The sequence below is a fragment of the Hyla sarda genome, chromosome 6 (genome assembly GCF_029499605.1).
Source record: "Hyla sarda isolate aHylSar1 chromosome 6, aHylSar1.hap1, whole genome shotgun sequence".
NCBI lineage: Eukaryota > Metazoa > Chordata > Amphibia > Anura > Hylidae > Hyla > Hyla sarda.
This window is the reverse complement of record NC_079194.1, coordinates 298,186,872-298,331,050: the sequence shown is the minus strand read 5'-3', so window position 1 is coordinate 298,331,050 and position 144,179 is coordinate 298,186,872. Positions and strand designations below refer to the sequence as shown.

Here is a 144,179-nt window from a genome sequence, read left to right as displayed (position 1 = left end):
TACAGTAAATTCGATTCGTCACGAACTTCTCGGCTCGGCAGTTGATGACTTATCCTGCATTAATGAGTTCAGCTTTCAGGTGCTCCGGTGGGCTGGAAAAGGTGGATACAGTCCTAGGAAATAGTCTCCTAGGACTGTATCCACCTTTTCCAGCCCACGGGAGCACCTGAAAGATGAACTCATTAATGCAGGATAAAGTCATCAACTGCCGAGCTGAGAAGTTCGTGACGAATCGAATTTACTGTAAGTTCGCTCATCTCTAATTAGAATCATTTATATTATTATTATGATTAATAGTATTTTTATTATTAATATATATATATATATATATATATATATATATATATATATATATATACATATATCAACTGGCTCCAGAAAGTTAAACAGATTTGTAAATTACTTCTATTTATCTATTAAAGAAAATCTTAATCCTTTCAGTACTTATGAGCTGCTAAAGTTGAGTTGTTCTTTTCTGTCTAAGTACTCTCTGATGACACGTGTCTCGGGAACTGTCCAGAGTAGAAGCAAATCCCTATAGCAAACCTCTATTACTCTGTGCAGTTCCCGAGACAAGCAGAGATGTCAGCAGAGAGCACTGTTGCCAGACAGAAAAGAACAACTCAACTTCAGCAGCTGATACTTATTGGAAGGATTAAGATTTTTTAATAGAAGTAATTTACAAATCTGTTTAACTTTCTGGAGCCAGTTGATATATATATATATATATATATATATATATATATATATATATATATATATATATATATATATATATATAAAGTTTTTTCCTGGAATACCCCTTTAAACTACGTATGCAACTCTTGCTCTCAAGAATGCATAAAAACAATGGAACAAACTGAAAATGTATGTTAAAAGCACAAATGGGGGATTTCTAATTGCTCATATTTTTTACACCATTTTTTCTACTGCGTTGCTTTTCGCTTATGCTGATGTCAAATATGTCGCATTTATATATTAAAAATGTTGGTGCATTTTCCGAAACCCTTTTTTTTTGCTCTGAATTTTTATGCCACCATACCCATGCCATCATCCCTTTGCCTGGCATAAACAACAAAAAGTTTCAAAATTACTGCACAAACTACCGCCATATGCAAACCTTTTGCATATGGCGGTAGTTTGCATATGGCGGTAACTATTTGTCACTTAGCCCCGCGCTCTCTAAGTGAGCAGGAGCATGGTAAACAAGTGAATATTAGTAGTTATAACTTAAAGGGGTACTCCACTGGAAAAACATTTTTTTTTTTAATGAACTGGTGCCAGAAAGTTAAACAGATTTGTAAATTACTTCTGTTTAAAAATCTTAATCCTTCCAGTACTTATCAGCTGCTGTATGCTCCACAGGAAGTTCTTTTCTTTTTGAATTTCCTTTCTGTCTGATCACAGTGCTCTCTGCTGACACCTCTGTCCATTTTAGGAACTGTGCAGAAAAAAGGGTCGAGAAAATATCCCAACCGAGGATACTGTGTTACACACTACCATACGTGTCAGATAATTATACCTAAAACAACAATACTATTCAATCCTACTAGGTTGAGAACAGAAATGGAATAAAGGAAAGGATATACGGTAGAATAAGTCAGATGTGGTCTGAAAATATATTATTGGTTAAAGGGGTACTCCAGCAAAGGTTAGGGGATAAGATGTCTGATCGCGGGGGTCCCGCCGCTGGGGACCCCCGTGATCTTCCACGCCGCACCCTGTTAGAATCAGTCCCCAGAGCGGGGATAGAGGATAAGATGTCTTAGCGCCGGAGTACCCCTTTAACCAATAATTAATTTGGCATTATTAAAAAAAAATCCTGAACTTGATTAAATAGCAAACAACTAGTTCATGTTCCCCAAAAGGTAAACAATTACTTACCGTATTAGCGATGTCTCTTTGATGGGTCGTGCTGTTGATACACACTTTTGTATCTCGTGATTTTATTAATGCCATTTTTATTGCACTTATTTAAATTGTCTATTTTATGTCCAATACAAGGGCCCTGCATAAGAAACCGTAGCATAATTATTAATAAATAAATAATAAATAATTTTAGACCACATCTGACTTATTCTACCGTATATCCTTTTCATTTATTCCTTTTCTCTTCTCAGCCTAGTAGGACTGTATAGTGTTGTTGTTTTAGGCAATTTCAGAACTGTCCAGAGTAGGAGCAAATCCCCATAGCAAACCTATCCTGCTCTGGACAGTTCCTGATATGGACAGAGGTGTCAGCAGAGAGCACTGTGGTCAGAAGGAAAGGAAATTCAAAAAGAAAAGAACTTCGTCTGTAGTATACAGCAACTGATAAGTACTGGAAGGATTCATATTTTAAATTGAATTAATTTACAAATCTGTTTAACTTTCTATCACAAGTTGATTTAAAAAAAAAAATAAATTCCAGCAGAGTACCCCATTAAATCTATGTTAGCTCCAAGATTTAATAGATTTCAGTGTAGCCTTGATCTCACCTCAAACCACTGTCCCAACCAACTTGGATTATCTGACCTATTTGGTGGCCTTAACTTGACAACGACCCCTACACTGACTAAGTGCACTGGTAAAAACTAATAGAGCAAATCAGACAGACCAGGTCATAACTGAACACAAGACAGTGTCACCCTAAGCTCGCATCAAACCACTGTCCCGTCCTATTTGGATTATCCAACCTATCTGGTGGCCCCGTACTTGACAACGATCCCTACACTGACTAAGTGCACTAGGAAAAACTAATAGGGGAAGTCAGACAGACCAGGTAATAACTAAGTGAGTAGTCCTAAACTCACGTCATACCGCTATCCCTACCTACTTGGCTTCTCCGCCCTATCTGGTGGCCCCCAACTTGACAACGATCCATACACTGCCTAAGTGCACTAGTAAAAACCTATAAGGGAAGTCAAACAGACCAGGTCATAACTGAACAGATGTGTTAGAGAAAAGAGAGAAGAGTAGATAACAGGCAGGGTTGAACCAGGAGAGAATGTCAATCTCCAAGCAGCAGACAGTAAAAAGGTCAGAAGTCCAAGCAGAGGGTTCAAGTCTAGGAAACAATATCAAAACCGGGTAGAAACACTAGTGAGACAGCTATACCAATAAAAAAAATGCCTCTGTTCAAATAGAGCGCCGGTATGCTGGCATCAATCCTTCTTGGGTGGCCTGCCCCGCCTTCTGTTTTGACGAGCACTTCTGTGCTTAGCAGGGCTTTTGCCAGCGTAAGGTTTCTTTCACACTGCCGCACTGCTTGTGCTGTCTTTTTCTCCCGCTATCCCAGTCAAAAAACAATGGTGCCTGGTGGCCCTCATAATTGTAAATGGGAGCCGCCAGGACTCGGTGTTGCCCATTGCTCCCCGTCCGTTCTCGACGGGGAGCAACGTCAGTGTGAAAGGGGCCTAACACAGGCATTCTCCCAATGGTACCACACAGAACCCTAAAGTGCCATGGGTGCAAGGGTAGGTAAGTTTGTGATATCTGTTCTTGTTTTTCCTCTCCATGGTCTTTTGGTTACCAATGATGGCGTTACATTTGCCATAAAGCTACAACTCTACCCTGACCGCGTTACGGTGCGAGTCTCAGCCTCGGGAGAAATTTCCAATGTAGAACATCAAATCCTAATGTTCTGTTTTCACTTTCTAGCTGTTGGATTTTCAGTTTTATTCCTCAGTTTTCAATTCTTAAGACAATCTGAAGCCATTTGGAGATATTAGGTAATGTACTAGATGAGCGCATCAGACGACTCACTCCTGTATGGTTGGGAGTCATCAGCGAACGCTCGATGGGAGACGTCCTACAGCATATGTTGTTTTCCAAATGGAATTTATATTTCAATCCGTAGACCTTAACAGAAACAAGTGCGTCCTTATTTATACGGCAAACCTCATTGTGGAGCGGAAAGCTTCCTTCCATCTGGTTCTTGTTAACCTAAAGCAGAGATGTTTTCTCATGTATCACTTGACTACAGTAAGAAACAGGATCTTAACTCTATCCAGTCTTTTTCTTAACAGAACTCTGCCAGATACAATACATTTCACCATTTTAAAGAACCCAAAAATTTATATTTCACCATACATGGATACATTTCACCATTTTAAAGGGGTACTCCACCCCTAGACATCTTATCCCCTATCCAAAGGATAGGGGATAAGATGTCTGATCTCGGGGGACCCGCCACTGGGGACCCCCGCAATATAGCATGCAGCACCCACCAGTTTCTTGTCCGTAAGCGCTGGAGTGTCTGGGTCCCGACCACCGTAACGGAAGTCTGTGATGTCATGACTCCAACCCCCCCCCCCCCCCCGTGTGTGATGTCACGCCCCGTCCCCTCAATGCAAGTCTATAGGGCTGTCACGCCCCCTCCCATAGACTTGCATTGAGGGGATGGGGCGTGACGTCACACGAGGGCGGAGTCGTGACGTCACGGACTTCCGTTCCAGTGGTCGGGACCCAGACCTTCCAGCGCTTCGGGAGCAGAAACAGGTGGGTGCCGCATGCTATATTGCGGGGGTCCCCAGTGGCGGGACCCCCGAGATCAGACATCTTATTCCCTATCCTTTGGATAGGGGATAAGATGTCTAGGGGTAGAGTACCCCTTTAAAGCACCAAAAAATTCAGTAGAATCTGGAAGACAAAGGAAATAATACATTATGTTCAAAAGAATTTACTAAAGAATTTTGCCTTATTTGCACCATGTGCACCTATTTTTTTTTTTAAATACATAAATAAATAAATAAGTAAATAAATAATTTGACTAGCGAGGGGGCATCGCATAAATCTGCACCAAAAAAAATTAAAAATCTTCAACTACACCATCTCACATGTGGTGAAGACTAATTTGACAGTTGAATATACTTTAGATTTTCAAATAGCGTCACTGGTGAAAAGAATTGGCGCAATCTTAGACTGCCTAGTCTAAGTAACATTTAGGACGTTTTTAAAAAATGTCTCTAATAGGATGTAAGGAAATTGCAAATCCATCAGAGGACAGTCCGGTCTAGAATAAGGGGATCTTTTCCAAGAGGATTCGGATTTGTTGCAGATAAGCCCATAGCACTTTAATTCCCCAAATTGTCGAGAAATTGGTTTGAATTTTGGAGAATATATCTTGTTCCAAAACTAAGCAGAACTCCTAAAAGAAAAAAAAAGAAAAACACTGCACAGCTACACTCCCCATACCCTACACCCCCAGGTTATCACATAAGATAGATACATAGATATGGGAAAGATAGATAGATAGATACAGGGCTGGCGTTAGGGCGGGGCAAACCAGGCAATTGCCTAGGGCCCCCATCCGCCGGGGGGCCCCCTGCCGGCTGCTCAGTAGGGGGGGGGGGCAACTGTTTAGCAGCCGGCCGCAGCCACTTTAAAATAGTGACCAGCGGCGGGCCCGGACACTTCTCCTGCTTTTTCTATTTTTCATATTTCCTTACCTGGCCATGCTCGGCAGGCTCAGGTAATGCGGCGGGTCTTGTGGGCCGTGTGGATAATTTGATGAGTGATGTCTCATGCAGGCTCCTCTGCGTGGCGTCAGGGACGTCACTCATCATTTGATGAATGATGAGTGATGTCCCTGACGCCGCACAGAGGAGCCTGCAGGAGACATCACTCGTCATATTATCCACACAGCCCACAAGACCCGCCGCATTACCTGAGCCTGCCGAGCGTGGCCAGGTAAGGAAATATGAAAAATAGAAAAAGTAGGGGGAGAGGGGGGAGTAATGAGCAGGGGACTATACTGCCAACCTAATGTGGGGAACTATACTGCCAACCTAATGTGGGGAACTATACTGCCAACCTAATGTGGCGAACTATACTGCCAACCTAATGTGGGGGGAACTATACTGCCAACCTAATGTGGGGGAACATACTGCCAACCTAATGTGGGGGAACTGTACTGCCAACCTAATGTGGGGGAACATACTGCCAACCTAATGTGGGGGAAATGTACTGCCAACCTAATGTGGGGGAACATACTGCCAACCTAATGTGGGGGAAATGTACTGCCAACCTAATGTGGGGAAATATACTGCCAACCTAATGTGGGGGAAATGTACTGCCAACCTAATGTGGGGAACTATACTGCCAACCTAATGTGGGGGAAATGTACTGCCAACCTAATGTGGGGGAACATACTGAAAACCTAATGTGGGGGAACTATACTGCCAACCTAATGTGGGGGAACTGTACTGCCAACCTAATGTGGGGGGAACTGTACTGCCAACCTAATGTGGGGGAACTACAACCTAATGTGGGGGAACTATACTGCGAACCTAATGTGGGGGAACAACAACCTAATGTGGGGGGAACCATACTTCCAACCTAATGTGGGGGAACCATACTGCCAACCAAATGTGGGGGAACCATACTGCCAACCTAATGTGGGGGCACTATACTGCCAACCTAATGTGGGGGAACCATACTGCCAACCTAATGTGGGGGAACTATACTGCCTACCTAATGTGGGGGAACTGTACTGCCAACCTAATGTGGGGGGAACTATACTGCCAACCTAATGTGGGGGAACATACTGCAAACCTAAATCGGGGGAACTATACTGCCAACGTAATGTGGGGGAACTCTACTGCCAACCTAATGTGGGGGAACTCTACTGCCTACCTAATGTGGGGGAACCATACTGCCAACCTAATGTGGGGGAACTATACTGCCTACCTAATGTGGGGGAACTGTACTGCCAACCTAATGTGGGGGAACTATACTGCCTACCTAATGTGGGGGAACTGTACTGCCAACGTAATGTGGGGGAACTCTACTGCCAACCTAATGTGGGGGGAACTATACTGCCAACCTAATGTGGGGGGAACTGTTCTGCCAACCTAATGTGGGGGAACTACAACCTAATGTGGGGGAACTATACTGCAAACCTAATGTGGGGGAACAACAACTTAATGTGGGGGAACCATACTGCCAACCTAATGGGGGGAACTATACTGCCAACCAAATGTGGGGGAACTATACTGCCAACCAAATGTGGGGGAACTATACAAAAATATAAAATTGTACTATACTGATCCCTATAACTCTTATTTTTCTTTATATGAGGATGTATGAGGGTCATTTTTTGTGCTGTGATTTGTAGTTTTTATCGGTAACATTTTTGTTTTGATGGGACTTTTCAATTGCTTTTTAGATATTTTTTATGGTATTTGAAGTGACCAAAAATGTGCAAATCTGGTTAGTGCACTATTACGACTTTTTGGGGCCCCTCTTTTGATTTTGCCTAGGGCCACGCTAAGCCTAAAACTGGCCCTGGAAAGATGAATAGATAGATAGATAGAGTTGCACAAATCATTGAATGGAAAGATAAAGAATAGACAAAAATATACATATTGAAGATAAATTTCTACCTAAGAAAAATAAGGAAATATTTGCATCTTTAAGATCATTTTGTTGCAGTAGAAATCATATTCCAGTAAACCAACATAATTGCTGATATAAATATTTCTCAATTTATAAAGTCATAATAATCTAAATTGTCCAGAAGGAAAAAGAGAGAAAAAAAAATAAAAACCTCCATAAATCCCCTAATAGGTCATCGGGGTATTCTGCTTGGGTAAGTCTTCACCATCAGACACATCCAGCAGGAAAATTGTGGCGCAATTTGAAGACAATAAATTTAATTTGAGAGGAGATTAATAGCATCTTATTAAGTCCTGATCAACAATTCACTGCGGGAGATAAAAATAAATAAATACATTTATAAATAAATAAATAGACTAGGACACAAATTGACAATCAGAGTATAAACACGGGAACAAAACACCTGCTTGTCTGAGCCGCGCGCAACGTGAGGAGAGGAATCCTGTCCAAGGAGAATGACTAATGTTTCTTTGTTTGCCGCTAACAGGGAGTTTGCTTTCCAACATGTAATTTTTTGTTCCAGAGAAAATTTGTCCACGGTAATAAGATGTGTCTTGTACCAGTATATACAACATGGCCGTATACACCAGGGATATATAATCAACAAGTCCCCCGGGGATTCCAGGGCAAAAGGTACAATCAACAACTTTTAGGGGTGCTCCCCCAAAAGGGTTAACCCTAAAACTAAAAATCCCCCTGTTTAAAACTTCAATGCTTTATTGTATCTCTTAAATGAAATAGAAGACAAGATAAGTGTTTGGTGCACATTTAAAAACACGTCCGCTGCTCAGCTGGTGCTATCTGTGAGTCCTCTGATATATCAGACTTCCACTATTTTGGGATAGCTTTTAAGCTATGGACTCACATATGTATTGATTTACATGCTGGCTTTATGGTCGCTAATTAAAATAAGTTGCTAGCCATCCGCCCCCCGACGTTTCGCCAGCTCACGCTGACTTTATCAAGGGAGTCCAGCTAAATGGCTGCAAACCCGGGATCCCGATTTTTTTATTTAAATAATTTACAAATCTGTTTAACTTTCTGGAATCAGTTGGTTTGGGGAAAAAAATTGTACTCCGCCCCTAGACATCTTATCCCCTACACAAAGGATAGGGGATAAGATGCGTGATTGTGGGGGTTCGACTGCTGGGACCCCCCGCGATCTGCAGGCCGGCACCTGCATTCTAAACATTTATGTTCTGAATGCAGTCTTCTGGCAGCTGTGGTTGTGACATCACTCCATGCCCCCTCCATTCATATCTATGGGAGGGGGTGGTGTTCTGAATGCACATGTCTATGGGAGGGGGCATGTTCTGATGGGGCGTGTTTTGGACGCCGGCTTCGGGCGTCCGTGGTCGTGATGTCACGCCACGCCCATTCATGTCTATGGGAGGGGGTATGTTCTGAGTGGGCGTGTTCTGGACTACAGCATCGGGAGTGCATGGTTTTGACATCACGGCACGCCACCTCCATTCATGTCTATGGGAGGGGACGTGACGCCCCCTCCCATAGACATGAATGCGGGTGGTGTGGCGTGACGACCACGGACACCTGAAGCATTCAGAACATAGATTTAGAGATCCCGCGGGGTCCCAGCGGCCGGACCCCCCCCCCCCCCCCCCACGATCAGAGATCTCATAACAGGGGATAAGATGTCTAGGGGTGAAGTACACCTTTAAACTCCTATATAAATATTCAGAATACTATCACTATGAATACATTGAAGGCACAGCTTTGCTACATTAGATTATTTATGATGTTATTAATTGTTATTTTTTATTTTATATTTTCCTAAAGAGAAGACAGATAATTATGTAAGAGGACGATCCGGGACCCGCAGAGGAATTATCACCTTCCCTGTGAGATGGACACGTTGAACTGGATGTGGACATTTATTTCGGAGGTGCGAGGAGAGAGGTTGCAGTAAATGATTGTAATGAGCCATCCTGACAGCTCCTGTCCTCGCCTTCATCAGGTTCAGCTCACATATTGACCCGCTCTGCTTTTCAACAGTAATTGATTTCAGATTGTTAATATTTTAATCTTCTCGCCTCGTGGTTCAATCCCAGGGGGCTTCATCTACAAGTTTTAGAAGAGAAGCTTCACTCTTTTTTTTATTCCATTACTTTAAATATCTCATTATTGGAATACAGTAAAAGATCAGGAGTCTCAAAAAGATCCGGCTGATCAACTCTGAACACTTCTGTATATATGGTGTTACGTATGATACTGTACTGAATTTATAGTGCCTGGTCCCAATTGGGAATTGTAAAAATACTGGATTGGATAGTGTAAAAAAACTCACCTGCACCTTGCTTTGGTCTGCGGATAGGAATGTACAGTATAAAAATACTCACCTGCTCCCTGCTCCAGTCTGTGGCCAGGAATGGGTAGTGTAAAAATACTCACATGCGTGCGTTAGTGCCCAGATTGTGTTGTGTTGAAATACTCACCTACTCCCTGCTAAAGTCTGTTGTTTGGATTGGGTCTTGTAATTATACTCACCTGCTCCCTGCTCCAGTCTGTGGCCCATATTGGGTTATTGTAAAAATACTCACCTACTCTCCGCTCCAGTCTGCGGACAAGAATGCATGGTATAAAAATACTCACCTGCTCCTTGGTCTGGTCTGTGGACAAGAATGTATAGTATAAAAATACTGACCTTCTCCCTTCTCCCAGTATGTGGCCTGAGTTGTGTATTGTAAAAATACTTACCTGCTCCTTGCTTCAGTCTGTGGTCAAGATTGGGTAGTGTAAAAATACTCACCTGCTCTCCTCTCCAGTCAGCGGACAGGAATGTTTACTATAAAAGTACTCACCTGCTCCTGTTTATGACCCAGATTGGGTAGTGTAAAAACACTCACCTGCTTGCTCCAGTGTGTCACCCAGATTAGGTAGTTTTTAAATATTCACCTGCTTCCTGCTCCAGTCTGTGGCCTGGATTGGGTTATTGTAAAAATACTCACCTACTCTCCGCTCCAGTCTGCGTACAAGAATGGATGGTATAAAAATACTATCCTGCTCCTTGCTCTGGTCTGTGGACAGGAATATATAGCATAAAAATACTCACCTGCTCCCAGTCTGTGGCCTGAATGATGTATTTTAAAAATACTTACCTGCTCCTCGCTTCAGTCTGTGGGCCAGATTGGGTAGTATAAAATTACTCACCTGCTCTTCTCTCCAGTCTGCGGACAGGAATGTTTACTATAAAAGTACTCACCTGTTCCTGTTTATGACCCAGATTGGGTAGTGTTGAAATATTCGCCTGCTTCCTGCTCCAGTCTGTGGCAAGGAATGGGTAATGTAAAAACACTCACCTCCTCTCCAGTCTGCAGACAGGAATGTATAATATAAAAATACTCACCTGCTTCCTGCTTCAGTCTGTGGCCCAGATTTGGTAGTCTAAAAATATTCACCTTCTTCCCAATCTAGTCTGCAGCCTGAATTGGGTAGTACAAAATACTCGTCTGCTCCCTGCTCCGGTCTGTGGCCAAGATTGGTTAGTATAGAAATACTTATGCTCCCTACTCCAGTTTGTGGCCCTAATTGGGTAGTGTAAAAATACTCACCTGCTCCAGTCTGCCACTGCTGCATGCTGTGTATGGGGCATGTACCCGCTGACCGGTCAGAACAGCCATGCTGAACCATGTCCACCATAAAAGTGTCTGGGGGCAGTGTGATGGACACCCTTTGCTCCTGGCATAGTGGGGATGTTACTGAGACATGTACCACCTACCTAACCACTGTACCGACTTAGTCCCCCCCCCCCGTACTTGATGACATCGTGACTCCCACACCATACACGAGTCTGTACATACTGCAGAAATTCTACAATACTGAGTAGCCCATTTAAAGCGGTACTCCGCTGCCCCAGCGTTTGGAACATTTTGTTCTGAACCCTTGGAGCGGGGGGCGGGGTTGTGATGTTCGGCCACGCCCCCCCAATGCAAGTCTATGGGAGGGGCGTGATCCCCGCCTCCCGCACCCAGCGTTCTAAACAAACGCCGGGAGCTGCACAATCAGACATCTCATCCCTTATCATTTGGATGGGGGATAAGATGTCTAGGGGCGGAGTACCCCTTTAAATAATGCTGTTCCTCAGCCTCAGATAATGTCCTAATTTACACTTCATTTCTGCGCTGTGCATTTCAGGTGGAGGTTTTATTGCTGTTTAATGTATATTCGCACATTCCTGGGTGACGTTCCCTCTGATTGAGAGGTGATAAATCACTGTGTCACTTTAGGAATGAAATATTATGTACAGTTCCCAGACAGATGTAATAGAGCCGGCCCCGGCCCCGCTCCACCACAGACATGAGCAGATGGGAGATATTATCTCGTTTATAATGGGCTCGCCGCACGCCTCTAATGACATTTTGGGAAGTTAGCGCGTTTCAGTCTATTCTGAGGATCCTGACAGGACGTTATTTGTACATATTGTGCGTAAAATCTTAATGTAATAGAGGAAGGAAACTTATTTACCAACATCCGCCGCAGGCGAGCGCCGATCCAGGTGAGGGTCAGTCTGTCACAGAAGAAGTACGTCTTACCTGCTCCGATTGTACAAAACAAGAGGAGGGTTTGTTTTTTGTTTTAAATTTTATTTTTCTTTAAATTGCTGTTGTTCTAAATATATCATATACATTTTTGCTCTCTCTATCTATCTCATATCTATCTACCTATCTCATATCTATCTCATATCTATCTATCTATCTATCTATCTATATATCTATTTATCTAAAGCAACCAAAGAATAAATTGGCCAGCACTATTGATTCCAAACTATTATATGGACCTGGCTTACAGGTGCAGGCTGCTGGGCTAAATATACAGCAACAGGAGAATACAGCAGCACACTGCCAGCACAAGGATATAGATAAAACATGAGTATATAGATACAACATGAAAAGCTATACAGCTGAAGTGCAACAAATGAAAATATTTAATTATGAAACAGTGAGGTACTTAGCTTGCAAATTTGGCGGCCAAATAGCTTGGACCGTCCCACCACGGTAAGGTGACCTCATTCTGGGATGGACCCTACACTGTGAATATGCCTCTGTGTGAACAGTACAGCAGGCATTGCAGGATCTGAAACATCCAAGGCAACTTATATACAACTGATAGAGGTGGGTGGGGTGCAAGAGCCAACATGGAGGTAGCCACTCCCCCGTATGTGTAATACAACCAAAGAATAAGTTGGCCAGAACTATTGATTCCAAACTATTATATGGACCTGGCTTACAGGTGCAGGCTACTGGGCTAAATATTCAGCAACAGGAGAATACAGCAGCACACTGCTAGCACAAAGATATAGATAAAAAGTATATAGATGAAACATGATCTAATTTTGCAAGCTAAGTACCTCACTGCTTCATAATTTCATAACTTCATATTTTCATTTGTTGCACTACAGCTGTATAGCTTTTCATGTTCTATCTATATACTCATGTTTCATCTATATACTCATGTTTTATCTATATCTTTGTGCTAGCAGTGTGCTGCTGTATTCTCCTGTTGCTATCTATTTATCTATATATCTCTCATATCTATCTATTTCTCATATCTATCCATCTATCTATCTATCTAATATCTTTGTATCTCATATCTATCTATCTATCTATCTATCTATCTATCTATCTATCTATCTATCTCTCTCTCTCTCTCATATCTATCTATCTATCTATCTATCTATCTATCTGTCTCATATCTATATATTTATCTCTCTATCTCATACCTATCTCATATCTATCTAGCTCTTATATCTATCTATCCATCTATCTATCTCATAACTATCTATCTCATATTTAGCTATCTATCTCTCATATCTATCTCATATCTATCTATCTATCTATCTCATAACTATCTATCTCATATTTATCTATCTATCTCTCATATCTATCTCATATCTATCTATCTATATATCTAAAAAGGATAAAACTAAAAATGATAAGTTGGCCAGCACATACTGATACCAAACTATTGCATGGACCCGGCATACAGGTGCACGCTGCTAGGCTAAATACACACAAGCAGGAGAATACAGCAGCACACTGCTAGATACAGATAAACCATGAAATGCTATATTGCACAATGAAAAAATTGAGGTGCTTCGCTCACCATTTGGCCAAATAGTTTGTACCATCCCACCGCGATATGGTGACCTCATTGGGACGGACCCTACACTATGAATGTGCCTCTGTGCATTCAGTTACCAGGCTTGCAAGGTCAATTTTTCATTTTCATTGTAGCAATATAGCATTTTATGTTGATATCTGTATCTATATATCTATCTATCTCCTATCTACAGTATTATCTACCTGATTATTTCTAATCTTTCTGTCATTTCTAATTTAAAAAAAAACTATTTTCTTTTTCGTGTAGTAACAGTTAAGTATGCAAATGTTGTTGTCATTGTATTATTATTATTATTATTATTTTCATTGTTATTATTATTATTACTGATATTTTTTGTATTTCTTTTCTTTTTTTTTATTTGTAGCAGTCATGCAGTATATAACAGTTCCATATAAATGTATATAATTTATTTTATTTTTTTTTTTTCCAGTTTCATTAATGATTTATGAAGAATTCCTATTAGGTGTATTGGACTCCTTAGGTCCCCGGGATCCTCATTCTACATTTCATCTTTTTCCCGATACTTGAAGGCTTTTTCCCAGAGGCCGGACAGTGGATTCAGCACATTGATAGCTGCCCATGAAAGCTGATATTGATCGAGACTTTCCTTAGATGTAACAATGTTTGTTACCTTTGATACGGTCCGCCAGTCGCATCGGGCGCAGGGAAAATACACAAAAGCCTTTTACACCGTCCAACAGCAGGAGCCATGTAGACTCTATCCCCCTAACAGGATAACAGCGGCAAATGTCACTGGGAACCAATGTACCGTCCATATTGTGCGCGGGAGCCGGGTTATGTATTGTTCTCTTCGCTTTTATAAATAAAGATTATTTTATAAACAATCAGCGTCATCATTAACCTATTTACGCTGGATTATTTTTTCTGCATATTTATTTGCTTAGTTTTACCCAAACATCATCTGTTACACATTTCACAGAATATATGAGGAGATTTATTAAAGGGGTTATCAAGGAAAAAACTTTTTATATATATATATATATATATATATATATATATATATATATATATATATATCAACTGGCTCCAGAAAGTTAAACAGATTTGTAAATGACTTCTATAAAAAAATCTTAATCCTTTCAGTACTTATGAGCTTCTGAAGTCAAGGTTGTTCTTTTCTGTCTAAGTGCTCTCTGATGACAAGTGTCTCGGGAAACGCCCAGATTAAAAGAGGTTTGCTATGGGGATTTGCTTCTAACCTGGGCGTTTCCCGAGACACTTGTCATCAGAGAGCACTTAGTTTTTTCCTGGATAACCCCTTTAAAACCTGTGTTTCTCATGGCAACCAATCAGATTGCTTCTTTCATTTTCTCTTCAAAAATGAAAGAAGCAATCTGATTGGTTGCTATGGGCAACTGCACCACTCTTCCTCTACACAGGTTTTAATAAATCTCCCCCACGCCCTTCATGACGTCTAGTGCTGAGCGCGAATATTCGAAATGCTAATTTTTACCGCGAATATCGACACTTCACAACTTCACGAATATTTAGAATACAGTGACCCCCTGACCTACGATAACACCAACTAAAGTTGTGCCCGGAGGGCACTAATCCCTCTATCCTTCCCTCTAAAACTTAACTTTTATTGTAATTAAATTATAAGGAGTATCAAAGTTTAAAAGCACAGCACCATCCACTGTTTGTAACCACTGTCTTGCTTGCAGTATAGCAGTATATGTATTTTCTATATGATATTGCTAATTGATGCCCTTACAGTTGATACTGTGATGTTTCTGGGTGCTAACGGCACCGGCAGCTAATGGACAGTGGACAGTGATGCTAATTAAAGGGGTACTCCGTTGAAAACCTTTTTTCTTTTAAATCAACTGGTGGCAGAAAGTTAAACATATTTGTAAATTGCTTCTATTAAAAAATCTTAATCCTTCCTGTACTTATTAGCTGCTGAATACTACAGAGGAAATTCTTTTCTTTTTGGAATGCTCTCTGATGACATCACGAGCACAGTTCTCTCTGCTGACGTTATTATAAAATTAATAACGCTTTATTTATTGTTGTCCTTAGTGGGATTTGAACCCAAGTCCCCAGCACTGCTACCCACTGAGCCACCATGCTGCCCTTAGCATACATCTGCTATGCATGGTTGCTAAAATGGACAGAGATGTCAGCAGAGAGCACTGTGCTCGTGATGTCATCAGTGTTCCAAACAGAAAGGAATTTCCTCTGTAGCATTCAGCAGCTAATAAGTACTGGAAGGATTGAGATTTTTTAATAGAAGTAATTTACAAATCTGTTTAACTTTCTGCCACCAGTTGATTTTATAGAAAAAAAGGTTTTCACCGGAGAACCCCTTTAAACCTAATCCCTGCATAACATCCTACATGTTTCGCCACTATGCGTGGCTTTCTCAAGGATGGTAATTACATCCCCTGACCTACGATGGCCCCGACATACGATCATTTTCACATACGATCACTCTCAGAGGCCATCACATGTTGAAGGCAGCATCAACATACGATGCTTTTGTATGTCGGGGCCATCGCATAAATGGTTATCCAGCAGCGCTGACTGCTTCAGCTGCCACCGGATAGCGGTTTACGGTGCCCCATGTGGTCCGGTGACGATCACTTACCTGTCTTCGGGGCTCCGGCGCGTCCTCTTCGGGGTCCCCTGCATCGTCGGCGCTCTCCATGGTCATCATCACGTCGCTGCACATGCCATCCCATCATCCAATAGGAGCAGCGTGCGTAGCGACGTGATGGCGGCGACGGAGAGCGAGGATACCGGGGAAGCAGAGGCCTTGCCGGAGCTTTGGGGGCACCCCGGGGACGCAGCGACAGCGATGGAAGGCGACATCCAGGGCAGCGGTGACGAGCGGTGACGGTCCTGAGCGGCGGGGACAGGTGAGTACAACTTCCTCTACCAGTGGTCTTCAACTTGCGGACCTCCAAATGTTGCAAAACTACAACTCCCAGCATGCCCGGACAGCCGTTGGCTGTCCGTGCATGCTGGGTGTTGTAGTTTTGCAACATCTGGAGGTCTGCAGGTTGTAGACCACTGTCCTACACTTTACATTGCACGGATCCCTCAACATGCGATGGTTTCAACAAACGATGGTCCATTTGGAATGGATTACCATCGTATGTTGAGGACCACTGTATAGCGCTATACATTTGTAATGACGAATATTAGTTTTTTGTTTGTTTTTTCTTCACGGTACACATCACATCAATAAAAAGTGATCATCCCTCCCGGCTTCCAGCTTGTGGTCCAAAAAAGGCTCCAATATTATTTACTGTGTGAGTCGGTGTGGAGTGCAAATATTTTTTATATGTGAATATACAAATATTCACGACTATCGGCACTTCCAGAGGACACTGATCCCTCCCTTCTTTTAGGTGAAAGATATAATCGCGCATGCACACTATACGAATTTCATTACGAATTTTCACATGGAAAGAAAAGGGAACGAAAATTCGAATATGACCCCTGCCGCTCATCCCTAATGACATCACACCACGCCCACTCAATTCATATCTATGGGAGGGGGTGTGTAGGCCGACAAGCCCCCTCCCATAGACATGAATAGAGGGGGCTTGGTGTGACATCACAAGGGGTGTGGCAGTGATGTCACGATCACAGCCTCCGGCTCCAAGCATTCTGAACAAAATGTTCAGAACGCTGGAGCACTGGAGTACCCCTTTAATTCAGCTTGCAGATTTTCTGCTATGGAAATTTGGCTTCACAGGGGATTATGAGAAAACCTCCTGAAGTTTCTCGCAAATAACTACTCAATTTCAAATCTACAGCGGATTTAGATGCGGCTCTACACTTGCTGGGCCCAGTAAAAGTACTAGCGAGTGTAACATCAGGGTTCATCTCCGGGCCAGTTTACCAGTGCAGGAACTCCTGTCAAAGACAGGAGTCCCTGCTCCAGTACAATTTGAAGCATAGACTGTGTACCTGATTGCTCAGTTCCTAAGGAGACGAAATCTCTCTAATCTCTCTTGCTGAACACAATTTACCCAAAGCAGATGACAAAAAAAGTTAGATCAATTTGCTAATCTCTAATCCCAACCATTGGGTGGCCACATATTGACTTATACAGCATATGCTTCCCCCAACATATATATATTCTCTTGTCATCATGAACTAGGTATATGGGGTGCAGAGCTTGCAGCAGAACCTAGGCCTTGTTGTCTGAGGGGTCTCGAACCCTTCCGTCATACAAGAATACAGTCATATTATAGACATCACATGGCCATTGGGGGGCCTTGTTACAGATTTCACATTGTGGCCAATAAACTTCTAGTGACACCTCCTTTCCCCTGGATTACGCGCTCTTTGCAGCTGCTGACGGTGAACTCCAGTTGATCTTGCTGAATGATGCTTTACAGAATGACTTTTTCCAATTGCATTGATTTCTTTATTCACTCTCCATCCAACAATGAGTCACTTTCCAGCAGCGAATTACCTTGCTATCTATAATTTGGCCACTATGGAAATCCAAGTTTTGAATGGGATAACTCGGTCCCTTTGCTTCCCCATGAACTGATATGCTGATATAAGTATAGTCTAAGGAGCTTGGCTCTAAATTGCTACATAATGGTAAATAAAGCAGCATTGTACAGATTTCATGTATATTCATTGTTATTAAAGGGGTACTCCGCCACTGGTAAGATGTCTGATCACAGGGGGTCCCGCCGCTGGGGACCCACGTGATCTCCCTGCTGCACCCGGCGTTCGTTTATAGTGTTGGGTGCAGCGCCAGATGCTCGTGACATCATGGTCACGCCCCACTCATGATGTTGCGGCCACACCACGTTAATGCATGTCTATGGCACAGACTTGCATTGAGGGGGCGTGACCATGATGTCATGAGTTGGGTGGGACCATGACATCACGAGCCTCCGGCTCGCCAGTCATCCGGCTCGGAGCAAAGTTCACTCCGAGCACCGGATGTCTGGGGTGCCGCAGCCGAGATTGCGGGCATCCCCAGTGGCTGGACCCCGCGATCAGACATCTTATCCCCTACCTTTTGGATAGAGGATAAGACGTCTAAGGGTGGAGTACCCCTTTAATGGGGAAAAAAAATAATTTTACAATAGAAGTGCTCAGGGTGACAGTAAACCATTTGAGAGCATCAACTAGCCTGTCTCCAATCACCTTCTGATTCCGGCCCAATACACTGGACCTACGCACCAAGCCAATCACTGCAATGACCCATCCCCGTCAATGATTGTTTAAATGTTCATTTACTATATGTTGTGAAGGAGAAAACAAATTACTGAGCAACAGGATCAACACCATAGAGCATTTTTTGCAGGTGATTACATATTTTTTTATGTTTTATAGTCTCCCTAGGTGAACCTGCATCCAACATTTCTTCTCTAAACTACATTAACCACTCCATAGAGGGGTGGATTCATACATTAAATCCAGTAAATTGCTTTACTTTGTGTAATTCATGTGTACTTCCCCCAAATTCATCCAAAAGGGAAAAAGAAGAAGGATGAGGTAGAGAAAGATGAGGTGGAAGAGAAGGAAGAGAGGAAGAGGAGGAGGGAGAGAGAAAAGAAGAGTAGAGGAAAGAGGAGAAGGAAGAGGAGGAGGAGGAAAAGGAGGACAAGGAAGAAGAAAAAGAAGAATCCTCCATCCAATATTTATTCTCCAAATTAGAAATACCACTCCACAGAAGGATGGATTTATATACAGGAAGAGTAAATCAAGTTATTTTACCTGCCATTTTCCTATGTATACATGGAAAGGGAAGAAGAAGAAGGATGAGGTGGAGAAAGAGGAGGTGGAAAAGAAAGAAGATGAGGATTAAGAGAAGAAAGAGGAGGAGGAGAAAGAGGAGAAGGAAGAAGAGGAAGAGGAGAAGGAGGAGAAAAAAGAAGAGCAGGACGAGGAGGAGGTAGAAGAGAAGAATGAGGAGAAGGAGAAGAAAGAGGAGAAGGGAGAAGAGGAAGAAGCGAATAAAGAGAAGAAAAAAGAGCAGGACGAGGAGGAGGAAGAAGAGAAGAAAGAGGAGGAGGAGAAGAAAGAGGAGAAGGAAGAGAAGGACAAGGAAGAAGAAAATTAAGAATCCTTCATCCAATATTTACTCTCCAAATTAGCCATATCACCCCACAGAAGGGTGGAGTTATATAGAGAAACAGTAAATCAAGGTATTTTAGCCGCTGTTTTCCTATGTGTACATCATGTGTTCTTCCCCCAAGTTTATCCAAAAGGGAAGAAAAAGAAGGATGAGGCAGAGAAAGAGGAGGTGGAAGAGAAGGAAGAGAAGGAGAATGTAGAGGAGGAAAAGAAAGAGGAGAAGGAAGAAGAGAAGGAGGAGAAGAAAGAAGAGCAGGAAGAGGAGGAGGTAGAAGAGAAGAAGGAGGAGGAGGAGAAAAATGAGGAGGAGGAGAAGGAAGAGGAGGAAGAGGAGAATTAGGAGAAGAAAGAGCAGCAGGACGAGGAGAAGGAAGAAGAGAAGAAAGAGGAGGAGGAGGAGAAGAAAGAGGGGAAGGAAGAAAAGTACGAGGAAGAAGAAAAATAATCTTTCATCCAATATTTACTCTCCAAATTAGATATACCACTCCACAGAAGGATGGCTTTATATACAGAAACAGTAAATCATGTTATTTTGCCTGCCGTTTTCCTATGTGTACATCATGTGTTCTTCCCCCAAATTTATCCAAAAGAGAAGAATGAGAAGGATGAGGGGGAGAAAAAGAAGGTGGAAGATAAGGAAGAGGAGGAGGAGGAAGAGAAGGAAGAGGAGGAGGAGGAAAAGAAAGGGGAGAAGGAAGAGGAGGAGGAGAAGAAAGAAGAGCAGGATGAGGAGGAGGAAGAGAAGAAAGAGGAGGAGGAAGAGGAGAAGGAGGAGAAGAAAGAAGAGCAGGACGAGGACAAGGAAGAAGAGAAGAAAGAGGAGGAGGAGAAAAAAGAGGAGAAGGAAGAGAAGGACGAGGAAGAAGAAAAAGAAGAATCCTCCATCCATTATTTACTCTCCAAATTAGATATACCACTCCATAGAAGGATGGATTTATATACAGGAACAGTAAATTAAGTTATTTTACCTGCCATTTTCCTATGTGTACATCATGTGTTCTTCCCCTAAATTTATCAGGAAGGGAAAAAAGAAAATGGAGAAGGAGAAGGAAGAAGAAAAAAGAGAAGGAGGAAGACGAAGAAGCAGCAGAAGAAGAAAAAAAAAGTCGCTAAACTTTGTGCAAAGTTGCAAAATTTTGCTTAACAGGTAGCCCATAGAAAATGGTGCACTGAAGTGAGATTTCAGGAAATGTGTACCTGTGCAAAATTCATCAAATACTCGACATAATAAATTTGGCGCACACACAATCAGCACTTCATATTTTAATGGTGGACAAAATTGTTCACCTACATCAACAATGATGAACACCCCCACCCCATATTTTCTTTTACCACCACAGCAGTGCCACTCAGCGGATCATCGGAGGTGCCAGTGTTGGGTGTTGGCACCGTGCCAATCAACTGTGTTGGTCTATCCTGTGGGTAAGCCATCAATCATTGGCTGTACATCCTCAGCACATTCCCATTACAATAAGTGTCAACCGATTTCTCTCCTTTTTGGAGCGCTGTACCTTTAAGAATACATTGTGCCGCTCTTTATAAGTGTGTTTGCATTTGTGGCTTTTTGCTCGGCTCTGTGTAAATCATTATTAATGAGTACTAATGGCTAACGCAGTGAATAAAATTCACATTACACGTGTTTACAAACCATTCTCTGCCCATTCATCTACCCACTTCATTGTAAGTCAGGAAGGCATTAAATGACGCACATGGAGAATTATCATCCTAATACACATTTCAGGAAGAAAGTCTACACTGTAATTCTAGGTATGACAAAGGTAAAAATCATTAGTTATCGCCATAACCTATCATTACACAACATTACTATGAATACCGCTAAATAGAACGCTCAAAGTTATCCTTTCCAAACGAGTTTAATTTAACTGTATCGGTTTCTTCTCGGTGAGGCAGTGATCGTAGCTTCCACCGGGGGGTTACCGTACACAAACATATTAATATATTAACAGTGATCATCCACCTGAGAGTAAGGGTCCCTAGAGGGCTTTGCCAACCCATAGATCATTCCATTATTTAAAGGAGTACTCCGCTGCTCAGAGTTTGGAATAAACTGTTCCGAACGCTGGAGCCGGCAGCTCGTGACATCATAGCCCCCCCCCCATTATGTCACGCCCCGTCCCCTCAATGCAAATCTATGGGAGGGGGCGTGACGCCCCCTCCCATAGACTTGCATTGAGGGGGCGGAGCATGACGTCATGAGGGGGAGGGGTTATGACATCACAAGCTGCCAGTTCCAGCGTTCAGAGCAGTTAATTCCAAACGCTGAGCAGCGGAACCCCTTTAAAGGGGTTATCCACCATAGAGTGATTTTAGCACTTACCTGCCAGACAGTACTGGGCATGCTTAGTAACGATCTGCGCTTGTCTTGGAGCTAAATGCCTATGTTGTGACATTACCATAATACTGTGGGTATCTTTTTGAGAACTGGGTATTTCCTGTTGGAGTTTGTTCTCTTAAACTACAAATCCTATAGTTCCATAGTTTGTAAGTGTGAGGTCACTTTCCTCCCTCCCACACATCAGCCACCCTACCCATTGAAAAACAGAGGGACGGCAACGCTGGCACTGCCAGCATTGTCGTCGTCCTGTTTTTATGTGACACTGCACTGAAGATATTAAAACGCTGCAACAGAAAGGGTGAGTGCTCTTCACACAGCAAATTTCCCCTCTGCTGTGCCGAACACTTTCTCCATGTGATCATATTTTGCAATATTTTGGGAATTGTTTATGCTGTACGAGGCTGTGGATGTGGTCACCCAGTGGTCACCAACCCAGTTCTCAAGGCACATCACCATACTGTTCTATTTATTTATTTATTTATTTATTTAATTATTTAATTTTGTTTATTTATTTATTAATATTTTTTTAGTTTTTTATTTATATGTGTATTATTAAATTTTTTTTTTTAGTTTTATATTTTTTATATTTATTTATTTAGTTATTTTCTAATGTATTTAATATTTTTTTTTTTTCAGTTACTCCATTGGAATAGTACAGGGAAAAATACTAATCCTAGACTATAGATGGGACTGAGTTAGGGACTGTTGTGAGTTTTGCTTGAATGTCATCATATTGTACAGCAGTGGTCCCCAACCTAGTTCTCGGGGCCCATCAACATTCTGTTTTCTTTCTTTCTTTCTTTATTTTCTTTATTAATTTTTCTTTATTTATTTAGTATATATTTTTATTAATTAATTAATTAAATTATTACTATATATATATATATATATATATATATATATATATATATATATATGTGTGTGTGTGTGTGTGTGTGTGTGTGTTTTTTCCCACTGACTCCATTGGAATAGAATAGGGAAATAATACAAACCCTGGACTGTTGGTGGGCCTGAGTTGGGGACTGTTGTGAGTTTTGCTCGCATGTCACCATAATGTACACCATTGGTCCCCAACTCAGTCCTCAAGGCCCATCAACAGTCTGTTATCTATCCATCCATCCATCCATCCATCCATCCATCCATCTATCTATCTATCTATCTATCTATCCATTTATCCATCCATCCATCCATCCATCATCATCATCATCTATCTCATATTTATCTATCTATCTCTATCTATTTTTATTAATTTTCTTTTTCATAATTTATTTGTTATTAATGTATTTGTTTTTTATTTATGCATTTATTTATTTTTAATATATATATATATATATATATATATAGAGAGAGAGAGAGAGAGAGAGAGAGAGAGAGAGAGAGAGAGATTAAAAATGCCCCCCCCAAAAATATATACAAGAATAAAAATAAATAAATTCCTGAATGATAATAATAAAAAAAGAATATACAGTATGTATATATATATATATATATATATATATATATATATAGATAGATAGATAGATAGATATAGATATATGGATATAGATATAGATGTACAGTATATTATTTTTTGTTAATATTATCATTCATGCATTTATTTATTTTTATTTTTGTATATTTATTTTTTATTTTTTTGTTACTCCAATGGAATAGAACATGAAAATAAATCAAATCCTGAACTTTTTGTGGTCCTGGGTTGGGGACATCTGATATGCAGTATTGAATATGTATCGTGGGAAATTGGTCATTACCATTTGGTTGTTACTCCACTTTCCTAAAATTATCTGAATGCAAATGCAAAAAACTTGGAAGAGGAGGACGAGTGAAGGGCTCATATATTTACAGGTGATTTTATTTTTTACAAAAGAAAAACAGCCGCCTCCATAGACAGATTCTCATTACACTCCTAGTAAGCGCTTTCTGTAAAGATATTTGGTCGGAGTGATGATTATAGCTGTTGGAATGAAGACATTGGTGATGACAGATTGTCTCTCTGCAAAGGGAGGAGATTGAAAAGGAAAAAGTGAAAAGAACAATGGAATCTGTAGTTGGCTTATAACAGACATAACCTTGTAAGCGCCGGGAGACGAGAAACAATCTTCACATTGATGGTTTGGAATATAACATTGGTGACGTCTGCAGCATCTTGACAGCTTATTTTAAGGATGGAGGCAAACATGGCATTTTGCGATTTTCATCTGCTCGCTTAATATCTCGACTGATGTATCTGCTCCCTCCTGCGCATCTGCATGATTTAACTTTCCCCGGCTCAGTCAGCTTTACAGATCCGTGCCGAGAAAACACAACTCTTACACAACTTTATTGTAGACTTTTTTTTTGGGAATATTTTGGGGGGGATTTTTAAAGGGGTACTCCACCCCTAGACATCTTAGGCTGGGTTCACATCACGTTTTCTCCCACACGGGAGCGCAAACAGCAGGGGGGAGCTAAAACCTCGCGCTCCCGTATGCCTTCGTATGCGCTGCCGTATGTAATTCATTTCAATGAGCCGGCCGGAGTGAATCGTTCGATCCGGTCGGCTCATTTTTGCGCCGTATGCGCTTTTACGGCTTGACCTAAAACCGTGGTTGACCACAGCTTTAGGTCCGGGGAAAAAGCGCATACAGCACAAACATGAGCCGACCGGACTGAACGCTTTACTTCGGCCGGCTCATTGAAATGAATTACATACGGGAGCGCATACGAAGGCATACGGGAGCGCGAGGTTTTAGCTCCCCCCTGTCGTATGCGCTCCCGTTTGGGAGAAAACGTGATGTGAACCAGCCCTTATCCCCTATCCAAAGTATAAGGGATAAGATGTCTGATCACGGGGGTCCCGCCGCTGGGGAACCCCCGCGATCTCCCTGCTGCACTCGGTGTTCGTTTGGCGCGTCGGGTGCCACGCTGGATGCTTGTGATGTCACAGCCGCGCCAAGCTCATGACATCACCACCACACCCCCCTCAATGCAAGTCTATGGGAGGGGGCGTGACGACCATCACGCCCCCTCCCATAGACGTGCGTTGAGGGGGCATGGGCGTGATGTAATGAGCCTCTGCCCCACATCGGCAGTCATCCGGCACAGAGCAAAGTTTACTCCGTGCACCAGATGTCTGGGGTGCCGCAGCCGAGATCCAAAGGATAGGGGATAAGATGTCTAGGGGCGGAGTGCTTTAAGCTTTAGAAAAATAAGGAAATGCAATTTGCCAATAAGGGTCACACTAAGGCCTCTTTCCCACTGCCGATGCTCCCCGTCAAGAACGGCCGTTAAAGGCTCTCTCGTTTTTTTTTTATTACTTTAATGGCCATTCTCATAACAGGGAGCAAAGGACAACAATGGGTCCCGAGGGCTTCCATTTACTATTATGAGGGCTGACGGGCACCGTTGATTTTTGATGGGAATAGTGAGAATAAAAGACGGCACATGCAGTAATTTTTCTACAAAATTCACCTTTGTCTCCGTAGACAAGAGTGGTCCTCTATTTGGAAAAAGCTAAAAAATCTTTCCAAATCACCAAAAACTGTACTGTACACACTCCAGAGAGTAATTACCGATAAAACACAATAAAAGTAATGTGATGTTTGATCACCCTTTATCACCCCCTGTACCATTTCATCCCCATCTTGATCCTTCCAATTCCACTTCATTCCTCCCCCCTTCATCCCCCTCTGTCCCTTTAGGCCTGTGCCTAATCCCCCCCTCCCCTTTATTACCCCCTGTGCCACATTATTTCCCCTTGATCCCCCCCTGTGCCATTTCATTCCCCCTTTATTACCCTCTGTGCAAATGAATCACCTCCTCTTTGCCACCCCCTGTGCCATTTCATTCACCCTTTTATTCTCCGTGCCATTTCATTCCTCCTTTATCCCCCTGTGCTATTTTATTTCCTGAGCCCTGTGCCACATCACTTGTCAGGAGAATGTCAAACCCGCAGAGAACCCCTGTACCTGAGCCTGCTGGCCAGGTAAGAAGAACAAAAGGGGAGGAGGAAAGGGAACAAGTGATGGGCACTGGGCTCAGGGGGAATAAAATGGCATAGGGGGATGAAATGTCACAGGGGTAAAGGGGTGAATGAAATAGCACAGGGGGATAATATATCAATGGGGGTGGTAAAAAGGGGGGGATTTATGGAGGGGGTGTGGTGTGATGTCACGAGGGGCATGGCCATGACGTCACGACCACTGCTGCAGGAACACAGCGTTTATTTAGAACGCAAGGTGCTGCGGGGGGCTTCAGCAGCGGGACCCCAATCATCAGATATCTTATCCCCTTTGGATAGGGGATAAAATGTCTAGCAGCGGAGTGCCCCTTTAAGATCCTGCTGGGATTTACTGCTGCGAGAGAGAGAGAGAGAGAGAGAGAGAGAGAGAGAGAGAGAGAGGTTTCACTTTCAGTCTGAACTTTATAAGTGTCCTATAATTTTATATCATATTAAAAAATGACTATGTTAGGTTTCGTAGACCCAGTGCTGCTCTTCATCAGTCATTGACGAGTCCAAGATTATTGTTTCTTTGGATAAAATAATTTCTTCTATTGACTCCGGTCCACATTCTTACCAGTTTTTTGAATAGTGGCAAAACTCTACCAGCCGAGCTAAAGGGAGTGAATAAAACCTGTAAGCGAATAATCCTACCTATGATACAACATTCGCCATTGGGAACATTTCATTACACTAATGTTGAGTTTCGCTAAGTATCCCGGTCTCCGTAGCCTTCATTAGATTGCTAACCGGCCCGCTCGGTGACTGTAGAATGTGTACATGAATAATGTATCTCCCAGATTACACGATAGAGGTCTTCGGAGTGGAAGGAAATGGAATATGTGTTTGTCTATGAAAGCTTTACACATCCAAGTCATCACAGCGTGAAACCTATCACGGCTCTTTCATGTTTTTTTTTTTTTTTTTTTTTTTTTTGTTTCATTTTTTTTTCTTTAGTTTTTTCGTTTTTATTCGTTTTTAAATTACAACGTCTATGAAGTGCTTTTGTTGACTGAAGCGTGACAAACTCCGAGTTAAATTAATCTCAACATGGGCAATAAAACCTGGCTCAGTGCCATCTTGTTAATTGATTGGACGATCTATTATAGGCTATTTGTCATAGTGTTGAAATCCTTTTTTTTTTTTTTTTGGTATAAGAAGAGGAAAAGGCATTCAACTGTGACAATGGCTAGGTGAGCTAGCCGAAAAGTTGCCACCATGTTGCTTTGAGTAAAGGACCATTTTATTTGCACCATACGGGAGTGCTGTTGCCTATTCGTGTACTATATATATATATATATAATCTCATCTCACCACCATATTAGGTAGCGTGCCCTCTGATCAGCTCTGACTCTGGTTACAAAGTCTCAGAAGCTGATTGGGATTTATGCCAAGTCAGAGAGCTCCACAAAAGGGAAGAGGACCCATCTGCAGACAGCTGTTTCGGGATACTTGCCCCTCGTCAGTACAGAGCAGGGTGTTCTGGCTTGAATGAGGATGTCGCTACAGGTCTCTCATCCTCAGCCAAGCCAGAACACCCTGCTCTGTACTGACGAGGGGCAAGCACCCCGAAACAGCTGTCTGCAGATGGGTCCTCTTCCCTTTTGGGGAGCTCTCTGACTTGGCATAAATCCCAATCAGCTTCTGAGACTTTGTAACCAGAGTCAGAGCTGATCAGAGGGCACGCTACCTTATATGGTGGTGTGATGAGAAACTTTGCATATATATATATATATATATATATATATATATATATATATATATATATATATAGTAAATTTGAGTAGCCATATTAGTCTGCAAATGCAGAGGGCATGCTACCTTATATGGTGGTGTGATGAGTAACTTTGCATACGTCTTACCCAGAAAGCCCGTGGAGTGCTAATTGCCTTTATGAATCTTCGTTTTACACCGGAAGCAGTGCCTCTCCCTGAGGAAAATACTCGTCCCTTTCAGCTATATATATATATATATATATATATATATATATATATACATATATGTGTGTGTGTGTGTGTGTGTGTGTGTGTGTATAATTTGTTACTATATATATATATATATATATATATATATATATATATATATAATCATTTATTTAATTATTTATTCATTTCTTTAGTTGTTTATTAGTTTTATTTTGTTCCTAATTACATTGTAAAAAATATTCAGAAAAATATTCAAAAAAACATTTTATCAAACACGCGGTTGGGTTTCCTCCGTGGGCTCTGCTCGGTACAGGAAGCCATCGATACTTATCACATTCTCCACCAAAGTTGTCTGTGTATAAAACACATTTTCATTAAAGGACCTTTCATCGCTTCCCTGAAGCAGGTCGCTTGACTTTATTGGCCCATAAACCTTTCTTATGCGGCCTTGTTGATGAAAGGATTCATGAGTTCTCGGCCTCGTACGGTATTAGACCATTGAATCGGAGAGAATTCTGGGCTTTTTTATGTTGATTAGATGCTCGCCTCCGCTATTATAATGCATCTTAATACACAGGGTTCTATGAGGGATGGATACATGGTTGTTCATAAAGCACCATTTGTCTTCCAAATAAGCTTGGAAAATGCACATATTTCACATATAACATTTTTATACATCGCGCATTCTTCCACCTGTACACTATGGCTCCCAAAGGTCTGTAATGCTGGAGTTACTGGGCAAATTTTAACATCAAAAGAGAGTTTTACTTTAAAAACAAAATTAAAAAAATACGTATTTTACTTTGAGCCGCGCAATTACTTCATGAATAATCCACGGCGTGAAAGAATTTCCATGTAAAATCTAACAATGTTTGTATCCACTATTCAGCTTAAATTAGATTTTTTTTTGCATTTTTATGCGTATAAATAAAAATGTGAATATATAAAACTTTTCAATATACATTTTATGTGTTATCTAAATTGTCACCTTACAGTAACCTGTAGTTTCCTTTTTTAAGTTTCTCCCCTGAGTCTCCCAAAATAAAACTTCTGAGAAAAAAAGTAAATAGGAGACAAGGAGGAGGGGAGGAGGGAGATGCAGCTGCAGTAACTTTTTCTCTATATGATGTGAAGGATAAACAGCGGCACTGACAAATCTGAGGGGTTTATCGTACACGGCACCGCTTTGAAATACAGATCTGGAAAGCCGTATTCTCGGCACGTTAAAATAGTATAGTAATTTATCCTGACTTCAGAAGTGCAGTACAATATCCTTTTGCATTACTCAAACCTAAGTTTAAAGGGGTTATCCAGGAATTTAAAAAAAAACAGAGCTAATTTCTTTCAAAAACTGATCCCCATCTGTCTCCAGGTTGGGTGTGGTTCTGTAGCTCAGTTCCATTGAAATGAATGGAGCCAAGTTGTAATACCACACACAACCTGGAGACAGACGTGGAGCTGTTTTAAAAAAAAAAAAAGGAAATTAACTCTGTCTTTCTATTCCTGGATAACCCCATTAAAGGGGTACTCCGCCCCTAGACATCTTATCCCCAATCCAAAGGATTGGGCATAAGATGTCTGATCGCAGGGGTCGCGCAACTGGGACCCCCACGATCCATGTGCAGCACCCAGCGTTTTTCTAGAATGCTGGGTGCGGGCGGCGGGGGTTGTGAAATCACAGCCATGCCCCCTCGTGACGTCACGGCATGCCCCCTCAATGTGATGTTGGGCGCAAATATTTGCATTTCGTATTTTTAGAGCGAATATTGGTAATATATTCGCTATATATTCGAAATGACGAATATTCACTTTTTTAGGCATATGCGCATATTCTTTCTTTTCACTTGTGGGCCAATTAGACTGATGCAAATACACTTGAATACACGAATACCCGAAATTTGTGAATATAGAACGAATATTCGTCTATATATTTGTGAAATTTCGCAAATTCGAATATGGCCTCTGCCGCTCATCACTACCTCAATGCAAGTCTATGGGAGGGGGCGTGAAGACCGTAGACTTGCATTGAGGGGGCGTGGTGTGACATCACGGTGGAGGCGTGGCTGTGACATCATGACCCCCACCTCACGCACCCAGAGTTCAGAACAAAATGTTCCGATTGCTGGGGCAGCAGAGTACCCCTTTAAAGAAGTAATCTGGGATTTTTTATTTCCGCTTATATAGTCCAGCTTAGGCTATTATTAAAGAATAATGTAGAAGTTCTTGTGTATGCCTTGCGCTTACCTGTTTTAGCTAATGTGGAAGGCAATGAGTTTTCAGACACTTTTGATTGCAAATACACCCTGAAATGACTTGATAATGCAGCCACCATTTCCCATGAATCCTCTGGCATTGCAGAGAGAGAGGGTTGAAGTCTCATCATTGCACCTGGTCATCTCTTCAGACTGCAAGTGCTGGAGGTAACCCAGGTGAACTGATTAGACTTATTAGGCAAGAAATGCAATGAGTAAACACAGCCTTCAGGAGAGGTGTATAACTATTATATATTCTGATCTCATAGAGATAGCAGCAGTATACAGCTAGAGCTGGAGGGGAGGTGTATAACTACTATATATTCTGATCCCATAGAGATAGCAGCAGTATTCAGATAGAGCTGGAGGGGAGGTGTATAACTACTATATATCCTGATCCAATAGAGATAGCAGCAGTATACAGCTAGAGCTGGAGGGGAGGTGTATAACTACTATATATCCTGATCCCATAGAGATAACAGCAGTATACAGATAGAGCTGGAGGGGAGGTATATAACTACCATATGCAAATCCAACAGATAGAAAGGAGTAAAAAGATGGCGACTCACCCGATCTTCATAGAATCTTCTTTATTGATCACCGATAATCACATTGCAACAGGGGGGAGACATGCTCTGTACACCCTGCTTGTCTCCCCCCTGTTGTATAGTGATTATGGTTGATCAATAAAGAAGATTCTATGAAGATCGGGTGAGTCGCCGTCTTTTTACTCCTTTCTATCTGTCGGATTTGCATATAACAAACTACTCAGACTGAGCACCACCGTACTTCAATACTCTGAGCAACTTCATATCAGATTCTCACCACTACCTATACATGAGTGGCAGTGCCAAACGATACCTATTCCTACACTGTTTGGAATATAACTACTATATATTCTGATTCCATGGAGATAGCAGCAGTATACAGATAGAGCTGGAGGGGAGGTGTATAACTACTATATATATATATATATATATATATATATATATATATATATATATCCTGACCTCATAGAGATAGCAGCAGCAGTATACAGAGGGAGCTGGAGGGCAGGGGTAAAACAACTCTATATATTGATCCTGGAAGCAATCCTCAGGGCAGAATTAAGATTAAAATAATTTACACAAAACACCCCACCATCCTCAAAGGTAAAAATATATATATATATATATATATATATATATATATATATATATATATATATATTGGTACATTATGTGGGAAGTTTACTAACTGCTGCATTCTGCTGTGTCACATGTTACTGAAGCTCCACCCATTTGTGGTCTGCTGGACTGTTCTTAGTAAACCCAGCGATGCTGTGGATGCCCGGTGCAGAAATATAAGCCAGCTAGGAGCTGCCAGTTGGCCTGAAAGTCCCATGTGAGGAGGGTGTGCCCCCGACGCGCCACCTGCATGTCCTCTTTGGAACGGATGTGTTTGACTTCATAGCTCTGCGCTCATTGTAAGAAACAGTCTATGGGGCCCATCCTCTGCAGAGAGGAGGTTTGAGTTCACAGCGCGGTGTCAAGTGCTTCACCCTGCTATAGTTAGCAATCATTGGGGGTCTATGCACCTTTAATGTGTTAAATAAGGGGTAAAATTACAAAACGATCACATGCGGTGACTCACAGGTGACGTCTTCTTTGATTGTAAATGTTCCCTTTACTTCTCCATCCATAACAGACTGCAATGACAACTTCTCCTGTAGACTAAACTAAGATATCTTTGGTCACTCTCTTCTTCATCCACCCCCACCCTCTACGACTGGTCAGCAAATACCATGTGCCCTGTTACTATACTTACCCCCAATACCCCAAAATACCATGCTCTGGAACCTGATGATGGGGATAGGGATCACATTGGGGCAAAAGCTGAAAATGATGGGCCCCAGCCAAAGCACAAAATACATTTAGACACCCAAATCAGACTAAAAGACCCCCATATACTTCCCTCCCACTCATGGCCCCCTCTCATATATAGACTATTGCTCGTGGCCACTTCCTCCTGCTCAGCCCCTTCCAAACTTGTCCCCATGATCCCCTCCCCTCTTCTTCACAGACTCCCTGTGCCGCTTTAGTAAGAGCTCTAGGACCTGAGTTTCTATGTACTGATGGTAATGTTGTGGAATTTATGACAAAATACAAACACAGCCCAGGCTTCATTAGAGGAGGAACGGCCCAAAAAGAACTTCGGCATTTGCCAGAATTACCAGAGGGGCAGTCTGGCCATGGCTGCCCTCCATGTATGCTCTCCTAACACTCCACACTTTGTGCTGCTGGGGACCTCCTCTGCATCCTCACTGGTATCTATAGCACCACTGATTGACTATGGTGATCATGTGACGTATGCCCCTAAAGTAAGACCGGAGTGCTAACCACAGAAGACTCCGGCCCATTCAGCATTTACCAGGATTACCAGATGGGCAGTCTGGCCATGGCTGCCCTCCATGTATGCTCTCCCAACACTCCTCACTTTGTGCTGCTGGGTACCTACCTGAACATGTGGCATTGGCTCCTAAATGATCTGACCCAATCAGAGGGCCTGTGCAGGATCGGAGAGGTAAGAATCACATTGGATTACACTGTCATTTTAATGCATTTTGAAGCTTTAAAACAATTTTAAACATGGATAACCCCTTGAGTACCATCGAGACCCATTGCCCTATGTCAACCATGACCCACTGAAATAGACCTGTTTTCAAAGTCTTATTTATTGATTTGTGCTGTCATAATGATGCCACCATGATTGGTTGGTGTATACTGGTGTATGTGGTTCACAAAGGAAACCGAGCAAAGCTTTGATACATTAAAATAATAATAATCCCTCTTCTTTATTCCGACTTTATACAATCTGATTGGGATTCATTGTCATGGTCTGTTAGACTTGGTCGCGAAATGATAATAATTTAATATACTCCATCGTTCTGCTTTTGGAAGATATTCTGGTAACAGTGGATGAAATGCGCTATGGATGAGCGGCTTCCATTGTTTGTTAATCTGCAGGCAATGTGGCACAGAGTCCGGTGATCATGATCTATGATGTTGGAGATCAAAGGGCTCTGGAAAAATAAATAAATACATAATGTGTGATACTGTGTATATATGTGAGGGGTGGACTCACTTACGTGATATACTGTATATAATGTGAGGGGTGGACTCAATTATGGGAGATACTATATATATAATGTGAGGGGTGGACTCACTTATGGGAGATACTGTATATATATAATGTGAGGGGTGGACTCACTTATGGGATATACTGTATATATAATGTGAGGGGTGGACTCACTTATGGGATTTACTGTATATAATGTGAGGGGTGGACTCAATTATGGGAGATACTATATATATAATGTGAGAGGTGGACTCACTTATGGGAGATACTGTATATATATAATGTGAGGGGTGGACTCACTTATGGGATATACTGTATATATAATGTGAGGGGTGGACTCACTTATGGGAGATACTGTATATATAATGTGAGGGGTGGACTCAATTATGGGAGATACTATATATATAATGTGAGGGGTGGACTCACTTATGGGAGATACTGTATATATATAATGTGAGGGGTGGACTCACTTATGGGATATACTGTATATATAATGTGAGGGGTGGACTCACTTATGGGATATACTGTATATATAATGTGAGGGGTGGACTCACTTATGGGAGATACTGTATATAATGTGAGGGGTGGAGTCACTTATGGGAGATACTGTATATATAATGTGAGGGGTGGACTCACTTATGGGATATACTGTATATATAATGTGAGGGGTGGATTCACTTATGGGATATACTGTATATATATATAATGTGAGGGGTGGAGTCACTTATGGGATATACTGTATATAATGTGAGGGGTGGACTTACTTATGGGATATACTGTATATATAATGTGAGGGGTGGAGTCACTTATGGGAGATACTGTATATAATGTGAGGGGTGGACTCACTTATGGGATATACTGTATATAATGTGAGGGGTGGACTCACTTACGGGATATACTGTATATAATGTGAGGGGTGGAGTCAATTATGGGAGATACTGTATATATAATGTGAGGGGTGGAGTCACTTATGGGATATACTGTATATATGATGTGAGGGGTGGACTCACTTATGAGATATACTGTATATAATGTGAGGGGTGGACTCACTTATGGGAGATACTATATATAATGTGTGGGGTGGAGTCACTTATGGGACATACTGTGTATATATATATATATATATATATATATATATGAGGGGTGGACTCACTTATGGGATATACTGTATAAATAATGTGAGGGGTGGAGTCACTTATGGAATATACTGTATATATAATGTGAGGTGTGGAGTCACTTATGGGATATACTGCATATAATGTGAGGGGTGGACTCACTTATGGTAGATACTGTATATATAATGTGAGGGGTGGAGTCACTTATGGGATATACTGTATATATAATGTGAGGGGTGGACTCACTTATGGGATATACTGTATATATAATGTGAGGGGTGGAGTCACTTATGGGATATACTGTATATATAATGTGAGGGGTGGACTCACTTATGGGATATACTGTATATATAATGTGAGGGGTGGACTCACTTATGGGATATACTGTATATATAATGTGAGGGGTGGACTCACTTATGGGATATACTGTATATAATGTGAGGGTAGGACTCACTTATGGGATATACTGTATATATAATGTGAGGGGTGGACTCACTTATGGGATATACTGTATATATAATGTGAGGGGTGGAGTCACTTATGGGAGATACTGTATATATAATGTGAGGGGTGGAGTCACTTATGGGATATACTGTATATAATGTGAGGGGTGGAGTCACTTATGGGATATACTGTATATATAATGTGAGGGGTGGACTCACTTATGGGATATACTGTATATAATGTGAGGGGTGGAGTCACTTATGGGATATACTGTATATATAATGTGAGGGGTGGAGTCACTTATGGGATATACTGTATATAATGTGAGGGGTGGACTCACTTATGGGATATACTGTATATATAATGTGAGGGGTGGACTCACTTATGGGATATACTGTATATAATGTGAGGGGTGGAGTCACTTATGGGATATACTGTATATATAATGTGAGGGGTGGAGTCACTTATGGGATATACTGTATATAATGTGAGGGGTGGACTCACTTATGGGATATACTGTATATAATGTGAGGGGTGGAGTCACTTATGGGAGATACTGTATATAATGTGAGGGGCGGACTCACTTATGGGATATACTGTATATATAATGTGAGGGGTGGAGTCACTTATGGGATATACTGTATATATAATGTAAGGGGTGGAATCTCTTATTTTTGATACTGTATGTTACCATTTTGGTGTTAAAACGTTTGATATTCAAAAATGTAGACGCACATGTTCGAATGTAATTTTGGCCATAGATAAAGGCTTTCAGCATGGCTACTTTCCTCCCTTTGTTCCGTGTCATTGTGACTTGTTGAGGCTGGCTCTACTCCAAGCTCGGCTGATGCTCTACTCTCGGCATATTTAATCGGAGTCCAAAAATATCCCGTCTGCTAATGCCCGTCAAACGGAAAAGCTAAGTATTTTTGCAGCTGAAACATGACTAAAAATACAAGCCAGCCATTAATACAGTTAAGGCAAGAGATTGGATTTTAGCAAATAAACAGAACTATTGACTTTCTCTCTCGCTTTTGTTTGCTCGGGTTTAATGTTCACAAAAAATTCCAAACTATTCCAATTTGCATTTCCTTTGATGAATGCCTAGGTACACATGTATAGAGCGGCATAGACTGACATATAATAGTCCATATTAGTCATGCAGAATGCTTCGATTACCCATTTCCTTTAAGCATGGACAGAAGCAGGGACATGACTAAGAGCCATTTGTTAACTCGAAATGCGTCGATGGTTTACTGTGACATTTTAACTAATGTGGTTTGGTGGATCGACTGACCTGTGGAGATGATGTCGTGGCCGTACCAGGGAGCGGAGACTAAGGTGCCTCTGGTTTTCACCAGAGCCCGCCGCAAAGCGAGATGGTCTTGCTGTGGCAGGCGGCACCCAGGTCGCTACCCCTGGTATGACCCCTCTGCACAGACAGCCAAGGAATAACGGGGCACAGGAAAGTACAGGCACAGACGTAGTCAGGACTGACAGGAGGTCAGGGCAGGCGGCAAGAAGTGAGGTCTGGTGACGTAGCGAGAAGGTCAGAAGGCAGGCGGCACAGGAGCAAGGTCAGAGAAAGTAGCAATGGTCAATTACACGGTGAGGCAAGACACAGGAATAACACTTTCTCTTAGGCAACAAAGATCCGGAAGGGGTCAAGAGGAAGTGAGAATTACTTATAGGGTAAGCGCCCAATTATTGGTGCACTGGCCCTTTAAATCTCAGGGAGCCGAATAGAAGGCAGGGGCGTGCGCACTGGCAGGGAGAGAGGACAGAGGAGAGTCGAACACGGCAGGGAGTGTGTCCGCCGGCTGGAGGACTGCAGGGCAAGACAGGTGAGGAGGAGGCAGTGCCCCCTGTGCCAGAGACAGCATGGGGCGGTAAGATAGCAGTGCGCCCCTGGCCAGCAAGTCTGGCCACGGAGCACCTAGTAACAGACATGTCATTCTTCTTTGTGTTGGGATTTTTATTCGGACTGAATATAGTATACATTTTAATGTTTCTCCTCTAAGGTGGATTCTACATTGTTTTTCACTATAGAAGCAATGGCATACCTACCAAAGAGGTGTGGTGCCAAAAAAAAATCATGGGGCCATGGAGGTAGATTCTATAGCAGTGGTCTCAAAATGTGACCCTCAGGACTGGTGCAAGAATTTTTGCTATTGTATGTGAAAGCTAATCTTGCCGCCCTTTGACATGCCTCACTGTTACGCCGAGCGCTCCAGGTCCCTGTCCCCCCCCCCCCCCCCCCCCCGAGCACTCGCGGCGTTCTCCCTCTGCAGCGCCACGGTCAGACCCGCTGACCGGGAGCGCTGCACTGTCACTGCTGGCGGGGATGCGATCCGCTTAGTGGGACGCGCCTGCCCGCAGGTCGCATCCCAATCTACTCACCTGTCCCGTTCCCCGGCTGTCAAGTCCCGGCGCGCGCGTCCCCGCTCTCTAAGGGCGCGAGCGCGCCGGCTCTCTGAGATTTAAAGGGCCAGTGCACCATTAATTGGTGCCTGGCCCAATCAGTGTCAATTAGCTTCCATCTGCTCCAGGCTTATATAAACCCACTTCCCCTTCCTGTGCTTGCCGGATCTTGTTGCCTTAGTGCCTAGTGAAAGCGTTTTGTGAGTACCTTTACCAGTGTTTCCAGACCTTCTGCCGTTGCCCTCGACTACGAACCTTGCAGCCTGCCCTGACCTTCTGCTACGTCTGACCTCGCCTCTGTCTAGTCCTCCTGTACCACGCCTGTCTCAGCAGTCAGTGAGTTTTAGCCGCTACCGGTGGACACGACCTGGTTGCTACCGCCGCAGCAGCAAGACCATCCCGCTTTGCGGCGGGCTCTGGTGAAAACCAGTAGCAACTTAGAATCGGTCCTCCGGTACGGTCCACGCCAATCCCTCTCTGACACAGAGGATCCACCACCAGCCTGCCAAATCCTGACACCCACCTTACTACTGAGGTGAAACACTGTTAGGCGGGCGGATGTATGGAGGCGTGTGCAATGTCAGGATGCTGGACGCGACTGTCTGCCTTAAAGGTGGCGCTGCCAGATGCAGATTATTATGGTAAAGTGGAGGGGGCGGAGGGGTTTGCTGGATTGGCAGGTGCTTTGGATGGTGGCTAACTTTATTGCTGCGGGCAGAGTGCATCCCAATCAAGAGTGCGCTCTAGGCATCTGCCTATTTTGCCTATAGGCAGAGCCGGCCCTGGTAGACCTCCAGATGTTGCAAAACTTCGACTCCCAGCATGCCCGGACAGCCGTTGGCTGTCCGGGCATGCTGGGAGTCGAAGTTTTGCAACATCTAGAGGGCCACACTTAGACCACTGTGTAAGATCAAGGGTCCTTGGAGAAAGGAGGCTTAGCCCAGGGGGGTGTCATCCCCTTTGATATTGAGAGGTAAAAGTCTGCGCAGGACTCCTCTATGCTTGGATCCACAATGTCGGCACCAAATTCTGTCACAGATGCAGGGATATAACCGCGCTGTCATACAACCAAGGTATTTAATGGAACTTGTTTTATTGTGAACATGTGACGCGTTTCAAGGACGACCTGTCCTCTTCTTCAGACATGTTAGAATGAATGACTCTTAAACACTATATACATAGGTATTGCATATGTGACCGGAAATTACATCATTACTAGTGTTGAGCGCGAATATTCGCAATTCGAATATTTATTGCGAATTTCGCATATTCGCCAATATAGCACTATATATTCGCAATTTCGAATATTCGTAATTTTTTTACCCCACAGAACACATCACAGTGATCCCATCCCTCCCTGCTTCCAGCTTGTGGTCTAAAAAAGGTTCCTATACTATTTTACTGTATTAGACTGGAGAGCAAATTTCCGTAAATATGAGAATATGTAAATATGCGAATATTCCTGAATATCCTCATATTTGTGAATATCATCACTAAAGAATATTAGGAGATAGATAATATAGATAGATAATATAGATAGATAGATAGATGTTACGCCGAGCGCTCCGGGTCCCCGCTCCTCCCCGGAGCGCTCGCAACATCCTCGCTATGGCAGCGCCCCGGTCAGATCCACTGACCGGGTGCGCTGCGATACCGCCTCCAGCCGGGATGCGATTCGCGATGCGCACCCCGGCTTCCGTACCTGACTCGTTCTCCCTCGGTCCTGTCCCGGCGCGTGCGGCCCCGCTCCCTAGGGCGCGCGCGCGCCGGGTCTCTGCGATTTAAAGGGCCACTGCGCCACTGATTGGCGCAGTGGTTCCAATTAGTGTCTTCACCTGTGCACTCCCTATGTATACCTCACTTCCCCTGCACTCCCTCGCCGGATCTTGTTGCCCTTGTGCCTAGTGAAAGCGTTCCCTTGTGTGTTCCTAGCCTGTGTTCCAGACCTCCTGCCGTTGCCCCTGACTACGATCCTTGCTGCCTGCCCCGACCTTCTGCTACGTCCGACCTTGCTTTTGTCTACTCCCTTGTACCGCGCCTATCTTCAGCAGTCAGAGAGGTTGAGCCGTTGCTAGTGGATACGACCTGGTTACTACCGCCGCAGCAAGACCATCCCGCTTTGCGGCGGGCTCTGGTGAACACCAGTAGTAACTTAGAACCGGTCCACTAGCACGGTCCACGCCAATCCCTCTCTGGCACAGAGGATCCACCTCCTGCCAGCCGGCATCGTGACAGTAGATCCGGCCATGGATCCCGCTGAAGTACCTCTGCCAGTTGTCGCCGACCTCACCACGGTGGTCGCCCAGCAGTCACAACAGATAGCGCAACAAGGCCACCAGCTGTCTCAACTGACCGTGATGCTACAGCAGCTACTACCACAGCTTCAGCAATCATCTCCTCCGCCAGCTCCTGCACCTCCTCCGCAGCGAGTGGCCGCTTCAGGCCTACGACTATCCTTGCCGGATAAATTTGATGGGGACTCTAAGTTTTGCCGTGGCTTTCTTTCACAATGTTCCCTGCACTTGGAGATGATGTCGGACCAGTTTCCTACTGAAAGATCTAAGGTGGCTTTCGTAGTCAGCCTTCTGTCTGGAAAAGCTCTGTCATGGGCCACACCGCTCTGGGACCGCAATGACCCCGTCACTGCCTCTGTACACTCCTTCTTCTCGGAAATTCGTAGTGTCTTTGAGGAACCTGCCCGAGCCTCTTCTGCTGAGACTGCCCTGCTGAACCTGGTCCAGGGTAATTCTTCCGTTGGCGAGTACGCCATACAATTCCGTACTCTTGCTTCTGAACTATCCTGGAATAATGAGGCCCTCTGCGCGACCTTTAAAAAAAGGCCTATCCAGCAACATTAAAGATGTTCTGGCCGCACGAGAAATTCCTGCTAATCTACATGAACTCATTCATCTTGCCACTCGCATTGACATGCGTTTTTCCGAAAGGCGTCAGGAGCTCCGCCAGGATATGGACTTTGTTCGCACGAGGCGTTTTTTCTCCCCGGCTCCTCTCTCCTCTGGTCCTCTGCAATCCGTTCCTGTGCCTCCCGCCGTGGAGGCTATGCAAGTTGACCGATCTCGCCTGACACCTCAAGAGAGGACACAACGCCGCATGGAGAATCTCTGCCTGTACTGTGCCGGTACCGAACACTTCCTGAAGGATTGTCCTATCCGTCCTCCCCGCCTGGAAAGACGCACGCTGACTCCGCACAAAGGTGAGACAGTCCTTGATGTCAACTCTGCTTCTCCACGTCTTACTGTGCCTGTGCGGATATCTGCATCTACCTTCTCCTTCTCTACTATGGCCTTCTTGGATTCCGGATCTGCAGGAAACTTTATTTTGGCCTCTCTCATCAACAGGTTCAACATCCCGGTAACCAGTCTCGCCAGACCCCTCTACATCAATTGTGTTAACAATGAAAGATTGGACTGTACCATACGTTACCGCACGAAGCCCCTCCTAATGTGCATCGGACCTCATCATGAAAAAATTGAGTTTTTGGTCCTCCCCAATTGCACTTCTGAAATTCTCCTTGGACTACCGTGGCTTCATCGCCATTCCCCAACCCTGGATTGGTCCACAGGGGAGATCAAGAGCTGGGGTACCTCTTGTTTCAAGGACTGCCTTAAACCGGTTCCCAGTACTCCCTGCCGTGACCCTGTGGTTCCCCCTGTAACCGGTCTCCCTAAGGCCTATATGGACTATGCTGACGTATTTTGCAAGAAACAAGCTGAGACTCTACCTCCTCACAGGCCTTATGACTGTCCTATTGACCTCCTCCCGGGCACTACTCCACCCCGGGGCAGAATGTATCCTCTGTCCGCCCCAGAGACTCTTGCTATGTCTGAGTACATCCAGGAAAATTTAAAAAAGGGATTTATCCGCAAATCCTCCTCTCCTGCCGGAGCTGGATTTTTCTTTGTGTCCAAAAAAGATGGCTCCCTACGTCCTTGCATTGACTACCGTGGACTTAATAAAATCACGGTAAAGAACCGCTACCCTCTACCTCTTATCTCTGAACTCTTTGATCGCCTCCAAGGTGCCCACATCTTTACCAAACTGGACTTAAGAGGTGCTTATAATCTCATCCGCATCAGGGAGGGGGACGAATGGAAAACGGCATTTAACACTAGAGATGGACACTTTGAGTATCTGGTCATGCCCTTTGGCCTGTGCAACGCCCCTGCCGTCTTCCAAGACTTTGTTAATGAAATTTTTCGTGATCTCTTATATTCCTGTGTTGTTGTGTATCTGGACGATATTCTGATTTTTTCTGCCAACCTAGAAGAACACCGCCAGCATGTCCGCATGGTTCTTCAGAGACTTCGAGACAATCAACTTTATGCCAAAATGGAGAAATGTCTGTTTGAATGTCAATCTCTTCCTTTCCTAGGATACTTGGTCTCTGGCCAGGGACTACAAATGGACCCAGACAAACTCTCTGCCGTCTTAGATTGGCCACGCCCCTCCGGACTCCGTGCTATCCAACGTTTTTTGGGGTTCGCCAATTATTACAGACAATTTATTCCACATTTTTCCACCATTGTGGCTCCTATCGTGGCTTTAACCAAGAAGAATGCCAATCCTAAGTCATGGCCTCCTCAAGCGGAAGACGCCTTTAAACGGCTCAAGTCTGCCTTTTCTTCTGCTCCCGTGCTCTCCAGACCTGACCCATCTAAACCCTTCCTATCGGAGGTTGATGCCTCTTCAGTAGGAGCTGGAGCGGTTCTTCTACAAAAAAATTCTTCTGGGCATGCTGTTACTTGTGTTTTTTTTTCTAGGACCTTCTCTCCGGCGGAGAAGAACTACTCCATCGGGGATCTAGAGCTACTGGCCATTAAATTAGCACTTGAGGAATGGCGGCATCTGCTGGAGGGATCAAAATTTCCAGTTATTATTTACACCGATCACAAGAATCTTTCCTATCTCCAGTCTGCCCAACGGCTGAACCCTCGCCAGGCCAGGTGGTCTCTGTTCTTTGCCCGGTTTAATTTTGAAATTAACTTTCGTCCTGCCGATAAGAACATTAGGGCCGATGCTCTCTCTCGTTCCTCGGATGCCTCGGAAGTAGAGCTCTCCCCGCAACACATCATTCCTCCTGACTGCCTGATCTCCACTTCTCCAGCCTCCATCAGGCAAACTCCTCCAGGGAAGACCTTCGTTTCTCCACGCCAACGCCTCGGAATCCTCAAATGGGGTCACTCCTCCCATCTCGCAGGCCATGCGGGCATCAAGAAATCCTTGCAACTCATCTCTCGTTTCTACTGGTGGCCGACTCTGGAAACGGATGTTGTTGATTTTGTGCGGGCCTGCACTGTCTGTGCCCGGGATAAGACTCCTCGCCAGAAGCCTGCTGGTCTTCTTCAGCCTCTGCCTGTCCCCGAACAGCCTTGGTCTCTGATTGGTATGGACTTTATTACAGACTTACCCCCATCCCGTGGCAACACTGTTGTTTGGGTGGTCGTTGATCGATTTTCCAAGATGGCACATTTTATTCCTCTTCCTGGTCTTCCTTCAGCGCCTCAGTTGGCAAAACAATTTTTTGTACACATTTTTCGTCTTCACGGGTTGCCCACGCAGATCGTCTCGGATAGAGGCGTCCAATTCGTGTCAAAATTCTGGAGGGCTCTCGGTAAACAACTCAAGATTAAATTAAACTTTTCTTCTGCTTATCATCCTCAATCCAATGGGCAAGTAGAAAGAATTAACCAGGTCCTGGGTGATTATTTACGGCATTTTGTTTCCTCCCGCCAGGATGACTGGGCAGATCTTCTTCCATGGGCCGAATTCTCGTACAATTTCAGAGTCTCTGAATCTTCTTCCAAATCCCCATTTTTCGTGGTGTACGGCCGTCACCCTCTTCCCCCCCTCCCTACTCCCTTGCCTTCTGGTTTGCCCGCTGTGGATGAAATAACTCGTGATCTTTCCACCATATGGAAAGAGACCCAAAATTCTCTCTTACAGGCTTCATCACGCATGAAGAAGTTTGCTGATAAGAAAAGAAGAGCTCCCCCCATTTTTTCTCCCGGAGACAAGGTATGGCTCTCCGCTAAATATGTCCGCTTCCGTGTTCCCAGCTACAAATTGGGACCACGCTATCTTGGTCCTTTCAAAATCTTGTGCCAAATTAATCCTGTCTCTTACAAACTTCTTCTTCCTCCTTCTCTTCGTATTCCTAATGCCTTTCATGTCTCTCTTCTTAAACCACTCATCATCAACCGTTTCTCTCCCAAACTTATTTCTCCTACTCCTGTCTCCGGTTCTTCAGACATCTTCTCCGTAAAGGAGATACTGGCCTCCAAAAAGGTCAGAGGAAAAACTTTTTTTTTAGTGGACTGGGAGGGCTGTGGTCCTGAAGAGAGATCCTGGGAATGTGAGGACAATATCCTAGATAAAAGTCTGGTCCTCAGGTTCTCAGGCTCTAAGAAGAGGGGGAGACCCAAGGGGGGGGGGGTACTGTTACGCCGAGCGCTCCGGGTCCCCGCTCCTCCCCGGAGCGCTCGCAACATCCTTGCTACGGCAGCGCCCCGGTCAGATCCACTGACCGGGTGCGCTGCGATACCGCCTCCAGCCGGGATGCGATTCGCGATGCGGGTGGCGCCCGCTCGCGATGCGCACCCCGGCTTCCGTACCTGACTCGCTCTCCCTCGGTCCTGTCCCGGCGCGCGGCCCCGCTCCCTAGGGCGCGCGCGCGCCGGGTCTCTGCGATTTAAAGGGCCACTGCGCCACTGATTGGCGCAGTGGTTCCAATTAGTGTCTTCACCTGTGCACTCCCTATGTATACCTCACTTCCCCTGCACTCCCTCGCCGGATCTTGTTGCCCTTGTGCCTAGTGAAAGCGTTGCCTTGTGTGTTCCTAGCCTGTGTTCCAGACCTCCTGCCGTTGCCCCTGACTACGATCCTTGCTGCCTGCCCCGACCTTCTGCTACGTCCGACCTTGCTTTTGTCTACTCCCTTGTACCGCGCCTATCTTCAGCAGTCAGAGAGGTTGAGCCGTTGCTAGTGGATACGACCTGGTTACTACCGCCGCAGCAAGACCATCCCGCTTTGCGGCGGGCTCTGGTGAACACCAGTAGTAACTTAGAACCGGTCCACTAGCACGGTCCACGCCAATCCCTCTCTGGCACAGAGGATCCACCTCCTGCCAGCCGACATCGTGACAATAGATAGTTATCCGCATGTGCACAGTAACCTCAAATTTGCGAATTTCTCGAATATAGGACGAATATTCGTCCATATATTCGCGAAATATCGCGAATTTGAATATGGCCTATGCCGCTCATCACTAATCATTACCACAAACAGTAAAAATACAACCACGAATCCACGATAATAATAATAATAATAATAAAATCATAAAAGTAGCTTCACATTGTTTTTCAGTTGTTTCATTAAGCCCTTTCAGCCACAGTGTATTTAATTTAAAAATCCAGAATGACTAACGGTTTATAAGTCTCTGGTAACGATCAGGGCATTCTAGTGGTATGCTTTCTTTAATACACAATTTAATACAATTATGTTAAATAACATTCCTGTTAATGTTATGTCTATGTTTATTCATGCGGGCACCTAGAGATTGAATTGTACAGCCCACATATGTTACGCCGAGCGCTCCGGGTCCCCGCTCCTCCCCGGAGCGCTCGCTACACTTCCCTCACTGCAGCGCCCCGGTCGGTTCCACGGACCCGGGGCGCTGCGTTACCACCTCCGGCCGGGATGCGATTCGCGATGCGGGTAGCGCCCGCTCGCGATGCGCACCCCGGCTCCCGTACCTGACTCGCTCCCCGTCAGTTCTGTCCCGGCGCGCGCGGCCCCGCTCCCTAGGGCGCGCGCGCGCCGGGTCTTTGCGATTTAAAGGGCCACTGCACCGCTGATTGGTGCAGTGGTTCCAATTAGTGTTTACACCTGTGCACTTCCCTATATCACCTCACTTCCCCTTCACTCCCTCGCCGGATCTTGTTGCCCTAGTGCCAGTGAAAGCGTTCCTTGTGTGTTCCTTGCCTGTGATTCCAGACCTTCTGCCGTTGCCCCTGACTACGATCCTTGCTGCCTGCCCCGACCTTCTGCTACGTCCGACCTTGCTTCTGTCTACTCCCTTGTACCGCGCCTATCTTCAGCAGCCAGAGAGGTTGAGCCGTTGCTAGGGGATACGACCTGGTCACTACCGCCGCAGCAAGACCATCCCGCTTTGCGGCGGGCTCTGGTGAAAACCAGTAGTGACTTAGAACCGATCCTCTAGCACGGTCCACGCCAATCCCTCTCTGGCACAGAGGATCCACCACCTGCCAGCCGGCATCGTGACAGTAGATCCGGCCATGGATCCCGCTGAAGTTCCTCTGCCAGTTGTCGCTGACCTCACCACGGTGGTCGCCCAGCAGTCACAACAGATTGCGCAACAAGGCCAACAGCTGTCTCAACTGACTGTTATGCTACAACAGTTACTACCACAGCTCCAGCAATCATCTCCTCCGCCAGCTCCTGTACCTCCTCCGCAGCGAGTGGCCGCTTCTGGAATACGACTATCCTTGCCGGATAAATTTGATGGGGACTCTAAGTTTTGCCGTGGCTTTCTTTCCCAATGTTCATTACACTTGGAGATGATGTCGGACCAGTTCCCCACTGAAAGGTCTAAGGTGGCTTTCGTAGTCAGCCTGCTGTCTGGAAAAGCCCTGGCTTGGGCCACACCGCTCTGGGACCGCAATGACCCCGTCACTGCCTCTGTACACTCCTTCTTCTCGGAAATTCGAAGTGTCTTTGAGGAACCTGCCCGAGCCTCTTCTGCTGAGACTGCCCTGTTGAACCTGGTCCAGGGTAATTCTTCCGTTGGCGAGTATGCCGTACAGTTCCGTACCCTTGCTTCAGAATTATCCTGGAATAATGAGGCACTCTGCGCGACCTTTAAAAAAGGCCTATCCAGCAACATTAAAGATGTTCTGGCCGCACGAGAAATCCCTGCTAACCTACATGAACTCATCCATCTTGCCACTCGCATTGACATGCGTTTTTCCGAACGGCGTCAGGAGCTCCGCCAGGATATGGACTCTGTTCGCACGAGGCGTTTCTTCTCCCCGGCTCCTCTCTCCTCTGGTCCCCTGCAACCTGTTCCTGTGCCTCCCGCCGTGGAGGCTATGCAGGTCGACCGGTCTCGCCTGACACCCCAAGAGAGGACACGACGCCGCATGGAGAATCTCTGCCTGTACTGTGCTAGTACCGAACACTTCCTGAAGGATTGTCCTATCCGTCCTCCCCGCCTGGAAAGACGTCCGCTGACTCCGCACAAAGGTGAGACAGTCCTTGATGTCTACTCTGCTTCTCCACGTCTTACTGTGCCTGTGCGGATGTCTGCCTCTGCCTTCTCCTTCTCTGCTGTGGCCTTCTTGGACTCTGGATCTGCAGGAAATTTTATCTTGGCCTCTCTCGTCAACAGGTTCAACATCCCGGTGACCAGTCTCGCCAGACCCCTCTACATCAATTGTGTAAACAATGAAAGATTGGACTGTACTATACGTTTCCGCACGGAGCCCCTTCTAATGCGCATCGGATCTCATCACGAGAGGATTGAACTGTTGGTCCTCCCCAATTGCACTTCTGAAATCCTTCTTGGACTTCCCTGGCTTCAACTCCATTCCCCAATCCTGGATTGGTCCACTGGGGAGATCAAGAGTTGGGGGCCCTCTTGTTCCAAGGACTGCTTAAAACCGGTTCCCAGTAAACCTTGCCGTGTCCCTGTGCTTCCTCATGTAACCGGTCTCCCTAAGGCCTATATGGACTTTGCGGACGTTTTTTGCAAAAAACAAGCTGAGACTCTACCTCCTCACAGGCCTTATGATTGTCCCATTGACCTCCTCCCGGGCACTACTCCACCCCGGGGCAGAATCTATCCTCTGTCCGTCCCAGAGACTCTTGCCATGTCTGAATACGTCCAAGAAAATTTAAAAAAGGGCTTTATCCGTAAATCCTCCTCTCCTGCCGGAGCCGGATTTTTCTTTGTGTCCAAAAAAGATGGCTCTCTACGTCCTTGCATTGACTACCGCGGTCTTAATAAAATCACGGTTAAGAACCGCTACCCCCTACCCCTCATCTCTGAACTCTTTGATCGTCTCCAAGGTGCCCATATTTTTACCAAACTGGACTTAAGAGGTGCTTATAATCTCATCCGCATCAGAGAGGGGGATGAATGGAAAACGGCATTTAACACCAGAGATGGACACTTTGAGTATCTGGTCATGCCCTTTGGTCTATGCAACGCCCCTGCCGTCTTCCAAGACTTTGTTAATGAAATTTTTCGTGATCTCCTATACTCCTGTGTTGTTGTATATCTGGACGATATCCTGATTTTTTCTGCCAATCTTGAAGAACACCGCCAGCATGTCCGTATGGTTCTTCAGAGACTTCGTGATAATCAACTCTATGCCAAAATAGAGAAATGTCTGTTTGAATGCCAATCTCTTCCTTTTCTAGGATACTTGGTCTCTGGCCAGGGACTACAAATGGACCCAGATAAACTCTCTGCCGTCTTAGATTGGCCACGCCCCTCCGGACTCCGTGCCATCCAACGTTTTTTGGGGTTCGCCAATTATTACAGGCAATTTATTCCACATTTTTCTACCATTGTGGCTCCTATTGTGGCTTTAACAAAAAAAAATGCCGATCCCAAGTCTTGGCCTCCTCAAGCGGAAGACGCCTTTAAACGACTCAAGTCTGCCTTTTCTTCGGCTCCCGTGCTCTCCAGACCTGACCCATCTAAACCCTTCCTATTGGAGGTTGATGCCTCCTCAGTGGGAGCTGGAGCTGTCCTTCTACAAAAAAACTCTTCCGGGCATGCTGTTACTTGTGGTTTTTTTTCCAGGACCTTCTCTCCGGCGGAGAGGAACTACTCCATCGGGGATCGAGAGCTTCTAGCCATTAAATTAGCACTTGAGGAATGGAGGCATCTGCTGGAGGGATCAAGATTTCCAGTTATTATTTACACCGATCACAAGAACCTCTCCTACCTCCAGTCTGCCCAACGGCTGAATCCTCGTCAGGCCAGGTGGTCTCTGTTCTTTGCCCGATTTAATTTTGAAATTCACTTTCGGCCTGCTGATAAGAACATTAGGGCCGATGCTCTCTCTCGTTCCTCAGATGCCTCTGAAATTGAACTCTCTCCTCAACACATCATTCCTCCTGACTGCCTGATTTCCACTTCTCCAGCCTCCATCAGACAAACTCCTCCAGGAAAGACCTTTGTTTCTCCACGCCAACGCCTTGGGATCCTCAAATGGGGTCACTCCTCCCATCTCGCAGGTCATGCGGGCATTAAGAAATCTGTGCAACTCATCTCTCGCTTCTATTGGTGGCCGACTCTAGAGACTGATGTGGTGGACTTTGTGCGAGCCTGCACTATCTGTGCCCGGGATAAGACTCCTCGCCAGAAGCCCGCTGGTTTTCTTCATCCTCTACCTGTCCCCGAACAACCTTGGTCTCTGATTGGTATGGATTTTATTACTGACTTACCCCCATCCCATGGCAACACTGTTATTTGGGTGGTCGTTGATCGATTCTCCAAAATGGCACATTTCATCCCTCTTCCTGGTCTTCCTTCAGCGCCTCAGTTGGCTAAACAATTTTTTGTACACATTTTTCGTCTTCACGGGTTGCCTACACAGATCGTCTCGGATAGAGGCGTCCAATTTGTGTCTAAATTCTGGAGGGCTCTCTGTAAACAACTCAAGATTAAATTAAATTTTTCTTCTGCATACCATCCTCAATCCAATGGACAAGTAGAGAGAATTAACCAGATCTTGGGTGACTATTTACGACATTTTGTTTCCTCCCGCCAGGATGACTGGGCAGATCTTCTACCTTGGGCCGAATTCTCGTATAATTTCAGAATCTCTGAATCTTCCTCCAAATCTCCGTTTTTCGTGGTGTACGGCCGTCACCCTCTTCCCCCCCTCCCTACCCCCTTGCCCTCTGGTCTGCCCGCTGTGGATGAAATTTCTCGTGATCTTTCCACCATATGGAAAGAGACCCAAAATTCTCTCTTACAGGCTTCTTCTCGCATGAAGAGATTCGCAGATAAGAAAAGAAGAGCTCCTCCCATTTTTTCCCCTGGAGACAAGGTATGGCTCTCCGCTAAATATGTCCGTTTCCGTGTCCCGAGCTATAAGTTGGGACCACGCTATCTTGGTCCTTTTAAAGTTTTGTCTCAAATTAATCCTGTCTCTTACAAACTTCTTCTTCCTCCTTCTCTTCGTATCCCTAATGCCTTTCACGTCTCTCTTCTTAAACCTCTCATCCTCAACCGTTTTTCTCCTAAATCTGTTCCTCCCACTCCTGTTTCCGGCTCCTCGGACATCTTCTCTGTCAAAGAAATCTTGGCCTCTAAAAAAGTCAGAGGAAAAACTTTTTTTTTAGTGGATTGGGAGGGTTGTGGTCCAGAAGAGAGGTCCTGGGAACCTGAGGACAATATCCTGGACAAAAGTCTGATCCTCAGGTTCTCAGGCCCCAAGAAGAGGGGGAGACCCAAGGGGGGGGGTACTGTTACGCCGAGCGCTCCGGGTCCCCGCTCCTCCCCGGAGCGCTCGCTACACTTCCCTCACTGCAGCGCCCCGGTCGGTTCCACGGACCCGGGGCGCTGCGTTACCACCTCCGGCCGGGATGCGATTCGCGATGCGGGTAGCGCCCGCTCGCGATGCGCACCCCGGCTCCCGTACCTGACTCGCTCCCCGTCAGTTCTGTCCCGGCGCGCGCGGCCCCGCTCCCTAGGGCGCGCGCGCGCCGGGTCTTTGCGATTTAAAGGGCCACTGCACCGCTGATTGGTGCAGTGGTTCCAATTAGTGTTTACACCTGTGCACTTCCCTATATCACCTCACTTCCCCTTCACTCCCTCGCCGGATCTTGTTGCCCTAGTGCCAGTGAAAGCGTTCCTTGTGTGTTCCTTGCCTGTGATTCCAGACCTTCTGCCGTTGCCCCTGACTACGATCCTTGCTGCCTGCCCCGACCTTCTGCTACGTCCGACCTTGCTTCTGTCTACTCCCTTGTACCGCGCCTATCTTCAGCAGCCAGAGAGGTTGAGCCGTTGCTAGGGGATACGACCTGGTCACTACCGCCGCAGCAAGACCATCCCGCTTTGCGGCGGGCTCTGGTGAAAACCAGTAGTGACTTAGAACCGATCCTCTAGCACGGTCCACGCCAATCCCTCTCTGGCACAGAGGATCCACCACCTGCCAGCCGGCATCGTGACAACATATTGCACAATACAAATGCATGTCAATAGGCATGTTAAATCGGCAATCTTCTAGTACAGCCTGCCTGAGACAGGCTGTACAAGCAGATCTGCCCTGGCCCACACGGAGGCATTCAGAAGGCCTAAGGTTGCCATTGTAACCGATCGGCACCAAGTGATTATGTGGTGCAGCAGTGTCGATTGAACCCCTGACAGGCGTGGCACTTGTCAATTCACTCCCTACACGTTGCGATCATTGTTGATTGCTATTGGTAGACAGTTATAGGGGTACTCCACTGGAAAACATTTTTTTTTTTTTTTTAATCAACTGGTGCCAGAAAGTTAAACAGATTTGTAAATTTCTTCTATTTAAAAATCTTAATCCTTCCAGTACTTTTCAGCTGCTACATTCTCCACAGGAAGTTCTTTCCTTTTTGAATTTCCTTTCTGTCTGACCACAGTGCTCTCTGCTGACACCTCTGTCCATTTTTTGAACTGTCCAGAGCAGGAGAGGTTTGCTATGGGGATTTGCTTGTACTCTGGACAGTTCCTAAAATGGACAGAGATGTCAGCAGAGAGCACTGTGGTCAAACAGAAAGGAAATTCAAAAACAAAAGTACTTCCTGTGGAGAATATAGCAGCTGATAAGTACTGGAAGGATTAAGATTTTTAAATAGAAGTAATTTACAAATCTGTTTAACTTTCTGACAGCAGTTGATTTAAAAAAAAATGTTTTCCAGTGGAGTATCCCTTTAAACTGCCAGGAACATACTGAAGTCTGATCCCGGTAGTTGCTGGCTAGTGTCGGCTGTAAGATACAGCCAGCACCCACTGCATATAAAGCTCCCTGAGCTCATGTGCGCTCTCTACATTCAATGACCACTAAGTGCTGTAAAAAGGCATATCAACAGATAAGGGGCACTCTGCCCCAAGACATCTTATCCCCTATCCAAACGATAAGAGATATGATGTCTTATCGTGGGGGTTTAGAAGACTAAAATGTCATCACTCTCCTCCTTTGTTGTGGCCCCAGATTATAGTTCACAATTACTGATGACTGGTTGGAAAGCGACAAATTCTGAGACTGGAAAGCAAAAAGCCCTATATACTGTTTTTTGTTCAAGGACCCTATGTTGTTTATGTCAACCCAAGATAGAGCCTGTGCACTGTCCATATATGTAGGCCCAAATGATAAAAAGAAAATGCTCCGCCTTTCAGGGAATCAAGTAAAACTTCTCTTTTATTCTGATCCAACATAAATGAGCGAAAATACAAAAAATGGCCACAATGTAGAAAAAGATTTACGTGTTTTGGGTGGTTCACCCCTTAATCATGAGCCTATGATTAAGAGGTGACAGAAATAAAAAAATATGGTCACAATGTAGAAAAGCTTTATGAATTTTGGGGGTTTACCTATTAATAATTAGCCTATGATTAAAATATAAAAAATGGTCACAATGAAAAAAAAAAAGCTTTACGGGTTTCAGGTGGTTCACCCCTTAATCATGAGCTTATCCTTAACGGGTGATGGAAACACAAAAATTGGTTACAAGGTAGAAAAGCTTTACATTTTGCGGGGAGTTCACCCCTTTATCATGAGCTTACTATTAAGAGGTGACAAAAATACAAAAAATAGACACAATATAGAAAAGCTTTAAGTTTTTTGGATGGTTTCCCCCTTAATCATGAGCTTATAATTGATGGGTAACAGAAATAAAAAAAATTGTCACAAGAAAAAAAAAAGCTTTACGGGTTTCAGGTGGTTCACCCCTTAATCATGATCTTATCCTTAACCGGTGATGGAAATACAAAAATTGGTTGCAAGGTAGAAAAGCTTTACATTTTGTGGGGAGTTCAACCCTTAATCATGAGCTTACTATTAAGAGGTGACGGAAATACAAAGAATGGTCCCAATATAGAAAATCTTTACATTTTTGGATGGTTTCCCCCCTTTATCATGAGCTTAAAATTGACGAGTAACGGAAATTAAAAAATGGTTACAATGTAGAAAAGCTTTATGCGTTTCTGGGGATTACCCTTTAATCATGAGCTTATGATTAAGGGGTGACCCCCAGAAACAAATAATGCTTTTCTGTATTGTGACCATTTTTTTTCTGTGCATTTATTTTGGAATCAGAATAAAAGTGAAGTTTTACTCGAAACCATGAAACTCTAAACATTTTTCTTTTCTCCTTTGGGCGTATCCACACAAAGCACTAGCGATAGATCCAGGCGTTTCCCAGGAAAGAACTTTATTATTTAAATACATCATTATTGATTTTATTTTTAATTGATGATTTAATAATAAAAAAAATACATGAAAAAAACAAACAAATAAAAATTAAATAATTAAATAAATAAATAAATAAATAAATAAATAAATAACATCTAAAACAATCAGCCAAGCCTTATTATTGGCATGAAGCATCATGAATCAGATTTGCCTAATGGGCGGCAAGAAAATCTAAGTTTCTTTTATCGGAGAGATGACCCTTTTGGTCAACTTTATCAGACATGTGCATTCACTAAAACGTCAAGCGACGCTATTTTTGAAAGGTGCCAAACGCTTGGAGGAATAATTTACACCGCCACGCTATGTTTGCCAAGATTTCGTAAACATATCACAACAAGTATATCGGCTCGAAAAAAAAAAAAAAAAAAGGAATAACCTTGATTTCGGCTTTGATCACGCTGACTTTGAAACAATCTGAAAATTTGTGCAACAATTAACAAGGCTTAATCACTTACAAACCTCCCGAGAGACGTCTCTGCAATAAAATTGGCATATTAAAGATATGGAAGAAAAAAATAATAATAATAATTGCAGGTGCAACTAAACATGATTAATGATCAGACAACAGCATCAACACAAAGCGAATATTAAACAGTTTTGGACTTTTTGCAATAAGTAGGTAATTAAATTGTTGTTGGCGCGTTCCTATGGCTTTCAAGTCGGAAATCCCCAGAGGGCACTGCGTCACCTACGGAGCCCGGTTTACGGTCAGCACCAAGATACAGAACACGCTGTGCTGAGATGGAGTATTACATGTTCTTTGTTCTAATTAGGCAATGTCTCGAAAAGCCACTGATCAAGAGATCTATGTAGACGATGTAATTACGGAGCTGGAGTATATATATGTATTAGGGTTTACGAAAGACACACGCATCCTTGCCTAACAAGCCGTACGAATGGCGTTCAATGCATTGAGGGCATGTTTTCAACAAGCACTGAAAGAACGTTGCTGGCTGCAGATGTAGCTGAGCTAAAATTGTTATTCAAAGTGGATGGATGAATTAACGTGGGAAAAAAAGTCTAATATATTATTATTATTATTAATAATGTATTTAATGTATTTATCATTTATTAATTAATTAATTTATTTTTAATTATTAGTATTATTTGTTTCTTTATTTATTCATCCCCCCCCCCCCCCCCAGTAATTACAGTGGCTGGCATTGCAATATTAAATAAATAACAATTCTGGAATATATTTTTTTGTGTATTTTATAGATTTTTATCGATAGATATTTATAAGGTGTCATTGTTCTTCCTGTACATAGGAATTGTCCAGTCTAGTCTGAGGCTACACTCACATGTTATTTTTGAGCTTCATTTTAAAGAAGCACCCCCTCCCACACACACACAGCAAACAAGACCAAAAAAAGGAGTATGGCTAGGGTTACAGTAGGGTAAGGGATATGACTAGGGTTATAGTAGGATAAGGGATATGACAAGGGTTATAGTAAGGTAAGGGACATTGTTAGGTTTATAGTCGGGTATGGGGTATTGTTAGGGTTATAGTAGGGTAACGGATATGGCTAGGGTTATAGTACAGTAAGGAATATGGCTAGGGTTATAGTAGGGTGAGGGATATGGCTAGGGTTATAATAGGATAAGAGTTATGGCTAGGGTTTTGGTAGGGTAAGGGATATGGCTGGGGTTTTAGTACGGTAAGGAATATGACTAGGGTTATAGTAGGGTGAGGGATATGACTAGAGTTATCATAGGATAAGGGGTATGACTAGGGTTATAGTAGGATAAAGGGTATGACTAAGGTTATAGTAGGGTAAAGGTTATGACTAGGGTTATAGTAGGGTAGGGGGTATGACTAGGGTTATAGTAGGGTAAAGGATATGAATAGGGTAATAGTAGGATAAGGGATATGGCTAGGGTTATAGTAGGGTAAGGGATATGAATAGGGTTATAGAAGGGTAAGGGATATGGCTAGAGTTATAGTAGGGTAAGGGGTATGGTTAGGGTTATAGTAGGGTAAGAAAACATACACATTTTTTTGTATTTAAAAAATATGAAATAATTAATTTTTTATCCAACTCAAAAGCAATGGCAAACTATAAAAAATAAAATCCTAATAATGGTGTTTTTCCTTGTCTCAGTGTCTCCTCGTACCTATACATGTTGGACTTCTACAGTAATGAGTTGAATACAATCCTTACTCCATGTCTGACAATGTCGGGAGCGTCATGTTGTCCTAGCAGATGATGCCTACAGCTTCTGACTCCTGCAATAATTCCAGCGATATCCATCATTTTCACAGCATTAAAGCGGTGGCTCAGTGTGATAATCTGGAGACTGCCACTATGTTTACTGACTCTAAAAAGTGCCGTAAATTCTAATGAAATCCATCCTAGATCTTCAGACAAATAAGCTCCGACGCTAAAACCACTTTTACACGGTCAAAAAATGATGCATCTCAGGGTAGAGCCGTAATCCTCTTCTATAATGTCACGGTAATCTCTGTGTATAACTGGCTGATACATTATTCACATTTTTAATGCATTAATCTTGACAAACATTATTTGAATATATACAATTGTAATGCGTCGTGTTTTTGTATGAAAATCTGGTGTAGGCTCCGGAGGTCGAAGAAAAGAGCTACTATGTCATATTCATCATATGGTAATTTTTCGTATAATACTGCTTACATATTTTCACTCAGTGTACTGTATATTGTGGCGCGGGTTTAAAGAGTAGCTCCCAGCATCCTTTTTTTTTTATTTCCCTGCCTATTACCCATCTATCCCTTGCCCCCTCCCTGCCTTAATTTTTTTTTTACTAGATAAAAAATGCCTTTTTGTCTGCCTTGTAGTGTGCTCACTTACCAGGCAGACTTCCCCAGCAGGCACGACGTCACTGATGCCTGCTGTGGGGCCGACTTCTGCCCTTAGTTCACCTATACAGTGTGCCTCCAGCTGTTTCACCACTACAACTCCACTACATCTATTGGCTGTCAGGGCATGCTGGGAGTTGTATTGGGGAAACAACTGGAGGCACCCTGTGGTGAAAACAGTATCTGTGATGGCCGCAGCTGCCGCGCAACCCGCTCCCCCGAACACAGAAACACAAGGTCACAGTAGGAAGCACTAAGCCGCAATGTTGCCCAATGTTGTTTTATAGCCAGATATCTTGAATACGGAAGAAGCAGAATCAAACTTCTCAAACTCTTGACCATCGCCTATAACTTTCACTCTTGTTTGATACCTGAACATGACCTTAAAGGGGTACTCCGCTGAAAAACATTTTGTTTTAAATCAGGTGGTGCAGAAAGTTAAAGAGGTTTGTAAATTACTTCTATTTAAAAATCTTAATCCTTCCAGTACTTATCAGCTGCTGTATACTCCAGAGGAAGTTGGGGATTTCTTTGCTGTCTGACCACAGTGCTCTCTGCTGACACCTCTGTCAGTGTCAGGAACTGTCCAGAGCAAGAGCAAATCCCAGTAGAAAACCCCACCTTCTCTGGACAGTTCCTGACATTGACAGAGGTGGCAGCAGAGAGCACTGTGGTCATACAGAAAAGAACAACTTAGCTTCCTCTGGAGCATACAGCAGCTGATAAGTACTGGAAGAATTAAGCTTTTTAAATAGAAGTAATGTACAAATCTGTTTAACTTTCTGGCACCAGTTAATAAGAAAAAAAAAATGTTTTCCAACAGAGTACCCCTTTAAACGTTCTCCACAATGTAGTTCTCAGTCAATTAATCTAAACTGCAATGGTCCCAATCATGACTGGGCTGACCCACCAGAGTATTACTGCTCCAGCCCTGGTTTCTGCACACCCATTTTTCTTGATCCTAAGTGTCCGATTTGGTTACCCACTATCAAAGGTGTAATGTGTAGCCTTTGTGCCCTATTGCAAAATCTTTTACAGGGTCCCATGCCTGTCATGTGACACTTATAATACTGGTATCTTTGTATGGGGCAGAGGTGCCTCCCCCCACCCTCTATAGTTACACCCCTGCCCAGTGGCCTCCAACTTGGTGACGGTCCTACTCCCTATACATCAGTAAACAAGCAATGGGTCAAATCCAGACGACTCCGTAGTACAAAATTGTCAGTCAGAAAATGTTAAAGGTGCAGGCAAAGGTCAGGTCACAGGAGGTCAGAATAATAACAAGGCTCAGGGTACAGAAACTCAAGTTACGGAAATAGCCTCAATCATAGGCCCAGGTGAAGACACTAAAAAGGTGTAAAATTCCCTGGTGGCAAATGTCAAAGCTGATTGGCTCCCACCTTTTGACAGATGGCCCTGCGACCAGGAAAGCTTATGGGAGCAAGGAATCCAGGACAGTGGTAACGTACAATCGGTGCGAGGTATTCATTTCACAATGTCTTTTCACTTAGCTGTTATATGTGCACTCACACTCATACCACGCCCCCTCCATTCATGTATATGGGAGGGGGCATGATGGCCGTCATGCCCCCTCCCATATACATGAATGGCGGAGGTGTGGCATGATGTCACAAGGAGGCGTGGCATTATCATGTCCCGTCTCCAGTCTCGGAAACCTCTGGGTTTCCAAGCCTGGAGACGCAGCCTCACAGGGAGATCCTGGGGGTCCCCCTTTGGATAGGGGATAAGATGTTTTTGCCCAGATAACCCTTTCAATTTTCCAAATCTATGAATTCACGATAAAACAGACATTACTTTTACCCACCAGTCATCAGTCCATCATGCGCAAGCACTGCTTGATCATTGTATACATAGGACATATCATCAATAAGATCTAACATGTTACATGCAAATTAACCCATAACCGATTGACCCTATTGCCTAGAAGATGGCTCTAAAATTTGGTTGACGTGAAATTGACTTTTGACGGTTCATCATTGACCGATTTAGAAAGTGAATCCTCATTGGGAACAGCGATAACTTTCCATTCAGTTTCCGTAAAGTGCTGGCCACGTTAGGCTATAGATATATTTTTCTGACCTTTTTAAAAAAAAAAAAGAGGATGTTACATAATAACTCCCATAAATATAACATCATTTTCATTTAGGTGACATCCATGGAATATAGCGAGGAGGAATGGGGACTGTAATTGAAAATGAGCAAAATGGAAGATAAATCTTCTGCTACAAGACAAGATAAATGGGAGGCAGAGACGGGTTAGTAACATCCAGATGACGTGATGCGGCTCTAACAATGTACGATACCTTATGTCTTTAATTTCCTCTCCCGATAGAGAGATGAGACGGCTTCATTCTCTCCGAAATGACTTTCGAGATAACCTAATCCGGCCATATCCTGATTCTGACTTTGGCTGCCTCATCATTTCCAGCATTATGGATGATTAATAACGCAAAGCTCATTGGGAAAAAAAAATGTCATTGTTAGAAACGCTCTTTGTCCGCTTTCATAAAACTTGGCCGGTGGATTTATTTTATAGAACAGGACACTTAACCCAAATATCATGGGAGTAAAAGTGTTAGATATATTGAAGTGGACGAAATCTTTCAATTCATTATGACATTCTATTCAATCTGTAATTGCTTTGGAAGTGACCCTCTGAAAATCTACTTTTCGGGTGCCCATTCTTCCATAAAAGATATACTTACCAGTACAGATGAGCAAATTTATTTGGCATGAATTATATTATTTACAGATTTCACTAAAATAAAAAAAAATAAAAAAAATCGAATTTGATAGAATCAAAACTTTTTGTGGTTTGTTTCAGATTTGTTTGGTCCCCGCTCCCGTTTACTGAGTGACCTGAAGGTGGTTTTAAAGGGGTACTCTGCCCCTAGACATCTTATCCCCTATCCAAAGGATAGGGGATAAGATGTCTGATCGTGGGAGTCCTGCTGCTGGGAACCCCCGCGATCTCTCCAGCAGCACCCCCTGTCATCTGGTGCATGGAGCGAACTTCCTGCCTGATGACTGGCAATGCAAAAGCAGAAGGCAAATGGCATCATGGCCCCACCCCATAAGTACAGTAAGCAACAGAGGAGATGTCTCTCCCATGAGTACAGTAAGCAGCAGAGGAGATGTCCCTCCCATGAGTACAGTAAGCATCAAAGGAGATGTCCCTCCCATGAGTACAGTAAGCAGCAGAGGAGATGTCCCTTCCATGAGTACAGTAAGCAGCAGAGGAGATGTCCCTCCCATGAGTACAGTAAGCATCAAAGGAGATGTCCCACCCATGAGTACAGTAAGCAGCAGAGGAGATGTCCCTCCCATGAGTACAGCAAGCATCAAAGGAGATGTCCCTCCCATGAGTACAGTAAGCAGCAGAGGAGATGTCCCTCCCATGAGTACAGTAAGCAGCAGAGGAGATGTCCCTCCCATGAGTACAGTAAGCATCAAAGGAGATGTCCCTTCCATGAGCACAGTAAGCAGCAGAGGAGATGTCCCTCCCATGAGTACAATAAGCAGCAGAGGAGATGTGCCTCCCATGAGTACAGTAAGCAGCAGAGGAGATGTCCCTCCCATGAGTACAGTAAGCATCAAAGGAGATGTCCCACCCATGAGTACAGTAAGCAGGAAAGGAGATTGATGCCCCTCCCATGAGTATGGTAAGCAGCAGAGGATATTTCCCTCCCATGAGAACAGAAAGGGGGAGAGGAGATGTCACTCTCCTGAGTCTAGCAAGAAGTAAGGGAGAGATCACTCCCATGAGTATATATTCTGGAATGTTTACAGGAGAGCAGAGATTTCCTGGCAATCCTGCCAGTTTCTAGGAACGAACCTGAAGAAGTCGCCCAACCTTCTCATTATACTGTATTTCTTTTTTAAGCAAATGGATCGATTCATTAGTAGGATTTAAGGAACCCTTGTCATAGGAGTGTCACTTTGGAACCCTGTATCTATAAGGTGCCTTAGGGTAGTTAGAATACAGCCCCACAAGCCACAATTTTAGTCTTATTAAAAAGGACATGTAGGTGACACTTCTGGAGAAAGTCTTGTCAGTCGGCATTTCGGTATCAGTCATTGGCGCCAAGCCATTCTAATGGTACTAGGAATTAGACGAGTACAGAGGACTGACAGGATTGTGTATTCCGACTACTTATGCATAGATGCTGGAGTGCAAATGACTGGCCAAGAGGACTCACAGGGTGGAGGAGAGTGGCTCGGTGGTGGTGTGTGAGGGGGGGTGGGGGTGAGTCGGGTCTATTCGCACTTGGTATTTTAGAAGTTCAGAAACACGGCCCTGAGGCTGAATGATAAGTGATTATTATAGCACAATGTAATGTTAAAGGGGTACTCTGCTGGAAAACTTTTTTTTTCTTTAAATAAACTGGTGCCAGAAAGTTAAACAGATTTGTAAATTACTTCTATTTAAAAATCTTAATCCTTCCAGTACTTATCAGTTACTGTATGCTCCACAGGGTATTGTGTAGTTCTTTTCAGTCGGACCACAGTGCTCTCTCTGTCCGTGTCAGGAACTGTCCAGAGAAGGAGCACATCCCCATAGCAAACCTATCCTGCTCTGGACAGTTCTGGACATGGACAGAGGTGTCAGCAGAGAGCACTTCGGCCAGACTGGAAAGAACTACACAACTTCCTCTGAAGCATACAGCATCTGATAAATACTGGAAGGATTAAGATTTTTAAATAAGTGTAATTTACAAATCTGTTTAACTTTCTGCCACCAGTGGTTTAAAAAAAAAAAAAAAATGTTTTTCAGTGGAGTAACCCTTTAATGGTAGGAGTTGTGCTTTAACCTTAGCTGTGATTGGTTGACTGTCATTTTCTAGGGATACCTTTTAGTACAGTGGTCTCAAAGTGTGGGCCTTCAGATGTTGCAAAACGTCAACTCCCAGCATGCCCGGACAGCCGTTGGCTGTCCGGGCATGCTGGGAGTTGAAGTTCTGCAACATCTGGAGGGCCACACTTTGAGACCATTGTTCTAGTACATATAATGACTTCTATACAGTCATCTATTCAATAGCCTGGAAAATACAGATTAAGAAGAAATTATACCGAATTATCCGCAGTCTAACCATCATTGTTATATCGGGTGCGATGTGGATGAGGCTTGAATTTTGGAGTAGTGTGAGTATCAGGGACGGTTCTGCCTATAGGCAAACTAGGCAGCCATCTAGAGCACCCTCTTGATGGGGGCGCCTCTCTGCCCGCTGCAAAAAAGTTAGTAGCCATTCAGCATCCAAAGCACCCACCGCTTATCTAAAGCACCCCCCCCCCCGAGCCAGCACCCCCGATGATGCAGAAGCTATTTTCACATACTTTCTGAGTCTCATTTTGAGTCTTACTTTCAGTTTTTTTAATCTGTTCACACAGTTTTTTTTAGCTGTTTTATTTCCTTTTGCCTCATTTTTTTCTGTCGTTTATGGCTAAAAACAAGGCTCCAGTAATAGTGAGTAACCATAGCCTTAGACTAGACAGTTTAAAGTTACACTGTGATAACTCTTATAGCACTGAAGTCTTTATATTTCTCGTTTATAGATTTACTATGGTGTTCAAAGGAAAGAAAAAATATTAACAATAATAATAATAATAATTAGAGATGAGTTTGCCAAAATGTAAAAAGCAGCAACAGGCTGTGACAATTATTTAAATAAAATTCAATGCTGGTAATCGACATAGTCCACCAAACTCTGAAGTAATCCTCCACACACACGTATCTAAAACAAAAAGAAATGGAAAATACAAAAAATGAGTTAGTACATTTTGGGCGCCCTCCCCCGTGTTCCCAAACAGGGAGCCTCCAGGTGCTGCTAAACTACAACCTCCTGTCATGTACCGGCAGGATAGGTAGTGGATCCTCTGGACCAGAGAGGCGATGGCACGGGTTGTACCAGAGGACCGGTTCTAAGCAGTTACGGGTTTTCACCAGAGCCTGCCGCAAGGCGGGATGGACTTGCTGCGGCGGTAACTACCAGGTCGTATCCCCCAGTAATAACTTGACCTCTCTGGCAGCTGATATAGCGTGGTACACAGGAAGCAGGCAAGAGCGTAGTCGGACGTAGCAGAGGTCAGGGCAGGCAGCAAGGGTTCACATGTGAGTATACAGTAGCAATGGGTTTGGCAACTGGCAAGGCAATATTACAGTAGGGAACACTTTCTCAAAGGCAGTAGGCACAAAGATCCGGCAAGGGCAGGAAGGGGAAGGTGCCTTTTATTGGGAAGGGCCAGTGGGAGGTGAGGAACCAGTGCACCAATTACCGGTGCGCTGACCCTTTAAACTTACTGAAGCCGGCGCGCGCACGCCCTAGAGAGCGGGGCCGCGCGCGCCGGGATCCAGGAGAGCAGAGCACCGCGCGGGGAGCAGGTAAGTCGAACAGGGACGCGGCGCGTTAGCGGGGACCAGCCGCCACGCTAGCCACGTCCCTGCCACTGTGAGACCCGCGCTCCCGGTCAGTACATCTGACCGGGAGACGCCGAGGCCCCGGTGCAGAGGACAGAGGCAGCGAGCGCTCCGGTCCGGAGGTGAAGACCGGAGTGCTCGCTGTGACACCTCCATTATTCCCAAACAACTGAAGGCTGTCTGGGAGTGATGGGTGTTGTAGTTTAGCAATAGTGTTGAGCGCAACTATTCGAAATGCAAATTATTACCGTGAATATCGGCACTTAGCGATTTCGCTAATGTTTGGAATATAGTGATATATATTCATAATGATGAATTTTCGTGAATACATGCGAATATGCAAATATTCCAGAATATTGGCACTTCCAGTCAGAGGACACTGATCCCTCCCTTCTTTTAGGGGAAATATATAATCGCGTATGTGCACTATACGAATGTCATTACAAATTTTTGCATGAAAAAAACGAACATAGCGAATATGCAAATTTCGGGAATATAAGACAAATTTTTGTCCATATATACGCAAGGCTGTCTGGGAATGATGGGGGTTGTAGTTTACCAACACTAGGAGGCCCCCTGTTTGGGAACACACTGCCAGAAAGGGTCTGTTCACATTATACCTTTATAGCATGCCTCTTTAAAATAAAAGACATGCTAAAAATACAAAATATAAACAGACCCATACTTACCACTCTCTTTGCAGGTTGTGAACTTCCTTCTCCCTGAAGAATAAATACGACCTTTCTATAATATTAAAGGAGTAGCCCAGTGGTGAACCCAGTGGTGAACAACTTATCCCCTATCCTAAGGATAGGGGATAAGTTTGAGAACACGGGGGGTACGACCGCTGGGGCCCCCTGCGATCTCCTGTACGGAGCCCCGACAGCCCGCGGGAAGGGGGCGTGTTGTCCTCCACATGAAGCGGCGGCCGACACGACCCCTCAATACAACTCTATGGCAGAGCCGAAGCACTGCCTTCGGCAATCTCCGGCTCTGCCATAGAGATGTATTGAGGGGGCGTGTCGTCCGCCGCTTCGTGCGGAGGTCGACACCCGCTATCTGGCCGGAGAGCCTGGCCCCCGTACAGAGAAATCGCAGGGGGCCCCAGCGGTCAGACCCCCCGCAATCTCAAACTTATCCCCTATCCTTAGGATAGGGGATAAGTTTTTCACCACTGGACTACCCCTTTAATCTCTGCCATGACCACAAATCCAAACTATTTATCGTACCGCGGGCAATTTGTGGAGCATATGGGTTAAAAAAGAAATCCAGGGCAAATGATGTAGGAAGCAGTTATAAGAAATAGGCCTCCTGGCCGGATGAGATAGTGAGGTGAGAGGCTGTATAATACTATCCCTCGAAGGCAGATAGTACAGATTTATATAGCCGAGCCGTAATGTTTTCTCCTTTTTTCCCCCCCAGAAGTAATTGTTACTCTTCTGTCATTACTTATAGCTCATGAGAGCACAAAAATCTCCTTGAAACACATTTATTTTCACGCCAGCAGTGCCGGCACAATGGAGCCTCCAGCCTCCTATGTGTTTTAGCTGCTGGGCGGATGTTTGAAGCAAGTTCCGCGTCTCCTCACCGAGCTCAATTACCAGCCGTAATTTGTTAGCGGAAATAACAATAAGAACATTCGACATGGAGAGGAAAGGCTCTGGCTCGGATTTACTCGGGAAATTTACTTACTTTAAATAGACGCAAACATTCATCGTCTTTTGTCTTGAGCCGTCGAATGAAAATTAATTGAAACGGAAATCCCCCCCCCCCCCTTGCCCTTTTCCTTCCTTCTTCTCGGGAAGCTGTGGCCTACATAGATGTTCCCACTTTTTTGGAGATGTGCTATTCCCTTCCTCGGGGTATGTTCACACATGGAGGTTACACTGCTGAAATGTCAGAATTTTTGGTGTATTTGCTGCAGATTTTGGCTCACCTAGTAAGTATGGGGCTAAATTGCAACTTTTTGTAGCACTGCATTTTTTATTTTTTATGGGCGTAATTCCTAATATATTACAATCAGTAATTGTAAAATAAAATAAAAATATTTATTTACTAAAAATGACTCCTTACTCCTGAGAAAAAGCTCTAAAGTCTTATCTTGTTTACTTGAAATCTGCTGTCCAGTGCCTGAGGGCAGGGGGAATTCTTTCTCACCTAGATCAGGGTCAATTATAGGAAGTGGGGGTTGTGCTTAAAGGGGTACTCCAGCATTTAAAAACTAACTCAGCATAAGGAATATGTATCTGATTGTATGGTGGGTCGGGGGGAGGGGGGTATGGGTGTCCAACCACTTGGACCCCACGATTTTCAAAATAGTGTCATAATTTCTCTGTGCACAAAGCGTACGGTCAACACATACCCACATCTATAAAAATTTGTGGCAAATCAGCAACATATATGCTGTGTGTAAACATGCTTATAAAAAAAAACGGAGATGTTATTGTCATTACACAGCTTATGGTGCCCTGATCGCACACCCTTTTATAGTTTCTTGATGCACTCTTCCATCCCTGAGATATGAGGGTTTATAGTTTGTCTGATAAGGAAATCAGTCAGGTGGGGGCGGAAACTTGTAGTAATGGGAGTGGTTATAAGGTGATGGGCGGGATTATACAGTCAGGGAGTGTGAATGTTGTACATTGAGGGGTGGGTCTGCCCAATACCCACCCCTTGGCTGTATGATCCTGCCAGGCACTGTCAGTATCAAAATAACAAAAATAATAATAATAATAATAATAAGAAGAAGAAGAAGAAGAAGAAGAAGAAGAAGAAGAAGAAGAACATTATTAATATATTTATATACACAGTACAGACCAAAAGTTTGGACACACCTTCTCATTCAAAGAGTTTTCTTTGTTTTCATGACTATGAAAATTGTAGATTCACACTGAAGGCATCAAAACTATGAATTAACACATGTGGAATTATAGACATAACAAAAAAAAGTGTGAAACAACTGAAAATATGTCATATTCTATGTTCTTCCAAGTAGTCACCTTTTGCTATGATTACTGCTTTGCACACTCTTGGCATTCTCTTGATGAGCTTCAAGAGGTAGTCACCTGAAATGGTCTTCCAACAGTCTTGAAGGAGTTCCAAGAGATGCTTAGCACTTGTTGGCCCTTTTGCCTTCATTGGGTTCAGGTCTGGTGACTGGGGAGGCCAGGTCATCTGGGGTAGCACCCATCACTCTCCTTCTTGGTCAAATAGCCCTTACACAGCCTGGAGGTGTTTGGGGTCATTGTCCTGTTGAAAAATAAATGATGGTCCAACTAAACGCAAACCGTATGGAATAGCATGCCGCTGCACGATGCTGTGGTGGCCATGCTGGTTCAGGATGCCTTCAATTTTGAATAAATCCCCAACAGTGTCACCAGCAAAGCCCCCCCCCCCCTACACACACCATCACACCTCCTCCCCCGCACCATCACACCTCCTCCCCCACACCATCACACCTCCTCCTCCACACCATCACACCTCCTCCTCCACACCATCACACCTCCTCCCCCACACCATCACACCTCCTCCTCCATGCTTCACGGTGGGAACCAGGCATGTAGAGTCCATCCGTTCACCTTTTCTGCGTGGCACAAAGACACGGTGGTTGGAACCAAAGATCTCAAATTTGGACTCATCAGACCAAAGCACAGATTTCCACGGGTCTAATGTCCATTCCTTGTGTTCTTTAGCCCAAACAAAGATATTCTACCATGAAGGCCTCACACAGTCTCCTCAGTTGTTCTAGAGATGTGTCTGCTGCTAGGACTCTGTGCGGCATTGACCTGGTCTCTAATCTGAGCTGCTGTTAACCTGCGATTTCTGAGGCTGGTGACTCGGATGACCTTATCCTCCGCAGCAGAGGTGACTCTTGGTCTTCCTTTCCTGGGGCGCGCCGCATGTCAGCCAGTTTCTTTGTAGCTCTTGATGGTTTTTGTGACTGCATTTGGGGACACTTTCCACCTAGCATATGACATATTTTCAGTTGTTTCACACTTTTTTGTTCTGTCTATAATTCCACATGTGTTAATTCATAGTTTTGATGCCTTCAGTGTGAATCTACAATATTCATAGTCATGAAAATAAAGAAAACGCTGAATGAGAAGGTGTCCAAACTTTTGGATTAAGCGCTGCGGAATCTGTAGGCGCTATATAAATAAAATTATTATTATTAAATTATTATTATTGTGTATATATATATATATATATATAAAAAAAAAAAATATATATATATATATATATATATAAACAATGCTGATCATAATAACATTGTTATTTTTATTAATATTATCATTGTTGTTGTTGAAAAAGTCATACTCCTAGTAGTAGTAACATTAAATTGTAATAATAATAATAATAATAATAATATAGATTATAATTATAAATTAACAATGATAATCATAATAACATTTGTGTTATTATTATTATTGTTGTTGTAGCAAAAAGTAGTAGTAATAATAGCAGTATTAATAATAACAATAATAATAACAATAATAATAATATAATGCTAAAAAAACGACACAATATATACAGTAACAGCACTGAGAGCAATCATCCTGATATACATGACACATCTACAAATGACAATAAATAATTCAGTATTGATGGAAACATTGTAGAACTTTTCTTTCTTGCCATTATGGACTCCTGAGGGTTGAAGCCGGTTTGACTGATTTCCTTTCCTCTTCCGGCTCTTCTGTAGTTTAAACGAAAGCAAAAAAACATCTCAATTTTATCTCCTGCTAGACATAAAGATGTAAGAGGCGACCGATTGATATGAAAAGGTTAATACCCAAAGCAGATGCCTGTGGATTGCAAATGTCACCTCCGTCACCTGACAGCGCACCTCCCCACCGGTCGGCCACTCATTTCTCTCCTCGGCGCCTTGTCATGCTAGTTTGCTCCTGTTTTGAAGCGTTCTGCCAGATTTGAGTAAATAAGATCTGATTAATCAGACTTGCCACACCTCATTTTGCTTGAGACGCCGCATTGATATCCAGCCCGACTTCCCGCTAATGGATGATGGTGTTGATAACAGGCGACATTTTAATCACGGGGCCCTGATGATAGATGACTTGCCCATTTAATTGAATTGTTATTTGACGGCATATTGTCTTTGGGGTGTGTGTGTGTTTTGGTTCTGAAAGAGGAAGACACGCTGTAGGGCACTTATGTATCATCCTTTTACTTTTTCTTCTTAACCTGACATTAGGTTATTGTGTGAAAAAGACAACTTTATGGAACTAAACACCAGTGGTGGATCCTCTTCGGGGTTAGATTCCATGGCGGTACGAGTTGATCCAGTTCCTGTTGGAGACATAATGCTATTCCTGGGGGTGCCGTTGTTATCATAGCTCAGTAGACAACCAGGTTAAAGGGGTATTCCGGCCCTAAGACATCTTATCCCTATCTTTGAGCTGCCACACTAAGTGTGGCGCACACACACACAATGCAAAGGCTAATTGAACTTCTCTCCTTTTTATCTGCTTTCAGGTTTGATTTTTATGTTGCCCACACCTGTTACTTGCCCCAAATGAGTTAAAAGGAGCATCACATACTTGAAACAATCACATTTTTCCACAAGTTTGAAAGGGTGCCAATCATTTTGTCTAGCCCATTTTTGGAGTTTGGTGACATTATGTCAAATTTGCTTTTTTCCTCCCTTTTTTGGTTTAGTTCCAATACACACAAAGGGAATAAACATGTGTATAGCAAAACATGTGTTGCTGCAATCCTTTTCTGTGAGAAATATGTAAGGGGTGCCAACATTTACGGCCATGACTGTATATGGGTCTTATATAAACCCCCAACAAAGTAGGATCAACTGCATTAATGAAGAAGTGCACTGTTCTTAATAGTTCTGGGAGTTTCAGTAAATCAGATGGCCACATGAGGTCCAACCCCCTTTTCAGTAAGACCCACTCACTTTTTAAAAGTTAAAGCAGGCAGTGAAAAAAAAACAAAGGTCAAAAATGTTGTGCAAACCACACCCTCCATGTGTCTATATGTGACATCCAGCATCTCTATGTCATGGCAAAGCAGAGAGGAGGAGGGCTTGTGAGAAGGTATTGTCTTGCTATTGGTCAGAGATGTAAAGGAAAGGAAGTCCAGGTGTGTGTACTGCTGGCAAACCTTTAAACTCTGCTCCCGCCCTATAAAAAATTAAAAAAAAAAAAAGAGAATGAGACATAGCTGTGCACCATTTATAAGGCTCTTAGGGACTGAATAACATAAGTGAGAGTACCAAAACCATATTATCACCCCTCTGAAGGGTTAATTTAACCCAGGGTCTCCAACAACTGTTGGAGATGCAGCCAAGGCAGAGGCACCATGCTGCATGTGTCGTAGTCATGCAGAGTACTACAGCCTTTTGGCTGACAATCTCTTTGGCTAAATCACTTTCTTCTCCTGGTGACCCACTCTGTTATTCTTCGCCCCTGTAAGCAGATTCGCCCCAAACCATTTTACCAGGAGATCACTTACCTGGCTTACTCAAATAGTCGCCAGGACAAACACCATGTGGTCTGGCTATCTTGGCTAGACATTCTATGGATTCTCCTGTTTACAGGTCAATAGCGACCCACCCTTAGAATGCTTTATATGTTATCGGTAACCTCTGGCTTACTCTTATGCCACATTCTCTTCTTTGGTATGTCTACTTCTGTGCAGTCCTACGTGCCTCTGGAGTGTTCCCGACCAGCGAGGTAAGCTTCTAGTTTTCGTGGTCTTTCTCTGGCTCCTCTCCTCTCTCCCCTCCCCCTTGACTCCTTCGTAGTTGGATACCCCAGAACATAGCTTTTCCTTCCCCTAGTGCTCGATATTTCTTCTAGTTAATAACTATGTTGAATGCTTTAGAATTCTCTAGCCCAGCTGGGCCGCGCTTGTTGCCTATGTACCACTGCCTCTTGTTATGCGGTTCTTCTTCTCCTGTATACCTGCTGCAATATTCTTGTATTTTTGTAAAACCAATCTCATAACAAAAAGTGTTTTTCTTTTAAATAATTTATGATGTGTAGGAAGAGTTACCAGGCTTACCGTATATTTAATGTGCTACCGTATACGGTATATAATGTGTTGTGCTGTGTGCCCCGTTGTGATCCTGTATATGTACACGACATGACAAGGATAAATAAGGAATATTCTCTCTTTGTTCTTTACTGGAGGAGAAGCGGAGTGAATTGCTCATTATAGTAACTTAGATTGGGAAACCTTTAAGTCTTTAAATTAGGAGCAGATTTCATGCTGACACGGCAGCCATGCTTGAATCTGCAGCAAAGGAGTTGTGAGATGTGAGGTCAGTAATAAATGAGGCATCATTCTTCGGCACAACAGTGATGGATGAGCCTGCTGCACAGTAACCGGAATACTCCTGGGGTGCAAGATAAACGTTAAACTTCCATACGAACAATTCGACTAGACTGGAACGTTCAGTAAGCAAATTACAACATGGGGGCCCTGGAGTCAATGTAACCTACTTCCGAAACTCAAGAGTAACACCGTCGAGTTACACTTGATCCAAATATCTAATTTATAGCACATGAGCCTAAAATAATGACCAACTAGTATATCCCCTATGGTCATCGTAATGAGGATAACAAGCTGTGGTCAAGTCTCCCGTAGTTTGGCTTTGGGTCTAATTTTTGTGAATTTATTATCCTAAAAAAAAAAATAAAAAAATTTATATAAAAAAAAAAAAAAATATATATATATATATATATATATATATATATATATACATTTTTTTTACTTTTTTCCATTTTTGTTTTGTTTCGGGAGTGTAATAGAAGGTTTAGATTTTATAGATTTTTTGTTTTATTCTAGACTTGTTCACTTAAAGGGGTATTCCACGATTTGACTGTGCTACAGGGGCTCTAAAGTGTCTGTACCTGTGTTTCATTGTGGTCTTGCAATTCTTCTGTGATCCTTGACCCAATGTTCATTTAAGCTGAATCCAAAATGAGTTTTGTCTTAACATTAGATCACTAGTCAGGTGTTGAAAGGGAGCCTGCCCGAGCTTCAATGGATGGAGTGACTGCTGGGTTAAGGGGAGATCAATCTCACAGGGCTGCAGGGAATTGTCCCAGGTGTGCTTCAATGGATGGAGTGGCTGATGCGTGGGAGGGACCTCACACTTACAAACACGGGATCATGGGACTTGTAGTTAGAGCGAGTAAACGCAAACAGGAAATAGCCGTTTCACAAAAAGAAAGCAGCAGCATTATGGTGGACTCACAACATAGCCATTTAGCCCCAAGACAAGCACAGATCCTTCCTAAGCATGTCCATTACTGTCTAACATGTAAGTACTAAAGTTACAGGTTGGATAACCCCTTTAACTTATAGCAGTTGGCAACTTACCAGTTCCCAGAATAAAGGGGACACACAGTCAATGGACTGACATACCTAAGCTTTCAAGTGGTAGATGAGCCTGATAGTTACAATATCTAAAAGAGGCAAGCAGCTTGTTGGTCTCTGTCACTTGGTAGGCACAGTTTCTTGAACAGCTGAACAGAGAAACAGCTGCCATTGTTTTCTCAGTCTCTTTCTGGCCCATAGATCGAGTTGCGTTCCAATATGACAGCTAATGCAGTCACTTGTGGGGTCGCCTGTCGACGCAGTCCCTTCTTTCTTCACTTCTACCTGCACACTCTTTTTTATAAATCATATGACCTCTGACCAGGTCCTTGGCCTCCTGTCTTTTTGCTTGTTGGAGTCTAAATGTTTCTCTGGAAAATACACAGCCGCTAACTCCTTTGCAAAGATAACTATGGCCTCTGCTGTCTCTCTCAGGGTATGTTCACACTACAGAACTCCCCGCAGAATTCCGCGGGCGGAATTCCGCGGTGTGAACTTAACATCAGTGTGAACGGGTCTCTGAGAGACCCGTTCACACTGCGGAATTTCAGCGGCGGACAATTCCGCCGCTGAAATTGTTCTGCGCAAAGAAAGAAAATGTTCACTCTTTGCGCGGAAGTCTGCGAGCACTGCATAGCCATCAATGGTGACGGCGCAGTTCTGCGCGGTCCTACCGCCGCCGCCGGCTGACAGTCTGAATCTCCGCTCGCTGAAAAAAAAAAAAAAAACATCTGATTGGTTGCTATGGGCAACTAGCAATGAGGAGAGTACAAAAGATAGGGGCTTCTTAGGAGTGCTACTGTATACAGGTGTGAATAGAATAAAATAGAACGTAAGCCAGCAGGTTCACAGGACTAAATTTTATTGAAAATAAGTCGGATAAAAAAGGGGACAACGCATTTTGGCACACGGTCGCGCCTTCCTCAGGTCCACAAAATTATACTTTGTAGTCCCGGCTGGAGTTCCTGTGTGTTGGGGTGGGACTAGCACTCCTCTATGCTCACTCCTGTCCTGTCAGACTGCAGCATGAAAACAAAGAAGAGAGGTTTACAGAGCAGACTGCAGTGATTGGATGAAGAGACCCAGCACAGCACAGCAGACTCAGGGAGGAAGTGAATGCATGGTGAGTGAGGACGGGATCATGTTTGCCTTGGACACACCCCTTCCTGAGCAGTGGATGTCAGAATGAGTGAGCACACAAAAAGACATGAAAAGAATCTGCATGACCTAGTGAGAAACATAGAAGCAGTATAATAATAATAATAATAATTATTATTATTATTATTATTTTCTTTTGCGATAACACAGGTACCTATAAACTTTTATACTTTAACACTTTTTCAGTATTATTTCCCAGAGCGGATTCCACTTAAACAAATTTTGCTATTTTTTTTCCTCGCCATTCGCCTTCAATTATTTTTCAGAGTAGTAATTTTAATATTTTGCCATAAAGATTGAAATGACCTGGTAAATCTGCCCAGATCATGGGGCAATAAAGAGTTTATGGTCTGGGCGGAAGGCTTCTTTAACATTCAGGCGCCGTCGCTCTCTGCTCAGCTGAACTGCAGCAATTCGGTCTAATCTGAAAGCATCAGATTGTGAGTATTTCTTGTGTAGGTGCAGAATCTGCCGGTAACATCTCAAGTGTGAACACTAACAAAAATAGGAAGGTTTCTTTGCTCAAGGCATGAATGGCTGATATTCTGGTTATTATCGGGGTTTGACGTTCCTGCTTATAAAGTCGAGTTTCAGTCAATGAACAGTGCACACTACCGAATTTCATCCGGCAAAGGTATAAGCTCTTTTGGCAGAATTCAATGACATCTATAGGGAGTACAATACACCCCCTTAGAATTATCTACATCTACTCAGCCTTGGTTGCAGTTTACATAATGAATATATGCTTTTTTTCAACTATACTAATTATGCAACTTTTTGCCCAATGATGTCACAGTACAGGGATAACACACAGTGATGTCACAGTACAGGGGTAATACACAGTGATGTCACAGTACAGGATAATACTCAGTGATGTCACAGTACAGGGATAATACACAGTGATGTCACAGTACAGGATAATACTCAGTGGTGCACAGTACAGGGATAATACACACAGTGATGTCACAATACAGGGATAATACACAGTGATGTCACAGTACAGGGATAATACACAGTGAAGTCACAGTACAGGTATAATACACACAGTGATGTCACAATACAGGGATAATACACAGTGATGTCACAGTACAGGGATAATACACAGTGATGTCACAGTACAGGGATAATACAGTGATGTCACAGTACAGAGATAATACACAGTGGTGTCACAGTACAGGGATAATACACACAGTGATGTCACAATACAGGGATAATACACAGTGATGTCACAGTACAGGGATAATACACACAGTGATGTCACAGTACAGGGATAATACACACAGTGATGTCACAGTACAGGGATAATACACAGTGATGTCACAGTACAGGGATAATATACACAGTGATGTCACAGTACAGGGATAATACACAGTGATGTCACAGTACAGGGATAATACACAGTGATGTCACAGTACAGGGATAATATACACAGTGATGTCACAGTACAGAGATAATACACAGTGATGTCACAGTACAGGGATAATACACAGTGATGTCACAGTACAGGGATAATACAGTGATGTCACAGTACAGAGATAATACACAGTGATGTCACAGTACAGGGATAATACACAGTGATGTCACAGTACAGGGATAATACAGTGATGTCACAGTAAAGAGATAATACACAGTGGTGTCACAGTACAGGGATAATATACACAGTGATGTCACAGTACAGGGATAATACAGTGATGTCACAATACAGGGATAATACACACAGTGATGTCAAAGTACAGGGATAATACACAGTGATGTCACAGTACAGGGATAATATACACAGTGATGTCACAGTACAGGGATAATATACACAGTGATGTCACAGTACAGGGATAATATACACAGTGATGTCACAGTACAGGGATAATATACAGTGTTGTCACAGTACAGGGATAATACACACAGTGATGTCAAAGTACAGGGATAATACACAGTGATGTCACAGTACAGGGATAATACACAGTGATGTCACAGTACAGGGATAGTATACACAGTGATGTCAAAGTACAGGGATAATACACAGTGATGTCACAGTACAGGGATAATACACACAGCGATGTCACAGTACAGGGATAATACACAGTGATGTCACAGTACAGGGATAATACACACAGTGATGTCACAGTACAGGGATAATACACAGTGATGTCACAGTACAGGAATAATACACACAGTGATGTCACAGTACAGGGATAATACACAGTGATGTCACAGTACAGGGATAATACACACAGTGATGTCAAAGTACAGGGATAATACACACAGTGATGTCACAGTACAGGGATAATACACAGTGATGTCACAGTACAGGGATAATACACAGTGATGTCACAGTACAGGGATAATACACACAGTGATGTCACAGTACAGGGATAATACACAGTGATGTCACAGTACAGGGATAATACACAGTGATGTCACAGTACAGGATAATACTCAGTGATGTCACAGTACAGGGATAATACACAGTGATGTCACAGTACAGGGATAATACACAGTGATGTCACAGTACAGGGATAATACACACAGTGATGTCACAGTACAGGGATAATACACAGTGATGTCACAGTACAGGGATAATGCACACAGTGATGTCACAGTACAGGAATAATACACAGTGATGTCAAAGTACAGGGATAATACACAGTGATGTCACAGTACAGGGATAATACACAGTGATGTCACAGTACAGGGATAATATACACAGTGATGTCACAGTACAGGGATAATACACAGTGATGTCACAGTACAGGGATAATACACAGTGATGTCACAGTGCAGGGATAATACACAGTGATGTCACAGTACAGGGATAATACACAATGATGCCACAGTACAGGGATAATATACACAGTGATGTCACAGTACAGGGATAATAAACACAGTGATGTCACAGTACAGGGATAATACAGTGATGTCACAGTACAGGGATAATACACACAGTGTTGTCAAAGTACAGGGATAATACACAGTGATGTCACAGTACAGGGATAATATACACAGTGATATCACAGTACAGGGATAATATACAGTGATGTCACAGTACAGAGATAATATACACAGGGATGTCACAGTACAGGGATAATATACACAGTGATGTCACAGTACAGGGATAATATACAGTGTTGTCACAGTACAGGGATAATACACACAGTGATGTCAAAGTACAGGGATAATACACAGTGATGTCACAGTACAGGGATAATACACAGTGATGTCACAGTACAGGGATAGTATACACAGTGATGTCAAAGTACAGGGATAATACACAGTGATGTCACAGTACAGGGATAATACACACAGTGATGTCACAGTACAGGGATAATACACAGTGATGTCACAGTACAGGGATAATACACAGTGATGTCACAGTACAGGGATAATACACAGTGATGTCACAGTACAGGGATAATACACAGTGATGTCACAGTACAGGGATAATACACAGTGATGCCACAGTACAGGGACAATACACAGTGATGCCACAGTACAGGGATAATACACAGTGATGTCACAGTACAGGGATAATACACACAGTGATGCCACAGTACAGGGATAATACACAGTGATGTCACAGTACAGGGATAATACACACAGTGATGTCACAGTACAGGGATAATACACAGTGATGTCACAGTATAGGGATAATACACACAGTGATGTCACAGTACAGGGATAATACACAGTAATGTCACAGTACAGGGATAATACACAGTGATTCCACAGTACAGGGACAATACACAGTGATGCCACAGTACAGGGATAACAGACTCAGTGTTAATATTAATATCCAGCAGAACCGTCCAATCCACAGAGCCCATTGTGCCGGCCCCAGTTGCCCTATAGATATGTTTAGCCCCAGATTCCTGGTATATGCCCTCCTGCCTGATGTAACGTGGAGTCTACTTTCCGGTGCTGCTCTTGTGTACAAGAAATAATTGACCATAAAGTGTCCGTCGTGCGGCGCCCCTGGATAACAGATTGTCCGTGTGAACTCGTAGTAAATTATGCTCCCAGCCTTAGATAGACGCTAAAAAGAGAAACGTCAGCAGAAGATAAATGCGCTGATATATAAATATTTACACTCTATAATATTCTCTACTGAAATTGACATGCATGCTAAGCCATATTGTAGCAATTGTTATTTATTTTATTTTAAATTAGATTTTATTTATTTTTTTACACTCTGACATATCGACAAGTATATTTCTATGGTCAAGTAATGCTGCGATAGATCATTATTTTGAATCAATCAATATATATATTTTTGTTATATAGGGGGTTAAGCAGTTCCACTGAAATCTTAAAGAAGCACTGTGGGATTATTATTATTATTATTATAATTATTATTATTATTAATGTTTTGCTTATATAGTGCAGCATAAGTTATTATTAGAGAATAATGTGAAGGTTCTTGTGCATATCTTAGACTTACCAGTTTAAGCTGCTGTGGCAGGCAGGTGTTTGACTCTGGTTTGCAATTCCATCACTGAAATGATTTCCGAATGCAGCCTCCATTTCCCTTGGATCCTCTTGCCGAGGGTATGGTGTTTGATCACTGCACCCAGTAATCCGATTAGACAACTGGTGCTAGAGGTCACCCAGGTAAGCTGATTACACTCAAAGTGGGTTGGGGGCCAATTCATATTTTGTGCAGTTTTAATGTTTGTTTGTTTTTATGTAATTTTTTTTAATTTAAAGTGCATTTTTTCCAAGCAAAATTGCCACAAAGAGAAAGTGATTTGCCCAATAATTACTGTTGCTTTATGGAGATTTGAAGTCTTTAGCCTATGTTTGCTCAATTGTGGTGAAATCACAGCAAAGAAAATAGGCACTAAGGAATGCAATGTGTGAAAACAGTCTCAGGGGAGTTGTAAAACTATCATATATCCTGATCCCATAGAGATAACAGCAGCAGTATACAGATAGAGCTGGAGGAGAGGTATATAACTACTATATATACTGATGCCATAGAGATAACAGCAGTAGTATATAGACAGAGCTGGATGTGAGGTGTATAACTACTAGGTATCCTGATCCCATAGAGATAGCAGCAGCAGTATACAGATAGAGCTGGAGGGGAGGTGTGTAACTACTATATATACTGTTCCCATATAGATAACAGCAGCGGTATAGAGAAAGCTGGAGGGGAGGTGTAAAACTACTATACATCCTGATCTCATAGAGATAGCAGCAGTATACAGATAGAGCTGGACGGGAGGTAGATAACTACTATATATACTGATCCCATAGAGATAACAGCAGCAGTATACAGATAGGGGAAGATTTATCAAAACCTGTGTAGAGGAAGAGTGATTCAGTTGCCCATGACAACCAATCAGATCACTTCTTTAATTTTTTACAGGTCTTTTTAAAAATTAAAGAAAAAATCTGATTGGTTGCTATGGGCAACTGCACCACTCTTCCTCTACACAGATTTTGATAAATCTTCCCCATAGAGCTGGAGGGGAGGTGTATAACTACTATATATCTTGATCTCATAGAGATAGCAGCAGTATACAGATAGAGCTGGAGGGGAAGTGTATAACTACTATATATCCTGATCTCATAGAGATAGCAGCAGTATACAGATAGAGCTGGAGGGGAAGTGTATAACTACGCCAGCTGGGATGAGGATGGCGAAGTTCCCTCTTGACTCTCACATCGCCAGGGACATCCTATTGGGGGGGGAATTCATAAACTGATATGGAATTAGGAGTAATTATCTCCGTCTTTTTGTCGACCTTACGAAATTTGTTAAAACGGCGGAGCAGATGCTGGCTGATGGGAAGAAACACTTTGCTAATTTGGACTCATCGGAAATCCCAGTTCTGAATGTCCCGGCATCTGGTGGAGGGAGGATGTTCATCAGATCCTTCATAGAGAGGGGGATGGGGGATGATTGACGCTCAGGACCGCTCCGTCAGTCGCATACTGCAGCCGTATTAGCAGCCGGAATCCATGCCATTTAGGATATTTATGAGTTTGATTTAAAGGGGTACTCCGGTGCTCCAGCAGAGCATGAGGCCGTGAGGCTGCGATCATAATGTCACGGCCACTCCCCCATGATGTCACGCCACACCCCCTCCATTCATGTCTATGTGAGGGGGCGTGTCTTTCAGTAACATTTAGAAAGAGGCAGGCTAAGCCTCGAAATGCGTCTGTTGATTTTGGGACCACAATAAATGAACTTTTTATTCATACATCACGGATTGTGATTCTTGCCTAACGGATTGCGACAGAAACCCGTGGATCTTTTACACCCTGATTTTGGATACAGCTGTTTCTGTGGTATTGGTTAAGTGACATTTTGTTTGTCTGTAACTGTGACTTAGAGAACAACCAAACCACATTATATTAGCGATCAATACAGAAATCCAGGTAAGGTCGACTGAAATATGGGTCATGTATTGAATATGTAGAGGTTTCCTGGGCCATTTTCATTTGTTTCCATTTGTTACAGCCCTGTTTATAGCTTTTGACCTTTTTGGCTGTTTATTCCTATAAGAAATGTTATTTTCAGCTTATGTCTAGAGATATTTCTTACCAGAAAAGATACTACACAACTCATATTGATTTGTATCCAGTAACCTATTATATAAATGACAATGTGTCATGTAACAGGAATGTCTCCAATTATTAAGGCATCTGCGGTGAGGCGCTTATACCTGTTCCAACCAGGGAAGAACATCCAAAGGGTTTTCCTTTTATGTGTCTGCCGGTTGGCTCGCCATTCTATGAGAAAATATCAAGTCCTTGTCTTCAAAGACTCTGCAGAATTATAAATGTGGTGGGGGCTCTAGAGATTTATTTTAACATAAATTAATGACAAATGTTTAAATGGGTACTCTGCCCATAAACATCTTATCCCCTATCCATATCTCTGGCACGGCATCCCAGTCATCCGGTGCACGGAGCGAACTCTGCTCCGTGAAGGTTGACGGGCAACCGACATTCATGTCTATGGGAGGAGTCATGACAGCCATGTACTAGCCATTACACCCCCTCCCATAGACATGAATGGAGCGGGTGTGGCGTGACATCATCAACACGAAACCTGCAATCTTCCGTGTTCAGAACACTCAGTGTTGGCCCGAAGATCGCTGGGGGTCCCAGTGGCCTGACCCCCTGCAATCAGACATCTTATTCCCCAGAATGAGATGTCTAGGGGCAGAGTACCCCTTTAAAGGGTTTAAAGCTATGACAACAATTTAATAGGTTACTATTTCCGTATTTACTGTATCCAGATAATTCATGGTTTCGGCATGTGATCCTCCAAAACAGTGGTAGCAGGAAAAGTCCCTAGTCCAGCCTCCCTAAAGAAGGGATGGACCCAAAAGTGTCAGTCAGTCTAGACCAGCCCTGCTCTTGTCCTACCCTATGACCTGCTCTTGTTGGGTAGTCCAGTAAGACAGAAAAGTGTTCACATCTGCTATCTTTTGGTAAAATCCTGTCTAAAATAATGTCACTTTTCCTTTTTATGTTCCTTTATATGTTGCGATAATAAAGTGTGCAAGTTCTTCATTTCCAATAAGAAATACTTTTTCGGTTATCAGAGAGGAGATGGCTGAACAAGGATCTCTCTGCAATAGACTAATCTTTTCCTTGGTCTCTGGTCAGAGTAAGTGATGCTTGGCTTTCACGTCATAAAGATTTTCCCTGCCATGTCATGTCGCAGAACATTGTGTGAGTAAAGTAAAGTCTGCATATTGCACCACAATCTACATATAGCACCAATCTGTGAAGATCCTCATCAGTATGTTCTGTAATATTGGACTGAGAACATATGTAAATGTGAACATTCCCATCTGCATTAGTAACATGTGCACATGCTAATGCCGGGATCACACTTTGAAATCTCTGGCCGTACAAAATTTATCTGGAGATCCCGAGTGTGGCCAGTGCTAGCTTAATCAGTTGGCGCTAGAAAGGCATAGACGGCAACGTCTATGGAGCAGAAATGCATCAGAACATTGAACAAGTTTAAAGAGGTACTCTGCCCCCAGACATCTTATCCCCTATCCAAAAGAGCAAATCCCCATAGCAAACCTATCCTGCTCTGGACAGTTCCTGACATGGACAGAGGTGTCAGCAGAGAGCACAGAGGTCAGACAGAAAAAAAATTCAAAAAGAAAAGAACTTTCTCTGTAGTATACAGCAGCTGATAAGTACTGGAAGGATTAAGATTTTTAAATAGAAGTCATTTAAAAATCTGTTTAACATTCTGGCACCAGTTGATTTAAAAAAAAAAAAAAGTTTTTCACTGGAGTACCCCTTTGAGTGACTTTGACCCTGGCGTGGTTGTAGGTGCCAGATGGGTTTGTCTGAGTATTTCAGAGACTGCTGATCTACTGGAATTTTCACGCACAACCATCTCTATTAATATGCACATGGCGGTATCGGAAGAAGCAATGACTTTTCACAAGCCATCAACACTTATCCGATTTGGGGTCTAGCAACAGAATTGGTATCAAAAGTGCCCAAAAGTAACTCAACACCCTCTATGTGGTTTTTTCACACTATAAAAAAAACTAAAAACTTAATTTGTGGTTCCTACTCTTATCTGTGTTGGTCACTGCTCACTGTCCCTCACAGAGATCTTCATCTACCACTTCCTATCTCTCCTATAGCTGCTGAAGCTATGTGCATAGGCTTTTAAAGTGGTACTGGGATCACCTATATACTGCCTTCTGATTGGCTGGGAGAGCTGTTTGAAAGGTATTATGGGCTATCTTGAGGTCGAGTGATCCTTCAGGCTGAAGTTATTTCCACCCTTTCTGCTGAAACGAACTGCCGAAAATTCAAGTTCGCTCATCAGTAACATAGAATATAAAATAGGTCTCCTCTTATTCTGCGTATATATTTTATTAATGTAGATCAATATTTACAGATGCGTTGAAACAAGTACAGTCTGCTACTGTGGATAAGCAAAAAATAAAATATTCCTCCGCAAATGATTTTGCATGGGATCATTTTGTATGAGTGGGACTCCCCGCAGCTGCTGGTTCTGCGCAGATTTACATCTCACCACTCCGTAAATCAGGACTTCTCTGCCGAGCGTAAATTAGATGTGCGGTAAGAGGAACACACTGGCAAATATATCACCCGCCTTTGATTTGCTAAAGACTATATGGACGTGTTTTGTGTTTATTGCAATAGAATGGTTTCAGAAGCAATACTTCCCGCAGAGTGTAGGATTCTTATATCCTGCACTGATAACTACCGGAACAGATCGGAACAAATCAGAAATAATATTTCTGTATATACAGGGTATTTGCAGTTTTGTATATTTTCTTAAAAGGGTACTATCTAAAGGATAGGGGACAAGATGTCTGATCGCGGGGACCCCCACGATCTCCATGCTGGGGTCCAGAGGTGGTGGTCATGACGTGATGTTATGCCAAGCCCCCTCCATGCATGTCTATGGGAGGGGGCGTGACGGTCATCACGCCCCCTCCTATGGACATGCATGGAAGGGGCATGGCATGACGTCAAAAGGTGGCTTGACATGACATCTTGACCACAATCAGATATCTTATCCCCCATCCTTCGGATAGGGGATAAGATGTCTAGCGACGGAGTACCCCTTTATTGGTTTCAATGTAAATCTAATATAACAGTAAATAAACTTTTGTAGCATTTGTGTAAAATAAATATGTTTATAGCTCCCATGTAGACCTATTGGATCAGTACCTACGGTTATTGACTACATCCAAGTCCTGTTGTAGCCGGATTCTGCAGTCGTTCTATTACATGCCAGTTACACCCTTTTCAAGGGTTGCAAAAAACACATAAAGATGAGTCAGTAACTATGGAGACACATAGTTCTGCATAGGAGTTATATACAAAACAGCAATTGGCGGCTGGATGCAATAGTGCACATACCTGTTTAGTGATGCCATATTCAAATTTGCGATATTTTGCGAATATATGGATGAATATTCATCCTATATTTGCGAAATTCGCATGTTCGATATATTATTATTCAATTATTTTCGCATGCGCGTGTGCGTATGCGCATGTGCATGCTGATAACTATCTACCTATCTATCTATATTATCTCTCTATATTATCTATTTATCCATCTATTCAACCATCTATCTATCTATCTCCTAATATTCTTTAGTGATGGTATTCGCAAATATTTGCTTATTCTCATATTAGCGAATATTCGCTCTCCAGTCTAATACAGTAAATAGTATAGGAACCTTCTTTAGACCACAAGCTGGAAGCCGGGAGGGATGAGATCACTGTGATGTGTTCTGTGAGGGGAAAAAAATTATGAATATTCGTAATTGCAAATATATAGTGCTAAATTCGCCATAGTCGCTAATATGCAAATGTGCAAAATTTGCAATAAATATTCGATTTTTACCTGTTAACTCTCTCCCAACCCATGACATACATTTTTGGAGATCACTCCAATGTTCATTATATAAATGGGCACTGTCCCTTTAAAAAAAATTACATGGGCAAATGTTGTAGAGAGATGTCAAAAGTTTGGATCGGTCGGAGTCTAAGTGTTCAGACCGTGACCCATCACTAGAATCTGGGTGTAGCTATGGGGAGTTCAGAGGTAGCAGTCGCACCTGGGCCCTGATGCCTAAGGGGCACCCCGTAAGAGACCAATATTATAATTGTCACATGGGGCCCTGTTGCAGATTTTGCATCAGGGTTCAGAAGCTACAAATTACGCCTCTGTCCAAAAAAAGCGAGACAAACTTATAATGGAAGTCTATAGGATTGTCCAGGTCAGCCGCGCTTTTCTCCCCACTCGTTCTAACAATTGGTCGGGGTCTGAACACTCAGACCCCGGCCATTCAAAACTTGTAACATGTAAAAAAAAAAAAAATTATATAGTGACAAGTACACTTTAACTGTTTAGATGCCGCGATCTCTGAACAAAAAAAAAAATATACATAATTTTGTGCCACTCTGTCGGGAGTAGTTTATGCCATATGTGTCAATATGTAACATGTTACTAGCACCCCATCCACTGCCTGCCCGCCGTCCCTCCTGCTTAGCAGACAACCGTGCCAGCATACCTCACAAAGGCTTTATACAGCCTATTGATTTCAGTGGGGAAATTTTCTAATAGTTCTACCCAGCCCCACAAGAACACTGTACAGATCCAGCCCTCCCAGCAGCGGACCCCGGGGTCATGTGACGTCACCACTGACCCCGCGACCCGCTCTCTCGCCAGAATTTGTAAATCTAATGTATATAAATAACTGTATAACGTACTGTCTTGCTATAAACCTGACGAAGAGGGGTACCCCCTCGAAACGTGTTGTTTATTCACGAAATAAAGCCTCAAAAAAATCTCAACTGACTCAGTGTCATCCTCTAGCGAGCGCCTACGAAGCCATCACGTTGGATTTTTTCCCGGACATCTGGCGAGCCCCACAAGGCAACCCAGATTCCACATCTGTATTCCTAGCTTCTGTATTTGGCTCACAATTCCATCCATTCTGCTGCTCATTCATTCTGACATCCACTGCTCAGGAAGGGGAGTGTCTGAGGCAAGCACTGAGCCCGCCCCCTTACTTACCATGCATTCACTTCCTGCCTGAGTCTGCTGTGCTTTGCTGGGTCTCTTCCTCCAATCACTGAACTCTGCTCTGTAACACCCTCCTCTCTGTCTTTTCATGCTGCAGTCTGATAGGACAGGTGTGAGCACAGAGGAATAATAGTCCCGCCCTCACTTCCTGGACTTTGTCCGAGCCTGTGATTCAGCTGGGACAAAGATGATACTTCAGCCAGACAGGATTATGTCCCTGATGGTATGGGGTCCCCTAGTGGTCTTTTTTTTAAGGAGATAAACAAAGTGTATGAAGTATATTAGAAAGGTTAATGTTTTTGCCAAGATGTACAACATATAAAAAGGTTTAGAATCTGACAGTGCCTATTTAAAGGGGTACTCCCCTGCTCAGCGTTTGGAAAAAACTGTTCCGAACGCTTGAGCTTGTGACATCATAGCCCCATAGCCTATGGACTTGCATTGAGGGAGTGGGGTTTGACTTCATGAGGGGGGCGGGCCTATGTACGTCACAAGCTCCAGCGTTCAGAACAGTTTGTTCCAAATGCTGAGCAGTGGAGTACCCCTTTAATTAAACCCAAGGAATTTTAGGGTGGATGTTCTGTAGTTACGCCCCTGTGGACTATGATGGGGTGTCCTAACCAGTGGTGAATGTTATCTTCAGGGGTCCAGTGATTAAGTATACAGTAATGTCGTGCTTCGCCTTCCTTACAGTCATAATTTAATGATCATCTGTATAAATAGTGACATTTGGCGGCCGTGCATAGTTTAATTAACAGTACGCAACGTCGTCCCCTGCGAAACATCAATAGGAAGTGTACGTGAGGGAAGAAAGAAAGTGTCCTCATCTCATAAATACTGCAAGTTCTAACCCCCCCAAGTAAATATTGATGATATATTGATATTTTCCGGATCCCTATATAAATTAATGAGACTGTGTCATGGGTTCCCTGAAGGGACCAAGGTGATTTGTGAGTCTACAGCTTCCTCAATCTGCTATCTTCCCCAGGCTGTACATTATCACGAATAACAAATGGCATCTATATACCGCTCTCATTAACATGCATTAGGCACATGGAGAAAACAATACTTCTGACGAACGGATTCTGCTTTATTGGGATCCATACAATGAAATCTTTACAGGGCGGTTTTAACCTAATGAATTGCAGCGATAATTTTCGCAGTCAAGTCAGCAATGGCTCACGTTCAATCACTGGGGGATGATAATGCAGGACGGAGTGAGTTGTATACAACGCTTTCCTGGTGACACTATATATTAACCTTGATACATAGAGTCTATTTGTCTGTATACTGTGTGTATCAGTAGTCATGCAGATTTATGTGGGCTTAATAAGTAATTCATACCTTCATCCCGTTATAGGGAATTGCTGCACATATATTTATTAATCATAAAATGGACAAAACAGGGCCATGTAACATGCCAGGGAAGGAGTTATATTAGGCTTCCAAGTAAAAATGTGGTGGTTCTTTGTACACAATAGGTTTTCTTGAACAACTTTAAAGGGGTACCCCACTGGAAAACCCTGAAACATAGAGTCTATTTGCCTGTATACTGTGTGTATCAGTAGTCATGCAGATTTATGTGGGCTTAATAAGTAATTCATACCTTCATCCCTTTATAGGGAATTACTGCAAATATATTCATTAATCATAAAATGGACAAAACAGGGCCATGTAACATGCCAGGGAAGGAGTTTTTTTTAGGCTTCCAAGTGAAAATTTGGTAGTTCTTTGTACACAATAGGTCTTCTTGAACAACTTTAAAGGGGTACGCCACTAAAAAGCATTTTTTTTAATCAACTGGTGCCAGAAAGTGAAACAGATATGTAAATTACTTCTATAAAAAAAAATAATCTTAATCCTTCCAGTACTTAACAGCTGCTGTTATGATCCACAGGAAGTTCTTTTCTTTTAGATTTTTCCTTTCTGCCTGACCACAGTGCTCTCTGCTGACACCCCTGTCCATTTTAGGAACTGTCCAGAGCAAGATAGGTTTTCTATGGGGATTTACTTGTACTCTGGACAGTTCCTAAACTGTCAGCAGAGAGCACTGTGGTCAGGCAGAAAGAAAATTCAAAAAGAAAAGAACTTCCTGTGGATCATAACAGCAACTGATAAGTACTGGAAGGATTAAGATTTTTTTTTAATTTAAGTCATTTACAAATCTGTTTATCTTTCTAGAACCAATTGATAAAAAAAAAAAAAAAATGTTCACTGGAGGAGTAGAGGAGTACCCCTTTAACAACAACTACTGCTGCAAGTTACTGGGCTGTACAGCAGTAGTTGGCAAAATGTATTTGTGTCCCATAATAATGTAATACTGAATGGTAGCTATAAGGGATGTATAGATAACAGTAAGATTCTAGCTATAGGGGATGTATAGATAACAGTAGGGTTGTAGATATAGGGGATGTATAGATAACAGTAGGGTTGTAGATATAGGGGATGTATAGATAACAGTAGGGTTGTAGGTAAAGGGGATGTATAGATAAAAGTAGGGTTGTAGCTATAGGGGATGTATAGATAACAGTAAGATTCTAGCTATAGGGTATGTATAGATAACGGTAGTGTTGTAGATATAGGGGATGTATAGATAACAGTAAGATTCTAGCTATAGGGTATGTATAGATAACAGTAGGGTTGTAGATATAGGGGATGTATAGATAACAGTAGGGATGTAACTATAGGGGATGTATAGATAACAGTAGGGTTGTAGATATAGGGGATGCATAGATAACAGTAGGGTTGTAGATATAGGGGATGTATAGATAACAGTAGGGTTGTAGCTATAGGGGATGTATAGATGACAGTAGGGTTGTAGATATAGGGGATGTATAGATAACAGTAAGATTCTAGCTATATGAAATGTGTAGATAACAGTATGGTTGTAGCTATAGGGGATGTATAGATAATAGTAGGGTTCTAGCTATAGGGGATGTATAGATAACAGTGTGGTTGTAGCTATAGGGGGTGTATAGATAATAGTAGGGTTCTAGCTATAGGGGATGTATAGATAACAGTAGGGTTGTAGATATAGGGGATGTATAGATAACAGTAGGGTTGTACATATAGGGGATGTATAGATAACAGTAAGATTCCAGCTATAGGGGATGTATAGATAACAGTAGGGTTCTAGCTATAGGGGATGTATAGATAACAGTAGAGTTGTAGCTATAGGGGATGTATAGATAATAGTAGGGTTCTAGCTATAGGGGTTGTATAGATAACAGTAGGGTTGTAGATATAGGGGATGTATAGATAACAGTAGGGTTGTAGATATAGGGGATGTATAGATAACTGTAGGGTTGTAGCTATAGGGGATGTATAGATAACAGTAAGATTCTAGCTATAGGGTATGTATAGATAACGGTAGTGTTGTAGATATAGGGGATGTATAGATAACAGTAGGGTTGTAGATATAGGGGATGTATAGATAACAGTAGGGTTGTAGATATAGGGGATGTATAGATAACAGTAGGGATGTAACTATAGGGGATGTATAGATAACAGTAGGGTTGTAGATATAGGGGATGTATAGATAACAGTAGGGTTGTAGCTATAGGGGATATATAGCCAACAGTAGGGTTGTAGATATAGGGGATGTATAGATAACAGTAAGATTCTAGCTATATGGGATGTGTAGATAACAGTATGGTTGTAGCTATAGGGGATGTATAGATAATAGTCGGGTTCTAGCTATAGGGGATGTATAGATAACAGTATGGTTGTAGCTATAGGGGGTGTAGAGATAATAGTAGGGTTCTAGCTATAGGGGATGTATAGATAACAGTAGGGTTGTAGATATAGGGGATGTATAGATAACAGTAGGGTTGTACATATAGGGGATGTATAGATAACAGTAAGATTCCAGCTATAGGGAATGTATAGATAACAGTAGGGTTGTAGCTATAGGGGATGTATAGATAATAGTAAGGTTCTAGCTATAGGGGATGTATAGATAACAGTAGGGTTGTAGATATAGGGGATGTATAGATAACAGTAGGGTTGTAGATATAGGGGATGTATAGATAACAGTAGGGTTGTAGATATAGGGGATGTATAGATAACAGTAGGGTTGTAGATATAGGGGATGTATAGATAACAGTAGGGATGTAACTATAGGGGATGCATAGATAACAGTAGGGTTGTAGCTATAGGGGATATATAGCCAACAGTAGGGTTGTAGATATAGGGGATGTATAGATAACAGTAAAATTCTAGCTATATGGGATGTGTAGATAACAGTATGGTTGTAGCTATAGGGGATGTATAGATAATAGTCGGGTTCTAGCTATAGGGGATGTATAGATAACGGTAGTGTTGTAGCTATAGGGGATGTATAGATAATAGTAGGGTTCTAGCTATAGGGGATGTATAGATAACAGTAGGGTTGTAGATATAGGGGATGTATAGATAATAGTAGGGTTCTAGCTATAGGGGATGTATAGATAAAAGTATGGTTGTAGCTATAGGGGATGTATAGATAACAGTAGGGTTGTAGCTATAGGGGATGTATAGATAACAGTATGGTTGTAGCTATAGGGGATGTATAGATAATAGTAGGGTTCTAGCTATAGGGGATGTATAGATAATAGTCGGGTTCTAGCTATAGGGGATGTATAGATAACAGTGTGGTTGTAGCTATAGGGGATGTATAGATAATAGTAGGGTTCTAGCTTTAGGGGATGTATAGATAACAGTATGGTTGTAGATATAGGGGATGTATAGATAACAGTAGGGTTGTAGCTATAGGGGATATAGAGATAATAGTAGGGTTCTAGCTATAGGGGATGTATAGATAACAGTATGGTTGTAGATATAAGGGATATATAGATAACAGTAGGGTTGTAGATATAGGGGATGTATAGATAACAGTAAGATTCCAGCTATAGGGGATGTATAGATAACGGTAGTGTTGTAGCTATAGGGGATGTATAGATAATAGTAGGGTTCTAGCTATAGGGGATGTATAGATAACAGTAGGGTTGTAGATATAGGGGATGTATAGATAACAGTAGGGTTGTAGATATAGGGGATGTATAGATAACAGTAGGGTTGTAGATATAGGGGATGTATAGACAATAGTAGGGTTCTAGCTATAGGGGATGTATAGATAACAGTATGGTTGTAGCTATAGGGGATGTATAGATAACAGTAGGGTTGTAGCTATAGGGGATGTATAGATAACAGTATGGTTGTAGCTATAGGAGATGTATAGATAATAGTAGGGTTATAGCTATATGGGATGTATAGATAACAGTAGGGTTGTAGATATAGGGGATGTATAGATAACAGTAGGGTTGTAGCTATAGGGGATGTATAGATAACAGTAGGGTTGTAGCTATAGGGGATGCATAGATAACAGTAGGGTTCTAGCTATAGGGGATGTATAGATAACAGTAGGGTTGTAGATATAGGGGATGTATAGATAACAGTAGGGTTCTAGCTATAGGGGATTTATAAATAATAGTAGGGTTCTAGCTATAGGGGATATATAAATAATAGTAGGGTTCTAGCTATAGAGGATGTATAGATAACAGTAGGGATGTAGCTATAGGGGATGTATAGATAACAATAGGGTTGTAGCTATAGGGGATGTATAGATAACAGTAGGGTTGTAGATATAGGGGATGTATAGATAACAGTAGGGTTGTAGATATAGGGGATGTATAGATAACAGTAGGTATGTAACTATAGGGGATGCATAGATAACAGTAGGGTTGTAGCTATAGGGGATGCATAGATAACAGTAGGGTTGTAGATATAGGGGATGTATAGATAACAGTATGGTTGTAGATATAGGGGATGCATAGATAACAGTAAGATTCTAGCTATAGGGGATGTATAGTTAACAGTATGGTTGTAGCTATAGGGGATGTATAGATAATAGTAGGGTTCTAGCTATAGGGGATGTATAGATAACAGTAGGGTTGTAGATATAGGGGATGTATAGATAACAGTAGGGATGTAACTATAGGGGATGTATAGATAACAGTAGGGTTGTAGATATAGGGGATGTATAGATAACAGTAGGGTTGTAGATATAGGGGATGTATAGATAATAGTAGGGTTCTAGCTATAGGGGATGTATAGATAACAGTATGGTTGTAGCTATAGGGGATGTATAGATAACAGTAGGGTTGTAGCTATAGGGGATGTATAGATAACAGTATGGTTGTAGCTATAGGAGATGTATAGATAATAGTAGGGTTATAGCTATATGGGATGTATAGATAACAGTAGGGTTGTAGATATAGGGGATGTATAGATAACAGTAGGGTTGTAGCTATAGGGGATGTATAGATAACAGTAGGGTTGTAGCTATAGGGGATGCATAGATAACAGTAGGGTTCTAGCTATATGGGATGTATAGATAACAGTCGGGTTGTAGATATAGGGGATGTATAGATAACAGTAGGGTTCTAGCTATAGGGGATTTATAAATAATAGTAGGGTTCTAGCTATAGGGGATATATAAATAATAGTAGGGTTCTAGCTATAGAGGATGTATAGATAACAGTAGGGATGTAGCTATAGGGGATGTATAGATAACAATAGGGTTGTAGCTATAGGGGATGTATAGATAACAGTAGGGTTGTAGATATAGGGGGTGTATAGATAACAGTAGGGTTGTAGATATAGGGGATGTATAGATAACAGTAGGGATGTAACTATAGGGGATGCATAGATAACAGTAGGGTTGTAGCTATAGGGGATGTATAGATAACAGTAGGGTTGTAGATATAGGGGATGTATAGATAACAGTATGGTTGTAGATAAAGGGGATGTATAGATAACAGTAAGATTCTAGCTATAGGGGATGTATAGTTAACAGTGTGGTTGTAGCTATAGGGGATGTATAGATAATAGTAGGGTTCTAGCTATAGGGGATGTATAGATAACAGTAGGGTTGTAGATATAGGGGATGTATAGATAACAGTAGGGTTGTAGATATAGGGGATGTATAGATAACAGTTGGGTTTTTAGCTATAGGGGGATGTATAGATAACAGTAGGGTTCTAGCTATAGGGGATGTATAGATAACAGTATGGTTGTAGCTATAGGGGATGTATAGATAACAGTAGGGTTCTAGCTATAGGGGATGTATAGATAACAGTAGGGATGTAGCTATAGGGGATGTATAGATAACAGTAGGGTTCTAGCTATAGGGGATATATAAATGATAGTAGGGTTCTAGCTATAGGGGATCTATAAATAATAGTAGGGTTATAGCTATATGGGATGTATAGATAACAGTAGGGTTGTAGCTATAGGGGATGTATAGATAACAGTAGGGATGTAGCTATAGGGGATGTATAGATAACAGTAGGGTTCTAGCTATAGGGGATATATAAATAATAGTAGGGTTCTAGCTATAGGGGATGTGTAAATAATAGTAGGGTTATAGCTATATGGGATGTATAGATAACAGTAGGGTTGTAGCTATAGGGGATGTATAGATAACAGTAGGGTTGTAGATATAGGGTTGTATAGATAACAGTAGGGTTGTAGATATAGGGGATGTATAGATAACAGTAGGGTTGTAGATATAGGGGATGTATAGATAACAGTAAGGTTGTAGCTATAGGGGATGTATAGATCACAGTAGGGTTCTAGCTATAGGGGATGTATAGATAACAGTAGGGATGTAGCTATAGGGGATGTATAGATAACAGTAGGGTTCTAGCTATAGAGGATGTATAGATAACAGTAGGGTTATAGCTATAGGGGATGTATAGATAACAGTAGGGTTGTAGATATAGGGGATGTATAGATAACAGTAGGGATGTAACTATAGGGGATGTATAGATAACAGTAGGGTTGTAGATATAGGGGATGTATAGATAACAGTAGGGTTGTAGATATAGGGGATGTATAGATAATAGTAGGGTTCTAGCTATAGGGGATGTATAGATAACAGTATGGTTGTAGCTATAGGGGATGTATAGATAACAGTAGGGTTGTAGCTATAGGGGATGTATAGATAACAGTATGGTTGTAGCTATAGGAGATGTATAGATAATAGTAGGGTTATAGCTATATGGGATGTATAGATAACAGTAGGGTTGTAGATATAGGGGATGTATAGATAACAGTAGGGTTGTAGCTATAGGGGATGTATAGATAACAGTAGGGTTGTAGCTATAGGGGATGCATAGATAACAGTAGGGTTCTAGCTATATGGGATGTATAGATAACAGTCGGGTTGTAGATATAGGGGATGTATAGATAACAGTAGGGTTCTAGCTATAGGGGATTTATAAATAATAGTAGGGTTCTAGCTATAGGGGATATATAAATAATAGTAGGGTTCTAGCTATAGAGGATGTATAGATAACAGTAGGGATGTAGCTATAGGGGATGTATAGATAACAATAGGGTTGTAGCTATAGGGGATGTATAGATAACAGTAGGGTTGTAGATATAGGGGGTGTATAGATAACAGTAGGGTTGTAGATATAGGGGATGTATAGATAACAGTAGGGATGTAACTATAGGGGATGCATAGATAACAGTAGGGTTGTAGCTATAGGGGATGTATAGATAACAGTAGGGTTGTAGATATAGGGGATGTATAGATAACAGTATGGTTGTAGATAAAGGGGATGTATAGATAACAGTAAGATTCTAGCTATAGGGGATGTATAGTTAACAGTGTGGTTGTAGCTATAGGGGATGTATAGATAATAGTAGGGTTCTAGCTATAGGGGATGTATAGATAACAGTAGGGTTGTAGATATAGGGGATGTATAGATAACAGTAGGGTTCTAGCTATAGGGGATGTATAGATAACAGTAGGGATGTAGCTATAGGGGATGTATAGATAACAGTAGGGTTCTAGCTATAGGGGATATATAAATGATAGTAGGGTTCTAGCTATAGGGGATCTATAAATAATAGTAGGGTTATAGCTATATGGGATGTATAGATAACAGTAGGGTTGTAGCTATAGGGGATGTATAGATAACAGTAGGGATGTAGCTATAGGGGATGTATAGATAACAGTAGGGTTCTAGCTATAGGGGATATATAAATAATAGTAGGGTTCTAGCTATAGGGGATGTGTAAATAATAGTAGGGTTATAGCTATATGGGATGTATAGATAACAGTAGGGTTGTAGCTATAGGGGATGTATAGATAACAGTAGGGTTGTAGATATAGGGTTGTATAGATAACAGTAGGGTTGTAGATATAGGGGATGTATAGATAACAGTAGGGTTGTAGATATAGGGCTGTATAGATAACAGTAAGGTTGTAGCTATAGGGGATGTATAGATCACAGTAGGGTTCTAGCTATAGGGGATGTATAGATAACAGTAGGGATGTAGCTATAGGGGATGTATAGATAACAGTAGGGATGTAGATATAGGGCTGTATAGATAACAGTAAGGTTGTAGCTATAGGGGATGTATAGATCACAGTAGGGTTCTAGCTATAGGGGATGTATAGATAACAGTATGTTTCTAGCTATAGGGGATGCATAGATAACAGTAGGGATGTAGCTATAGGGGATGTATAGATAACAGTAGGGTTCTAGCTATAGAGGATGTATAGATAACAGTAGGGTTATAGCTATAGGGGATGTATAGATAACAGTAGGGTTATAGCTATAGGGGATGTATAGTTGCACCAAATACCTCATTGACACTATTATCGTCAATAATGGGGGGGTGGGGGGGGGGCTGTTACAGTTTTTTTTGGGGGGGTCCCTGCACTTTTCATTTACCCCACTGACCGAGAGGCTTCATTGCTGTAGACATCACACATCTCTTTATATAATGGGTGTTTGTGATAAAATACAGAACACTTCTCATTTATTCCCCTTTTGTATAATGAGGCAATTATCTCTCCCTAATGGCCTCTGTTCACACCTCGTGGTTATCCTCTGGTATTTTACAGCTTCAGCCATATGTTACATGATATTGAATTGGAGTTTTAAAAAAATCCCATCAAACACGGCAGCTTTAGGTAATGTGTTTACTCCAATCCGCAGCCTGGTTGTCAGCCGCTGAACGCTCCGGCATCGGTGCGACATCCCCTGGCAATCACAAATTCTTATTGAAACTGTTCCGAAAATATGCATTTGACACCCCATAGATGTTGTTGCGGTGGGTACACTATACACACTATAATGAATATCCATCTTTTCCGGTAACTTTTCGGGTTACGCTGCCTTGTATGTGTACTTGAGGAGTAGCAATATTTTGGTCATTATATCCTGTATATGGCATTTTTTTTTCACAATTTATTTCCTCTTCAGACTCCATTTTTAAATCTCAGTTGCCCCTGGACTAGCTTCAATGACATCCATACACTATAGACACACATATAGGGGGAGATTTATCAAAACCTGTGCAGAGGAAAACTTGCCCAGTTGCCCATAGCAACCAATCAGCTTGCTGCTTTCATTTTTATGAAGGCCTGTGAAAAATGAAAGAAGCGATCTGATTGGTTGCTATGGGCAACTGGGCAAGTTTTCCTCTGCACAGGTTTTGATAAATCTCCCCCATAATTTCCCTAATACTGTATATACTCGAGTATAAGCCGACCTGAATATAAGCCGAGGCCCATAATTTCACCCCAAAAACCCAAGAAAAGTTATTGACTCGACTAAAAGCCTAGGGTGGGAAATACATCATCCCCCCATGTCATCATCCAGACCCCCGTCATCATCACCCCCGTCATCATCACCCTGTCGTCATCCCCCCCTTCATCATCACTGCCTGTCAATCCCTTCAATGGTGGTCTTCAACCTGCGGACCTCCAGATGTTGCAAAACTACAACTACCAGCATGCCCGGACAGCCATCGGCTGCCGGGCCTTCGTCATCATCCAGAACCCCCTTTAGTTTTCTACTCACCTCCCCTCGGTGGGAAGGAAGGGTGAGCTGGTCCGGGCCATCTATGCTGCAGGGACCGTCCGGTGGGGAGGGTTAGTCGTTCCGGGCTGTCCATTTTCTCCACTCCGGGCCGGCCCCGGACTAGAGATGTTGCCTTGACGACGATGCGCAGGGACGTTCATGCGCAGGGACATCTGCTGCGCACGGACGTCCCTGTGCATCATCGTCAAGGCAACGTCACTAGGCCGGGGCCGGTTCGGTGAAAATGGACAGCCCGGAACGACTAACCCTCCCCACCGGACGGTCCCTGCAGCATAGATGGCCCGGACCAGCTCACCCTTCCTTCCCACCGAGGGGAGGTGAGTAGAAAACTAAAGGGAGGTCTGGATGATGACGAAGGCCCAGCAGTGGTCTTCAACCTGCGGACCTCCAGATGTTTCAAAACTACAACTCCCAGCATGCCCGGACAGCCGATGGCTTTGTAGTTGTAGTTTTGCAACATCTGGAGGTCCGCAGGTTGAAGACCACTGAAAGGGATTGACAGGCGGAGAGTTCACTCGAGTATAAGCCGCGGGGGGCGTTTTCAGCACGAAAAATCGTGCTGAAAAACTCGGGTTATACTCGAATATATACGGTATCTCTTTAGCACACCCTCAGAAGTAGAAGCAGCATGGAGGACATTATTGAGCAGTTTCAAAACTACAACTCCCAGCATGCCCGGACAGCCGATGGCTTTCCGGGCATGCTGGGAGTTGTAGTTTTGCAACATCTGGAGGTCCGCAGGTTGAAGACCACTGAAAGGGATTGACAGGCGGAGAGTTCACTCGAGTATAAGCCGCGGGGGGGCGTTTTCAGCACGAAAAATCGTGCTGAAAAACTCGGCTTATACTCGAGTATATACAGTATCTCTTCAGCACACCCTCAGAAGTAGAAGCAGCATGGAGGACATTATTGAGCAGTACTGAGCCGTCTAAGCTGAGAATCAATGCACTAAGGTTAGATTAAATATTGTAAGCTGATACACTCACCCAGAAGTCTCTCTATCGGTCTATAGCCATTTCCGCCCCTCTCCCCCAACACCAATTCTTCTGCCTCTTCTCTCTCCACACATTTTATGGACAGCATACAGAGATGTAGCCAGATCTATCTTAATCCTTGACTTAGAATTCCTTATCCTGACCTCAGGATGGAAGAGCAATATCATAAAGCATTACACACAGCTAAGTTTAAAATTGCCCCAATTACTGGCCCAATCCTGATCCCTGCTGCTTTAGAACATTACTGTTTTGGGTCTACACATTCAAGATAACCAAGGCCTACTTTTATATTTATTAATGAGTAAATCTATTTAAAACAAATTTATTTTTGCATAAAATTTTTTATTTATTTATTATTTATTCACTTCGGGCAAATCTAATACAGGAGCAGGGACTCCTGTTAAAAACAAGAGTCCCTGCTCCTGTACTTGCTAAGCGGCCAGGAATAGAGTGCATGCCCGCCTGCTTAGCCCCTATTAGGTGTAACACTTAATCACAGGCAATTTTTGTCCCCAACTGCCGCTCACTGGATATTTTCTCTTTTTCGGACCATTCTCTGTAAACCCTAAAGATGGTTGTGCATGAAAATCCCAGTAGATCCACAGTTTCTGAAATACTCAGACCGGTCCGTCTGGCACCAACAACCATGTCAGGTTCACAGTCACTTCTCCTTTCTTCCCTATTCTGATGCTCGGTTTCAACTTCAGCAAGTTGTCTTGACCACATCTACATGCCTAAATGCATTGAGAGGCTGCCATTTTGCTGACTGAGGAGCTATTTTTGTTAAAGGGGTATTCCGGTGTTCCAGCGTTCTGAACAGTTTGTGATGCAATGGTCATGCCCCCTCGTGATTTCACACCACACCCCCTCCATTCATGTCTATGGGAGGGGGCGTGTCAGTCGACACGCCCCCTCCCATAGACATGAATGGAGGGACGTGGCCGCGACGTCACGATCACTGCCGCAGGAACCCAGCATTTGTTTAGAATGTCGGGTGATGTGGTAGATCGCGGAGGGTCCAGCAACCGGGACCCCCGCAATCAGACATCTTATCCTTTATCCTTTGAATAGGGGATAAGATGTCTGGCAGCAGAGTACCCCTTTAATAAGCAATGTAGTTTTCTGTGAGTATATTCATGCTTCTAGCAAGTGTAGGTTTTGTTTTTTTTGACTTGTCATCAATAAATGCAAATCGTTCATCTCAGGATCGAGTTCGGCTGTTCTGCTCCATTATATTTTGTCGCTCAGGACTGATTTAGTTATAGAAACATGCGAACCCCCAGGGTTCTCAATGTGCCGCCGCCGCCGGGATGGATGTTTTTCGCTCCTAATGATGATGAGCAATTTGGGAATAAGTGGGACTCGGTGTGATACAATCAGAGTTGTCATTGTTACCGCAATGGCTCCGGCCTCCCCCCCCCCCCCGGTGAAGCTGCCCCGATCCCGTCAATATAGTGGACCCTGATTGTAGAACACATTCATTCTGAATTACTTGTGCCTTAGCCCTGAAATTTCGAAACTCCTTTTTTTTTCCGACTGAAATAGTCTGGAGTCATTGCATAGAGTGAAGCGCTGCTGGCGGAGTGATGTACTCAGCTGGAAGGCCCCCCCCTGCCGAGAGCGTCTCCGAGAGAGACATCAGGGACCGGGCCTATCTGTGTCGGATGACCTCTCATGGAGTCTCGATGAGCGCTTATTACTGCAACTCCTGCGTGAGCTTGTTCACTTTATCGGTACAAGCTATAAAATATATATATATATATATAGAAAAGACAAAAATCACATCTGTTATCTGTTTTATGTGTTATTTTATGTGCATATCTTTGTTATTCCTTTTAGAAGATTGGGACCCCTTGTTCCTAACATTGGGGGACAAGCAACAAGGGGTCCCCAGGGCTTCATACACAAATGGCCAAGGGTCATTGAGATGTTTTCATATCTCCCACCCACGTATATTACAGGGTCCAAATTTTGGTAGGACAATCCCAGGAAGTGCGACACAAAGACGAGAAATGAAAGGTAAAGACTGCTCACCCAGGTCAGGATTAACACCTGTGCAAGGACCCACCGGACCCGCCTCCGGCTTCACAAGCACGAAATTCCAACGTACAAAAAAGCGTCCAGCATCCAGGTGAAATCCAACAGGGTATATTTTATTGAGAAGCTTGCATATACACGTTAAAACACTCTGACGCGTTTCACGCGAAAGCGTGAAACGCGTCAGAGTGTTTTAAAGTGTATATGCAAGCTTCTCAATAAAGTATACCCTGTTGGATTTCACCTGGATGCTGGACGCTTTTTTCTACAAAGAGGAGAGGTTCCTGCAAGAGTTTGGGGTTGTTCCTGGGGAATATACTGAAAGGGGTATTCTCCTTTCCTAATTTGGGCTTCCCCGTCCCCTCTGCCTTGTCTGCAGCCATGTAAGTGTGGTACCACGCGTGGTGTAGGGAAATGACCTTATCATCTCGTGACGCCAGGGCACCGTTAACCCATAACCGGTCCAAGGATGGAGACAGCTTCTCCTGGGCCAGACAACACACCGAAACACACCGACATCGGGTTACGCTTAACTGTCTTTATTGAGCAAGATGGTATTACACACAGTACGACGGAGAGGATGCAGCGTAACCCCTTGGGAGCCCTGTTGCCTGCTGGGACTTGTGGTGCTTTCACCCAATAAATGTATACTGACTTGTGAGAGTATATGATAGATCCTGGTAGCTAGGGTTCTGTAACCCCTTATGGACTTAGCGTTTTTCAGTTTCTGCTTTTTCGTTTTTTTTCCTCCTTACCTTTTAAAAATAAGAACCCTTTCAATTTTCCACCTAAAAATCCATATGATTGCTTATTTTTTGCGCCACCAATTCTACTTTACAGTGACATTAGTCATTTTACACAAAAATTCACAGTGAAATGAAAAAAAAAGAACTTTTTTTTTAATGGGAAAAAGGCTGTGATTCTGACTTTTAATAGAGAAGGGGTTAAATCACATTTATTCACTTTTTTTTTTTGCAGTGTTATAGCTCCCATAGGGGACTTTAATACTGCACACACTGATTTCCTACACTGATCACTGACATGCATTAACGTGGCATTGATCAGTGTTATCGCCGCTCGACTGCTCCGGCCTGGATCTGAGGCACAGAGCTGTCATTGGGTGATCGGACGCGCAGGAGGCAGGTAGGGATGCTCCTGGTGTCCTGCAAACTGTTCAGCATGCTTTCACCGCGGCGGTCCAGAACAGCCTGACAGAGCAGCCGGGATGCTTTCGGTTTCACTTCAGACGCGGCAGTCAACTTTGATCGCCGTGTCTGAAGGGTTAAAGGGGTATTCCAGGCCAAAACTTTTTTTTTTACATATCAACTGGCTACGGAAAGTTAAACAGATTTTTAAATGACTTCCATTTAAAAATCTTAATCCTTCCAGTACGTATCAGCTGCTGTATGTTCCAGAGGAAGTTCTTTTCTTTTTGGATTTATTTTCTGTCTGACCACAGTGCTCTCTGCTGACACCTCTGTCTCTATCAGGAACTGTCCAGAGCAGGAGAGGTTTGCTATGGGGATTTTCTCCTGCTCTGGACAGTTCCTGAAATGGACAGAAGTGTCAGCAGAGAGCACTGTGGTCAGACAGAAAATACATTCAAAAAGAAAAGAACTTCCTGTGGAGCATACAGCAGCTGAAAAGTACTGGAAGGATTAAGATTTTTAAACAGAAGTAACTTACAAATCTGTTTAACTTTTTGGTACCAGTCGATACATTTTTTTTTTTCCACTAGAGTACCCCTTTTAACTAAAACTTATATATTAAAGGGGTACTCCGGTGGAAACTTTTATATATATATATATATATATATATATATATATATATATATATATATATATATCAACTGGTGCCAGAAAGTTAAACAGATTTGTAAATCACTTTTATTTAAAAATCTTAATCCTTCTAGTACTTATTAGCTGCTGTGTACTGCAGAGGAGGTTCTTTTCTTTTTTGAGTTTCCTTTCTGTCTGACCACAGTGCTCTCTGCTGACTCCTCTGTCCATTTTAGGAACTGTCCAGAGTAAGAAAAAATACCCATATTAAACCTCTCCTGCTCTGGACAGTTTCTGAGACAGACAGAGGTGTCAGCAGAGAGCACTGTGGTCGGACAGAAAGTAAACTTAAAAAGAAAAGAACTTCCTTTGGCGCATACAGCAGCTGATAAGTACTGGAAGGATTGAGATTTTTATATGGAAGTCATTTACAAATCTATTTAACTTTCTGGCACCAGTTGATTTACAAAAAAAAAAAAAAAAGAATAATAATAATAATAAAATGTTTTCCAGCAGAGTACCCCTTTAAAGAAAAATATGTTTGGGTGAGATGCCCAGAAGTGGAGCTGGTCTTTAAAGGGGTACTCTGCTGCTCAGCGTTTGGAAAAAACAGTTCCGAACGCTGGAGCCGGTGCCGGGAGCTCGTGACATCATAGCCCCGCCCCTTCATGGCATCACACCACGCCCCCTCAATGCAAGTCTATGGGAGGGGGCGTGACATCCGTCACGCCCCCTCCCATAGACTTGCATTGAGGGGGCGTGGCATGATGTCATGAGGGGGCTGGGCTATGACATCACGAGCTCTCGGCTCCAGCGTTCGGAACAGTTTGTTCCAAACGCTGAACAGCGGAGTACCCCTTTAAATAAATTTGGCATACCACAAATTAGGCTCCACCCACTTTTGAAAACAAGCCAGAAAATGTTTACTAACAAACTCAGCTCTGCTACATCAGCGCAGGCTACAGGGATGTGTAATGAGGATTTCTCCCAGTCTATATAAAAGTTCACATGGAGGATGTTTGTTAAGTATTTCGTCTGGAGGGACAATGCATGAAGAATGACAACCGCGCCGAGACGGAATATCAAGTACTCTCCACACTCATTAGTATTAATGGAAGTTCTAGCAATTAAATCTCCATCAGCCGGGGCCAAGACACGAGCGGCGGCTCCTGACAGACACCGTTATGGGGGTGACGGGAGGGGAGACCGGAGTGCGCGTCTTGTCAGAGATACAGATGTCACGCGGCGGCTCCTCCTGCTTCACATTACAGAAGCGAAGAACGAGCGCGGGAGAAATCACCGCTCTTCTCTTCCTGAACGAGGCCCTGTGATTTGGACATTGTTTCTTCTAGCAATTACAATCTGCATCTGATCCCGGCACAAACAGAGGAGCCCAGACCCAGACGGGAGACGCGCCAATGTGATTCGTCAATCATCCCAATTCACCGAGATTCTCAGCAATGTGATGGGGGGATCATCCGCTTCCTGCCCGTGTGGTTTTAGTCAACTTTTACACCTTAAACGCAATAAAAAAAAAAATATTGACTGTTTATACTGTTTATTTCTCTCAGTGACCTTTATCTGTATCACCGAATCCTTCACTGCCCCGACATATACAACTTACACACTCTGATACATTGTAGCAAACAATATTTGGGTAGATTTTTACAACTGATGTATTTAAATTAAATGTAGCAAATTTTAAGTATTAGGTTAAAATCTATCTATCTCATATCTATCTATCTATCTATCTATCTCATATCTATCTATCTATCTCATATCTATCTATCTATCTATCTATCTCATATCTATCTATCTATCTCATATCTATCTATCTCATATCTATCTATCTATCCATCTCATATCTATCTATCTCATATCTATCTATCTATCTATCTCATATCTATCTATCTCATATCTATCTATCTATCTATCTATCTCATATCTATCTATCTCATATCTATCTATCTATCTCATATCTATCTATCTCATATCTATCTATCTATCTATCTATCTATCTATCTATCTATCTATCTAGACAAAGAATAGAGCTGTATAGCTCTCCATGTTTTAACTGCATATTCATGTTTCACCTATATCCTTGTGCTGGCAGTGTGCTGCTGCATTCTTCTGTTGATGTATATCTATCTACCTCATATCTATCTATCTATCTAAGATCTATCTATCTCATATCTATCTATCTCATATCTATCTCATATCTATCTATCTAACATCTATCTCATATCTATCTAATATCTATCTATCTGTCTATCTCATATATCTCAAATCAATCTCATATCTATCTATCTATCTATCTCATATCTATCTCATATCTATCTATCTATCTCATATCTATCTGTCTATCTCATATCTCTCAAATCTATCTCTATCTATCTAACATCTATCTCATATCTATCTAATATCTATCTATCTGTCTATCTCATATCTCTCAAATCTATCTCATATCTATCTATCTATCTTATATCTATCTATCTATCTATCTATCTATCTCATATCTATCTGTCTATCTCATATCTCTCAAATCTATCTCATATCTATCTATCTCATATCTATCTCATATCTATCTATCTATCTCATATCTATCTATCTATCTATCTCATATCTATCTATCTATCTCATATCTCTCAAATCTATCTCATATCTATCTATCTTATATCTATCTATCTATCTATTTCATATCTATCTATCTCATATCTATCTATCTATCTATCTATCTATCTATCTATCTATCTCATATCTATCTCATATCTATCTATCAATCAATCTATCTCATATCTATCTATCTATCTATCTCATATCTATCTATATATCTCATATCTAACTCATATCTATTTATCTATCTTTCTCTCATATCTATCTTTCTATCTATTTCATATCTATCTCATATATCTCAAATCTATCTCATATCTATCTATCTATCTATCTATCTCATATCTATCTCATATCTATCTATCTATCTCATATCTATCTGTCTATCTCATATCTCTCAAATCTATCTCTATCTATCTAACATCTATCTCATATCTATCTAATATCTATCTATCTGTCTATCTCATATCTCTCAAATCTATCTCATATCTATCTATCTATCTCATATCTATCTATCTATCTCATATCTATCTGTCTATCTCATATCTCTCAATTCTATCTCATATCTATCTATCTCATATCTATCTCATATCTATCTATCTATCTCATATCTATCTATCTATCTCATATCTATCTATCTATCTCATATCTCTCAAATCTATCTCATATCTATCTATCTTATATCTATCTATCTATCTATTTCATATCTATCTATCTATCTATCTATCTCATATCTATCTCATATCTATCTATCTATCTATCTATCTCATATCTATCTATCTATCTATCTATCTATCTATCTCATATCTATCTATCTATCTATCTATCTATCTATATATATATATATATATATATATATATATATCCATATAATAGTTTGGTATCAACTAAAATGCTGGCTGACTTATTCTTTGTCTGTATCTATCTATCTATCTATCTATCTATCTCATATCTATCTATCTATCTATCTCATATCTATCTATCTCATATCTATCTATTTATCTCTCATATCTATCTATCTATCTATCTATCTATCTATCTATCTATCTATCTATCTCATATCTATCTATCTTATATCTATCTCATATCTATCTATTTATCTATCTACCTCTCATATCTATCTATCTATCTATCTCATATCTATCTATCTATCTCATATCTATCTATCTATCTCATATCTCTCAAATCTATCTCATATCTATCTATCTTATATCTATCTATCTATCTATTTCATATCTATCTATCTATCTATCTATCTCATATCTATCTCATATCTATCTATCTATCTATCTATCTATCTATCTCATATCTATCTATCTATCTATCTATCTATCTCATATCTATCTATCTATCTATCTATCTATCTATCTATCTATCTATATATATATATATATATATCCATATAATAGTTTGGTATCAACTAAAATGCTGGCTGACTTATTCTTTGTCTGTATCTATCTATCTATCTATCTCATATCTATCTATCTATCTATCTCATATCTATCTATCTCATATCTATCTATTTATCTCTCATATCTATCTATCTATCTATCTATCTCATATCTATCTATCTTCTATCTATCTCATATCTATCTATTTATCTATCTACCTCTCATATCTATCTATCTATCTATCTCATATCTATCTATCTATCTCATATCTATCTATCTATCTATCTATCTATCTATAAACGTTCCAGACCAGGTCACCTCCGGTCCACCGTATGGTGAAGACATTGTTGGATTTGATTCTCCGTTTATAGTCACCAGCTGTGCGATCGGACGATTATCCTCAAATAGTTTGTTTGAGTTAAACTTTCAAGTTAACAATAGGTGGATTTTATTTTTATATTTTATTTTTATTATAAGGGGATAGAAATAAGACGCACCACTGTGCCGTATAGAAACATCAATAGCACGAGCGTATAATAAAGCAAATATTCGGAGCAAAGCGAATCGGAATAAAAAAGGCAGATCGTCAGAAGATCAGACGCCGCGCTCCGTCCCCCATGGATATGAAATGCTGCAGCAGTCTCTTTCCAACATGTTAATAGTCTTTACATATAAACCTTCCATCCACCTTGAAATCGCACGGCTCTCTTCCTGTAGTTAAATATATATATACTTTCTGAACATTTAACATTTTCTAAAGTGAACCCCGGAGCCCTTGTTTAGACGTCTCCATGACAACCTCAATCTCAATGATAAATGGCGCAGGTGCCGAGTACGAGTCTCAGACCTTTCCATACTGGCGGAGAAAACGGAGAACTTCCAGAAAGCGCCAACAGCGAGACATGAAGACCTGGGGTGTCACGTTGTCTGGCGCAGGTTGTCCGCTTGTTCTTTTTGGAAACATTGTTCGGTTTCAGCCTTTAAGCCTTGGAATTATCCTCCTCCTGGATGTCAGACTCCTCTTAGGTGACGCTGACTGAAAGGAAAGCTCAAAATGTTATGAATTGGAGGCTGCAGGAGCGCGCCGGATCGGGAGGCAGAAATAGAACAAAAGTGTATGGGCTGTTACAGATACGAGGAAGACAAATACAGAAGTAGACAAAATTGTTGGTAGCCTTCCGTTAATCTACTATATATCCTGATCCCATAGAGATAGCAGCTGCAGTATACAGATAGAGCTGGAGGGGAGGTGTATAACTACTATAAATACTGATCCCATAGAGATAGCAGCAATATACAGCTAGAACTGGAGGGGAGGTGTATAACTACTATAAATACTGATCCCATAGAGATAGCAGCAATATACAGCTAGAACTGGAGGGGAGGTGTAGAACTACTATATATCCTTATCCTATATAGATAGCAGCAGCAGTATACAGATAGAGCTGGAGGAGAGGTGTATAACTAATATATATATATATATATATATATATATATATATGTATATATATATATATATATATATATATATATATATATATATATATATACTGATCCCATAGAGATAGGAGCAGCAGTATATAGATAGAGCTGGAGGGGAGGTGTATAACTACTATATATCCTTGTCCTATATAGATAGCAGCAGCAGTATACAGATAGAGCTGGAGGGGAGGTGTATAACTACTATAAATACTGATCCCATAGAGATAGCAGCAGTATTCAGATAGAGCTGAAGGTGAGGTGTATAACTACTATATATCCTTATCCTATATAGATAGCAGCAGCAGTATACAGATAGAGCTGGAGGAGAGGTGTATGACTACTATAAATACTGACCCCATAGAGATAGCAGCAGTATTCAGATAGAGCTGAAGGTGAGGTGTATAACTATATATATATCCTTATCCTATATAGATAGCAACAGCAGTATACAGATAGAGCTGGAGGGGAGGTGTATAACTACTATAAATTCTGATCCCATAGAGATAGCAGTAGCAGTATACAGATAGAGCTGAAGGTGAGGTGTATAACTACTATATATCCTTGTCCTATATAGATAGCAGCAGCAGTATACAGATAGAGCTGGAGGGGAGGTGTATAACTACTATAAATACTGATCCCATAGAGATAGCAGTAGCAGTAAACAGACAGAGCTGAAGGTGAGGTGTATAACTACTATATATCCTTATCCTATATAGATAGCAGCAGCAGTATACAGATAGGGCTGGAGGAGAGGTGTATAACTAAAATATATATATATATATATATATATATATATATATATATATATACTGATCCCATAGAGATAGCAGCAGCAGTATATAGATAGAGCTGGAGGAGAGGTGTATATCTACTATATATTCTGATTAGTGTTGCTCGCGAATATTCGCAATTCGAATATTATTCGCGAATATCGCATATTCGCGAATTCGCGAATTTCGCGAATATAGCGCTATATATTCGTAATTACGAATATTCTTTTTTTTTTTTTTTTTTTTTTCTTCACAGTACACATCACAGTGATCACCCCTCTCTGCTTCCAGCTTGTGTGGTGTAAAGAAGGCTGTAGTACTACTGTGTGAGACCGGCGTGCGAAAATTCGCATATGCGAAAAGTAGCATACGCTAATTTTCGCATATGCGAATTTCCACTTATGTTAATTTTCGCATGTGTGTATTTTCGCATACGCGAAAATAAACCGGGGATATAACGAATATGCGAATATTCGCGAATATATGACGAATATTCGTCCATATATTCGCGAATATTCGCGAATTCGAATATGGCCTATGCCGCTCAACACTAATTCTGATCCCATAAAGATGGAAGCAGGGGTACACAGATAGAGTTTGATGGGAGGTGTATAACTACATATATATATATATCCCTAATGCAGTTTTAAACTACTAAATGTTCTTTTTACACCAGACGCGCATATTATGGATCAATTCCGTCCAGTGCGCACCTTTCATAAGCTATGATTGATCTACCGCGTAAAAGTACCTGGGCCACCTCATTTGCCCTTTCTCCGAGACCTTTCTAAACATATTTAATGGGAACGACATTATTGCTCCAAATTATAAAGTATTGTATTTCTGGTGTTCCTTGTAATTCAATTTTCACCCACTGTTACCGAAAAAGACTTGTTCTAAGGAATGAGCACTTAAATGACCCAGTTACTTCAAGTAAGTGTTTTGAACTGCAGGGGATTATTCTGAAATGTGTATAATCTATTACTTCGGAGGTACAATTAATCCAAACCCTGAAGGCTTGGAAATTTTTAAAATTTTTTTTTTTTAAATGTACTTTTTTTTTCCCCACGACTTCTGGTAAAAAGATTGCAAAAACATTGTAGCCTCAAAGGGAACATTCTTAAAGGGGTACTCCGTCCCTAGACATCTTATCCCCTTTCCAAAGGATAGATCGCAGGGGTCCTGCCGGTGTGAACCCCCGCGATTAGAGATGAGCGAATTTACAGTAAATTCAATTTGTCGCAAACTTCTCGGCTCAGCAGTTGATGACTTTTCCTGCATAAATTAGTTCAGCTTTCCGGTGCTCCGGGGGGCTGGAAAAGGTGGATACAGTCCTAGGAGACTCTTTCCTAGGACTGTATCCACCTTTTCCAGCCCACCGGAGCACCGGAAAGCTGAACTAATTTATGCCGGAAAAGTCAGCAACCGCCGAGCCGAGAAGTTTGTGACGAATCGAATTTACTGTAAGTTCGCTCATCTCTACCCGCGATCTCGGTTGCGACACCCCAGACATCTGATGCAGGGAGTGATCTTCGCTCTGTGCCGGATGACTGGCGATGCAGGGTGGAGGCTCGTGACATCAGGGTCACGCCCCGATCATGCTGTCACGGCCACGCCCTCTCAATGCAAGTCTATGGAAGGGGGCATGATGGCTGTCACGCCCCCTCCCATAGACTTACATTGAGGGGGCGTGGCCATGATGTCAGGTGTGGGGCCCGGCCGTGACGACACAAGCCTCCGACGCTGCTCCCGACGCTCTAAACGAAAGCCGGGTGCAGCAGGGAGATCCGCCCCTAAACATCTTATCCCCTATCCAAAGGATGGGGGATAAGATGTCTGATCACAGGGGTCCAGCCACTGGGAACCTCCGCGATCTCGGTTGCGACACCCCAGACATCCTATGCAGGGAGTGATCTTTGCTCCGTGCTGGATGACTGGCGATGCTGGTCGGAGGCTCGTGACATCAGGGTCACGCCCCGATCGTGATGTCATGGCCATGCCCACTCAATGCAAGTCTATGGGAGGGGGCGTGACTGCTGTCACGCCCCCTACCATAGACTTGCATTGAGGGGGCGTGGCCGTGACATCACGTGTGGGGTGCGACCGGGACAACACAAGCTTCCGACGCTGCACCCGATGCTCTAAACGAACGCCAGGTGCAGCAGGGAGATCGCGGGGATCCCCAGCAGCAGGACCCCCACAATAAGACATTTTATCCCCTATCCAAATGTTTAGGGGTGGAGTACCCCTTTAAACATCGACTCCGGTAATCCCTGGTTTCCTTCGGATGTCAACCACCGTCAAAACAGGAAACTGTGCGCCTGGACATGATGAATGTGGAGGAAAATATGACACATTTTACCGTTCCCAATCATTTTGGCCAAATTGAATTTAAGGCTAAAAATAAATTGAGGAGTGCAAAACGAAAGAACTAATAAAAAATAAAAAAGTTAAGAGACTAAAAAATTTTTAAGGTGCCTCTTAATATGTACGGCTTGAAGGCCACATCAGATGATATATGTATTGGTCAGATGAAGGGGACTTTTTACTGTCTCTTCGTACAGTTTGACTGTTCAGTCCTGATATATTTTGGCACCGATATTGGCTTGTGTTTTTTTTTTTTTTTACTGTAAGGCCCCTTTCAGGTAGTGTGAGGGCCGTCTGGGCCCCCAGGGAGAATAGCGGGAGAAACAATACTGCTTGCACTATCTTTTTCTCCCGCTACTCCCGCTGAAAAATAGTGTTGAGCACAAATATTCATAATGCAAATTTTTATTGCAAATATTGGCACTTCGCAATTTCGCGAATATTTAGAATATAGTGCTATATATTCGTAATGATGAATATTTGTTTTTTTCACATGCAGATTTTTATGCAAATTTTTATGCAAATTTTTTCCATTCGAATACTGAATGAACATAGCGAATATGCAAATTTCACGAACATAGGACAAATTATCGTCAATATATTTGAGAAATATCGTGAAATCGAATATGGCCCCTGCCGCTCATCACTACTGAAAAACAGTGGCGCCCGACGGACCACATTGACTATAATGGGGTCCATCAGGACCCGTTGTTTCCAGTTGCACCCCATCAAAATGATGGCCGTAAAAAAAGAGAGAGGTTGACGGTCATTCTCGACTGATCCCTTTGACTATAATGGGGTCCGCTGCTGCCGATTGTGCCCCGTCAAAATGAAAAAGAGAGTTTGACGGCATTTTTCAATCACTTGTGGAGTCTCAACTTATCTATAATTCCGACTACCGCTATCTGGTCAATAGGTGTTTCTGCCTGACAACCACTGAAGTATTCAGCCCCATAGCAACAAAATAAAGCTGCCCATTTGATAGCTATCAGGTTTAATTCATGATACCCCCAAAGAAATGCTTGCTCTGTAAACAAATTTTCAATGATGAGAAGAAAAAAACGCTGCCAGATACTTCTTTCAGTTAACCGAAAGTCTGAGCATTTCAAAGTAAGCCAAATCTTTCATTTCTCCCCATCTGCTGTTGAAATAGCGTTTAGTGACCCTTATATACATCTGATGGTCTGAAGAAATAGTACAGAGCTGCACAACGTCAGTGAGCTGCTGTACAAGCTTTATCGGTTGCTGTATGTACCTCCGTACATGATCAATCTGGTGAGGCAATCGGAAATTGTCAGATGTCAGATTCAAACAGAATCCTATGTACGAGAATATGAATACTATAATACTGCCCCCTATGTACAAGAATATACCTACTATAATACTGCCCCCTATGTACAAGAATACAACTACTATAATACTGCCCCCTATGTACCAGAATATACCTACTATAATACTGCCCCCTATGTACAAGAATACAACTACTATAATACTGCCCCTATGTACCAGAATATAACTACTATAATACTGTCCCCTATGTACAAGAATATAACTACTATAATACTGCCCCCTATGTACAAAAATATAACTACTATAATACTGCCCCCTTTGTACAAGAATATAACTACTATAATACTGCTCCTATATACAAGAATATAACTACTATAATACTGCCTCTATATACAAGAATATAACTACTATAATACTGCTCCTATATACAAGACTATAACTACTATAATACTACCTCCTATATACAAGAATATAACTACTATAATACTGCCCCCTATATGCAAGAATATATCTACTATAATACTGCCTCCTATATACAAGAATATAACTACTATAATACTGCTCCCTATATACAAGAATATAACTACTATAATACTGCTCCTATATACAAGAATATAACTACTATAATTCTGCTCCTATATACAAGAATATAACTATTATAATACTGCCTCCTATATACAATAATATAACTACTATAATACTGTTCCTATATACAAGAATATATCTACTATAATACTGTTCCTATGTACAAGAATATAACTACTATAATACTGCTCCTATATACAAGAATATAACTACTATAATACTGCGCATATGTACAAGAATATAACTACTATAATACTGTTCCTATATACAAGAATATAACTACTATAATACTGCTCCTATATACAAGAATATAACTACTATAATACTGCTCCTATATACAAGAATATAACTACTATAATACTGCTCCTATATACAAGAATATAACTACTATAATACTGCTCCTATATACAAGAATATAACTACTATAATACTACTCCTATATACAAGAATATAACTACTATAATACTGCTCCTATATACAATAATATAACTACTATAATACTGCCTCCTATATGCAAGAATATAACTACTATAATACTGCCTCCTATATACAAGAATATAACTACTATAATACTGCTCCTATATACAAGAATATATCTACTATAATACTGTCTCCTCTATACAATAATATAACTACTATAATACTGCTCTTATATACAAGAATATAACTACTATAATACTGCTCCTATATACAAGTATATAACTACTATAATACTGCTCCTATATACAAGAATATATCTACTATAATACTGCTCCTTTATACAAGAATATAACTACTATAATACTGCTCCTATATACAAGAATATAACTACTATAATACTGCTCCTATATACAAGAATATAACTACTATAATACTGCCTGATATGTACAAGAATATAAATACTATAATACCGCTCCTATATACAAGAATATAACTACTATAATACTGCTCCTATATACAAGAATATAACTACTATAATACTGCTCCTATATACAAGAATATAACTACTATAATACTGCCCATATATACAAGAATATAACTACTATAATACTGCTCCTATATACAAGAATATAACTACTATAATACTGCTCCTATATACACGAATATAACTACTATAATACTGCTCCTATATACAAGAATAAAACTACTATAATACTGCTACTATATACAAGAATATAACTACTATAATACTGCTCCTATATACAAGAATATAACTACTATAATACTGCCTCCTATGTACAAGAATATAACTACTATAATACTGCTCCTATATACAGGAATATAACTACTATAATACTGCTCCTATATACAAGAATATAACTACTATAATACTGCTCCTATATACAGGAATATAACTACTATAATACTGCTCCTATATACAAGAATATAACTACTATAATACTGCTCCTATATACAAGAATATAACTACTATAATACTGCTCCTATATACACGAATATAACTACTATAATACTGCTCCTATATACAAGAATAAAACTACTATAATACTGCTACTATATACAAGAATATAACTACTATAATACTGCTCTTATATACAAGAATATAACTACTATAATACTGCTCCTATATACAAGAATATAACTACTATAATACTGCTCCTATATACAAGAATATAACTACTATAATACTGCTCCTATATACAAGAATATAACTACTATAATACTGCTCCTATATACAAGAATATAACTACTATAATACTACTCCTATAGACAAGAATATAACTACTATAATACTGCTCCTATATACAAGAACATAACTACTATAATACTGTCTCTTATATACAAGAATATAACTACTATAATACTGCTTTCTTTATACGTGTAGATATTTCTTTAACATGATGCATTAGGCATTTATAGTATTTTCATGTTCTCTTCCTAATAAGCTCTTTGTGTGGGGTTTTCGCAGTTTAACTTTCCAAATAATCCTATTTATCTGTTCATTTTTCTTATCCTTTTTTTTTTATTTCCAGCCGTCGCAGGCGGAGATCAATACCCGAGTTCTCCGTGTTGCGGTAGGTCAGTCTGTGTAATGTAACAATATTCGCGGACTTAATAGAATATTTGCTAAACATGGCGCTCATTATGAGCTCGTGGCTTCTGGGGGTTTTTCTATGGGAAGTGCAATTCTTCAAAGTCTCCTGTAAGTATCGGTGCAGTTTATAATAGAAGAAGTTGGCAGGATAGACCAATTATAGGGGCATTCTGGGAAAATTTTGTGACGGGGGGAGGGGGGGTTGGGTTGCCGTGCCGAAAAGTTTACCTTTTATAAAGTTTTCAGCTATTTTTCTCTATTTTACATACTGTCCTCACTTCAACTCCCCGGAAGCGGAGTCCTCACGCACCTTCCCGAGCTCTGTAAAACTACAACTCCCAGCATGCCCGGACAGCCTTTGGCTGTCCGGGCATGCTGGGAGTTGTAGTTTTGCAACATCTTGAGGACCACAGTCTGGAGACCATTAGTCATTTCCCCAAAAAATCCCCCAAAATTACTTTGTTTCTCTATAATATAACTTTAAGTGCATTGTACCGCACACTGCTTAAAGGGGTACTCCGGTGGAAACCTTTTTTTTTTTTTTTTAAATCAACCGGTGCTAGAAAGTTAAACAGATTTGTAAATTACCTCTATTAAAAAATCCTAATCCTTCCAGTACTTATTAGCTGCTGAATATTACAGAGGAAATTGTTTTCTTTTTGGAACACAGAGCTCTCTGCTGACATCACGAGCACAGTGCTCTCTGCTGACACCTCTGTCCATTTTAAGAACTGTCCAGAGTAGGAGAAAATCCCCATAGCAAACACAGGCTGCTCTGGTCAGTTCCTAAAATGGACAGAGATGTCATCAGAGAGCACTGTGCTCGTGATGTCAGCAGAGAGCTCTGTGTTCCAAAAAGAAAAGATTTTTCCTCCGTATTATTCAGCAGCTAATAAGTACTGGAAGGATTAAGATTTTTTGATAGAGGTAATTTACAAATCTGTGTAACTTTCTGGCACCAGTTGATTTACCCCTTTAAGGTTTGGTCTGATCAGTAGAAATATAGAAGAGTACAACCTACTTTTCTTAATTTAAAATATTTTTTCTTGTAAATTCTTTTGAAATGTATCAAATTGCATTTTGGCGCCAGCTTGTAGAGGTTTTATACCGATAATGGGGGAGATTTATCAAAACCTGTGCAGAGGAAGAGTGGTGCAGTTGCCCATAGCAACCAATCAGATTGCTTCTTTCATTTTCCACAGGGGGAGATTTATCAAAACGTGTGCAGAGGAAGAGTGGTGCAGTTGCCCATAGCAACCAATCAGATTGCTTCTTTCATTTTCCACAGGGGGAGATTTATCAAAACCTGTGCAGAGGAAGAGTGGTGCAGTTGCCCATAGCAACCAATCAGATTGCTTCTTTCATTTTCCACAGGGGGAGATTTATCAAAACCTGTGCAGAGGAAGAGTGGTGCAGTTGCCCATAGCAACCAATCAGATTGCTTCTTTCATTTTCCACAGGGGGAGATTTATCAAAACCTGTGCAGAGGAAGAGTGGTGCAGTTGCCCATAGCAACCAATCAGATTGCTTCTTTCATTTTCCACAGGGGGAGATTTATCAAAACCTGTGCAGAGGAAGAGTGGTGCAGTTGCCCATAGCAACCAATCAGATTGCTTCTTTCATTTTCCACAGGGGGAGATTTATCAAAACCTATGCAGAGGAAGAGTGGTGCAGTTGCCCATAGCAACCAATCAGATTGCTTCTTTCATTTTCCACAGGGGGAGATTTATCAAAACCTGTGCAGAGGAAGAGTGGTGCAGTTGCCCATAGCAACCAATCAGATTGCTTCTTTCATTTTCCACAGGCCTCTAAAGAGGCCTGTGGAAAATGAAAGAAGCAATCTGATTGGTTGCTATGGGCAACAACACCACTCTTCCTCTGCACAGGTTTTGATAAATCTCCCCAAATGCCGATCTTTACGTCGACTGCACCTTTCCAGCCTGTACGTTTATGACGGGGGAGTCAGGCAGACCCCCCCCTCTTTTTTTTTTTTTTGTAACTGGGTCAATTATTCCCCCACACGATGAAGTAGTGAAGCTTTTGGCTGCCGTCATAGAACCCAGCAGCCATTATTCCCTGTAAAGTCATCATATCCAACATGGTTACCAATCTGCTACAGAGGAGAATTCCAGGGTCCCTGATTACTTCATTCATTCTGTGATTGGGCCCATTTTTTTAATATAAAATATCTCATTAGATTCCTATATCGAGTGCACTTCATACTAAAGGGCTGCGGATTTTGTAAATAGAGAAAGGTTGACTTAATAAATTGCTGTTGTTGACACCTCGTTGACCCTTTCGTTGCTTGTGTAAACAAATGTATTGTGAGTAATTAGAAAAAAACTGACTAAAAGAGGCTTAGAGAGTTAAAGGGGTACTCAACCCCTAGACATGTTATCCTCTAAGGATAGGGGATAAGATGTCTGATCACGGGGGTCCGGCCACAGGGACCCCCAGTAGTGTTGAGCATGAATATTCGTAATGATAATTTTTATTGCGAATATATTTCGAATATAGTGGTATATATATGTATATATATATATATATATATATATATATATATATATATTGTTTTTTTCACATGCAAATTTTTGTGCGAATATATTTGCAAATTTTTCATGCAAATTTCCGCATGGAATAAAAAGTGAATGATCATAGCGAATTTCGCAAATATAGGATGAATTATCGTCAATATATTCGCAAAATATCACAAATTTGAATATGGCCCCTGCTGCTCATCACTAACCCCCAGCAATATCTGGGCCGGCGCTGTGGCGTTACGGTCACGGAAGCTTGGGGTTTCCGTTATGGTGATCTCACGCCACGCCCCCTCCATTCATGTCTAGATGAATGGAGGGGGCGTAGCGGCTGTGTTCGCCAGTCATCCGGCACGGAACAGAGTTCGCTCAGTGCACCGGATGACTGGGTGCCACTGCAGAGATCACGGGGGTCCCCTGCGGCCGGACACCTGACAACAGACATGTTATTCTCCAATCCTTTGGATAGGGGATAACATGTCTAGCGACAGATAATGCTGGCAAAACCTTCACCCGTGTAAAGTGCCGGGCTGCAGTTTTCTCTAAGCCACCAGTTTCGGGAAGGCTGGCCTTAAAGGGGTACTCTGATGGAAAACTTTTTTTTCTTTAATCAACTGGTGGCAGAAAGTTAAACAGGTTTGTAAATTACTTCTATTAAAAAATCTTAATCTTTCCAGTACTTTTTAGAAGCTGTATACTACAGAGGAAATGCTTTTCTTTTTGGATTTCTCTTCTGTCACGACCATAGTGCTCTCTGCTGACCTCTGCTGTCCATTTTAGGAACTGTCCAGAGCAGCATATGTTTGCTATGGGGATTTTCTCCTGCTCTGGATAATTCTTAAAATGGAGAGAGATGTCAGCAGAGAGCACTGTGGTCGTGACAGAAGAGAAATCCAAGAAGAAACGCATTTTCTCTTTAGTATACAGCTTCTGAAATGTACTGGAAGGATTAAGATTTTTTAATAGAAGTAATTTACAAATCTGTTTAACTTTCTGCCACCAGTTGATTAAAGAAAAAAAAAAGCTTTCCAACAGAGTACCCCTGGCCAGCCTTCCCGAAACTGGTGGCTTAGAGAAAACTGCAGCCCGGCTACACGGGTGAAGGTTTTGCCTGCATTAAAGGGGTAATCTGTCGCTCCGGAGTACCCCTTTAAAGCTTTAGCTGTAGCCCCACTTTAAAACTTGGCTTTTATTAGGATAATTTTTAAAAGGTATATACCTTTCAACAAATACTGCACACTAATAAAAGCGAAGTTTTAGGGTGGGTTATAGTTGGGGTATAAGTGTTCCTCTTTGTAAGATGTCATGGTGTGGTGGCCTGCTGGGACATTTTTTGGAGTGACAATGGGAGCTTTAGAGCATAACAGCTCGGAACGCAGTGACGTGCCATTTGTTTTTTGAGCACTTCCCCGTCCAATACTGAAGTCCATAGGAGAGGTTTTTTTTTAATTACTTTTTTAAAGTTATACTGTTTTTTAATGTGGAAATCAGTTTGGTTTCTGTATAAAGAACCATGTAGCTTTGCTTGTGTTTACCTACCCCAAAGGAATATGTAACACTACAAGACATATACCAGTTTTTTCCCATTATATTTTCCTTTTCTTTGAACCTACTTTGCCTAATGACCAAATAAACACCGATTAACAATCTTTGCAGCAGGAGCCTCCCCCCCCCCCCCCCCCAATATCTTGTCTTCATTAGGACAAAAACACTGATTAGGCCATGCAGATGCTTTACATGTCTATCTTATGTGTCTAGCTTCTGTATTTGGCTCACGAACCCCTCAGTTCTGCTGCTCACTCTGACATCTACTGTACAAAGCACGCCCCTTCCTGAGCCCGCCTTCACGTATCATGCATTCACTTCCTCCCTGAGTCTGCTGTGCTGTGTTGGGTATCTTCCTCCAATCACTGCAGGCTGCTCTGTAACCCCTTACTCTTTCCGCCACTGAAATTAATTTCAATGATAATTCTTTTGGCGGACTACCACACAGAATACAATGCCATCTATGGAAAGGGCAATGTCCACAGAGTCCTAGTACCAATTGATTCAGTAGTCAGTGGCTGCCCTTGGAATGCCATATTAAAAAAACACAGATCTAGAGGTATAAAATCAATCATTTGGATTTCTGCACTGAGAAAGTTATGGCGACTAGTTCTCTTTCTTTTTATGGGATAATCAGGTGACAACAAAAAGAATCCCCATCACAGCTAATATGGCTGACAAGTCCTTCAAGTGTAATTGAGGCCTTATGTTTGACTTGAAGTACAATAATCTAGTTTTGCTTTTACAAATCTTCACATTTCTTATAAAGTTAAATATCTATATATGAGGGGGCTAGTCCAACATGGTCACTATTAGAGTTGACAAAACTTTTTAAACTACAGCAAACATTTTATTTTGGGCTAACTAGTTCGGTTAAAATATCCCATCACCGGGACGAGTGAGCACCATTACTGAAGCTGATTGTCCCAGCACTTTTACTTCCTGATAAGCTGCAGGGACATTATCAGGATGTTGAGAGTTGCCCCCAACCGTGCTGTGAGGACAGGAGGTGGAGCTGTGATGATTTTTTATTTTTTGGACCACTTGTTACAGACATACCTGGCACGGTATGTTTGTAACAAGTGGTCCAAAAAAATCATCCCTTTTTTTGTAGTAGCAACAAGTTATGCAATTACTTTTTACAAGCCATATTCCGTTATGGGGAATAGCAACAGGATTGGCTTCTTAGAGTGTAAATGGGACACAAACTTCTTTGTTAAGCAGTGACTTCACGGGGTGGATAGGGGTTCAGCAGCACTGACCAGGATGGGCACGTCAGGTAAAATAAAGCAGGTTTATTGAATAAAAATGTGATGCGCATATTTATCCAATAAACCTGCTTTATCTTACCTGATGTCTCCATCCTGGTCAGCGCTGCTGAACCCCTATCCACCCTGTGAAGTCGCTGCTTACCATTGTCTATCCGGTTGGGGAGGCTGCAGACCAGACATTACTCATATACACTGACCATTGTTGTGTTTGATCCCACACAACCAACTATAGTAAGAGTTCCTCATATATTTGGTGGATTAACTATAGGTGGTTTTACGATATGGAGCGCTCTTCAGTTTAATTTTGACAAACCTCTGTGTGGCTTTTTACAACAGTTAGTGTACCACAAAAAAATCTGTCACACTTAACTGACAAAAAAAAAACACATTTTTCAATAACAAAACAGATACAGAATGTTCTTTGCTGCTTTACTACAATTATTATGTATGTGTGGTCTTGTCCCTATCAATGTTGGTCATTGCTCACTGTCCCTCACAGAGATCTTCATCCAACAAATGCATCTCTAACATTTCTGCTAAAGGTTTGTATGGACTTTTATCATGGGTTTGGCATCATCCCTGTACTGCCTCCTGTGGGTTTCCCATAATGCCTTATAAACAGTTCTCCTGGCTGGGAGAACTGTTTAGAAGGCATTATGGGATACCCTGAGGCCATGTGATCCTTTTTCTTTTTGCCATGTGGCTAATGCTATTTTAGCAATTTCAAGAGGTTTTCAGGTTTGTCACCAAGCATTCCAAGATGTCTGAATGACAAATTTATACCATATGTAATGTATCCCTAGTGAAAAGTCATATAAAAAAGCAATGGGAGCAGCAATGAAAGATGTCCGGACAAAAAAAAAAATGACAGAATGTTAACAACTTAATAGAGGAGAGAAATCAAGAAGTTATACTTTTATGAAACGCATGTAATGGATGTAAAGAGAGCGCACAGCTCTTAGCTCTGCAGTTACAGGCATCGTGTAGATTTCATCCAGCATATCTCGAACATTGAAAGCTAATGGAGATAATCGAGAGCCAATAGAGATTTCATACAGATAAAGACTAAAAGGCTCTTCTGTAACTGGAAAAGAAATCCTATAAAATTTTTGAATATACAGTCATACTGCCCAAAACACAGAACTTGAAAGCAATCCGTTCAACCACAGCTAAAAAAATAAAAAGCATGCTGGACAAAAAGTCATTAAAACATAAAATACTAATGAGAAAAATACACATTTGGGATACAGTCCCACATTCATGCTGCCCAAAATGTGCTGCGCAGTGGGAAATACGCCGGTGGCAGCCCTGTGTGTTCAATGAGGTTTGGGGGTGGGGCCACATGTCACAGGTTTGCCGTTACGTGGCCCCGCTCCCAAACCTCACAGGGCTGCCGCCGGCTAGTAAGTATGCTCACTGCAGAATACTCAGGGTATTTCCCGCTCTGTAAACCCTATGTGGGACCATACCCTAAATGGTCACTGAGCGTTGAAAAAACTTCCCTCCATATGATAGCCTATATGATTTCTGCCATATCTGTAAATCACTTCACTTACCATAGAAATAAATGTTCTTATGTCGTGGCTACCAGTTGTCTCCCTTCTCTGCAAACTACTGTCCACTGCCTGTTGTTAGGGGAATTCCATCCCTAACATCAGATGCCAAGACGAAACAGAGAAAGTGGCAGCAGGATCTAGAAATTGTTATGTAGGGGAGACAGTCTGGACTATATGCAGTACATGCATCATGAGTATGTCTATCTCCCCTAAAAGGTCCAGGCTGTGTCTTCGAGGTACATCAAGGCTTCCTTTAAACTCTTACTACATAAACCAATCTTGGCATCTGTCTCTTGTGTAAATACTTCACAATTCACGTCACAAGCACTGGGCAAAAACACATAGATGCAGATAACATAAACAACTCCCAGCAGAGTATATCAAAATCTAGGGTTGAGTGGCAGGGGCCATATTCGAATTTGCGATATTTTGCGAATATATTGACAGTTATTCGTCCTATGTTCACGAAATTTGCATATTCGCTATGTTCGTTAACTTTTTGTTCCATGCAAAAATTTGCATGGAAAATTTGCGTAAAAATTTGCATGTGAAAAAAAAAACAACAAAAAAATGAATATTCATCATTATAAATATTTAGCACTATATTCTAAATATTCGCGAAATCTCGAAGTGACGATATTCGCAATAAAAATTTGCATTACAAATATTCGTGCTCAACACTATCAAAATCATGTTTTTTTTTTTTACTGTTTTTTTTTTTTTTTTTGTTAGATTATTTTTTTTTTTGTTAAAATCTGGGCAGAATAATAATTAAAAAAAAGTTTAGTTCTGGAGTACCCCGTCGTACCCCTTTAAAGGAGTACCCCTTTAAAGGGCACGGCTGCCCCAGTGTTTTGAACATTTTGTCATGAATGCTAGGTGCGGGATGCAGGGGTTTTGACATCCTGCCACACCCCTCATGATGTCACGCCGCACCCCCTCAATGCCACGCCCTCTCCCATAGACTTGCATTGAGGGGGTGTGCTGTGACATCACGAGGGGCAAAATGTTCAGAATGCTGGGGCAGTGGAGTATCCCTTTAACATCCTGTAGTGCAGCCAGGCCCATGTATTTCCCATTGAAATATTGCGGCAGACTATATAGAGTGTTATTTAGTCGTTGTGATGTACACTTGAAAGAGAAGACGGATAAACAGAATCTGTTAATTGAGAATGTATCATGCACTCAGATCAATAGAGACAATCTTTTCAAATTTCATTTTGGCAATGTGGCGAAGTTCCACACATAGTAAATTAAATTAGAGTACAATCTGGAGAGCTCCGCTCATTGTTTACTTCAAAACAAGAGAATAATTTAAAGATATGAGAGGGATAAAGCCGGCAGTGGGGCATTAAAAGCGCTTTTGATCTATTTTGGTTAATACTCCCGCAGCATTACACATTAATTATGCCGAAGCCTCAAATGCCTTAACACGGAAAAAAAAAAAAAAAACACAACATTATAGCCGACTTTTATGTATTGTTAAAACACTGAAGAGTTATGGAAATTTCTTTGCTGTAAAAAAATAAAATAAATGAGTACTGCAATAAAAATCATGATCACAAAACTTTGGACATTGTATACTAACCCGACCCAGCTGCTCAGTGTACTTTACAGGAGCAGGGACCCCTGTCAAAGACATGAGTCCCTGCTCCTGTAATACTATATGTGAGCAATCAGTGAATCAGTGTTCCAAATTGGAATCTGAATCCTTTGGATAGGGGATAAGATGCCTAGGGGTAATCTAGGGGTATGCCTAGGGGTACAAACTGTTCAGAACGCTGGAGTTGGCGCCGGGAGCTCGTGATGTCATAGCCCTGCCCCCTCATGACAACACGCCCTGCCCCCTCAATGCAAGTCTATGGGATGGAAGGGGGCGTGACGCCCCCTCCCATCTCATAGACATGCATTGAGGGGGCGGGACGTGACGTCATGAGGAGTGTACCTGGGAATGAAAGAAAAAGAGACTGATCTGAGGAAGGGGGTGGCTCCCCCGAAACGCGTCATCTCTGTAATTTTATTGTTTTATGCTCCAAATAAACCATTCCAGTGTTTTGAAAATATCCCAGGCTTGGAATTTGCTTTTCATCACACCAGCTGCGCCATTTCAAGGGTCGTTTTTCTTCTCTGCGTCATAAGGGGTTGGGCTATGACGTCACGAACTCCCGACTCCAGCGTTCGGAATAGTACCCCTTTAAGGACTCAGCTCATTTTCACCAAGCATTAACCTCACTCCCTTGAGAAAGTCAGCGGGGGCTGATGAAACGTTGGGATGCGAGTGGCTACATAGTGAATTTTTTAATAAGCAGCCATTATTGTCAGTATACCAGAAATATAATACATACTTGAGTCATGGATTCGAGTACATTCCATGACAACTCGGGTGAAGGATGAACGATGTACTGATATAACGTTATGGACATAGGCTGGGATTTTAAATAGTGACTCACACTTAGTATCTATATAATATTTTAAAGAGAATATAATAAAGCTTATAGTTTTAAGGGGGGATTTCTTGTTTAAGGCTAGCCCCTTGGGGGGGGGGTGACCCCTAAAGTTTGTTGGTTACATTCTCACCTTAAAGGGGTACTACCGTGCTGACAACTTATCCCCTATCTAAAGGATAGGGGATAAGTTGCCTGATCGTGCGGGGTCCTGCCGCTGGGGACCCCTGCGATCTGGCAGGCAGCACCTCGCTCTCATCAGGCCCTGGAGCGAACATCCGCTCCAGGTCTGATGACGGGGCCGGTGATCGTGACGTCACAGCTCCCCCCCCCCCCCCCCGTGTGACATCACGCTCCACCCCCTCAATATCAGTCTATGGCAGGGGGCGAGACAGCTGTCTCACCCCCTGCCATAGACTTACATTGAGGGGGCGGAGCCGCGACGTCACTATATTCCGGCCCCATGAGCGGGGTGCTGCGTGTGAGATCGCGGGGGTCCCGAGCGGCGGGGCCCCGCGCGATCAGGCAACTTATCCCCTATGCTTTATATTGAGGATAAGTTGTCAGCACGATAGTACCCCTTTAAGGACCAAATTTTTGCACTTTCATTTTTTCCTCCTCCCCTTCCATAAATAACGCGTCCAATTTTGGACCTACATATAAGGGCTTGCTTTTTTGCGTCACCAATTGTACTTTGTAATGACCTCTAATCACAAATAAGATATATAATGACTTATTTGTGGGGTGAAATAAAAAATAAAAATAACACACCATTTTGCTAATATTTAGGGCTTCTGTTTCTACGCAGTGCACTTTTCGGTAAAAATGACACCTTATCTTTATTTTGTAGGTCCATACGGTCACAAGGATGCTTAATTTATGTAGGTTTTATTTTATTTTACTACTAAATTATAACTTCATGCACCAAAAAATTGTCATCTTCTGACCCCTATAACTTTTTTATTTTTCTAGATATGGGGCTATATGAGGACCAATTTTTGGCGCCTTTGTCTGTATTATCTTATTGATACCATTTTTGTTTTAGTGGGACTTTTTGATCGCCTCTTATAAAAAATTTTATGGTATATGAAGTGACCAAAAATGCACAATTTTGGACTTTGGTATTTTTTTTCCTGTATGCCATTGATCGTGCGGTTTAGCAAATCTTATATTTTAATAGTGTGGACACTTACGCATGCAGTGGTGTTACATATGATTATTGTCTTTTGATTGATTATCTTTTAATTGCATACACTGATCAATGTTATGTCATAGCATAGCATTGATCAGTGTTATCGGTGCTCTGTTGCCCCAGCCTGCATGGCTGACTTTCAGCAATAGAACACCGATCTGGCGACGGGTAGGAAGGTAAGGACCCTCCCTCTGTCCTCTCAGCTGATCGGGACATCGCGGGGATGCTTTCAGATTAATTTTAGATGCCGCAATCAACTTTGATCGTGGCGTCTAAAGGGTTAATGCTGGGCATCGGCCTGATCGGTGATGCCCGGCATTAACCCCGGGTCCTGGCTGCTGATAGCAGTCGGAACCCACCAGGCTTACCCAATGCTCAGCTTGTGAGTGTGTTTTAAACGCCGAAAATGCGACCAGGGCGTACATGTACGCCCTGAGTCCTTAATAGGTTAAAAATAAATAAATAAAAATAAGTAAACAAACAAAAAAAATTATTAATTAACAATATAAATAATTAAATGCATAATAAAAATAAATAAATAAACAGCACCATACCTGTCCTCATGTTGTGTGTGGTATTGCAGCTCAATTCCATTGAAATAAATGCAAGCCAAGGGGTAATACCCCACACAACCTGAGGACTTTGCTGTCATCCTATAAACAGAAGTATACAGTATTAGAAACATTCTCTGATCTGTACAATGATTACCTTAATGGACATAGAAGCTGCTATAGGGGCCAGAGGTGGAGAATAGTGTTGAGCACAAATATTCATAATGCAAGTTTTTATCAAGATTATCGGCATATTTAGAATGTAGTGCTATATATATTCGTAATGACGAATATTCTTTTTTTTTTTTTCACATGCAAATTCCATGAGGATTTTCACATGGAAAAAAAAAAAAGTGAACATAGCGAATATGCGAAAACAGTATTTGTCTACAACACCAGCAGGTGTGTACTTTTGGCTGGCCTTTCATAGTATTTAGGCCCTTTAAGACTTAAACAGGAACAAAATGGTAAAACACTTAGATGTACACACAGGTTACACTTAATAGAGGACAATATGCTTTTAGTGCTCTGCTCACCCTAACTGGCTGGTTACTGTTAGCTTTTCAGTTGTTGTACACACCAGTGCTGCAGCACACAGCCGCTGTGTACTACACCCAAAATTGTACTTTCTCTCTCAATCTCTCTCCCTTCCCTATGAGTGCTTCTAGGCTGGATTTGGGCTTGAGGTGAATCGCTGCTGTAAAAATGCTTTTCGGTGCAACACACACTGCTCTCTGTCCCTCTCTCTCTGTAATAAAACGCTCATGTGACTGGCCGCAAGATGGCTGTGACATCACAGGGGTGGCTGGCTGCTGATAGGCTGCATGTGATTCAGGGTCATCCCGCCGACCCATGTTCCCGACTTCCCAGGATTCCTTGCCTCATGTCCTCACATGTGGATCCGCCAGTTTAGATGCCCAGCCCCTGGAGCCTGGACCGCACTAAATGGAGTTTAATGAAGCGATTTTTGCGATCGAATAGCGGCGATATTCGCATTTACTACGAAAATTTTTCCTGAAATTCGTAACAAATTCGGATTCATCCGATTCAATTCACTCATCCCTGATAAGATGTATAAAGCCGGAATGTCCCTTTAAGCAGCATGGCAGAATATTGTTGCGCTGCCCGTTTTCTGTGGACCGGAGGCCATTTCTGTGTCGTTCATTTCGAGTACAAGGAAGAGGAATATGTAGCAGAATAGTTGAAGATTTTTCGGTCTCTGACAACATTTCCTCCGTTGTGTTGATGTAGATTTCGCACAATGAGGCCAAAACCGATTAAATGAACCGTCGCGTAGAAATGTGGGAATGTCACTGCCAGGGGCAACTCTTAGTTTTCTTCTAAATAAGATGTACTGACGGAGGATTGTGCGAGCCAATTACATCCAGAGTTAATGGCCTCGGTGAATTACATACTTTAATATTACAATCTAGAGCACAGTGGAAAGTCTGATAACTCTTAAGGTTTTTTTTTTTTACTGTTGTTTTTCCTTTGGATTATTTCAGAATATACTCCTGTTGGGTGATTTGGCTTCACTAGGACCCTCATCATTCCTGGTATTTGGTGTTGCCAAGCAATTTTTTTTAATCTGTATAATACTCCACAGTGTCCCCAATGCTCCGGGAAGGTCTCTGCTGCCTGTTAACGTCGCTCTCTGTGGCCGCCATAACGTCGCTATGCACGCTGTTCTTCTGTTTCCTCATTTTTTCTCTATTTATTTTACTTTTCTTTCTGTAATGTTTTTTTGTCTGGATGAGTGATTGTGTTTGTGTGAAATGGTGGGAAGGGAGTGGACTTAAGTAGTTAACCTTGCTGTTATCCTTGCGCATTGGTTGTTGCCCGAGGCACCTTGGGTATTGTGTTACCTGCTTCTGCCTCCTATGTTTGCAGCATTTTGATATTCTTATTGTTTTGTCATTTCTTATTATAAAATTGTAAAATTAATAAACCAAGTTTAAAAAAAAAATAAAAAGTCTAACTTTTTTTTAACTAAATAAGTATTCTTGAAATTGCCCTATTCTTACTACTATAACTTTTTTTGGTTCTACATACAAGGCTGTATGAGGGCTCATTTTTGACGCCGTAATCTAAAGTTTGTGTTGGTAACTTTTTGGTCACTTTTATTTGTTTCTAGGATGTGTCGTGACCAAAAGTCAGCAATTTTGGATTTGCATTGGAATTGTTAGGTATCTTGGCCATTCGTCACACAGGATCAATTAATTATGCATGCAGAGTTACCAAATATGTATTTTTTTTTTATTTTTTTTTTAATTTTTTTTTGGGGGGGGGGGGCACGCCATTCAAACTGGGGGGACCTGGACCCCTTTCTTGGGATGGTTGAGGATCCCAGTGGTCACACCCCTACTGTTTAGACACTTATCACTAGAGATATATAAAACAATTCAGAGAAATCATATTAATGCTGGAACCTAAAAAAACATTAATTCATTGAATCTGAATTTTTTTTATTAGCTTCAGGTAAATTTATACAGAAGCAGGGACTCCTGTTAAATACAGGAGTCCCTGCACATGTTATTACTGTGGCAAGGTATGCTGAGCAGCAAGATGTGTTAGTTTGCATTCCCTGTGTCAGGTGAAGAGCCCCAGAGCCATTGAATGTGCTCCACCCTAAGGTAAGTGGTGATTCTGTGTGCATCACTGCTTGCACTCTGACACCTGACAAACCGGCTGCTCTCGAGTGTTTATTGAGCAGGAGACATATATTAATATTTTTTTTGTGTTATTTTTCTAAAAAATCATACAAAGAACACAATTCTAACATAAAGCTCTGCAGCAACGGCAGTGGATCCCATTTCCACCATTACGAGTCAGGTTTTAATCTATGTTATTCTGTGTTCCCATTAATAAAAATGTCTTTTCGGGACATCTGTTCAGTAACTTTAATGCTTATTTTATTGGGTAAAATCTAATAGAGCAGTAAAGAATGTTTCCATTAAATTAATGTTACAGATGTTTCGTGGATGTCTTAATGGCGCCTTTTTATTAATGGCAATATTGCAGTATTTAGATTTGTGTCTTAAATATGGCTGATTTCAATTAGGCATTTTCCAGCTCAGACGGGATCTGCACTTGAGCCGAGAGTTAATATATTCATATTTTTTAGAACAAAAAGTGATTACGCATCAAGGCTGTCGTGTGTTAATTATGGTACTCGGTCTGCAGGTTGGAAGAGGCTTTGTAAAATGTGTGCAGCATTATCAATGACTTCTGTGAAGGCGGCTGCACCTAGGATTATACTAGCCGGGTGTTCCATCTGCAGAAGAGAAGGGAGGTACTAAATAACAGAGCATCAGAGTAAGCGAAGGTCACAATCCATACTAATGACTTTCACAGATAAGTGGACATGCTGCCGAAAGTGACGCTCCATCTTCAAAACTAGAAAAGACAAAGACTTAACCCCTTAAGGATGCCGCCTGTTTTTATCTTAATGACCAAAACCAATTGGTCAAATTTGGTATGTGTCTCCTTAAGTGGTAATACCTCTGACATGCTTTTACTTAGTAATACAATTTTTAGATTGCTTTTCTGTGACATGTTGTACTTTGTATTAGTGGTAAATCTTTGTTGATTCATGCAGCATTTTGTGTGAAAATTTGTGTTTTTTTTTTAAATAAATTTTTTACTGTGTTCACGTGCGTGATAAATACAATTATCAGTTTATTGTACAAGTCATTACGGATGTGGAAATATCTATTATGTATAGGTTTGGGCATTTTTTATTTTTTGGATGATAATTAGAGAATTTTTAGGTTCGATTCGTCCTATTAAAAAGGCTATTTCTGGCCTACAGAGGGCCTCAATAGGGGAAGTAGAACACTTTGCCTTGCTGTAACATGCATATGGAGTGTGCTGGGGTAGTGAAATAATACTGTTATTCAGTATGACATGCAGATTACAAGCGTCGCTATTAGAATCACTGCCGCCGAGTGGCACAATGATAGAATCTGGATGTGGCAGCAGGGTCAAGTGCGGAGTGCTTCCTGTGATGATCTCAATTGGCAGACTATGAAACGACTTCTAAACTCTCCCTGCCTGCCTGCAGTGATGTAGGCTTTAGGTCAATGGATTTCCTCTGTGCTGATCTGTATTGTCAGTAATGCTGATTAGTGACCACACAGTGTCTGCTCTCTCTAGCCAGAATTAATGCGGGCTTGAGGTGAATGGATTCGCCACTGTAAGTAACGGTGATTAGTGCGCACACACAGTCTCTGCTCTCTCAGCAAAACGTATGGGAAATGCTTGTCTTCGGCAATGTCTGCCAAATATATAGGGATGTGAGCTCAGGTCTGGCTGGCTGCTGATATGCTGCATGCCTCCATATGATTCAGGGTGATCCCGCCTACCCACCTTCCCAGACTTCCTTGCTCCATGTCCTCACATGTGTAGCCGCCATTTTCTCCTCCACAAAATGTAGTGAATGAAGCGATTCGCTATCACGAAGCGTGAGGAAATTCGGATTCATTCAGAATCTAATTATTCATGAAATTCGGAACCAATTCAACTTTGTCAGCTTTGATTCACCCATCTCTAGTGATAATATATGATTTTATTAGGAAAGGGGCATTTATTTTAATTTTTTTACACTTTATTAATTTATTTAAAAACCTTTTATTTTTTTACTTTTCACTTTTTACAGGTTATACTATGCTGCAGTACATCTGTACTGCAGCACAGTGTAACAGTCAGTACTACACTGACCAACAACCTGTGCGATCAAACCTATGGCTGGACCTCACAGGCTGCCGTACTAGGCAGACAGGAGGCCATAAGTTGGCCTCCTGCTGCCATGGCAACTAACGGGATCCCGTAATCGCATCACTGGATCGCCACTGGTGGATGGAATTTAAACGGTTGTTCAGCAGGAAAAAAAAAAAAACTTGTGAACTGTATCACAATTTGTATAATAAAGCAACTTACTCAGTGGTGCACAGATCTCTCCGTTATCACCTCTACTCTCTCCCTTGTAGCTGTGACATCATGTTACTCAGAGCTCCCATCTCTTTCCCCCTTCCCTCCTGTCTGCTTAGGACAATACCATTGATGTAAAGAGGAGGAGCTCATATTACTGCTCATGAGATTTTAAGGCAGTAGGAAGCCTTTCTCAATCATAGTAGTTTCAGTCAAAACAGGCTCACTGCTGTCTTATCTTAGAGAAGCCTTCCTGCTATACTAAAATCTAACGAGCAGTTAAACGAGCTCTCGCTTTCACATCAATGGTCTCATCCTGAGCAGAAAAGAGAGGAGTGGAGAGCAGGGATGGGCACTTTGCATTCAGAACGTGTGACATGATCAATGGAGGGCACAGAGCTGATGAGGGAAGATCTGTGCACTATGGCTAATACCGTATAGAGATTAACATCATCTCAAGCCTTTTGTGGATTGCTGTGGGGCTCCAGAAAATGCGTCCTAACACAAGGAGCTTGGCTGCTTTTCATTTTGCCCGCTGTTCTTTGTCATTGCGCCCCAGTGCACAATGGAGGCAGGGAGCCGGCTCACGTAGCTCCCGCTGCTTCATCAATATTATATTCAGCCTCACCCCTTTCGAGCTGTGTGTAGTGAGGAGCAGAGCTCTCATACTGTCACACCCCCTCCCATAGACATGACTGAAGGGGGCGTGGCATGACATTTCTGTTTCGGAAACCCAGCGTTTCCGAGACTGGAGCCGCACCTGTCACAGGATGTTGGGTGCTGCACGGAGATTGCGGCGGGGCCCCCGCCATCGGACATCCTATCCCCTATCCTTTGGATTTCTAAGGTCAGAATAACCCTTTAAGGAAGTCTGCGACGTAAACTTTAGCCCTTTGCATGAAGTGAGGTTGAGGAGCTGCGCCGATCAGGCGGCAGCACTCAAACTATTTTGAGAACGCGATCTAATTTCCTAATTCAGCCGCGCGGTTTGTATAATTAAGTTCCGGGATTTTGATTGTGCACCTGCAACAGGATTTCTCCTCTCCTGACATGAAGATTGGTGCTGTAAAAATTGTTAATATTTTAATTCATTCTCAACGTTCCGGCACTCGGAGAAGAGACGGATCCGAAATGGAGGAGTTCTGCCGGCAGATTCAGCGCTGTCACTGTTGCCATCCTTCACATGCGGTACAGCTGGGGACATGGACGAACATAAAACATCATAAACATAAAAACTTCAAGAACCGCGCCGAGGAAAATTACCATCTCAGTGTCTGGTATCAACAAAAAAAACATTTTACTGCTATTTCCAAATGTCCAAGAATTTTCCCCGTGTTCTGTTGTGCTTCGGTATGGCGGAACTATCATTTATATTTTACAATTATTTGTTTTATTTGGCTAATGTTGGTCATTCACATTTATGGGCAAAGGTATTTTGTTTATTTCACATTAAAGGGGTACTCCAGTGGAAAACTATTTTTAAATATCAACTGATATTAACATAAGTAAAACAGATTTGTAAATTACTTCTATTAAAATATCTTAATCCTTCCAGTATTTATCAGCTGCTGTATGCCCCACAGGAAGTTATTTTCTTTTAGAATGTATTTTCTGTCTGACCACAGTGCTCTCTGCTGACACCTCTGCTCGCTTCTAGAACTGTCCGGAGATGGACAGGTTTGCTATGAGTACCCCTTTAATGCTGGCCCTGGATGTTCCGGATCAGGGGTAAAATCATAGGTAGTTGATTTTTGCACCACTGTATATAGACAAATTGGGAAGTATACCCTGCAATTTATAGCTTAAAGGGGTACTCCGATAGAAAACATTTTTTTTTTTCAAATCAACTGGTGCCAGAAAGTTAAACAGATTTGTAAATGACTTCTATTAAAAAATCTTAATCTTTCCAGTACTAATCAGCTGCTGTATGCTCCAGAGGAAGTTGTGTAGTTCTTTCCAGTCTGACCACAATGCTCTTTGCTGACACCTCTGTCTGTGTCAGGAACTGTTTGGAGCAGAAGAGGTTTACTATGGGGATTTGCTCCTGCTCTGAACAGTTCCTGACATTGACAGAGGTGTCAGCAGAGAGCAGTACTTATAGGCTGCTGTATGCACCAGAGGAAGTTGTGTAGTTCTTTTCTGTCTGACCACAGTGCTCTCTGCTGACACCTCTGTCCATGTCAAGAACTGTCCAGAGCAGGAGAGATTTTCTCTGGGCATTTGCTCCTACTCTGGACAGTTCCTGACACAGACAGAGGTGTCAGCAGAGAGCACTGTGGTCAGACAGAAAATAACTTCACAAATGTCTTTGTTTTATACAGCAGCTAATAAGTACTGGAAGGATTAAGATATTTTAATATAAGTAATTTACAAATCTGATTCACTTTCAGGCACCAGTTGATTTGAAAACATTTGATTTCTACTTGTTTCCACTGGAGTTCCCCTTTAATCCTTCCATTACTTTCCAGCTGCTGTATGCTCCAGAGGAAGTTGTCTAGTTTATTTTCTGTCTGACCACAGTGCTCTCTGCTGCCACCGCTGTCCATGCCAGGAACTGTACAGAGCAGGAACAAATCTCCACAGCAAACCTATCCTGCTCTGGACAGCTCTTGACATGGACAGAGGTGGCAGCAGAGAGCACTGTGGTCAGACTGGAAAGAACTACACGACTTCCTGTGGAGTATACAGCAGCTGATAAATACTGGAAGGATTAAGATTTTTTAATAGAAGTCATTTACAATTCTGTTTAACATTCTGGAACCAGTTGATATGAAATTTTTTTTTTCCACCGGAGTACCCCTTTAAGCCTCAATTCTTATCAGCACACCCTCGTTGTGGCCACCCAATGGTTGAAACGTCAACTGCAGCTCGTGGAAGGGACTTGGTAGCCTGATTTTAGAGACTGTTTATAGTTGCAATAGACTTTTAATTTACCAAACACAAAAAAAAAGACCCAAAATGGTTGCGCACAACGTGTCACTTCACAGAAACATTATCTCTTCTAAAACAAGGACATTTAGTACCTTAAATGACACATGTATTCACGAAAGTTTCTGTTTCTTAGTAACTGTCTCGCTTGTCAAAATTCCGAGAGAATGTAAAAAGAGGAAGATAAAATAACAAATCATTACGGCACGTAGTATTCTAATGGCATCTCATGGTTGTGTCACCGAATCCCGGCACTCGTGTAGCTGATGTTTTTAAGTCCCATCACAGGTTATAAATAATGGAAGGTCTCACGAAATAGAAAAAGAGGAGGAGATGTTCCTCAAGGGGAATCTGTCGCAGAGACAAACCCTTGGTGTAAATGCATCTGAAAAATGTCTTTATAATCTGCCCCACGAATGGTCTCAAAGGGCCAAATGGCTCATCTTGGCATATACGACCCATTCTATTGGTCAGTAGCTTTCCAGTAGAAGCAACAGAAGTCTCGGGATTGACCTCACTTCTTCCCTGTCACCTAAAAAATTACTACTTATCTTTAAAGGGGTACTCTGCCCCTAGACATCTTATCCCCTATCCAAAGAGTACCTGTCATGATCCTCCCAGTTCACTGCCCCATCATGATAAACCACCCCCTGCCTTTATTTTTATTATTTTTTAGTTTTCTACCTTGATATTGCTCTGTATTGTCTGCTCAGTCTCAGTCAGATTCACAGACTGGGAAAGGGGCGTTCCCCAGCAGGTGTGACATCATCTGAAGCCATACAGGGGAGAACTTCCTCCCTCACTTTGCTACACAAGTCTGTGCAATAGATGGGGGGAAATGTGCTCTGGACAAGTAGGGAGACACCTAGTGGCATATGGGTTAAGATGTCTAGAAGAGGAGTACCCCTTTAATGGAAGGTTCCTTGTACTGTGCGTAAGTTTTTTTTTTACATGACAAACTAATATGTTGCCCTCTTTTTTCTGTGATATCTACGAGAACAAAGGGTTAACCATTCTAATGATATAGATGGGAGGCCCGTCTCTGTAGATAGTCTCGTAGACTATCTCCTACACAGTCATGGCCATACTGTTATCTGCTCCCTCTCTACTATACCGGGTCTCTGCTTGCATTCAATCAATGGAACAATTTTTTTTAAAGCATATATATACAGTGACCCCTCGACTTATGATGGCCCCGACATATGATCATTTCAACATATGATGGCCTCTCAGAGCCCATCGTATGTTGAAGGCAGCCTCGACATATGATGCTGCTGTGTGTCGGGTCCATCGTACAAACAGCTATCTGACAGCGCTGACAACTTCAGTAACTGACAGATAGTTGTTTAATGTCCCCGTGTGCCCCGTTCTGCCTCCTGTTACTCACATGCTGTCCTGCTAACTCACACAGGCTTCCACTGTGAGCTCCGTGTAAGCCCCGCCCCCCCCCCCCCCCCCCAGTGCAGCCATAGCCAAAAGCCTGCAGCATCTTGCTGCAGGCATCCAATGAGCTGCTGGCTGCCCTCCCCTTCCTTTCCTATAGAGCTGTAGTCGGCAGGATGGTAATGGAGGACATTCTGTCCCCCCTAAAGGTATTTAAAGAACTGTACAGTACTGTATGCGATGTCACACATCACATACAATACATATACACACTATACACCCCATACATCAATGTTTCCCTATCAGTGTGCCTCCAGCTGTTGTAAAACTATAACTCCCAGCATGCCCAGACAGTGAATGGCTGTACATGCATGCTGGGAGTTGTAGTTGTGCAACAGCTGGAGGCACCCTGGTTTGTTAAACACTCCCCATACACTCCACATACAATGGTCATCCCAGAACCAATTAGCAGTTTCCCATAGAGATATGTATTCAACATACAATGGTTCCGAGGCCCCAGAACCAATTACTATTTTTACATAGACATATGTACTCGACATATGATGGTTTCAACATATGATGGCTCTCCTGGAACCAATTAATATCATATGTTGAGGGACCACTGTGTATATATATATATATATATATATATATATATATATATATATATATATACTCACTAGTTCATGAAGATGCTTTCCATTTCTTTTTTATGTGTCCAGCTTCTGTATTTGTCTCACAAATGCCTATGTTCTGCTGCTCACTCATTCTGACATCCACTGCTCAGGAAGGGGTCTATCCGAGGCAAGCACTCAGTCCTCCCTGAGTCTGCTGTGCTGCGTTGGGTCTCTTCCAACCACTGCAGGCTGCTCTGTAACCCCCTCCTTTTTGTTTTCATGCTGCAGTCTGATAGGACAGGAGTGAGCACAGACCACTTGCGTCCTGGACTTTATCCCAGCCTGTGCTTCAGATGGGACAAAAATGATGCTGCAGCCGGACAGGATTATGTTCTGGATGGTATGGGGACCCCTAGTGGTGTATAAGAAAGATGAATGTTTTGCCAAGATGTACAACACATCAAAAGTTTTCGTATTTCACAGTGCCAATTTAAATGGCAAAAAAGTGATGGCATATGGCTAGGACAAAAAATAAATAAATAGCAGCTCAAACCCAAAACTAAAAGAATTGCTGAGGTTTATTTGATTAAAACTATACCCATCTTTACATACTTTTCCATGATTGCCTTAAAGGGGTACACCACTGGAAAACATTATGTATATGTGTATATATATATATATATATATATATATATATATATATATATATTTTTTTTTTTTTTTATCATCTAGTGCTAGAAAGTTAAACATATTTGAAAATTACTTATATTTAAAAATCTTAATCCTTCCAGCACGTATCAGCTGCTGTAAACTACAGTTTGAACTTCCTTTCTGTCTGACCACAGCGCTCTCTGCTGACACTTCTGTCCGTTTTAGGAACTGTCCAGAGTAGGAGCAAATCCCCATAGCAAACCTCTCCTGCTCTGGACAGTTCCTGACATGGACAGAGGTGTCAGCAGAGAGCACTGTGGTCAGACAGAAAGATAGATCAAAAAGAAAAGAATTTCCTCTGCAGTATACAACAGCTGATAAGTACTGGAAGGATTAAGATTTTTAATTAGACATAATTTACAAATATGTTTATCTTTCTGGCACCAGTTGATAAAAAAAAAAAAAAAGATTTTTTTCCAGTGCAGTACCCCTTTAAGGGAAAAAATGTATGTGTGTGTGTGTATATATATATATATATATATATATATATATATATATATATATATATATATTATTAATTATTATTATTATTATTATTATTATTATTATTATTATTATTATTATTATTATGGGCTTATCCCTGATGTCTGCAGGGAACAATTTCCTCCATTAAACCTGTGGTTCCCAACCAGGGTGCCTCCAGCTGTTGCGAAACTACAACTCCCAGCATGTCCGGACAGCCAACGGCTGTTTTTCAACAGCTGGAGGCACTCTGGTTGGGAAACACTGTGTTACAGCTGCAGAAAGCGTAATGTCTTTACTCTGATCTATGCAAAGATTGAATTTGCAACCTCAAGTGCAGAATTCTTGTAGAAGGGGTGGATATAAATCCGTAAATATCTCCTTCCCTGTGAAGTAGGAGCCGGCATCCACCGGAGGATTAGTAAGAGCTGCGCCTGTGGAATCCATATTAGTCAGTGAGGGGCACAGCTGCCATCTAGTGAGCACAGATGCACCATTCACTGCCAGTCACTATACATCAGGGAAACTGCTCCACTATATGGTGTTAATCTCCGCCTGCAAGTGCTGCTCTCCTGTGTGACTGTGCAGGGCGGCAAAATAAGTCATGATAAACCCCACATCAGTCATAGAGACACAGAACCCAAAGATCTATATGCATTGTACTCAGAGAGAGGAGATAGTTTATAGAGATCTCATATCTATCTATCTCTCTCATATCTATCTATCTATCTATCTATCTATCTATCTCATATCTATCTATCTATCTATCTCATATCTATCTATCTCATATCTATCTATCTATCTATCTATCTATCTATCTCATATCTATCTATCTATCTATCTCATATCCATCTATCTATCTCATATCTATCTATCTATCTATCTATCTCATATCTATCTATCTATCTCATATCTATCTATCTCATATCTACCTATCTATCTATCTATCTCATATCTATCTATCTATCTATCTATCTCATATCTATCTATCTATCTATCTATCTATCTCATATCTATCTATCTCATATCTATCTATCTCATATCTATCTATCTATCTATCTCATATCTATCTATCTATCTATCTATCTATCTCATATCTATCTATCTATCTATCTATCTATCTCATATCTATCTATCTATCTATCTCATATCTATCTATCTATCTATCTATCTATCTATCTCATATCTATCTATCTATCTATCTATCTCTTATCTATCTATCTCATATCTATCTATCTATCTCATATCTATCTATGTATCTATCTATCTCATATCTATCTATCTCTCTCATATCTATCTATCTATCTCATATCTATCTATCTCATATATATCTATATCATATCTATCTATCTCATATCTATCTATCTATCTCATATCTATCTATGTATCTATCTCATATCTGTCTATGTATCTATCTATCTATCTATCTATCTCATATCTATCTATCTCGTATCTATCTCATATCTATCTATGTATCTATCTCATATCTATCTCATATCTATCTATCTCATATCTATCTATCTATCTCAAATCTATCTCATATCTATCTATCTATTTCATATCTATCTCATATCTATCTCATATCTATCTATCTCTCTCATATCTATCTATCTATCTATCTAACCGAAGAATAAGTTGGCCAGCACTATTAATTCCAAACTATTGTAAAACCTGGCTTGCAGGTGCAGGCTGCTGGGCTAAATATACAGCAACAGGAGAATACAGCAGCACACTGCTAGCACAAAGATATAGATGAAACATGAGTATATAGATAAAACATGAGTATATAGATAGAACATAAAAAGCTATACAGCTGTAGTGCAACAAATGAAGATATGAAACTATGAAATTATGAGGTACTTAGCTTGCATATTTGGTGCCAAATAGCTCGGACCGTCCCACCACGGTAAGGTGACCTCATTCTGGGACGGACCCTGCACCTGTAAGCCAGGTTTTTACAATAGTTTGGAATTAATAGTGCTGGCCAACTTATTCTTTGGTTGTATTACACATACGGGGGAGTGGCTACCTCCATGTTGGCTCCTGCACCCCACCCACCTCTATTAGGTGTATATAAGGTGCCTTGGATGTTTCAGACCTTGCAATGCCTTCTGATCTATTCACACAGAGGCATATTCATAGTGTAGGGTCCGTCCCAGAATGAGGTCACCTTACCGTGGTGGGACGGTCCACGCTCTTTGGCGCCAAATTTGCAAACTAAGTACCTCATAATTTCATAGTTTCATATTTTCATTTATTGCATTACAGCTGTATAGCTTTTCATGTTCTATCTATATACTCATGTTTTATCTATATACTCATGTTTCATCTATATCTTTGTGCTAGCAGTGTGCTGCTGTATTCTCCTGTTGCTATCTATCTATCTATCTATCTATCTTATATCTATCTATCTATATCTATCTATCTATATCTATCTATCTCATATCTATCTATCTCATATGTATCTATCTCATATCTATCTATATCTATCTATCTCATATCTATCTATCTCATATCTATCTATCTCATATCTATCTATATCTATCTATCTCATATCTATCTCATATCTATCTATCTCATATCCATCTAATATATATCTATCTAAATATCTCATATCTATCTATCTATCTATCTCATATCTATCTATCTATCTATCTCATATCTATCTATCTCATATCTATCTATCTATCTATCTATCTATCTCTTATCTATCTATCTATCTCATATCTATCTATCTCATATCTATCTATCTCATATCTATTTACCTCATATCTATCTATCTGATATCTGTCTATCTCATATCTATCTATCTCATATCTGTCTATCTTATATCTATCTATCTCTATCTAAAAAAAAATCTATCTATCTTGTATCTATCTAACTATTTATTTATGTAGCGATCTTGCACTGAATTTGTATCTTGGGAGGTTTGGATGTTTGTATCGGTGGACACATCTGTATCTCAGTGTTTGGTGTGAGATGACCAGTTTTAAATTCTTGACATTCTGTTGGGAGTTGTTTATACTACAGTATATGTCTCTATATGTGTGCGCCCAGTGGTTGTCATGTGAACTGCAGCCTGTTAAGGTTTTTTTTTTGTTTTGTTTTTAGCATTCTATAATAATGTACTGAATTTGTAAAATTGGAGCCCAGGACAACATTTGCAGAAAATTTAGGGTGGACACCCAGTGGTTGTGATGTGAATTGCAGCCTGCAGAGGGTTTTTGATAGTAGTAAGCGATATTGCATAAAATTTGTATCTTGGAATATTTGAAGAATTTAAGGAAACTAAAGAAATGGTGACGGTGAACACATCTGTATCTCAATGCTTGCTGAGGGATGACACGTTTTACATTCTTGATAGTCTGTCAGGAGTTGTTTATGCTAAATGTCTCCACATGTGGACACCCAGTGGTTGTGATGGGAATTGCAGCCTGTTAAGGGTTCTCTTAGCATTTCCCGACAATATATTGAATTTGTGTCTCAAGAAACTGAAGCCCTGGACAAGATTTGCAAAAATCTGTATATCCACATGGCTGGGGCCCTGTACGTGCAGAGTTAGAGCCTGCAGGTGTATACAATAGAAGGCAATATATGACATTTCCAATTTTCATCCTTTGTTATCCCTTAACAATGTAACCCTATTATTATTATTTTTTGGCTCCTTCCATCAGTACATTAATTAAATGAACGTGCAGCCATGCTGAGATAAAGATGTCGTTCTCCATATTAGACTAAGTATGACTGACATTTAAATAGCGCAAACCGATTCAGGAAATCAAAATATATTTAGAACAAAATGTCATGTGTCATAGATGTGTGGTAGGTATGCGGCACGTACCTGTCAGGCGCCATGTCTTAGATATGTAAGAGATTTGTCCCAGGCATCCGGCTCTATCTTATAATGGGCTCTGATGTCTTTGTACTGCGGGCTCCGTAAGTGATGCCGCCATGTCTGACTTGCCCTTTTGGAGATGAAAAGAATTAACAATGTATATATTTTCGAATACCTTTAATAGGATGGATTTTTGATAAAAATCTATTAACATTGTAGTGAAGAAGCCTCATTTATGAATACAACATGCGGATTTACAATGTGGAGAGAGGTACAGTAGCTGTGGAAGGGGCAGAGATAGCGGTTGCACCCTGGGTCCCTGTGCTTATAAATTGTCCAGTGTATTATACATTGCACAGGACCCAGGAGCTTTATGTTCATCTATGAATTAGCTGAATACTCAGTATTGCCTGGTTATTCCTTGTGAGAGAGGAAAAGCAACATATGAGGAAGCTCTTGTCCTGCTCTCCCACCTTACATCCCCATCCTGATATCTCATCCTTATATCCCAACCTCATATCCCATCCTGATATCTCATCCTTATATCCCAACCTCACATCCCCATTCTGATATCTCCTCATATCCCAACCTCATATCCCATCCTGATATCTCATCCTTATATCCCAACCTCATATCCCATCCTGATATCTCATCCTTATATCCCAACCTCATATCCCCATCCTCATACCTTGACCTCATATCCTGCCCTTATATCCCATCCTGATATCTCATCCTTATATCCCAACCTCATATCCCATTTTCACACCTTGTCTTGATATCCCGTCCTCATATCTTGCCCCCATATCCCGTCCTTATATCCGATCTCCTATCCCGACCTCATATCACATCCTTATATCTGTCCTCCTATCCCGACCTCATATCCAGACCTCATATCCCGACCTCATATCTCGTCCTCATTTCCCATCCTTATATCCGACCTCCTATCCCGACCTCATATCACATCCTTATATCTGTCATCATATCCCATCCTCATATCCTGACCTCATATCGCGTCCTCATATCCCATCCTTATTTCCTGTCCTCATATCTCGTCCTCATATCCAGACCTCATATCCCATCCTTATTTCCTGACCTCATATCTCAACCTCATATCCCGTCCTCATATCCAATCCTCATATCCCGTCCTCATATCCCATCCTCATATCCCGTCCTCATATCCCGACCTCATATCCCGTCCTCATATCCAATCCTCATATCCCGTCCTCATATCCCATCCACGTATCCCGTCCTCATATCCCATCCTCATATCCCGTCCTCATATCCCGACCTCATATCCCGACCTCATATCCCATCCACGTATCCCGTCCTCATATTCCGACCTCATATCCCGTCCTCATATCCAATCCTTATATCCCATCCACGTATCCCGTCCTCATATTCCGACCTCATATCCCGACCTCATATCCCATCCACGTATCCCGTCCTCATATTCCGACCTCATATCCCGACCTCATATCCCATCCACGTATCCCGTCCTCATATTCCGACCTCATATCCCGACCTCATATCCCATCCACGTATCCCGTCCTCATATTCCGACCTCATATCCCGACCTCCTATCCTGTCCTTATATCGTGACCACATATCCCGACCTATTATTCCGTCCTCATATCCCGCAATTTCCTGATACTCCTTTGGGAGTTGTTTATTTTGTATATGTTTAAGTGTTCAACCCAGTGGTTGTGATTTGCACTGCAGTCTGTTAAGGGTTTTGTTTACAGTAAACTTAGACTAGATTAACCAGTGTGCCTCCAGCTGTTGCAAAACTATGACTTCCAACGTGCCTGGGCAGTCTTTTGACAAGCTGTAAAACACAGCCCAACCACTGAGTGGCCACAAATAGAGACTATAGCATCACTAACTAACATCAAAGTATCACAAAACAAAGTCACTTTGTGACTTAGTCATGTCTGCCTTGGTGAGAGTGTACTAGCTTCAGATTCTAACAAAGAAGAAGGTCCAGTTCTGACAGTAATGGTCCAAAGCCTGACATTTATTAAAATATTAAAATCCATAACGACTTCGTCACAACTGATGCGTTTCGAACATATTGTTCTTAATCATAGTCTCATTAACTATGCACTCACCATTACTAGTCCTACAATGCTGTTTCATTTCAGCACAGCTGCATTCATACATTTAATACTGTAACTGGGTCATGTGATCACCAGTCTGACCCAAAGAAAATCACACTCTTAAATGTGTCACAGGAAGTGGTCTATCCTGGGTCAGCTGACATCCTGTGCACTACTGGATGACATCATCACCACATCATCATATCTCTTCTGGAAGACCCCTACTAACCCAGCTCTAGCTGTATACTGCTGTATAATCTTTATCTTATCAGAAAATATATTAGATCATAAGGCCTCGCATGTAGGGCCCTCTATAACAGTCTGTCATTTACTCTGTGCCACAATATGGATTTTAGCCCTTATCATATGTTTGGCGCCCTGGAACCAAAGAAGCTATAAACATAAATTATTGATAATGATGATGATGATAATACAGAGGTCCTTCAACATACGATGGTAATCCGTTCCCATCGTTTGTTGAAACCATCGTATGTTGAGGGATCCGTGCAATGTAGCTAGAATTAATGTAAATATAAATGTAAAGATGTATATTTAATATTCTTACCTTGTTTGTGTCGCAAACCTGCGGGTCATGTGACCGGGTTACAGAACTCTATGGTTTTGCTAAAGGACCTTTGGTGGTTCTAGTCAGGTGATCACCCACAATCCATTGTAACGGTGAGTGACAGCTGATATGGACCAATCCAAAACGGCCAGCCCCTGCCCATATAAGGGAGCTGCGCCATCTTGATCGCTCTCTTGTTCCTGCGCTGCCAAGCAAGCAGCACCATTGCTCTTGGGTTGCTGATTCTGGATGAGATAGGACCTCCGCAGCTTACAAGAAAAATTACTAGGCCCAAAGCCTTGCGGCCTAAGCCTACGCTAGAGACGGATAGTTCTTTCAATCCCCCGCCATCTCCGCAAGATCTCTGGACCTAATTTAACCCCTAAATCCAGCGGATCTATGCAAATTCAATCCTCCTAATCTTAAGAGAACTTTCCGGTCCTAAGCAACTGTCAGTCACTGCTGTGCTGTCTATATAGACTCTGTTATCTGGACTGTTACCAATACTGCATGTACAGAAAATCTTCAGTTAAGATTCCTGCAAGTTTTAAGTTCAGCACTGCTGTGGACAATCTATTTATTCTACACTCACCTATCGCTCTTGGGAAGGGTGGCGATAGGCCCAGCATCACTACAGAGTTTTAACCCCCACCCTGGCGTCACGAGTGACAAGGGTTAACAGCGCCCTTTATAATACTGAACAGAAACACCCCAACTACCCTACACCCCCACAAGGCTTTATTCCCCAAGTTTACCACAATAGGACAGTGGTCTACAACCTGCGGACCTCCAGATGTTGCAAAACTACAACACCCAGCATGCCCGGACAGCCAACGGCTGTCCGGGCATGCTGAGAGTTGTAGTTTCGCAACATCTAGAGGTCCGCAGGTTGAAGACCACTGGTATTGGAGGTTATACTCACGTGTCCCCGCCGATGCCCTGGATGTCGCCTTCCATCGTTGTCGCCGCGTCCCTAAGTGTCCCCGACGCTCCGGCAAGGCCTCTGCTTCCCCGGCATCCTCGCTCTCCGTCGCCGCCATCACGTCGCTACGCACGCCGCTCCTATTAGATGACGGGACGGCGTGCGCAGCGACGTGATGATGACGATGGAGAGTGCCGACGATGCAGGGGATCCCGAAGAGGACGCGCCGGAGCCCCGAGGACAGGTAAGTGATCGTCAGCGGACCACACGGGGCACCGAAAACGGCTATCCGGTGGCCGCTGAAGCAGTCTGCGCTGCCGGATAGCCTTTTATGCGATGGCCCCAACATACAAAAGCATCGTATGCTGATGCTGCCTTCAACATGCGATGGCCTCTGAGAGTGATCGTATGCTGAAATGATCGTATGTCGGGACCATCATAGGTCGGGGGTCACTGTAATAATAATAATAATAACGATGATGATGATAATAGTAGTAGTAGTTATACACCTATACTTTTCCCTGTGATTTTCCCAAAATCTCACTATTCTATAAAATTTTTCAAAAAATTAAATAATAATAATATCTGATACAAAAATAAGTCAATTGTGCCTATAGGTAGAATGAACAAATTGTCCATCTATTTCTAATACTAGATTACATAAATAAATAAATAAATAAACAAATAAATAAACAAACCAATAAATAAATATACAAAGAAATAAACAAACAAATAAATAAATAAACAAATAAATAAACTTATCAATAAATAAATAAATAAATGGAACACTCTCGGAGAACACAACACGATGTTTCGCTGCTTTTAACCTCTCTAACAAGCCATTGAGCGCAATGAATGTTACAACCCGTCCATTTATATTGCGTATGTACTTACCCAGCTACATTTAGGAGCGAAGATTAAATGGGCTGAATTTTATTTTAGTGAGTTACACTTTCCAGTAACATGGCTGAAAGTAAGAAGTATATAGGTAATAACTGGAAATTGTATTCCAACGTAGTCTGGAAAGGCAAGTTAAATGCATGAGAATGTGGAGCCGCTGACATTAGATAAGGCAGTGGAGGTAAATAACCATTAGTAGAAAATTAGGAGAGATTTAGAAAGGATCTATGATCCGGAACGTTTAGCGGGACAATTCATTAGAGACCGCTCCCCGAATGGCGGGAACAGAGCTTAAAGGGTAGAAATAATTCAATGCAATTGGTTCTCCGTAAAAACCCGCGCTTTTAGCTTTAAAAATAACTCTCGTTTATTCTGCTTGAAATATAAATGTTCCATGACAAAAGGCGACTCTTTTGACTCAACTATATAAATAGATACTGAGCTACATTGGTAAAGTCCATTGGATACATTTATGTAGATAAATATGTTTCCGCCCTTACCCCAATTTTTCACAAAGCTAATTTAGTAAATGCAAGGCAGTAGAGGAAAGGTACTCACCTGTATTAATCCTTTGGGTAGGGGATAAGATGTCTTAGGGCCGGAGTGCCCCTTCAAGCTGTTTGGTCACCCAGTGGTTGTGATGGGAATTGCAGCTCGTCAGGGCTCCATGTTACAATAATTTACTAAATTAGAATCCGGGGTAAGAAAATCGCATCTGCACTCACCTGTATTAATACTTCTTTATTTCATCATCAAAGTAGAACGATACTAGCCGGCCTAGGCGCAATTGTTGCACTTTCCTTTCCCGATCCCACCTAGGCCGGCTTGTATCGTTCTACTTTGATGATGAAATAAAGAAGTATTCATACAGGTGAGTGCATATGCGATTTTCTTACCCCGGATTCTAATTTAGTAAATTATTGTAACATGGAGCCCTGACGAGCTGCAATTCCCATCACAACCACTGGGTGACCAAACAGCTTGAAGGGGTACTCCGGCCCTAAGACATCTTATCCCCTATCCAAAGGATAGGGGATAAGATGTATGTTCGCGGGGTCCCGCCGCTGGGGACCCCCGCAATCTTGGCCGTCACGCCCCCTCCCATAGACTTGCATTGCAAGGGCGGGGAGTGATGTCACATGGGGGTGGAGTCTTGACGTGACGATACTCCGGCCCTGTGGTTGTTCGCTCCCACAGGTGCGTGCTGCATGCGAGATTGCGGCGGTCCCCAGTGGCGGGACCCCCACGATCTGACATCTTATCCCCTATTCTTTGGATAGGGGATAAGATGTTTTAGGGCTGGGGTACCCCTTTAAAAAATTCTCGACAGAGTATCACAAAAATCTTTTTTTATAGCTGGTTATCTCGTGTCATTCATCTGGGGAAGTGGTCGTCAAACTGCATCCCAAATGTTGCAAAACTACAACTGTCTCCTTTGGATAGGGGATAAGATGTCTAGGGGTGGAGTACCCCTTTAACCAATGGGTTATGGAAAGTACGGGAAATAACTTGCAGCTGACGACTCGATTCCCTTTGTGAATTATCAATGGTTTCCACTGACTACACGTCCCTTATCTGTTTTCCCTCCCAGTACAGAGCTCGTAGGCATTGTCTCAGCCGGTTGCGTCCACTATGTTTAAAGCCAGGATCCTTGCATGGTAAATAGGCAAGAAGAACATTGAGGAACATATTTCATTATAACCTATTGACTACACAACAATGCCAAAGGGACACTCAAGCAGATTAAATGCGCGCGTCCTTCTCCCCACAGGTAAGCGAGCTTAAAAGCAAGTGCAGAAGCCGGAGAATCCACCTCCCCGCTGACAAATCCTATTACGATTCCCTATTATGTCAGGTTGAATCAGTCACAAAGTGTTACATCTGTCAGGTAGCGCAATCTGACTGATCCGACTTGACAAGACGTGTCACCCTGCGGTACATCAGATGAATTATTTTTGGGGAAAAAAATGTAATTTTCTCAAAATCATCATCTAATAATAGACAGATCCTTAAGACCTAATGCATTTTTACCATTCTCTTCTCTCTAATGATGGTGGCTACCAAGTCCACTCCGAGAGTTTATTGCTTCCTCCATTCGTTTGGACTTTATGGGGCATCGGAATTATTTGCCGGTTTCACCGCAGGTTGTTGGACTCGTCTCTGTTACATGTATGGGAATCGGAAATGAACTATGACGAACGCTGATTGGCAAAAAACGAAGCTTGTCAAATACAGGAGATTTCACGTCATGTGATTTGCCATCGCTATATAAGAACGAGAGATACCATAATGGTGACTGACGGCCGGAAGCTCCAAAGCTCTTAGTAAATTGAACGTCTTACTTGGTTGGGATTTCAATGTTTCGTAGAATATTTTTTTTTGTTAATGGAATATTTCTTTATTTTTATGGAATATTATGGAATATTTATTTATTTTTAAGGAATGTTTATTTATTTATATATGAAATT

At 42.0% G+C, this 144,179-nt stretch overlaps 2 long non-coding RNA genes across 3 annotated transcripts in view; one reads left to right on the top strand and one right to left on the bottom strand.

Annotated features, from left to right (window-relative positions):
• Nucleotides 1-14,318, top strand: part of LOC130275285 (uncharacterized) — a 19,465-nt gene extending 5,147 nt beyond the window's left edge. Inside the window, exons 2-3 of one of the 2 annotated variants that reach the window (XR_008844720.1) lie at nucleotides 9,175-9,280; nucleotides 13,946-14,318. This is a non-coding gene — a long non-coding RNA (uncharacterized LOC130275285). Of the gene's footprint in view, nucleotides 1-9,174; nucleotides 9,390-13,945 lie in introns of both variants that reach the window. The other variant, XR_008844721.1, reaches the window with a different exon arrangement.
• Nucleotides 14,319-66,604: 52,286 nt separating this feature from the next.
• Nucleotides 66,605-143,892, bottom strand: LOC130277323 (uncharacterized). The gene is made up of 3 exons (XR_008845426.1): nucleotides 143,743-143,892; nucleotides 137,235-137,358; nucleotides 66,605-68,129 (listed from the first exon to the last, which is right to left on the bottom strand). It is a non-coding gene; the product is annotated as an uncharacterized LOC130277323 (long non-coding RNA).
• Between the last annotated feature and the right edge of the window lie 287 nt (nucleotides 143,893-144,179).